We start from the raw sequence: 132,140 nt of genomic DNA on the forward strand, positions 1-132,140 counted from the left end.
GGTGTTTTAACTGGCCTGGGTCAGGTTCGAACCCACCAGCCTCAGTGTATGTGGCAGGCACCATACCTACTGAGCTATGGGCACCGCCCCCCATTTCAATTTCAATTGAGTCATGTTGGCAAGGAATAGGAAGCTGAGGGAGGTTTGGGGAAGGGACAGGGGTGGGAGGCCCATTCCCATTTCATGATCTCAGTGGAAAAGGCTGCTGTGAGTGGACTGTGCTGCCAGGAGAGCCACAGAGATGGGCTCCATGAGTCACTGCTCAGTCCTGCAAGCTCAGCCCACAGTGCCTGCTGTGGTCAGCCGCTCCAGGCTGGCTATAGGCCTAGCCCCCCAATATTCCCTGCCAGGCCTCAGTCTGTCCCCATTTTCCTCTGTACCTTTGCCATCCTGCAGCTGGGCATCCTGTTGCTCTCTACTTCTCTGTCTCCAGTTCAGGCTGAGCCTCTGAATCTGCCTCCATTTGTGACTCTGGTTTCCATCTGACTCATAGAGGGGGAGCCTCAGGAGGGCAGGCGTGGTGTGACTGGTCTCAGGTACACCTAAGCATTTATTATCATTTATTCTATGCCAAGCCCTATGCTGGGTCCTGGCAGTAAAGAAGTAGATGGCATACAGTCTCAATTTCCATGAAGTTTACAACACACGTAAACTTCTGCCTCAATGTGGGTGTACTTCCTCTGAATCTGCCTGCTGTGCCCAAAGGTGCCAGGGTCAGCTGTGGCCTGTGGCTGGAAGCTCTCATCTCTGGCATTCGTAGTGGTATATGTGCCTGATAGCAGGCTCCTCTTGGGATTCCTGGGGGCCTGATGGCTGGTGGGGGTGGGCAGCAGCAGGACAGGGAGGGAGCAGGATGCAGTGACTCAGTGGGGGTGGCCCTGGGACAGACTGGGGAAGGAGCCAAGGTTGGATGATACTCACTGAAGCTAGGAGGGTGGTTAGAGGTCCGGCTGGGATTCAGGGATGGAGCAGGACAACTCCAAGACTGCTCTCTCAGACCTGCTTGTGGAGAAGGCTCAGTAGCTGACTGGGAGTCTGGACTCTGAATGCTGGAATGGGTAGGAGATTGCTGTTGTTCCCACTGTGTCTGCTCTGATGTCCAGGTTCATGAAGGAGGCTCCTGCCTTAAAGCTGGGGAATCCATTGCCCCATTGCCCGGTGCCCCCAGAAAGCAAGGGCCGGAGCAGGCTGTGGAGCTCTGTGCCTTCTCCTGGCTACATAGCAGCTTTCCCACAATCTTCCCACAAATTTGGGGTGTCCATACAAGCCCATATGCCCCAAAGGGACCCCAAACCTCAGAGCTTACTCAAGTGGCTTTCATCAGTTCAGGACCCACCCCCATCCCACTGTAAGGGTGAAATGAGGGGCAGGTCACCAACACAGCCCAAGTGCTGGCAGTGAGCAGAGGTTTGATGTATGGCGTCTTCCCTAGTCTTCACAGCAATCCTTGGAGAAAGGAATGACTTTCCCTTTCTCAAAGGGAAGAGAGTCCTCGGAGCTCCCCCAGCAGGTAAGTGGAGGAGCCAGGCCCCGGCTAATCTCCGGCTCCAGGACGCCCCCTCCGCACCAGCCTCCTTGGCTGGAGTCTGTGGGGGTGGGAGGAACAACAGGGATGCAAGGGCTGGAGGGTCTGTGGGATTCTAGCAGGGCTGGGTCATCCCCCACCTTCCAGCCCGGAGAGCAACTCCGTCTCGTCCCGGGACCCTACCACCCAGCTTTTGGCGGCTGTGCCACGGCAGCGTCCCTCTCCGCCACACACGGTCTTCCCTTGCGCGCGCTCCGCAGCAGAAGCCCCCGCCATCCCCCGCTGGTCTCAGTCACCCTCGCGCACCCACACGGCCTGCCCCGGGGGTCGCCGCTTCCGGCGCCACTCGCCTGGCGCGGAGTGGGTTCTGCGGGACCGCCGGCCGTTGGTCGCGGCCCGGACTCGCGTGGGGAGACCCCGAGGTGAGGCGCGCAGTCAGCGGGGCCCAGCGGCGGGGGCGGGGCGAGCCGTCCGGGCCCGTGCGACAGGCGACGGGCGGCGGGCGGGGGCGCTGCGGGGATGGCGACCAGGTCTCCCCGCCTGCTCGGCCGTCTACCGTCGGGCCCTGCGGACGTGTTGTGGCTGCGTCCTCCAGCCTCCAGGGGGCAGCGTGGCGCCTCGTTCTTGGCGGCCCTGCCTTCCCTCTCCCGTGGCCAAGAGGCGGCGCAGCCTTGCCGTCGAGGCCGGGGTCCGGTCGAGGGCTCCTACTGCGAGGCCTCTGGGGCTTCCCCGTTCCCGGCAGTGCGCCCCGGGGGCGTGAGTCCAGCCAGTGGGTGAGGGAGGGCGCGCGCCACTACCCACGCCAAGGCCAGGGCTTGGCCAGGACCGCGAGCTTGAGCACGAGTCAGCGCGGGGCTTCCAGCCGCGGATCCGCACGTGAGGGCGGGCAAAAGCCCACGGGAGTGCAACGGTGTGGGGAGGGGGCCTGAGCAGGAGGGAGACTCCTGATGTTCTTCCCTCTCCAGGCCTGAACTGTGGTGGCGGCAGCACTTCCTGTGCCCTCGCACCTCCTATGCTTAGTGCCTTGTGCCTGCATTGTGCACCACACCCTATTCGACCATCTTTGACCCAGTTCTGGGATGAGCTGGAGCCCCTGTTCATACTGAGGCCCAGCCCTTCGCCTACTTGCCCTGAGCAGGCCCACCCTTAGGAGTGGGTGATGGAAGGGCCCCTGGAGGATGGAGACAAGTCCCTGGACTCCCGGGGCCATGCCACGGACTGGAGGTTCGCTGTGTGCAGTTTCAGGCATGCCTGGGAGGAGGAGGAACCTACTCCCCAGATGCAGGTCAAGGACCCCAAGCCTCTGAGACCACCAGCAGGGGCAGCCCAGGGTGATGGGATACAGAGCAGCCCCTTGTCCAGGGAGCTTCAATTACCCCCAGTACAGATGGCTTCAGATGGGTCCGGGGATGCCCAGAAGATCACATTAGAAGGCTCCTCAGTCCTGTCTGAGGAGTTGGCCCTCACTGGAGTGGAGAGCCTCCTATGTTCTATGTCCTCCCACCTCAGCCTGGCTCAGGGTGAGAATGACAACCCAGGGACAGGCTTGGTAGGGGACCCAGATCCAAACAGGGTAATTCCAGCCAGCTTGGGCCGTGGAGGGTTGGACAGTGACCCTGCTGACCTTGAAGACATTTTATCAGAAACATCATCAGCACTGCTGGAGCCAGGTAAAAGAGGCTGGGCTAGGGAAGTCTGGAAAGAGAATGGGGTGCCTGGAGATGGATGTTGAGACCTGAGGGCAGGGATTGGGGGTAGGTCTCTGACTGGATTCAGGCTGAAGCCTGGGTTCAAGGAGGGGTTTCTGGGTAGGTGGCCCAATGCAGACCCAAGCCATTTCCCTTTCCAAGACCCCAGCAGATCCAGCCTCCCTAAGCCTGCTGACTGCCTCCTGGCCCAGGACCTCACCTGGGAGCTGCTGGCCAGTGGTATGGCTGCCTTGCCAGGTAGCCAAGGAAAGCCTAGAGGTGGTAGAGGTGGGGTGGCCCAATTGCGCAGGTATTCACTGCCTCCTCTTCATAGGGACTCGGGATATAAAAGGCCGAGCAGTGCTGCTTCTATGTGTTCACAGCCCAGCCTGGCTTCACCCCAAGTGCAGCAGCCATGAACTCATCCGCCTCCTGCTTTACCTGCGAAGCATCCCCAGGTTTAGGGGAGGAGGTTGGGGGAACAGCCAGAGCCAGGAGATATTAAGTCCTAGGAATTGAATACTGAATGAAGCTCATCCCTTTAGGCCCGAAGTACAGGCCCTGGGACTGACAGTGCTAGTTGATGCCCGAATTTGTTCCCCAAGCTCATCCCTCTTCTTGGGGCTCAGCCAACTACAAGTGAGTATAGGATTGTAGCTCGCAGTTCCTTCTCATCCCTTTTGTACAGAGTTGGGGGCAGGGCTGAGCTCAGATTCTTTGCAGGAAGCAGATCCAGGGTCCGTGCACCAGGTGCTGCTAGTAGGAAAAATGCCAGAGGACATGCCTTCTGGGCTGCAGGTACTGAGCCAAGTTGGCTAGGGGTAGATGTAGGGCATTCTCCACCCAGGCCTGGGTCACAATACAGTTTTCTTCTGCAGCTGGAGCAGCTGCCCTCCTATCAGAGCCTGCTGACTCACATCCCAACTGCGGGGTTGCCCACTTCACTGGGAGGATGTCTGCCTTACTGCCACCGCACCTGGCTGGGTTTCCGGATGGTTAGTGCACCAGGTTGGGGGTGGTTAAGTAGGCAACTTGGGCCTACAGAGGAGGCTTGAGTCCTGGTCTGAGCAAGACAAAGCTGGCTGCAGTGGCCTGGAATCCATGAGCCCTGGGACCAGCACTGCACACTGCCTTGGTTATGCCCGTCTCTCTCACAGCGTCTGGAGGCTCTACTGCAGAGCTGCCAAGAGGTTTGTGCCCTGCTCCAGGGGGCCATAGAGAGTATGAAGGCTGTGCCCCAACCCACAGAGTCTGGGGTGAGTGTCCCATTGCAACCACTAGGTGCTCCCTGTTTCCCTCCTTGTCTCAGATGGCCACCTCCACTGCCTATTGCCCTCAATCACAGGAAGTTGGTCAACTGCTACAGCAGGCACGGGTCTTGATGCAGCAGGTGCTAGACTCATCACGGCTGGCATGGCTACAATGCCAGGGGGGCACGGAGCTAGAGCGGCTAAAGCAGGAGGTTCCAGAAGTGACCCTGAGTCCAGACTACAGGTAGATACAAGTCTAGCTCCCAGATCTTGCCCCAGCCCCGCCTACCAGATCTCATGCCAAGGACTCAACTGGCTGCATCAGAACCAGCCAGTCTTATGGGTCCCAGGATCCCAGGAGTGGAGAAAGGGAAATAGCAGGGGGCCCTAAGACTGATGTACCGTACACCAGGCCGTCAGTGGACAAGGCTGGTGAGCTGTATGGCCGTGTGGACAGATTGCTGCACCACCTGACCCTGCAGGGCAATCAACGAGTACAGGCCCTAGAGTTGGTCCAGACATTGGAGGCCCAGGAGGGCAGGCTGCACCAGGTGGGGACTACTGGCCCAGAGTGAGCGCTGCACGTGGTCTCAGCATGACCACCCGCAGCAGCTTTCTCACCTTTCCCTGCTTGTACCCCTCCAGATTGAAGTGTGGCTACAACAGGTAGGCTGGCCAGCACTGGAGGAGCCAGCGGAACCCTCACTGGACATGCTCCTACAGGCCCAAGGCCCTTTTCGGGAGCTGGACCAGGTTGCCCAGGTAAAGTAAATTTGGTCACATGTGCAGTTATTTTTTGTTGTTGTTGCAGCTTGGCCAGGGCTGGGTTTGAACCCACCACCCTTGGTATATGGGGCCGGCGCCCTACTCACTGAGCCATAGGCACCACCCACACATGTGCAGTTATTGGAACACTTTTCTAGGGACTGGGAATGTAGGAATGAGTGAAAGCAAATCAATTCGTTGCTCTCCTAGAACTTCTAGTTCAGCAGAGGAAATCAGTTGCAATTTATCACAGTCAGATATGTGATTGCAAACTGAGGCAGAACTCTGGTAAGAGGCAACACATGTGATTCCTCCTAAGGGCATAATGGAGACCTGACCTAGCAAAGGTGTTGGGCAAGCTTTTCTGAGGTCATGTAGAGCTAAAAGATAAATTGAGGTCAGCTAGGCAGAAGAGGGTTAGGGATGGAGGTCATTCTAGGCTGGGGGAGCAGAACATGCAAAGATCCTGTGGCAGGAGGGAACATGGTATGCCTGAGGGACCAGAAGGTCCAGTGAGGTTGAAATGCAGAGCAAAAGTGGGAGAGTAGGGTGAGATAAAGTGGCCTGATCACTCGTCCTATAGCAGTGGAAAGTTTAAGCAGGAAAGCCTCATAGTTAGAGCTATATTCTAGGAAGATTAGCTTAGCTTCTGAGTAGATAGTGACTTGGAATGTGGATGTAGAGTCCAGTGAAGAGGCAGTTGTGCTAGTCCAGGTGGGAAATAATGCCTTCTTTGGCCAAGATAGTGGCAGGGTAGACAGATTTGAGAGATTGATGGCTCTGATGGTGAATCCATGTGGGAGTGTGAAGGAGGGGGAGGTTGCCAGGATGAATGTTCCCTGAGAGAGGGAGACTAGGAGATGAGGACATTCGGGGAGGGAAGGGCATTCATGTGTCTAGTCTTGGATGTGCTTTTGAGATGGCTGTGAGGGATGAGAGGAAAGCTCTTGGATGTTGGACCTGGAGCTCAGAGGAGAGGAGAGGTCTGGCTGAGGAGGGTCACTTGGTGGGTATGGGCAGGTGGATGACATTTGAAGTTGGTCTCACAAGCTTGGCTGGGAGAGAGTAAGCTGTCTTCAGGAGGCCTTGTGTTTAATGGCCCAGGTTAGGGAAGAAGAGCAAAGAGAAACCTACCAGAGAAGGAAGGGGAGGAGTCAGAGATGCCCAGGAGAGAGCAGGCAGAGGGCAGTTGAGAGCTGTAGTCAGTGACGCCTAAGAAGTACTAGGGACGGGGCAAAGGTGGGACTGGAGAGGGCTGGTGCTGAGTAAAGACTAGGCATGGTGAGGACAGGCATTTCCTCCTGGAAGTTTGGCTGAGATGGGGAATGGATGCAGGTAGGGCCTAGAGGGCTGAGGAAGCTCTTCCACCACAAGAAGAGATCTGACTATGACCTGTCAGTGGGAAAGATCTGGGTCCGGGCTAGACCACCAGGCCTAGGCCGGCTAAGCCCAGTCTCTTTCTCTCCAGGAGCAGGTCAGACAAGGGGAGAAGTTTCTACAGCCACTGGCTGGCTGGGAGGCAGCTGACCTGGGCCCCCAAGGAGCACGCTTTCTGGACCTGCAAGCCCAGTTGACTGAATTCTCTAGGGCTTTGGCCCAGCGGCGCCAGAGGCTGGCAGATGCTGAGAGGCTGTTTCAGTTCTTCAAGCAGGTAGGTGAAGATCCTGTCCACCATGTGGCTGGTGAGACCAAAGGGGTGCTCTTCCTGCCACATGTTCTCTTTCTTTGTCTTTAGTCTGACCCCAAAATCCAGCCACTGGGGATGTGGATTGGGGCCAGGATCCTGTGGGATGGGGAGCCAGTAGAGCAGCAGAAGACTTGGTAGGCACAGTGGGGTTCCCCTTTAACGCCTTTCTGGCCCTGGTGTTGCAGGCCTCAACATGGGCTGAGGAGGGGCAGCGAGTCTTGGCAGAGCTGGAGCAGGAGCGCCCAGGGGCTGTGCTACAACGGCTGCAGCTGCACTGGACCAGGTACCCTGACTTGCCTCCTGCCCACTTCCGAAAGATGTGGGCTCTGGCCACGGGGCTGGGCTCAGAGGGCATCCGCCAGGAGTGCCGCTGGGCCTGGGCACAGTGTCAGGACACCTGGCTGGCCCTGGACCAGAAGCTGGAAGCTGCCCTGAAGCCACCACCGACGGGTAGCACAGCTAGCCTGTGTGTCAGCCGGGTCCCCAGTGTACCTGCTCCTCCTCCCCTGAGGAAGGCCTACAGCTTTGATCGGAATCTGGGAAAGAGTCTCAGCAAACCCACCCATCACTGCCACCATGCGGCCGTTGTCACTGCCTGCCACGGACCAGAGGCTACTGGAGATGCCCAGCCCCAGCCATCCCCTTCTGTGCCTCCACCAGGCAGCTCTGACCCCAAGAGTCCCAGCAGGTGCAGGCAGTGGGCAGGGCAGGGAGGGTAGTAGAGGGTGGATGTCTTGGTCCTGACTCCACCTACCTGGTAGGCTACAGCTGGTCCTGGCAGAGATGGTGACCACAGAGCGGGAGTATGTTCGGGCCCTTAACTACACCATAGACAACTATTTCCCTGAGCTGGATCGCCCTGATGTGCCCCAGGGCCTCCGTGGCCAGTGCGCCCACCTCTTTGGCAACCTGGAGAAACTGCGTGACTTCCACTGCCATTTCTTCCTCCGTGAGCTGGAGGCTTGCACCCGGCACCCACCCCGAGTGGCCTATGCCTTCCTGCGCCATGTAAGTCCCATAGGCCACATGGCCTCCTGCTGATTTTGCCACATTCCCCAAGGAGCTGTCAGCACATGCTAGGTGTGAGGCCTAGTACTGAGTACAGCTATGAGCAAGAATGACAAGGTTCTTGCATTTCATGGTGATCTGGGTTCGGGAAAGGAGACATAAAAGTGAAACAGGTACTTTTAGATATAGTTGGAACTACGAGAAAAATAGGCAGGGTAGGTGCTTGTGAGTTACTGGGAGGCAAGGGTTCCCACCTTCAAGGGAGCAGTTTAAGAAAGGCTCTGAGGAGCTGATGTTTGTGCTAAGGCCTGGGAAGGACCTGGAGGAACAGGGTTCCACTTAGAGGAAAGAGCAAGTGCAAAACCAGCAGCAGGAAAGAGGCCTGGTAGTCAAGGAAGTGAATAAATAAGTGGCTGAGTACAGTGAGCAAGAGGATGGTTGTCTGAGGAGAGGTGAGACCAGAGACGTTCTCAGAGCTCTGGGAGTAGCAGAGCTGAATGCAGAGGCTCAGGCTGAGGGTGGCAGATGTACTCCCCAGAGCGCCTATGGACGCCTCCCTCAGCACAGGGCCTGTTGTTGCCAGACCACCCCTCGTTCAATGCAGGGCAGGTTGGGTCTGTCGGGGAGGCCTCCCTGGGAGCCATCTGTTGGCTTTTTGGTCCTTTTAAGCTAAGAGTGGTCTGGCCCCCTGGCCCTTGGGCTGAGCCGTGTGTCCTTGTAGAGGGTGCAGTTTGGAATGTATGCGCTCTATAGCAAGAACAAACCTCGTTCCGATGCCCTGATGTCCAGCTATGGTCATGCTTTCTTCAAGGTAGGTGAACCTAAGACTGTAGGAGGAGTAAGAGTGTGGGGACAGGACCCTGAAACCACTCAGTGGTCTCCTATCCACCTGGCAGGACAAGCAGCAAGCACTGGGGGACCACCTGGACTTGGCCTCCTACCTGCTTAAGCCCATTCAACGCATGAGCAAGTATGCGCTGCTGCTGCAGGAGCTAGCACGGGCCTGCGGGAGTTCCGTGCAGGAGCTGAGTGCCCTACGTGCAGCTCAGAGCCTTGTGCGCTTCCAGCTGCGACATGGCAACGACCTGTTAGCCATGGATGCCATCCAGGGCTGTGACGTGAGTCATGCCAGACCGCAGTGGGTGGGGGCAGTAGATATGGAAGAAGAGGGCAGAAGAGGCTGGGCACCCACTGGGCCCCAATTTGCAGGTCAACCTCAAGGAACAGGGGCAGCTGGTACGACAGGATGAGTTCATGGTGCGCACTGGGCGTCGTAAGTCCCTACGCCGTGTTTTCCTCTTTGAGGATTTGCTGCTTTTCAGCAAGCCCCGCCGTGGGCCTACAGGAGTTGACACATTTGCCTACAAGCGCTCCTTCAAGGTAGGTCCACCTGACCCCAGCCCCTGCCCCCTCTCTCCACCCCCTACAACTCACAAAGCCCCTCTATCCTGGCAAAACAGATGGCAGACCTTGGTCTCACTGAGTGCTGTGGAGATAGCAATCTGAGCTTTGAGATCTGGTTCCGCCGTCGCAAGGCCAGGGACACCTTTGTGCTGCAGGCCTCCAGCTTGGCCACCAAGCAGGCCTGGACAGCTGACATCTCCCGCCTGCTCTGGAGGCAGGCTGTCCATAACAAGGGTGGGTCTCCGCCCCCTACTTCACCACACTTATGTTGTTGCCCTGGAGCCCAGGGAGGGCCTGGGGACCTGGAAAAGCTTTGCAAAGGGGTCGGAAGCACAACTATAGGGATAGGAACTTCAGAGTCAGGCAGTCCTGCTGTTGCCATTGCTGACTTTGGCCGCAGCATTAACCTCTTTGAGTACTGGGGGCCTCATCACCCAAAGGGGAATTATGACAACTGCCCTGCAGGATTGTTGGGAGGAGTGAGCCTAGTACCAGAAGTGCTCCGTGCACAGGGTGACTAATCTGTTGGATGTGGGTATATAGCAAAGACTTATCATTGGGGGGTTATATAGAGGCCAAGGACAAGGCTAATGTCCAGAGGGCCTCTGCTCATACCCACTCTCCAGAGGTCCGCATGGCTGAGATGGTATCCATGGGCATGGGGAACAAGGCCTTTCAGGACATTGTCCCCAGCGAGGAAGCTATCAATGACCGCACCATCAACTACATCCTAAAGTGCCGAGGTAGCAGGCCAGATACAGGGGGTGGGGATGAGGACAGTTGCGTGGGAGGCACTGAGGACCTCTGTCAGCTCTGGCCTGTGCTCCCCTCAGGGTCTCAGGCCAGGCTGGGCTCTGGCCTGCCCCAACCTGACCTCTCTTACTTAGAAGTTCGCTCTCGGGCCTCCATTGCTGTGGCTCCATTTGACTGTGACAGTCCCTACCTGGGGGCCTCAAGCAGCACCCTTCCTGGAGACCCTGCCTCTTGCTCTGTTCTGGGGTCCCTCAACTTACACCTGTACAGAGACCCAGCTCTTCTGGATCTCCGCTGGCCCTTGTATCCCCCCAACTTTCCAGAGGAAGCAGAGCTGGAGGCAGAGGTGGAACTGGGCAGCCAGCCCTCTCTGAGTATGTCTAGGCTTAGCCAGAGGCAGGAGGGCACAGCTTGGGGTCTGGGCCTCCCCTGCTGGCAGCTCACTCATTCATTCTCCCTAGCTCCTGAGGATTCAGAGGTCCTGTCCCAGTGCCCATCAGCCAGTGGCTCCAGTGGCTCTGACAGTAGCTGTGTGTCAGGGCAGGCCCTGGGCAGGGGCTTTGAGGACTTGTCCTATGTAAGTGTCATCTTGCCCTGTTCCCACTAGCCCTTCCCCAGTCCAAGCTGGGCCTGTGACTACCTTTCCTTTAGGCAGAGGTGGAGTAGATGGTCTAGAACTATTCCCTGGAGACAGAGTTCCAGAGTTCTAGACCCAGAGTTCAGGAAACAGGCAATCATGCCTAACTTGGTACCACAGGTCTGAGCCCAGGCTCGAAGACAAGCAGTGCATCCATCATCTTGTAGCTCCAAGGAATATCACCTCTCTGGATCTGCTGTGACCAGAGCATGGCTGGCACCTGGGCTATCTCTAACTTACATGTACAGCCTTGTTGACGACCCTTTCTGATATCTGTGACCATTGGACAAAATGGAATGCGGCTCACCCAGGGAACTCTAGCTGCAGAGCCCAAAGGAACATCCCGATTCCAGGCTTCTGGCCCCATGTCTGCTTCTGTTCCCTCTCCAGCTCCCACCCCAGTTGTGGGTTAAGAATAATCTAGGTAGAAGTGGGCATTTCTATGCTCTAGGCTGGTGGGGGGCCATATGGTCCTGGGAAGTGACTACACTGTCCACACCTCCATGAGGAACACAACTGGGCTCCCAGCAGCTGCTCTTCATTCCCTAGACATAAAGCTGAGATCCTTAGATACAGGAGCTGGTTTGTTCCTGTTGCGCCCTTACCTTGCCTGTCTTGGCCCAGCCTCCTTTTCCCTGGGGAAATTTGGTTATTTTGATTTGATGCCTTTTGAATAGCTTTCAATAGAGTTGTCTAAAATTATCTTACTGGTTGTAAGGCTTTTGTCATCTCAGAAAAGGAGTCTAGGCCTTTGATTCGTGATTTACTCTTTTATTTGTTTATAATAAAAATAGACTTATATGTACCCTTAGGTGGACACACACATTATGGTGATATCTCTGGTTAAAATGAGCCATGGTGGGTGGGCACATGCAGGGCAATGTCTCTGGGCACCCTATCCTTCTTGTAAGTACTTCCCCAGGATAGAGTAAGAGACAGAGTGAGAAAGGCCCCTCTGGATAAGCAGGTCCACGCAGCGGCCATATTTCCTGGCGAAAGGGAGTGTGAGCTGGAAGGAAAGGCTAGTCTTACTCCTGATTTCCTGGCCAGTTGCCCACTTCAGCTGCATTGGAGTGGGGGAGGGCTCCCATCTGGGCAAGGACAGAAATAGGGCAAGCCCCATTATTGGGGGCCTTTGATGCTCTATGTCTCAGTTTGGCCCAAAGGCATCTCACAGGGTTGTGGCTAGGAGTGATTACCCAGAGAATTGAGTAGAAAGACTAGCCTGGAGGATCAAAAACCATGTTTCTTGTTATTGGTTTTCTCCTGAGTAGCAGGGGTTATAGGATGCACCAAAATGCCCAGATACTTTTTTTTTTTTTTTCCCAGTTTTTGGCCAGGGCTGGGTTTGAACCCGCTACCTCCAGCATATGGGGCCAGCACCCTACTCTTTTGAGCCACAGGCACCACCCCCCAGCTACATTTTTTTCTTTTTCTTTTTTTGTAGAGATGGTGTCTCCCTCTTTTTTTTTTTTTTGGCTGGGGCTGGGTTTGAACCCGCCACCTCCAGCATATGGGACCGGCGCCCTACTCACTGAGCCACAAGCGCCGCCCGGTGTCTCCCTCTTGTTCAGGCTAGCCTTGAACTCCTGACCTCAAGTGATCCTCCTGCCTTAGCCTCCCAAAGTGGTAGGATTATAGGTGTGAGTCGATGTGCCTGGCTCTGGTTTTCTACTTTCTAGCCATAGATGCTGACTTCACCTTTACAAACAACAGATAAGCCAGAGGCCTAATAGCAATTGGGTACTAGTTAGCTTATGGTGAATAGTATGACAATAATGTCCTTGATTATGGAAATGCCAAATTAATGAGAAGTTAGCTAAATCTTTCCCAAAGCATGGGTTCATATGATATGCTTCTCCAAGCGTGGCCAGTTATTAATAATGAAAGCACAGTTAGTATAATTGGAATGATAAAAACCAGTGGCCCAAGTACTGCTTTTTCAGTCATCCCTTTCTCCCTCTGTGGGTCCAGGGACCAGTGGCCTAGCTGCCTGCGTAGCCTTCTGGGTGTCACTGGCCCGGCCCTTGTGCAGCAAGGGCCGCACGGGGGGTGCAGGTGGCCCTCACCTCCACCCAACTGTATAAGCGTTCCTGGGTGTGCCGGTCATCCTTGAAGCCGCTGATGGCCAGCAAATCCACCACAAACTGCTTGGGGCTGATGTGCAGGGTCTGCCAGGAGAGCCCACAGTTAGGGCTGGGCAGCACCTAGCCCCTCGGTGAAATGCAGGGCAGAGACTTCCTAGGTCTGCAGAGCCACGGAGCCAGGGGTAGGCTCTGTCACTCCAATCTGTCCCTTGGCTGAAGCTTGATCCAGATGAAACTGCCCTGCCTTCCTGTGCCTTCTTGCCACCCTTCTCCCCCTGACCTCTTCCCGGTGCTCCTCCCGCCGCCATCTTGACTTGCTTCCTCTTGTCTTGAACCACTTATTTCAGGGTCAGGGGACAGGCAGAGAAGGTACAAGGTGCCCCAGGACCTGGGGCCTGTCATACATTACCCACAGCCGGTTGGCCAGGGAGACCACCTTGGCTGTGATAGCTTTGGGGTCCTTTTGCCTGATGGAATCCAGGATGATGTCAGTCAGGAAGCGGTGGCATTTCTGTGCATAAAACATCTCTTCCCAGGACAGAGAGAAACTCAGGAAAGTTACCTCTGTAGGAGAAGGAGAGTGGATATGGCCACATCTGCCGGCAGCTAGGGCCTTAGAGACAACCTGGAGGGAGGGGAGAGGTGACCCCATCCCAAGGGATGCTTTCTGCCTGAAGTACCCTAGGTGGGGCTCAGGCATCTGTACAAGGTATACAGGACTCCAGAGACTCACCTCGGGCCTTGGGGCTGATTTTGGGTGGTGTATGCCCAAGGTTCTCCATATGTGTGGTATAGATGATGCTGTCTTCAAAGAACATGCAGGAGCCATCGCTGCCCACCACTGGGGGGTGAGTCACTTTGAGGATGACCCCCGGGCTGTCCACCTCACTGGCCTCAGACAGAAGCTGCTCAGGAGCATGGCTTTCTGTGAAAACAATATGGGGAGGGAGCTCTTCTTAAGCCACCTAAGAGCCCAAGCAGGGAGGGGATCAGGACAGTCAATCACCTCAACCTTCCAGCTGCTGCTCTCTCTAGGTTCTTAGAAGTGACACCCTGGACTGCCAGGGTCCTGTCCTTGTCTCTCTTTTCATTGCTCTGGCATCATTGCAAGCCAAATCCTGGATTTTGGAACTCCAAGGAACTCTCCAAATTCCTTTGTTGAACTAAGACTACTATCAAATAGAGCTGATAATAACCCCGTTGGGGACTGGAAAGGTTTATAAGATTTATAATGAGAGGAGCTTTGAGGGCCAGCTTTTGATGCATGCCCGTTCCAGAGGAGTAGACATTTGCTACCCCAAAGCTTGACAGATCAAAGAGTCCAAGAAGTCCTTCCAAGTAGAGCCTGAGCCACTAAAAGGGAAAGTGACAGAATACCATAGGAAGGACTCGGAGCAAAGGAAACAGCTTGGCATGGCAGCATACTACCTAGCTAACATGCATTCTCCTCAGTCCAATCTCTGTAGACCCTCCTGCCTCCTGGACTTTTCCACCTGGATGTCCCTTAGCATCTCACGTAATATGTGCCCTTCCCCAAGTTCTACTTTTGTCCACCCACCCCTGCTGCACTCTCCCAAACTGGAAACCTGGCCCCTCCTTGGCCCATCCCCGCATCCTTGTCTGGTTGTTTAGCCTGTCTCCCTACCCTTGAATGAACTCAGTGGCTCCAATACTCCCCTTCCTGCATTTCCTCTAGAGCTGACTTTCTGAAATGTTCGTGGTCAGTGCGCCTTTGTTGAAAATCCCTCAGGGGCTGCCCACTTCGGTCAGCCTTAGAACAGAGTAGCGCATCGTGAGGACTTGTCTTTGGCCTCATCTCATCACATCTGCACAGGAAGCCTGGCCTCCAGATAGACCAATCCCCTGTACTTCTGCTGACACCCTGAGCTTTTCCTTTCCTTCCGTCTGACTCTCCAGCCTCCTTTGTGCTCCTACTTCACAGCCCACCCCCACCCCCGCATCACACCACACTCATCACTTCACCTATATGATCTTTCAGTGCTCCAAGCCATGTACACCAGTGTGCCAGTCTTTCCTCAGTCTGCTACCTGGCATAGAGCTGGCATTGGTGAGTGGGAATGTCTAGTCCCCTTTGTCACAAACCTGCTCTGAGGTTTTGGCCAAAGAATTTGCCTTCTCTGTTGTGAGGTGTAGGTCAAGGATGGGACAAGACTCACCTCTGTCCTTTGGCCTCTGCTTGCCCCAGTCCTTCAGGGTGATGGTTCTTTTCATGGGGAAGTAGGGCTTAAAGTTTGGCTCTGGCCCCTTGTCTTTTGCTCCAGCCCCAGCCCCTGCCTGTGTGCCTGGATTCTTCTCTGAGGCTGTGGAATGATCTTTCCAGACAGCCGAGGTGCCTGGCTGGGAAGCAGCCTCACCTCCCAGGGGGAGCTGCAGACTGGCCTCCTCCACAGTGCTTCCCCGGGGGGCTGTTGGTGACTGGAATCCCCACTGTTTGCAGTTGGCCATGTCCCATTCCCTCACCAGGGAGATGAGTTTCTGCATGGGGGTGACAGGAGGCTCTTTAGTTTCAGATTTCTGTGTGAGGTTGATTGTGGTACACTTCTTCTTGGGTGGGCTCTCATGGTGGCCCCCCCAGTGTCTGGGGTTGGTACATAAGCCAGGGCAGTGTGAGTACGTGCTGGGGTTGCCTGCCCTCTTGGTATTTCGGCACAGGGAAACCTGGATGGATCGGGTGTACTGCTCAGCCTCCTCCATCTGGCTGGACCTTGCCAGGTGTCCCTTGGCCTTATTCCATGCAGTCCGGTCATTGCAGTCTTGGAAGTCCATAGGCATGTAGGTTGTGGTCTAGAGAGAGAGGGCATTATAGTTCTGGGCATGTTGTACATCAACATGGAAGCCTTGCCCAAGATCTAATAAGTTGGGCCTCCCAAGACTTCACTTGCTCATCCAGAACAATCCCACCTGCAACGTGGGTCACCCATTTGAACTTTGTTCAGTCTGAGTGGGAGTGGTGTCAGCCCAGGGGCCTCTCCCACTCTAATAGGAGGTATCAGCATCACAGGCCACAAATGACCAGCAAATACCTGTGCCTCTTTCAAGATTTAGAAATAAGTTCCTGTACCAGAAGCACATGTAGGACCTGCTCTTTCTTATTTCATAGCCCTCAGTAGCTGGGGCTGCCCATTGAGCCCTGTGATACTGTTCTTTAAGGCCAAGACCAATCAAAGAAATCTGGGGCTTACTTCTTTGGTGTCTCTGCTGAACTCCACCAATGACCCTCTTCCTTCTGTCATCACATGTAGCCTCCTGATGGGAAAAGGTTCTTCATTTTCAGATTCTTTCTCCTGGGTCCATGACCTACAGAAACCAAGAGGGTGAGTAGACACTTCCCTCAGCCCATCAGCCAGTTGGTCAGGTTTGCACTTTGGCAGGGAGTTAATGCTAGACAGCAGGGGAGAAGGGGTTGTTGTTTTTGTTGTTGTTTGTTCGTTTTGAGACAGAGCCTCAAGCTGTTGCCCTGGGTAGAGTGCTATGGCATTACAGCTCACAGCAACCTCCAACTCCTGGGCTCAGGCGATTCACCTGCCTCCGCCTCCCATGTAGCTGGGACTACAGGCACCTGCCACAACGCCCGCCTATGTTTTTGGTTGCAGCCATCATTGTTTGGTGGGCCCACGCTGGATTCGAACCTGCAAGCTCAGGTGTATGTGGTTGGCGCCTTAGCTGCTTGAGCCACAAGGGCCAAGCCAAGAAGGGGTTGTTAATAAAGGGTTTTACTTAGGTCACTGGCTAATCCTGGGCCTGCTTTACTCCCTCAACCCCAATCCTGAGACTTAGGACAGGATTTCCAAGGGAATTTAAAGGCCCATACTCCAAACATGGAATCCGAAGTGACGTTTCCTTACTTGTATGCCTCACATTGTGCCAGGGCTTCTGAGAGGGATGGAATGTGGTATTCTTCTACCTCCTGGCAGAAGAGCGGCCATTCCCTGCAAATGACAAGGAGACATCAGGCTGGGCAGCTAGGGGTGGAAGAAAGGGAAGGGGCGTAAGTTCCTAGAGCTGCTGCCTCAAACAACAGTTCTCATGTTGGAAATAAGATAACCTCCTCCCTGAAGGCTACAAACTCAGGTTTCCTTTGTTGCAGAGGGAGGGGTCAGCCTTGGTGATTTCATCACACCATTTCTTTGCATCACTTACTTAAATTCAGATGGTAGAAACAGTTTTCCAAGTCTCAGGAAGTTTAGAACATGTCGGAACATTTGGCCATCCCCATGGATGAGCAGAGTCTGTCCGTATGTGATCCAGTACACTCTCTGAGGGTTGGACAGGAGTTCTGGATACTGGAGGGAGTTGGACACCAGACTCAGTCAGTCCCAAAGCCTAGGTCTTTAGCAGGTCAGTCTTCTCTTGCTCCATTTTCCCAACCATGCTAGAGCAAAGGCTTTGGGATTCCATCTTGTCAGCACAGTGAACCACAGCGGGAAGCAGAGCATCAAGACAGAAATACATCTCTGTTTCAACTTCTGCAGGGCCCTAGACCACCCTGTCAAGGCATCTGGAATCCCACTCTACCTCCGTTTCAGTTCAGGCCCCTCAGACTGGCCTCCTCCCTACCCACATTCTTGAGGGCCTTCCCAGCAAGCTGCTCATTCCACTTCTCCTAAATAGAGCACTTTGGGCATTGGAGTCGGGGAGAAGGTCCTTGTTCTTAGCAGGTGCTGAAGGCTGTGTAAGGGTCAGGTGACAAGTCCCAAAGCAGCTCAGGTGGGGGAGCCAAAAGGGGAGCAGGGCAGGCAGAGCAGTCCATACCTTCAAGAGGGTCTGCAGGGTTGTTGCATACCAGTGGCTTCCAACATAAACTTTGATGATCTGCTGGGGGGAATACACAGTGATCTCTGCTGTCCACTCCTCACCTATGGAAACCAAAGAGACAGAACACATCAAATGGCCAAAAGGGAAAGCAAGCAGGACATTTTGGTTACTAGTGTATTGCGTGTGGACACTCAATATCTTCCTCAGTCACATGCTGTTGCCTGCTCTGGGAAGCAGCAGGAATCTCTTTCCCTGCTGCTCACCTGTGGTTTCCTGGTGGTAAGACAGGCAGGCTTGGAATAGCAGCTTTGAGGGTCAGAGAGTGACTTGGGTTGGAGAGAGTAAGCCCTCTGGAATTCCAACCCCAAGGGCACTGCTCCTCTTCACCTAATCCCTCTCCATCAAGAAAGCTAGGCAGATGATCTTGTCTACTTAACTCCCAGCTGCCTCTAGTTTCTGCCTAGGTGTGTCCTGGGTATGCAGCTTTCATGTGGCCACTCAGACTGGAGCTAGGAATCCCTTTGTGTGATTGTGTTTATGGTTTGGCAATTGTCGCAGACCCAGCTCTCATCAAATCCCTGTCACTTTTATAAAAACCAAATGTCTGGGCATGTCTGGAGAATAGGGTCTCTATGCTGGGAAGATGAACCCATAATGCTTTTCTAAGGGCTGATAACATTCAGGTCTTGCTCTGATGTTTGGAATTAGTTTTGAATGAGCTCTGTAATGAGGGAAGGGTATGTAACTAAATTATATAATCGAGATAAGAGGTATAGAATTAGTGAACCACAGGAAGGCAGGGACTGAGTCCGGGTTGCTCACTTCTGTACCTCCAGCGTCTCCCCTATCCTGGCGTATGGCAGGTACTCAATACATTTAAATTTTGCTGACAGTTACACAGCTTCAACTTTTACCCCAAAAGTTTTTGTTAATAAGAGGCTATAGGGAACTGGTCAAAACAACATAGGCTTTGGATTCAGCCTGAGCACTGTATAACTTGAGCAAGTTTCTTGCCCTAGCCTCTGCTTCATCTGATAAATGGTCCTAGGACGATTCCTACCTGCGTGGCTGGGAGGACCACACAAGCACAGCATGTTAGTTCCCAGGGCAAAGCAGGCCTGCCCTTGGGGATCTGTGCAGTCCCCACTGGGTAGCAGCCCTGTCTGCCCTGCCTGAGATGAATCATGAACTTGGAGGTGAGGAGGGAGTACTTAACACAAATCCCACAAATATTGGCCTGGCTTTCCCCTCTTCTTCCACGTGCAGTTCCTAGTCCCAGCCCACCTCATCTTTTCTCTCCAACCCCCAGACCCTCCCTTGATGCTAAATTTAAGCCCCAAAGCTTCCTCATTTACTGAGCACATCCATGGGTGCCAATGTCCTTGGCTCCAGATGCATCTTCAGAGCCACTTTCATCGGCTCATAGGTGATGTCCCTCTTGTCCAGGAAGGCACAGAGCTCGTACACCTCAGAAACAGTCTCAGTCAGGGGCAGTCGGCAAGTGCCGAGCCAGTTCCTGCCCAAAGGAAAGGCCTATCATGAAGAACCTCAGTGTTGCACCCTGAGAGAGTCCAGCTAGTAACCCTTTCCATACCTATGATGACTGGCCACACCACTGGCTTATCACTTCCTTGATTTAACCAGAAATCTGGTGTTACTTTGTAGGAGAGTGACCCTGGACACAAGCTTATTCTTTTGGAACTCAGTTTGACCAGTGTCAGAAAAGCCCTCTCTCTCTATATATATATATATATTTTTTTTTTTTTTTTAAATAAAATTTTTTTTTTATTGTTTAGGATGCATTGAGGGTAAAAAGAATTAGGTCACACTGATTGCATTTGTTAGATAGATAAAGTCCCTCTTAATGCCCTCTATAGTGACTAATTCCAAGTCTCCAAGCCCCATTTCCGATTCCAGAAGCCAGGCTGGAGCCTGGCCACTCTCTTTCTACCTGCCATAAGTATCTGCCCAAGACATCTCAGTCAGTCTCGGCACCTGTAGCTCAGTGGTTAGGGAGCCAGCCACATACACTGGGCAGGTTCAAACCCAGCCAGGGCCTGCTAAACAATGACAACTACAACAAAAAAATAGCCAGGCATTGTGGTAGGCTCCTGTAATCCCAGATACTTGGGAGGCCGACGTGAGAGAATCGCTTAAGCCCAAGAGTTTGAGGTTGCTATGAGCTGTGACACCATGGCACTCTACCGTGGGTGACATAATGAGACTCTGTCTCAAAAAAAAAAAGACATCTCAGTCACTGTGTGGTCTTGAGATCTAAACATCACCCCCCTCTCCATCTCTCCTCCAAAGGCTCTCATCTTTGCCTTCTGTGACATCAGGATGAAAATCTCTGGGTAGCTAAAAGGGCCCAAAACAATAGTATTGGGGTAAAATAGAGTTCAGGGTCAGCTGACCCTCTCCCTAAGGGCTCAGGAAAATCCACTTCCACCTTTAGCCTTGGTGCCAATGTATTTTGTGACCCTAAGATAGTTGCTCTACTGTTCTGCTCCTCAGTTTACCCTTCTATAAAACAGGATTGATACTCACACCCCTGCACTAGTGAGGACATTCTGAGCTCATGCCTCAAGGTGAGGGCCAGGTATCACCTCCCCTGGAAAGCCTGCCCTACTTTGGTTCTATGGGGGCTCACCTCTGGCTCTGGCCTGTGTGTCCAGTGAACCTCCCAAGGGTGGGAGAAAAACTTTTTAAAGGGGTCTGCATGGGGAAGGGTGTGACTGTGGCCTTGTCACTTTAGACCTAGCATAAGGATAGAACCAGGAAAATGGATTGCAGAGAACAGAAATATAAAACAGTCTGAAGCCCTTTAATCTTGGTGACCCTTATACCTGGTGCTAGCCTCCTCTCTCCTCTGAGGCCCTACCCTCGTGGTAGTGCTAGTGCTAGTGGTGGGTATGATGAGTTGGCCCTCATGACACTCTTCCCCTTTGGCTAGTGGAAAAGGCCCCAGGTTGTTGTCTGATGGGACTGAGCTATTCCCTAATTAGGGCCTTACTTGACATGCTGAAAGAGGACCCCATTCCCCGTGATATACAGTCTACTTCCATCCAGTGTGCTCTCAATGCGGAGCTGTCCCAGCGCGGAGTCTGGGTACTTGACCAGCAGACCCAGGGCCATCATGTAGAGCGGCTTCACAGACTCCAAGCCAGCCGCGCGGCCCCCCTTCCCGGGGCTTGGGGGAGGACAGGAAGTCCGGGAACAGCCACCTGTGTCAGGGAGAAAGGGGTGATTCCTAGGCCCCCACACAGTCATAGCTGTATCTGAGGCTTTGGGTCTCAATTACTACTACTGCCTCCATTAGTTCTTAAGAGGCTTAGGGGCAGGCTATTCTCCAATCTGGATCTTCTCAAAATCAGTATAATGTTTTGTATACCCAATGAGATTTACGGGTTAAAGCTATTTGTTAAGAGGTGAGGTGGGAGTGGGGGTAATCATTTGCTATATCACTAACATCTGAGTTTCATAAATTTCAATATATTGGAACCATCTGGCCCCAGCCTCTCTCTAACTTCCTGGGAGTAAAGATCCGCAGCCATAGCACAGAGCCCAGTGCACATTGTAGGCTTCCTGGGCTCACAGTCCCACTGCTGGCCTTCCTGGGCTCACAGTCCCACTGCTGGCCCTCCTGGGCAGTGTTGCTTTTAGGTGGGATATTTGGGTTTCTGGCTTATGAAAGGAGAACCTGTTCCCCTGCAGCAGGAAAAGGGTGCAGTCCACACAATACAGTTGTCACAGCTTACAGGACCCTGTTCCCGCAGCTGCAGTGGGCTAGCAGGCATACCACTGGGGGATTTTCCTGGATCATCTCCAGCTCTCAGAGCAACCCTACAAGGGGAGTAGCACTATCATGGTTTCATGTTGAAGAAGCTGTGCCTGAGAGGCTAATTAAGTATCTTGCCTTAAACCGCAAAACTAGACAGAGGTAGGGCTGGGAATTAAGGTCTGCTCTGGCCATCTCCAAGGCTACCGGACTGCCTCCCTTAGTTACTATGCTTTATAAAAGGCTAAATCCACACTCCGAGTTTGAGAAGTGCTGCTTGGCTTCCAGAGCCTGACTATAAACACACTTCCTCCATCTTTACATTGATCCATGTTCTCAGAAGCCCTTGGGGGGGGGGGGACAGGGCGCAGAACTCACACCCCTTCAAATGGATTGCAAGGTCCCAGGACAGGCTCCTGAGACCTGTGGCACTCCTCCCAGTTAGGAAGTGACTCCATTTGCTTGGAGGGAGTCTGGGAGAGCAAGGCCTTTGAAAACAGGGAAAAGCCTGATTCCCATGGCATAAGCATCTGGTGATGCCCAGGCCAAACTTCACTTGTGCAAGACCATTCTAGATATCTTTGGGATGCCAGCTGAAACCACTAAGGTCACTAGCTCCCTGCCACATGCACAGTAGCTTCCATGGATGTGCAGGCAGGAAATGGGATAATGAAAGGCTGTGATAAGCAGGCTGGAATGGGGTAGGGCTGGGAGCACACAGGCCTGGACTGGACAGGGGTCAGCAGTGTCAGGAAAAGGCAAACACAGGCATGGCAGCCAGGGGTTACAAGGTGGGGAGGGAGGGAATTTGGGGGTGAGTGAGCTAACTGAAGCATGGAACATTTCCCACGCCCTCCAGCTGTGCCTGGAAGAGAAAGGCTGGGAGTGGCAGGTGGGACTTGAAGCCCACAGTTGCTGCCCACTTCAGGGGCAGACCACCCCTGCCCCTGAAAGCTTGCCCTCAGGCCCAGCCTCCCTCCCCAGGACATTCCAACCTAGTTCCCCACCCCTGCTGGTCTCTTCCTTCTCCAGGCTGTGCTAGGCTTCATACAGCCCTGGCTGGCTACTGGTCACCCGTCGTCAGCAGGGAGGCTGAGCAGACAGGGCACACAGGATTTCAGGCTGAAATTCCTTTTCTCAGAGTCAAAGTCAGCCACAACAGCTGCTTCTTGCACTTCTACCCAAAGCTCACATTGGTTGAGGGAGGGAAGATGTCTGTTCTTGGCTTTTCCACATCAAGCCTGGACCTTCCAGAGGAGGCCATGTTTCCCTGGTGACATACCCATATTCATCCGGTACAGCCTTACAGCTTCCCTGAGCTCTGGGATTTCCAGAATTTCCACTTCCGCTTCTAGCACATCAATATTGGAGAAATTATCTGGTAGTAAAATCTTCTGTGAGCGGAGAAAATTCACTTGAAAAGCAAAAAGAAACGAAATGAATTAATAAGGTTATTTCTGATTTAACTGTAGGTCCAGGTTTTGGCAGGTTCTTGGCGTTACAGCTTATCCTAGGTTCTCCTTGTTCTGAAACAATTTCTAGACATACTTAATTAGATTAGCTTTGAGTCTGTGGTTTTCAAGGTGAAAGACCCCAAATTACTTTGTTTTCCTGTGTCTGGGTCCATGGGTATGGCTTCCCGTGGCCTGGCCTGGCCTGGGGCTCCCAAGCCAGGCCCTCCTGATGAGCATGTTGGCCCTGAGACTTACCCTGTGAGTCTTGACCCAAGAGCAGGTCACTCCAAGAGAGGGAGTTGTCTTGCTGCTTAGAGAGGAGGGGCCTGGCTGAGCCTAGACTAGCAGGTGGCACTTGCAGTTTATCCCTGCCTAGATTGCAGTATGGGAGGCAGAGATGGAGCCAAGCTAAGGTCCTGTGTGGATCAACTTGGAGATTCAGAAGCACATCACAGACACCTTTCGAGGTGACTATGCATATGAATGGCTGGGTTCCAGACATTTGGGCCCTTCATGCTCTTGGGTGTGCTGGGGTGTTTACTGCCCTATATATGTAGACAGGAGTAGCATCCTCGGGTCAAGGAGGTCATTCAGTTCACATCTCCAGCAGAGCTCCTTCTGGAGCACTGGGGAGGAGGCTTCCCTCTGTCCAGGGTAGAATATCTCATCTGTCCTTAGTCTACTAGCTCAAGCAGACAGTTCTACAGTGATTCTAGGGAATCTGTCACTATCCACTCTCCTTCCCTTTTACTCTGAGTTTAGTGGAAGTAACAGCAGGTAGGACCATCCTTTGAAACAACCCTATTTCCTCATTTTATGATGAGAAAAACTGAGGCCTGCAGCCCAGTTGTGTATGTAAGAGCAGAGTGAGAAGAGAAGCTGACTTTGGAGTCCAGCTGAGCAGTCTTCCCTTCACACAACTCTTGTGGCTCCTTATACCCCCACAGGTAATTTCCAGTGCCCCTTTATAGCCAGGCTATCCCACAATAAACAGGAAATAAAATAGCTCTCAGCCTAGTGGGAATCTAATGCTGGAATCTGCTTGCCTCCTAGAAGGCTCTGTCATTATTCCTCTACCTCTGCCCAGGAAAGCTCCTGAGGCCCTGAGCACCAAGCTGGGCCTCTTTGTGGGCTGTGGGGTGGATGGATCTTATCACCTCCCAGCCCCCACCTCCCAGAGCAATTACCAATGAAGCGGAACTCGCTGCACTCGCACTCGATCAGGGCCACAGTCTCTGCCAGCCACAGCAGGTTGTCCTCAGTCACTAGGCTTGGATACCTGGCCACCAGGTCTAGGGGCAGGAAACAGTAGTGTACTTCCTCTTCTGTGTCTAACAGGGGTGTGTCCATGAGCCCCAGTGGGGCCTTATCATGTAGCCCTGGAGGAGAAATGCAGAGGGTGTCACCATCTACCAGAGGCCAGGGCTCTGAGTCCAGCAGGGCTCTCACTGACCCAGGGGCCCCAGAAAAGCTGGAGAGACCATCCAGAAGACAGTCCTTGCTAGGGCTCTCCTTCCTTTCTCTCTCTTTTCAGATGTAGCCTTAATGTTTAGAAGGAGTATTGTGGGGAGTGAGGCATGGAAATCTATTGTTTTTTTACAGATAGTGAAGGGCAATGGGACATGTTGGAACCTTTTGGCATATATACCCCAATTAATTAAATGCATTTATCTCTTTGGTTCTTTCTAATTGATAAAACCAACTACTGTGACGCACAGAGGACATAGATGCTTTTGTCACTCCTGGCAGCTCAAAATCCATCAATAATCATGAATGCCTTGATTTCCAGTCTGAGATAGGCTGACTTAGGCTGCAAGGCATCCATCAGACAGTGATCATTTAGAGACATTCTTTGTGTGGTGGCTAGAGGTAACTTGAAGAGAAGGTAGAATTCCCTAGAGGAAGTAGAATGCAGCCTAGCCTTGCCCAAAGGAAACAAGTATTCAGAGGGATGAATGTGAGGGAGGATGTTAGTTCCAGTGGGTAAGCAGCTATAGACATGGCAGGCAGGCTAGATCAAAGGAGATAACAGAGAGGCTGAGAAGTCATCAGAACTCACTCAGAAATCAGGTACTCTCTGGGGAAGCCACTTGTGTTAGGGTGAAGAGAGAGGAAGCTGGTATGGGCTTCAGGGAGGGCCTACCTGTCCTGATTATACCTGTAAAGGCTGGGCTTTTTATTGGAAATTCTGAGGGTTTGCTGATACACTTCCATGTTCGCCAATAGTTCAATGAGGCTCTCTCAGCAACAGGGATGTCTGCAGGCCGCACACGTAGATGGTGTTTCCCTTCCTTCAGGTTATCTAGAGTCTGTTAGATAGATAGATTACTGCCTTGAAAATCTGAACCAAGTAACTGCCTACCAATTCAAGAGTGAATGCCACAATAAAATAGTGTGTGACTAACTTCAGTGATGTTTTTCAAAATATATCAAAGCAATCATACCAAAATGTAAAAATTTAGGGCTAAGATGACATACTAACATTCAAAATCCCAGTGGCTATTTCTCTTCTGATTTTTGTAATAATTTTCGTGTTATAATTTTATGTTGAGTATTAGTCATTTATCTTGCACCATCTAAAAAGAATAATTTATACTTAAGAATGAAAAACTTGGAGCTGAGCGCGGTGGCTCACGCCTGTAATCCTAGCACTTGGGTGGCCAAAGTGGGTGGATTGCCTGAGCTCACAGATTCGAGACCAGCCTGAGCCACAGAGAGACCTCATCTCTAAAAACAGCTGGGTATTGTGGTGGGCTCCTGCAGTCCCAGCTACAACAGGGAGGCTGAAGTAAGAGATAGTAAGTGGTTTTTTTGTTTTTTTTTTTTTGTTTTTGGCTGGGGCTAGGCTTGAACCCTCCACCTCCGGCATATGGGGCCGGTGCCCTACTCCTTTGAGCCATAGGCACCACCCAGCTGAAGCAAGACAATTGCTTGAGCCCAAAAGTTGGAGATTGCTGTGAGCTATGATGCCACGGTACTCTACCAAGGTCAACAAAGTGTGACTCTGTCTCAAAAAAAAAAAAAATTAAAAACTTAATATTTTCTGCTATTATTTTCCTGTAAGAGCTCCCAAACAGTTTTTAACCTGGTAAAATTGTTGTAGTTTGCTTATTTGTGTTCACCTTAATCCAGGAGGTGGTCTAAGTAGTGAGATCAAGGTATGATAAAAGTGTCTTATATTGTCACAGGGTTTCACAGATTTCAAAGCACTTTCACAAGTTTGCTCATTTACTCTAACACAACACAACACAACAGATGGCGTGTTTTATTGGTGAGGCAGCTGAGGTCACAGGCTTTGTGACTTGCACAGGCAGTCTTCCAAGTCCAGAGCTTCTCAGCCTGAAGGAGCTGGTGAGCAGGGTGGGCTGAGGCTGGAGTGGAGTACTGCATCTAGGCAGGGCTGAAACCCCAGGCAGGGAGTGGATTCTGGTCCTCATATTGCCCTCACCCAGGGACCTGTTCTTCCTCGGAAGTCCTTCAGGGGCAGATTATCATAACACCAACCCCATTTTTTCTATTTCTACTCCAGAAGAAAATACGTAGTATTTTTCCAATTAAAAAAAATATATATATATTTTTGAGACAGAATCTCTCAGTTGCTCTGGAGTAGAGTGATATGGCATCATAGTTCACAGCAACATCAAACTCTAGGGCTCAAGCGATCCTCTTGTCTCAGCCTCTGGTGTAGCTGAGACTACAGGTGCCCAACACAACGCCCAGCTAGTTTTTCTATTTTTAGTAGAGACGGGATCTTGCTTTGCTCAGGCTGATCTTGAACTCCTGAGCTCATGCAACCCACTCCTCTTAGAGTGCTAGGATTACAGGCATGAGCCACCGCGCCCAGCCCCAACAAATTTTTGGAGGTAGCAAGGCAAGTGATACTTTAAAGGCACCATATGACATCCTCCTAACAGGTCACCTCAGATTCAGTATAAAACTAACTGAACCTGCCTGGAATTCTTAGCCACACATGAAGCCTTTGTGAAATTGCTCTTGGGATCCTGAGCATTTAGAATAGCCCTCTGGTGGCCATAGCTATAAACTGCACCTTAAGATCCGCAAAAGGCAGCAGCCCAGAGTGTCCAGCTGGAGGGCTTGTGGGAGAACTGGGCAATGATGGGGTGGTAGGAAGTGCTTTCCTGGTAGGGAGTACTGAGCCATGGGGGAGACAGAGCTTGTGCCAGTTTGCATTGCCAGAGCCACAGTCAGACACTGTGGGTGGATCTGTCAGCTTCTTTCTGGGTAAAGAAAGACATGAAAGCCAACAGGTTACATGGACTGAGATAAGAGCCAACATTGGTTATGAAGTTTCTGGACCTCTAGGAACCCTGGGACTTCTTTCCACAGAATCCTAGTCTTCTAGTCCCTCTTTGCTTGGGACTGCACATAGCTTTAGCTTCCATGCCAACCTTTAAAGCGATCCTGGAACTGGAGAGAGAGAGGTTTCTGTATGAGGGAGTAGCTGGCCATGGGCAAAGAGGAATAAAAATGAGGTGCAAGGCCAGGTGTAGTGGCTTATGCCTGTAATTCTAGCACTCTGGGAGGCTGAGGCAGATGGATTGCTTGAGCTCAGGAGTTCAAGACCAGCCTGAGTAACAGCGAGACCTCATCTCTAAAAAAATGGCCAGGTATTGTGGCAGGTGCCTTTAGTCCCAGCTACTGGAGAGGCAAGAGAATCACTTGAGCCCAAGAATTTGAGGTTTCTGTAGGCTATGACACCACAGCACTCTACCCCAGGGTGACAAAGTGAGACTCTGTCTAAAAAGAAAAAGAAAAAAGGTTCTGGATCCATAGATGGGCAAACATACTCAGGATGAGTGACAATAACCTGGCAATATCTGTGCTAAGATGTGGGACAAAAAGAAAAATGGCGACTGTGCCTGTGAAGGACAGGCCAGGGCAGGGAGATGGTGTGTAGAGATGTATACTAAACCGCCTGCCTCTGTGCCTCAAATGTGGCCTTATTCTTTTTTAAACATTTGTTTGTTTGTTTGTTTGTTTTGAGACAGAATCTCACTCTGTTGTCCTGGGTACAGGGCCGTGGTGTCATAGCTCACAGCAACCTCAAACTCTTCTTTTCTTCTTCATGCAATCTTCTTGCCTCACCCTTCCAAGTACTGGGACTACAGGCACCTGCCACCATGCCTGGCTAGTTTTTCTAATTTTAGTAGAGACCGGGTCTTGCTCTTGCTCAGGCTGCTCTTGAACGCCTGAGCTCAGGCAATCCACCTGCCTTGGCCTCCCAGAGGGCCACGGTTACAAGCTTAAACCACCATGCCTGGCCATAAGTGTGGCCTTATTTAAGCTGCATGGAAGTTGAGAGAGTACAGGAGATGAATCTAGAGCAGTAAACAAGAGGCAGAGAACCCTGTAAGTTCGCTGAGGAGTTTTGACTCATCCCCTCGGCAAGAGAAACCATAGAAGGATTTAAGGCAGGGCCTGTTACTTGTTATTCAGACCATCTCCACCCAAGCAGTCAGTAAATCTTATGATTCCCTCTCCCAACTGTCCATTTTCTCTCCTTCCCTTTTTCCCAGTCCTGGTCAGCTGATCTCCAGGACCTCTTTACAGGGATTTTTCAAACATATGAATGAAAGCAAATCGTCCACCATCTTAAAAACTCCCTGTTGCTTAAGGGATCAAGTCCAAACAGTTGTTAGTAATGCATGTAAGGTCCTTCATAATCAGTGGAGGCAGCAGGGGACACGCCAAAATCATAGGGCCTTGAACTCAGACCTGAGTTTAAATTCTGACTTTGTCACTTAAAAGCTAACATTTATTGCCCAGGCATTTTAAAACTGAATTCTCTTAATATTCTTATACTCACAAAGTAGGCTCTGGTATTATGGGTCCCTTTTAGCATGTGGAAAACTAAATCCAGGAAGAGGTAGGGGACTCAGTGCCCTGAGTAAGTGGAGATGCTGGGAATAGGACCCAGGACTCGAGGACCTAAGATCTTTTTTTTTTTTTTTTTTTGTAGAGACAGAGTCTCACTTTATTACCCTCAGTAGAGTGCTGTGGCATCACAGCTCACAGCAACCTCCAACTCCTGGGCTTAAGCGATTCTCTTGCCTCAGCCTCCCAAGTAGCTGGGACTATAGGCGCCTGCTACAATGCTCGGCTATTTTTTTTTTTTGTTTGGTTGCAGTTTGGCCAGGGCTGGGTTTGAACCTGCCATCCTCGGTATATGGGGCCGGTGCCTTACTGACTGAGCCACAGGCGCTGCCTGGGCCTAAGATCTTAACAACTATGTTTTTCAAAAAATTGATATACATAGGCTGGGTGCAGTGGCTCATGCCTGTAATCCCAGCACTTGGGAGGCTGAGTTGGGTGGATTGCCTGAGCTCACAGGTTCGAGACCAGCCTGAGCCAGAGCAAGACCCCGTCTCTAAAAAATAGCCGGGCATTGTGGCAGGCTCCTCCCAGCAGTCCCAGCTGCTTGGGAGGCTGAGGCAAGAGGATCACTTGAACCCAAGATTTTTTTTTTTCAGATTAATGTGAGGGTACAAACCATTAGTTTGCATTTGTTAGGTTGCGCCTCTGTTGTAGTTGTGTCCCACCCCCAGTCTTGTAGAATTAAAGGAAATAATACGTTAATTTCCTTGCTTTTAGTGGTTAGATTTCAAACTACCCTTCCAGCCTCATCTCCCACCATTTTTTCTATTTTCATTCCATCATCAGTGACACTAAACCCCAAAAAACTCCAAAACCACACCATGTTCTCTTTTTTTTTTGTTTTAAGACAGAGTCTTACTCTGCTGCCCAGGCTAGAGTGCCATGGCATCAGCGTAGCTCACAGCAACCTCAAACTCCTGGGCTCTGGTGATCCTCTTGCCTCAGCCTCCCAAGTACTGGAGGCCCACCGCAATACTGGACTATGGTCTCAAACTCTTGAGCTCAAGTGATCTTCCCATCTCAGCCTCCCAGAGTGATCGGATTATAGGCATGAGCCACCATGCCCAGCCTACTGGCATCATCACAGCTCCCTGCAACTTCAAACTCCTGAGTTCAAGTGATCTTCTTGCCCCACCCTCCTGAGTAGCTGGGACTGCAGGCATGCATCACCATAGAGATGGTGTCTTGCTCTTGCTAACCCTGGTGTTGAACTCCTGGCTTCAATCCATCCTCCCAGCTTAGCCTCCCAAAGTGCTAGGATTACAGGGGTGACCCACTGTGCCTGGCCACACCATGTTCTTTCATGCCTTCTCAACTTTATCTCTGCTATTCCTGCTGCCCAGAATGTTTCTCTCCTTATCCTCTGCCTCAAGAGCCTGGAGCCTCCCCCAGCCACAGTGGGTCATCTTCCAGCTTTGTTCCCAGAGACACCTAATACTCCTCGGCAGGCCTCTTACTTGTTTTGAGGCCAGTCCTTCCACTATACTGAGGCTCCTAGAGGAGGGGCTGGGATGCCGCATCCCCACCTTGTATTCTAGAACCCAGCATGTAGCAAGTGAAAATGAAGGCCTGGAGGGCAGAGTTCTCTGAAAGGAAAAGCAAAGACAGACATGGGAGATCCCAACGGAACTAGAGGAGAAGTGAACTGCACTCATAAAACTGAGAAAGATGCTGAATATCCAAAACTATAGAAAAGCCTGTACAGGATTGCAATGGGCAGAGCCCTTAGAGTTCAGAGAGCAGTGAAGACACAATTTCAACTTAGGACCTGGAGGCCAGATAAAAGACATTAAGAGGGAGAGGAGTAGAGATGAAAGAGGAGAGGGAGAGAGGATGGAAGGAAGAAAGGGCTCAGCTTGGGTCTGACTGGTGGCAGGTTCACCAGAAAAGAGAGTAAAACTAGGGAGAGCCTGGGAAAGAGAGCATAGCATTCCAAGTCCATCCTAAGCTGATCGCATTATATGAACTTGAACCTGCCACTTACTTCACCTGCAGATTCAAACCTAGAGATTCTATCCCAGCTGAGAAAGCAGTGGTGCCCTTGAATAGCTCTAAATTGGCCACATGGGCGGAGGCCTGTGGGGCAGAGAGAACCTCCTGCCCAAGACAACACCCCTATTTGGAGGTGTGGTTTGGTACTGGGTGTGTCCTCTGGGGTAGGTCAGTAAGGACAGTCCACTTAACTTGAGAGATGTGTTAGTTGAGGGGAGAATGATCTATTTTGCAGAAGTGAAATCTCCATTTCCTGCTATTTCTACTCATGGAAAGTGTAAGCAGCACCATTTGTCCCAAGAAAGGTGTGTCTGACATGTCCATTGACAGATGAATGAATAAACAAAATGTGGTGTGTATATCTATATGAGGGAATATTATGTAGATTAAAAAAGAAAAAATCCTGTTCTATGCTACAAAATGGATGAACCTCAAAGACATTATATTAAGGAAATAAACCAGTCACTAAAGAACAAAAAAAAAAAAAGAAAGAAAGAAAGGTATGTCTGACAAAACTTTAAAAAGAGAAAATGTAAAACAAATAAATCCACAAAGATTGCCACCCCTGCCAGTTAGGTCATGCTGGGTGCCAATCCAAGGCACCAGCTTTGTGCTAGACTAAGGAGCCTCAACAAGGCTGTTTTCTGAACTCTCTCAGCCAATCTTTGCTCTGACTTCTAGAAATGCAAGTCCTCTACTCATAGGAAGCCATTTGGGTGCTAAAAGAAACCACAGAAATTGTTCCTCTGCCCCCTCACCTACTTATTTATTTTTGGTCGGCCAGCCTCCCTTAATAGATATAACCTCTGCAAGACCTCAAGAACTTTGCTTGTTTTGCCCTCTGCTGTATTTGCAGCACTCAGAGCAGTGCCTGCAGGATCTCAATACGTTTTTTGTTGAATGAATGAATAAATGAACAAAGAACACTCCAGAGAGCCTGGGCTTCCCGCCGTGCCGTGGCTTTGCTTACTGAAGTTGCCACAGAGTGCATGGCTGGTTTTCTAGGGTCTGACTTTAAGTCTGCTTTCATCTGCCTGAATATTATTTCTAGGAATTTTACTCTTCATGTGTTATGACCTAGAAAGTTATCAAAGAAAAGATTTCTTTAGGGCAATACAGAATTGAAATAAATTCAGATGGCTGATTGCTAGCATGAGGATAATTGATGTTGGCCTAGATAGTAGTAAAAAAAAAAAAATACATCAGTCAGAAGCAACATAAAACTGATGATGTGGGGGCGTGTGTATGTGTGTGTGTGTTGTGTGTATGTTTGCCAAAAGATGGCTGACAAATGCACTCTGTTGGCAGAGCTTTGGGACTTAATGGAGGTTTTCCAAAGCAGCAGCAGTTCTTGGAGATACCTTATGCTCTATTGTGTGCTGTTGGGAGGAAAGTGATGGTAAGGGAGCTTGGGGAGCTTGCAAATCCGAACTGCTTTATAAAGACAAGGAGGGCTGGCGGCGCCTGTAGCTCAGTGGGTAGGGCACCAGCCATATACACTGTGGCTGGTGGGTTCTAACCCTGCCCGGGCCAGCTAAACAATGATAACTGCAACAAAAAAATAGCCGGGTGTTGTGGCAGGTGCCTGTAGTCCCAGGTACTTGGGAGGCTGAGGCAAGAGGATCACTTGAGCCCAAGAGTTTGAGGTTCCTGTAAGCTGTGACACCACGGCACTCTATCCAGGGTGACAGCTTGAGATTGTCTCATAAAAAATAAAAAGACAAGGAGGGCCAGTACTGCTTTGAGGGTTAACAGAAGCAAGGACAATAGACTAAAAGGATACGTGAAACAGCAGCTATCAGTCAAATAAGCAAGCCACAGCTCTTGGCATCTCAAACCTGCCCCTCCACTTCTGTCTCCCATCCCCTCCCTCTGGCAGAGGTCATCTTGGACATAGCATTCAACTTTCTTTCTCCCAGCAGATATGTTGTTAAATGCCTGTAAAGCCAGGTAGTGTGAGAGGATTAGGATGTTGTTTCATGAAAGCAATGCAGTCCAGGAAGAGAGAAAGGCATATGAATATATGATCCAGAATGGCACTGATAGAATAGAGAAATTAACTCTGTTATGAGAGCAGAGAGACCAAAACTCCGTCTGGCAATGTCAGGCTAGTCTTCTAATTTCAAAAGGGGAGAAATCTCAGAAAAAGAAACAGCAAGTGAAAAGGTACAGAGAGAAATCACGTGGGGTGGTCAGGATATGACTGAACTTCAGTGGCATGTGTGCATGTATACATGGCTATGAGTGCCCAGAAGTCTATGTGTTGGGACGTGAGCTAGGACAAGCACATGGACCAGCCTGTGAGAAGCATGACGCCACTTCAAGGGCTTTGCACTTGAGTTGCCTCTTACCCGTACCACAGACAAGCTACACTGTTGGGATGAATATCTGCTGTTTATGTAAGTAATTACCTTCCCTTCCAAGATCACAGTAGTAATCCATCCTCACATCGTGAGTCATAGGAAATGTGAGATTGCCACCGGTCTGTTTTCCTAAAAGCATTACTTGTATTCTCAACATAAAAACTCCCTGGCTCCCTTCAGCACAAGGAACGAAGGCGTGTTTGGGTTGTTTGCTGGTAGCAGAATGCTCACAAGTGGGACAACTGAAAGTTCCAAACTTAGAAGTCTGCAGAAGGATTGAAAAAGGAAATACCAGTAGCATGTATTATCACCATACTATGTCCTCTGTGGACTTCAAGGGGCAGGTAAAAGGGAACCAACAATCTGCCATGAGCCTTGAACCCTTGCAAATAATCCTGAAGGGAAATTCCATACTCTGCAGTAGCAGCTGTGACTCCCACCCAGGCTGATGGCATGTGAGAGGCTCAGACCAGTTTATATTTAGGTAAAGGGGCCTTCCCAAGTGACACTAGGAAGCTTTGTGATGTTAATGTATGGACATGTAATGACTACTATGTATTTCCCCTATGAATATACAACATTCAAAAAAAATCCAGGCTCGTGGATTGACATATCAGCTTTAGTGATACCTAAATTTCTGTCTCTAGACCTGACTGCCCCCATGAATTCCATACCTATACACCCAGCAAGGCCTCGCCATTTCCATGTCGATATTTATTGCTTTTACATTGCCTCTCAAGCCTAACATGTTCAAATCCTAACTTTCCCCCCTAAACCTGTACATCTCTCCAAATCCCCATTCACTTGATTGCTCAGGCTAGAAACAAAGAACTTGTGCACTTTCTCTCACTCTGCATCCAGTTCATCAGCAAACCCCATTAGTTCTACCATCAAGACAGATTCAGAATTTGCCTACTTCTAACTTGATTGCCACCATAGACCAAACACCCTTATCTTTCACCTGAATGTTGCAGAAACTTTCTGTTTTTCCTGCTTCCTCCCTTGTCCTGCTAAAGTCTAGGTCAAGACTCAGCAATTCTTTTCTATAAAAAGCCAGATAGTAGGCTTTGCTAGCCATATGGTCTCTGTCAACTCAACTACTCACCTCTATGTTGTAATTTGAGAGCAGCCACATAAGCAAATGAGCATAGCTCATCCATCTTTGCCACCCTACATCCCAGCCCTAGGCATTCACTCACATACTTTTTGTCTCTATAAATCTGCTCTTTCTGTGCATTTTATATAATATGTGGTCCTTTGTGTCTATTTTATATAAGCAGAATTCTACAATATGTGGCTTCTTTCACTTAACAAATATTTCAAGATTCATCTGTGTAACATGTACTTGGTATTTGGAAACAGTATCAGTACTACATTTTTTTTTTTTTTTTTTGAGACAGAGCCTCCAGCTGTTGACCTGGGTAGAGCGCTGTTGCATCACAGCTCACAGCAACTTCTAACTCTTGGGCTCAAACTATTCTCTTGCCTCAGACTCCCAAGTAGCTGGGACTACAGGCACCCACCACAACACCTGGCTATTTTTTGGTCGCAGTGGTCATTTTTTTGTTGTTTGGCAGGCCCGGGCTGGATTCGAACCCGCCAGCTCTGGGAGGGTAGCTCGAATGTAGCTGGAGCCTTAGCCGCTTGAATATAGGAGCCCAATCTACTTTTTTTTTTTTTAAGAGACAGAATCTCACCCTGCCTCTCTGTTAACTTCATTTCTTTTATGGATAAGTAATGTCCATTGTATGGATATATACTTTTTTCCCTCCATTAATTAGCTGATGAACATATGGATTGTTCCTACTTTTTGGCTATTATGAATAATGTTGCTATAAACATTCATCTATAAGTTTTTGTGTAGACATAGGTTTTCATTTCTCTTTGATATATACCTAAGAGTAGAACTGGTGGGTCATATGGTAACACTGTGTTTAACCTTTTGAGAAACTACTGAGGAAACATGTTTTCTGAAGAGGCTGCTTCATAATTTTACATTCCCAACAACAGTGTATGAGGATTCCAATTTCTCCATATCCTTGAGGGCACCTGTTATTGCCTATGTTTGTTTGTTTATTTGTTTGTTTGTTTCAAGACAAAGTCTCACTCTGTCACCCTGGGTAGAGTGCCCTGGTGTCATCATAGCTCATAGCACCCTCAAACTCTTGGGCTTGAGCAATCCTCTTGCTTCAGCCTCTAGAGTAGCTGGAGACTACAGGCACCTGCCACAATGCCCAGCTAGATTTTTTTCTATTTTTAGTAGAGATAGGGTCTCACTCTTGCTCAGGGTGGTTTCAAACTCCTGAGCTCAAGCAATCCACCCGCCTCGGCCTCCCAGAGTTCTAGAATTACAGGTTTGAGCCACCCTGCCTGACTGTTCTATAATTATAGGCAACCTACCGGAACAAGTAGTAACTCATTGTGGTTTTGATTTGCATTTCCTTGATTGAGCATCTTTTTATATGCTTATTGCCCATTTATATCTATCTTTATTGGAGAAATATCTATTCAAATCATTTGTCCATATATTGGAGGCTAGTTTAGTGGTAGAGCATTTGACTGCAAATCTTTTGCCCATTTAAATTAGTTGGAGTTCTTTATGTTATTCTGGGTACAAGTTCCTTATCAGGTATAAGATTTGCAAATATTTTGTTCCATACTTTGGGTTGTCTTTTCACTTCCTTGGTGGTTCCTTTTTGTTGTTGTTGTTGAGACAGGGTCTTGCTCTGTCACCCCACACTACAGTGTTAGAGTACAGTGGAGTTATCATAGCTCATTGCAACCTTAAACTCCTGGGCTCAAGCGATCCTCTTGCCTCAGCCTCTTGAGTAGCTAGGACTGCCAGTGTGCACCATTGCATCCAGTTAACTTTTTTTCAGTTTTATTAGAGACAGGGTCTCACTTTTGTTCAGGCTGGTCTCAAATTCCTGAGCTCAAGTGATCTTTCTGTCTCAGCTTCCCAGAATGCTAGGATTACAGGCATGAGCCACCACGCCCGATCTTGGTGTCCTTTGAACCACAAAAGTTTTTAGTTCTGAAGAAGTCTACTTTATCTATATTTCCTTTGGTTCCTTTTGCTTTTGGTGTCACATCTGAGAAACCATTGCCTAACCAAGGTTCAATGATGTTTTTAAAGCTTAAATTTGACAATTTCGCTTCTATCCTTAAATACCTTCAGAAGTATCTATACCATGTACAATAATTCCTGTGTCCTCACTGTGGCCTACGAGGCTCAGCAAATTCTGGCTTCCCCTGACCTCATCTTCTACCATTGGCATCTCCCTACTTTCCATCACACTTTATAATGGCCTCTGAGTGGGCCTCCGAAGAGCCATTCATATGACATTTGCAGGGTTTTGTTTTTTTTTTTTGCCGGGGCTGGGTTTGAACCTGCCACCTCCAGCATATGGGGCCAGTGCCCTACTCCTTTGAGCCAGAGGTTCAAGGACATTTGTATTTACTATTCCTTACATTGTAGGTTCTTTCCCCAGACTCTTGTGTGACTTGCTCCTTTTTCATTCAGGTTTCAGCTCAAATGTTGTTTGTCAGTGAGGCCTGCACTGACCACTCTCTAAAGGAGTCATTTCCCTGGCCTCAGTCCCTTGTAATCCTCTTACCCTCCTTACCACATTCTACCCATCTGTACATTTAAAACAAGCAGATTAGATGTAAATGTTTTATTTTTTTCAACTGAATTCCGGCACTACAAGGAGAGTGAAATAATAATACACCAGGAAAAAAAATGTAGCAATCAACATTTGTTTAAAAAAGACTGACCGAATAAACAAAAACCACCAAAGGGAAAAAAAATTATAAACACAATTTGAAACCCCAAGAAGTCCTGGAGTACAGAAATGCCCTCCTCCTTCCTTATTATCTGGAAAGCACTGCTCCATTCTTCTTCATGGCACTTATCTTTGCCTGACACTGTACAGTCTTATTGTGATTTTGATTTGCATTTCCTTGATTAAGCATCTTTTTATATGCTTATTGTCCATTTATATCTATCTTTATTGGAGAACTATCTATTCAAATCATTTGTCCATCTATTGGGGGATAGTTTAGTGGTAGAGCATTTGAGCATATATGTTTCACTCCTGTATCTCCAGAGCTTGATTTGAGTTTGAGGCTCAATAAACATCATGATTAGAATCAAGATGCTAATAGGCATCAGTGTACTCTTTGGAGGCCAAAGACACAGGCTAGGGGTGGGGGGGGGTGGGCAAGGGGAATGAGGAGTGAGAGAGAGAAGAGGTGAGGATGTGGGGGATGGGAGAAGTAGAGAATACAGCAGCAATGTGAGTCCAGGTGCCTGTCTTCCAGTAGCTTCCCATCTCATTCTGCTTGTTGGTTCATTCTACACAGCTTTCTAACAAAGCTTACCACATCACACATAATCCTGAGTAAGATATGCCACCTGTTGAATTCATGAAAACTTCAATTAGTGGGAGGCAAAGTCCCATTGTTATTGTTAGGAACTAAATCTGAAGAACTCTACAGTAAAGAGTTTGGAACATTTTAGGTATGTGCTGTCCAATATGGTAGCCACTGGCCACATGTAGCCATTACTTGAAATGTGATAGTCTGAATTTGTAAAACATATATCAGATTTTGAAAACTTAGTAAAAAAGAAGAATGTAAAATATCTGTTTCTAAATATTGATGACATGTTGAAATGATATTGTGAATATATTGGGTTTAATAAGGTGTATTAGTACAATGAACGTTACCTGTTTGTTTCTGCTTTTTAATATCTGACCACTAGAAAAAATTTAATTTCACATGTGGCTCACGTACTCTGCTCACATTGTATTTTTACTAATACTATGTTTTCTCTAAAGCCCATAGGAATAATGCCTGGAACCTGAATGCTGTTGGGGTGCCTGACAAGGGTCTTTGGACCAAGACTTGGCAAACTCCATTTTCTCCAAGCAAAGTGTTTGTTCATTTAGTCAAAAATCCTGAATATCTGCATAGGCCCTAGCAGTAGGGAAAATGGTGGAAATGTGTGAAGCAGTTGATTTGTTTGAGGCAGCTATTGGTTCCCAGCTGTATTTACACTTTGCTTCAGTGAATAAACACCACTTCATTTGGGCCAGCCCAAGTGTTTATATCTTTGAAAACACCATTTCCAAAGCTAAGTACTAGTTTCACAGTCTGTTTTAGGGAGGCAGATCCGCATGATTCTTGGAATACTATTAATACTACTGCTCACACAACTTGGAACTTTGGAATTGGACCCATTCATTGGCTTCTGAGTTGTTGCCTCCCATTTAGAAGCTGCTTCCCAGGTATATTTTGTTTCTTTTTCTTTTTTTTTTTTTCCTGGATTAATATGGGGTTCCAAAAGATTAGGTTACAATGTTTGCATTTCTTAAAGTCCCTGTTGTAGTTGTGTCCCAACCAGGAGGTGTGCCATGTACCTTTACATTGTGCCCATTTGGTGGGAGCACACTGATTGCCCTCCTCCCAACTTGAATTGAATTTTTCTCCTGGGTGGGCGTGTCTTAGGTCATTTACTGGCTTCATGTTAGTATTGAGTACATTGGATACTTGCTTTTCCATTCTTGTGATACTTGATTAAGAAGAATGTGTTTCAACTCCACCCAGGTTAATACAAAAGATATAAACTCTCCATCTTTTTTTAAGGCTGAATAGCATTCCATAATATACATATACCACAGTTTATTAATATGTTCATGGGTTGATGGGCATTTAGATTGTTTGCACATCTTGGTGAGTGTAAATTGAGCTGTGATAAATAATCTATTGCAAATGTCCTTATGATAAAATGATTTTTTTCCTTCTGGGTTGATGCCTAGTATTTTGTTTCAATTTGGGAAGTAAGGATAGTGAAGGGGCTAAAGGACTTAATAAGTTGTTTGTAATAATAGGCTTGTGTTCTTCAAAACGGCTCTTCAAAAATTGCATTGTTCTCTGATTTTCTGCAGTGAGCAAATTACTCCCTCTCTTTCCCTCAGAATAGTACCTGGCACAGAGCCATCAGCAATCCTCATATGCCAGGCCATTTAAGTGGTTTTGAAGCCACTTATAAGCAATTCCTAGGGCAGTTGAAAAAAAGTTCAAATTCAAGTAGGTAGGTTGGAAAAAAAGGGGGGGGAAGCATAATGGAACAACTTGCACAGGGGTATGCTAAGGGTTTTTGATTTCCAGATATATGACAACTTTTAAGAGAAAACATGGAATTATTTAGTAAGAAGCATCCTTAAAAGCATGCACTAAGATATGTTCTCATTCTTCTCTGACCCAGATATGCAGGGCCTATCTCAATTTTCCTCTAAGAGGTGTTGGAGAGGCACAGTTACTGAGCTGCACTGCAACTTGTTGGGTTAGTGCTAGTGCAGACGAAATAAGCAGCATCTTGTCCAGACAGTAGGATTAATATGGAGCATGGTCAATGGCCATTCCCAGTCATAATACTTAGTTCTTGCAGGTTAATAAAAGTTGTTCCAAAACTATAGAGTAAACTACCTGACATCAGCCACAGAAATGATTTCTGTGGTTTGGAGAAAAATTAGGAAAGAAAGGTAATGATTTTTGGTGGTACTTTAATGGTTTCTAAGAAAAAGTATAATATTTAAAGTTCTTATAGCAGCTCTTCTGTTTTTTTAAACAGAAGACCCTCAGAAAATAGAGATGTGAAGGCAAAGGAAGGAGTCTACAGTTCAGAGACTTTTCGATTTGCTGCAAATCAAAAAATTTGCTTTTTTTTTTTTTTTGTAGAGACAGAGTCTCACTGTACAGCCCTCGGGTAGAGTGCCGTGGCGTCACACGGCTCACAGCAACCTCTAACTCTTGGGCTTACGCGATTCTCTTGCCTCAGCCTCCCGAGCAGCTGGGACTACAGGCGCCCACCACAACACCCGGCTATTTTTTTGTTGCCGTTTTGGCCGGGGCTGGGTTTGAACCCGCCACCCTCGGCATATGGGGCCGGCGCCCTACTCACTGAGCTACAGGCGCCACCAAAATTTGCTTTTTTATTTGTCTACTCAATGGGCATAATGAGGAATAATATATATATTTTTTCATCATCAACAATCTTTATTTTTTTTTTTTTTTTTACTTTTTTTTTATTTTATTTTTTATTTATTTATTTTTTTTTTTGGCCGGGGCTGGGTTTGAACCCGCCACCTCTGGCATATGGGACCGGCGCCCTACCCCTTGAGCCACAGGCGCTGCCCCATCAACAATCTTTATTACCAAACTCACTACAGGGTTAATTCTTTAACCCCACTAACAACATCTCTGACAAGATCAGGCATGGAGGTAACAGACCCAATAAAGCTGTCTCTTAAAATTGAGAGAATTGAAAACATATACATCTGTGTATTTTTTTTTTTTTTTTGAGACAGAGCCTCAAGCTGTCGCCCTGGGTAGAGTGCTGTAGTGTCACAGCTCACAGCAATCTCCAGCTCCTGGGCTCAAGTGATTCTCCTGCCTCCGCCACCCAAGTAGCTGGGACTACAGGCGCCCGCCACAATACCTGACCATTTTTTGGTTGCAGCCGGCATTGTTGTTTGGCGGGCCAGGCTGGACTCGAACCCGCCAGGTCAGGTGTATGTGGCTGACACCCTAGCCGTTTGAGCCACAGGCGCCAAGCCTACATCTGTGTATTTTTTAAAGTAGATTTTTTCCAGTGATATAGAAAAATCATCCCAACGTGATTTCAGACCATAAAAAATAGCATTTGGTAGTTCAGGCTACCTTAAAAACCCCAACTTAGGATAACCCTAGGAGAAACTCACCCCCTCTAATAAAAAAAAAAAAAAGACCCCTTTCTCCTCTTTATTGTTCAATTTTCATTGCTTATTCCTCGAAATGCCCAAAGAATAACAGGATAAATAACATCCAGCTCATTTCTCTTAGCCCCAATCACCAAGGATTATTCCTCCAGAATCTCCACTTCTATTGAAAGCAAGGAATTGATCTCTAATTTCTTGGCGGGATATCTGGAAACCTGCAAATCATCCTCACGCTTCCTTCAAGGAGAGCCCTCAGGACTTCTCAAGGGGGCAGTATACGTGGCTGGGCCTGGAATGCCTGCTGGGCTGGGTACCCAGGGGCTCTTGTAAGCCAAAATAAAATACCCCCAACACTTATAACTGAACGTTTAATCTACCAGGTGAAAACAAGTAGCTGTAGCCACAAAGTATTTGCTGCACCAAAAAGATGCATATCTCCCCTCGTTAGCCTAAAGGGAGGTGAGAGCCAAGTATCTAACCTCATAGTACACACACTTGAGACTGAAGCCATAGCACAGAGGAAGACATTTGGTCCAGAAGGAGTGTCTGCTGCATCTGGGTGGATGAAGCTGCCACTTCTGGGCAGCCTGGTTCATGTTTTCACCCTTATGCAGAGTTTTTAAGAAGAGGGAAATTTTCAATTTGACTACCTGACAAATTCTTCACCCGCAGCTTCTCAGAAACTGCCAACAAAGACAGACCACCCTTCATTTGAGGATCATAGCTCTCTCCACTCAGTGGGCTTCTTGCCAGACCTCTGCAGCAGCTCATTGGTCTTAGAGAAGTGTCGGCATCCAGAGAAGCCTGTGTACGCTGACAAGGGGGAGGACTGAGCACTGTGTAGTACATGGTGCCACTATCTATGGCACTGCCCTTCTAGGCGTAAGAGCCACAGAGCAGGAAAATGAGGCCATTCAAGTTCTGACTTAGCCAGGACACAACTGCATCCGTAAATTCCTCCCAGCTTCTCTCCTTATGAGAACTGGCTTGATGAAGCACACAGTGAGGACATCGTTGAGGAGGACAACACTTTGCTTGGCTCACCCAGATAAATCTCCATCGCCAGGATGAGCAAAACCACATCTGTCTGTAGACAGCTCTTTACAATTTTTTTCCAAACTGGGTGGAGGTAGAACAGGTCTTTGCACACTAAAGCAGAGTCCATGAGCTTGACTGGGCCACAATATGGATCCTGCCCCCAGTAGAACAACCTTCACGTTCTCTTATATCACACACTTGGGTTCACGCTAAAACCTTGTGTGGGAGTGGATAAACAGTGCGATGTTTTCTTTCTTTTCCAACAAAACTCACTAGCTTTGTAAGATAAGGTTTCCCCAACTCTCTGCTGAGGTTCTTCCAGCTATCACAAAGCCCACAGCCATGTTGGGGGCTATGAGTCCAAGCAGGGTCTTGTTCTGGATGCGGACCAGCTGCTCCAGCCTCAGCCCCGAGGAGGGCGGCGTGCCAGCCTCCTCCTGCCCAGCCTGGGCCTTCCAGGCAGGGCTGGCCACCGCATCTCTGCTTTCCTCGGCCAAGGCTGCCTTGCTGGTCCCCAAGCTGCCAGCTTCCAGCTGCAGGCACGTTGTTTTCTGGCAGGGCTTGGGGAGAATGAGTAGAGCATCTTCTGCTCAATCATCCCAGGGCCAAGGAGGGAGCCAGTGTGCACTGCCCCAGGACCCACCACGTTTACCAGAAGTAAGATTCTTAATGGATCTTTTATATTTTTAAATCTCAGACATGACATAGGAAATCCTAAAATTTTCAGTTTTCTCACTTTAAAATTCAACACCCAAACCAAGAAGCAGCTTAAGCAATAATTTTAAGAGACAAGGGTACCCCCTCAGTGGATAGTAAATCCCATCCTGGGTCCTAAGTGGCTGCTGGTATAGATAAGGCAGAGTTAGGATAAAATCCTTTATTAAGAACATGCAATTCCAGTGTATTGTTTATTACTTTCACTCACTCATCACAACTGCCCAGTAAGTATCAACTCAGCAGCCAATATATAAAATGACACAACACTTAGTGATTTAAAGCCTACATTATTGATCACCACCTCTCCTGGGAAAAAAAGAGCATCTTACCTGGAGCAAAGGCATCAGCTGCAAACCCAGTGCTTGCTCATAGAGCAAGTTCAGTTCCGCACAACTGGAGAAAGAGAGTTTGGAGGTGTAGAGGTAATAGTGCACGTGCCTAAATGTGGAACCATCTCTGTCAATGAATAGCCTCTGGCTTTCTGAAGAGGTTAAGGCTGAAGCCTCTTTCCACAGCAGAGAATCTGGGAACTGAGCAAGTTTGCTTCTGGGAACTGAGAAATGCCAGCCCCCAACATTGAAATGAAACAGGTCCTCTGCTGATTCATGAAGTGTGCCAGACTCCTCCTAAAGAGAGAATGAAAAGAAAGCTATGCATGAAAAAGATATAAAAAAATCCAGATTGGAAAGGAAGAAATAAAACTATTTGTCGATAATATGATCTTACATATAGAAAACCCTAAGGAATTCACTAAAACATTATTAGAAATGAATCCAACAAGGTCGAAGCATGCAGAGCAATATTTTAAAAAACAATTGATCAGCTGTATTTTTATATATTAACAATGAACAATCCGAAAATCAAATTTAGAAAACAATTCTAAGTGAACACCCCATTTCTAGAGACTACAAAAAAATTTAGCCAGGTATGGTGGCTCACACCCATATTCCCAGCTACTTGGGAGGCTGAGGTGAGAGGACTGCTTTTTGCAATGAGTTTGAGACTCGCCTGAGTGATTTTTTTTTTTTTTTTGAGACAGAGCTTCATGCTGTTGCCCTGGGTAGAGTGCGATGGCATCACAGCTCACAGTAACCTCCAATTCCTGGGCTAAGTGATTCTCCTGCCTCAGCCTCCCAAGTACCTGGGACTACAGGTGCCCACCACAACGCCCGTCTATTTTTTGGTTGCAGCCATCATTGTTGTTTGGTGGGCCCTGGCTGGATTTGAGCCATAGGCCCCGAGACGTCGCCTGAATGATTTTAATGAGATACACCCTCCTGTCTCTTACAAAAAAAAAAAAAGAAAGAAAGAAAAGAAAAAGAAATAGAAATAGAAAAAACATTACATTTACAATAGCATCAAAAAGAGAAAAAAGTAGGAATAGAAGATGTGTATTCTGAAAACATTAAGACATTGTTGAAAGAATTTTAAAAAGACCTAATTAAGTGGGAAGATATCTCATATTCATGGATCTAAAGATTTAGTATCACTAAGTGGCAGTCCTCCCCCAACTGATCTGCAGATTCAACATAACTCCTGTGAAAATCCCAAGTGACTTTTTTTAAAAATTGACCAGCCGATGCTAAAATTCATATGGAAATACAAGGGACCTAGAACAGTCAAAACAATCTTGAAGTCTGAGAACAAAGTTTGAGGATTCACACTTCCTACTTTGAAAACTTACTACAAAGCTAATGTAATCAAAACAGTGGCATAAGGATAGACATAAGGACAAGTGGAATAGAATTAAGAGTCTAGAAATAAATAGTTATATTTATATACAACTGAATTTTGACAAGGGATCCAAGACAATTCAATGGACAAAGAATAGCCTTTACAAAAATGGTGCTGGGACACTGCACATCATATACTCTATATACACTGCACATCCAATAATAATTAAATTGAACCTGTACCCCATACCATTACAGAAAAGTTAACTCCAAGTGGATCACAGACCTAAAAATAAGAACTAAAACCATAAAACCTTTAGAAGAAAAGAGAAAATCTTCATGACCTCAGTGTAGACAAAACTTTTTTTTTTTTGGTTAGGGCTAGGTTTGAACCTGCCACCTCTGGCATATGGGACCGGTGCCCTACTCCTTAAGCCACAGGCGCTGCCCAACAAAACTTTCTTAGCTATGGCACTAAAAGCATAAGTGACTAAATAAATAAATAAATAAAATTGCATCAAAATTTAAAACTTTTAGATCCAGCTCCCTGGCTGGGCTTAAGCGATTCTCTTGCCTCAGCCTCCCAAGTAGCTGGGACTACAGGCATCTGCCACAATGCCTGGCTATTTTTTTGTTGTAGTTGTCATTGTTGACCCCAAGAGTTGGAGGTTGCTGTGAGCCATGACTCTATAGCACTCTACAGGGGGTGACAAAGTGAGACTGTCTCAAAAAAAAAGACAATACATTGTTGACAAAGAAGTCAGAACCCTCATACACTGCTGGTAGAGGTGTAAAATGGTACAGCCATTTTGGAAGACAATTTGGCAGTTCCTGAAAATGTTAAATATGGAATTACTCTATGACCCAGCAATTCCACTGTGTTATGTGATTCCGTCTGCAGGCAATGTGTAGAATAGGCAAATTTATAGAGACAGAAAATTGATTAGTTGGCTCAGCACTCATAGCTCAGTGGTTAGGACGCCAGCCACAGACACTGGGGCTGGCGGGTTCAAACCTGGCCCAGGCCTGCTAAACAACAATGAAAACTACAACAAAAAAATAGCTGGGTATTGTGGTGGGAACCTGTAGTCCTAGCTACTTGGAAGACTGAGGCAAGAGAATCACTTAAGCCCAAGAGTTGGAGGTTTCTGTGAGCTGTGACACATGGCAGTCTGCCGAGGGTGACATAGTGAGACTCTGTCTCAAAAAAATAAATAAATAAAAAAGAAAAGAAAAGGGAAATAAGTGGTTGCCTAGGAATGGGGATCATCAGGAGGACATAGAGGGTGACTATTAATGGATATAGGTTTCTTTGGGGATGATAAAATGTTCTAAAATTGATTGTAGTTATAGTTATGCAACTCTGCAAACATACTAAACACTACTCTTGTAAAAAAATATTTAAAAGAATACTAAATAGTATATAAAATTTTACATAAAAAAGAATCATAAAACAATATTGAATTCTAGGATTAAAAAATTATGCATGCTAAAGTGATTGAGGTGCAATGTACTGATATCTATAACTTATTTTCAAATGAATCAAAAATTAGATGGATTTATGGATAAAGAAATGGCTAGATGGACATGTAATAAATATGGAAAAATGTTAATTACAGAATGTAGGTGGTAGGTATATGGTGCTCACTGTACAATTCTTTAAACCTTTCTGAATGTTTAAAAATTTGCAAAAAATGGTGGGGGGAAAGTGTTAAAAAGTGGTTTGCTCAAGAGAGGAAAGGCCCTCTTCTCCAACAAAAACCTGAATTTCCTATTTTGACAGCTGAGGAAGGAAAATAAATGCATCTCCTACAGCAGGCCTAGTCTAAATATTCAGATTTAAAGAAGAGCATTTACATACACCACATTTAAGACTAGAAGAATTAAAAGGAGCATGGAGAAAGATTACAAATTGTAATCTTACTGACTTACTGAAGCAGAGCTGGAAAAGCTAATCTAATGAGGTAACCTAAGATTTTGAGTCCTGGCCCTTCTTAACGTGACTAAGGGTGAACACCACAAACTGTGAGTAACCGAGGGTCCAGAAAGCATGAATACACATTTGATTTTTTTTTTTTTTTGAGACAGAGCCTCAAGCTGTTGCCCTGGGTAGAGTGCTGTGGCATCACAGCTCACAGCAACCTCCAACTCCTGGGGTCAAGCGAGTCTCCTGCCTCTGCATCCCAAGTAGCTGGGACTAGAGGCACCCGCCACAACGCCCGGCTATTTATTATTTTTTTTATTGTTTTTTTTTTTTTTTTGGTTGCAGCCGTCATTGTTTGGCGGGCTGGGGCTGGATTCGACCCCGCCAGCTCAGGTGTGGCTGGCGCCTTAGCCGCCTGAGCCACAGGCACCGAGCCTGAGTTTATTTTCTGTTCTCCTTAAAAGTGACTCCACAGTTGAGAGAGCTCAGGGGAGTTGCTCAGAGTGTGCAGATTTTGGTTGCCAAAGAACACCTGCTCCTTGAAGATGAGCCCCAGTTCTAGTCTCAGTTCCTCTTTTCTTATTAAGGGGAAGGTCTTGGCTCAAGAGTGGGCTCTCAAGACGTGTCTGGTGAGGTGAGGGCAGGGGTTAAGGATGTGGCTGTGCTTTCCCAGAGACTTTTGTCTCAAAGGCTGCTCCGGGGCTGGTTAGTGCAGAACTATCCCACCCTGGGAACAGCCCTCAGTCACAGGCAAGCTTGGGAACCTATGGTAATTGAAAGGCAAAAGGCTTCTTGCCAGACTGACGGCAGGAAATGGGGTAGCCCTAAAATAGACGTACCCACTTCATCCCAAAGAGCATTTCTCTTTTCCCCGTTGATCCCTCTCTCCCAAGGGCTCTTTCCTGATCAATTTCTAGAACTAGAACCACCTCAAACTCAAAATACAGGACCCCAACTTCTAGGGGCCAAGATTCTCAACCTTTCGGATCTGGAGCTTCACATCACGCCACAGAAATCTGCCCCTTCCCCCAATCGTTCAGATCTGGAGCTCCCCAACACAAACGCACACACACCCTGATCTTCGATTCTCGCCTTGCCCCAGAGTCAGCATCCCCCAGTGCTGTGATATGAAGACTTTCACCCCATAAAAGAGGCATATCCCCACTCTTCAGACCTCGAGTCCCCCAAATTTCTGGGCTGGAATCCTTCATCCCTTAAGGCATGGCATTCTTCCAACTCCTCGGAGCTAGCCTCGCAAATCCTTCAAAGCTGGGCTCCCTCTGTTGTCCCCAATGCTCCACAACCAGATCCCCAACACAGTAGCCCTAATCGATCACAACGCGCCCCCTTTGACTCTAGTACTCTTGGCGCCCCCACCAGGGCGGGATTCATACCATGGTGGCGGCTCGGGCGGCAGGCAGGAGGCGCGTGACCGGGCCAATAACGGCCCCCGGGGGCGCGGCGGCCGCGGGGGCCGGGGCGGGGCCGGGGGCGGGGCCTTGTGGGCGGGGCGAAGCCTGGTGGGCCGGGTGGCCGCGCGGGCGGCGGCAGGTGAGCGGCGGGCGGGGATGGCGGAGCAGTGGGATCTGGACGAGGAGGGCCTCCGCCGCCTGGGGGCGCTGAGCTTGGAGCAGCCGGGTAGGCCAGGCCGGAGGACCTGAGCGGGGAACTGAGGGTCAGAAGCTGAAGGGAGAAAACTGAGGGGAGAGGCAGGGGAACCGCGAAGGAGCGGTGCCTGACTTTGAGGAGGGGTAAATTGAGGCAGAAGGGTTACTCTGACGTGAAGGTGAAGGAACTGAAGTAACAGGGGAGTCTGGGGCAGAAGGCGAGGAATTGAGGGAGTGAAGTAGAGGAGAGAGAAAAAAGATTAACAGGAGACCCTTGAGATAGGTGACAGAACTGTACAGAGTAAAGAAAATTCTGAACTAGTGGGAGGAAACAGCCCCAAGAGGGCAATCATCTGTGGGAGAAGGAAGTGGTGGAGGGGCAGTGATGGTGGGAGGTGCTGTTAAGCAGGCACGAAAAGGTTGATTTTGGTAGTTTCTCCAACTTCCTACCCAGAAGGGCTTTTCCTAGTTGAGGCGAAATGAGGAAGGATGCTCCTTCATCAGCCCCTTCCATCCCGGTCTCCACTTCAAGAACTTGACCATTTCTTTGTTCCATCTGGTTGTGTAGTTTCCTTTTCAAAGAGCCTCAGAAAGGGGCCTGAAAGGAATAGCAGCTGATCTCTCAAGCGCTTATGGTGCCCCAGTCTTAGCAAAACTGGCCAGGTGACTGCTGACCCCTCTTGGACCTGGGGTCTAACCCGCACAGCTGGCTTGCTGAGTGCCTGGGGAGTAAAAAATTTGAAAAAATCACCAGCATTCCTAATTCACCTTTTGCCCTCCCTAAATTAACTATATGCAATATCATTATTGCCAGACTCTGTGATAAGTGCTTTATCTGCATTATTTAATCCCCATAACTTCATAGTAAAAAGTTGCTTTTTTTGAGACAGAGTCTCAAGCTGTCGCCCTGGGTAGAGTGCGGTGGCATCACAGCTCACAGCAACCTCAAACTCTTGGGCTTAATCAATTCTCTTGCCTCAGCCTCCCAAGTAGCTGGAACCACAGGCGCCCGCCACAGTGCCCGGCTGTTTTTTGGTTGCAGTTGCATTGATGTTTAGTGGGCCCAGGCTGGATTTGAATCGCCAGCTCCGGTGTCGTGGCTGGCGCCCTAGCCGCTTGAGCTACAGGCGCCCAAGTCGAAAGGTGCTTTTCTTGCTTCTGATACTTTTCATTTGTGGTCTGTGAAATGACTTGGTTTTATTAGTAATTTTATTTAAAAATTATTTATCAAAATAATTATCAAAATTAGTACATGCTAATAACAAACATTACATGAGTGAATAAAAAGGGTACTAATCTTTCCTTCTTCATGGAAATTCATTTTCTCCTCTTCCCACCTCTTGGCAACTACTGATCAGCTTTCTGTTTCTATGGATTTGCCTCTTCTGGATATTTCATATAAATGGAACCACATAACATGTGGCCTTTTCTGTCTGGCATCTTTGACTTAGCCTGATGTATTCAAGGTTCATCCATGTTTTCACATGTATCAATACTTCATTCCTTTTTCTAATAGTAGTAGACTTTTTTGGAGCACTTTTAGGTTTACAGAAAAATTGAGCATAATACAGAGATTTACCATATACCCTTCCTCCCTTTGCACCTCTCCTTCACCCCCCAGTTCCCTTTATTATGGATATTTTGCATTATTGTGGTACATGCTTACAATTTATGAACCATTATTGACATATTATTATTAACTAAGGTCTGTAATTTACACCAGGGATCATTCTTTTTTTTTTAATCTAAAAATTTCTAATTTTAAAAAATTTTTGTGGGCGGCGCCGGTCCCATATGCCGTAGGTGGCAGGTTCAAACCCAGCCCTGGCAAAAAAAAAAAAAAAAACCCACAAAAAAAAATTTTTTTTCTATGGACAGAGTCTCACTGTTGCCCAGGCTGGTCTCAAATTCCTGGTCTCAAATCCCTGGCCTCAAGCCATCATCCCACCTTGGCCTCTCAAAGTGCTGGCATTACAATTGTGAGCCACCACATTGGGCTGGGCCTCACTCTGTGTTGTACAGTTTTATGGGTTTTGACAAATACATATGTCATATGACCACCATTATAATATTGAACAGAATAGTTTCAAAAATTATTGAAACCAGTCCCCTAAAAATTCCCTGTGTCTCATCTATTTAGCCCTTCCTTACCCCCAAACCAGATATCAATTTGTTGGTATCTGATGACCACTGATGTTTTCACTGTTGCCTTTTTCATGATGTCATATAGTTGGAATCATATAGTATGTAATTTTTCAGACTGACTTCCTTCACTCAGCAATATGTATTTAAGGCTCCTCAACATCTTTCCATGGCTTGATAGCTTATTTCTTTCCTTTTCTTCTCCTCCTTCTCCTTCTTTCTTCCCCTTCTCCGCCGCTTCCTCTTTCCTCTCCTCCTCCTCCTTTTCTTTCTTTTTTTTTTTTTGGTTCTTGGCCAAGGCTAGGTTTGAACCCGCCACCTGTTTGAACCTGCCACCTCCGGCATATGGGACCCGCGCCCTACTCCTTGAGCCACAGGCACCACCCTTCTTTTTTTCTTTTTTTTTAAGTTTTTGGCCGGGCTGGGTTTGAACCCACCACCTCTGGCATATGGGGCCAGCGCCCTACTCCTTTGAGCCACAGGCACCTCCTGTCCTCCTCCTTTTTTTGTGACAGAGTCTTGCTCCGTCACCTGGGCCAGAGTGCAGTGGTGTCATCACAGCCAGCTCAATGCAACCTCAAACTCCTAGGCTCAAGTGATTCTCCTGCCTCAGCCTCCCAAGTAGCTGAGACTACAGGTGCACACCACTATGCATGGCTAATTTTTCTTTTTTCTTTCTTTCTTTTTTTTTTGGAGACAAGGTCTTACTCTTGCTCAGAATGGTCTCAAATTCCTATTCCCAAGCGATACTCCCTCTGTTGCCTCCCAGAGTGCTAGGATTATAGGAGTGAGCGCCCATGCCCTACCTACCTCATTCTTTATTGCCGAATAATATTCCCCTCTGTGGATGTGCCATAGTTTGTTTATCCATTTACCTATTGAAAAACGACTTGGTTGCTTCCAGGTTTTGACTGTAATGAATAAAGCCACAGTAAACATCCACGTGCAGGTTTTTGTGTGGACATAAAGTTTCAACTCACCTGATTTACTAGATCATCTGGTAAAGCTGTGTTTTAAATTGTGGTGTAAGAAATTGTCATGTCTTGTAGGACAGATGCACCATTTTGCATTCCATCAGCAATGAATGAGAGTTCCTGTTGTCCCACATCCTCACCAACATTTGGCATAGTCAAAATTTTGAATTTGGCTGTTCTAATAAATGTGTAGTTTTGATTCCTTGAATTTGTAGTTTCCTAATGATTGATGGTGTTGAGCATTTTTTTCATGTTTGTTTGCTATCTTATCTTCTTTGGTGAAGTTAGGTCCTTGCCCATTTTTTAATTGGGTTGTTTCTTTATTATTGTTTAGGTTTAAGAATTCTTTGTATTTGTACCCTCAATGAATCCCCAACAATCAAAAAAAATAATTATTTGTTTGTCTTAGATACCAGTCCTTCGCCAGATAATGTGTTCTGTAATATTTTCTCCTACTCTGTAGTTTGTTTCTTGATTTTCCTTACAGTGTCTTTTGTAGAGCAGAACCTGTAAGCTTTAATGAAGTCCTACTTGTCAAGTTTTTCATTCATGGGTGATGATTTTGGTGTTGTATTAAAAATTCATCGTTAAGGGGCAGCACCTATGTCTCAACGGAGTGGGGCATTGGCCCCATATGCCAGAGATGGCGGGTTCAAACCCAGCCCCAGCCAAAAAACTGCAAAAATAAAATAAAATGAGAGCTATATGTATCGCTTCCACTTAAAAAAAAAATTCATCGTTAATCCAAAGTCACCTAGACTTTCTCTTGTATTATCTTCCAGAAGTTTTATAATTATAATTTGGGAGGACTGCAGGTGCATACCACCACGCCTAGCTAATGTTTCTATTTTTTTTTTTTTTGAGACAGAGTCTCACTATGTCACCCTCGGTAGAGTGCTGTGACATCATAGCTCACAGCAACCTCAAACTCTTAGGCTTAAGCAATTCTGTTGCCTCAGCCTCCCAAGTAGCTGGGACAACAGGCACCTGCCACAACACTCGACTATTTTGTTGTTGTTGTTGTTGTTGTTGCAATTGTCACTGTTGTTTAGCTGCGCCCGGCCGGGTTCAAACCTGCCAGCCTTGGTGTATGTGGCTGGCATTGTAACAGCTGCGCTATGGGCGCTGAGCCTAATGTTTCTATTTTTTTTAGTAGGAAGTCTCACTTTGGTCAGGCTGGTCTTCAACTACTGACCTCAAGCGATCCTCCCACCACAGCATCCCAGAGTGCTAGGATTATAGATGTGAACCACTGCACAGAGCTAGAAGCTTTATAATTTTATGTTTTACATTTAGGTTGATGATCTATTTTGAGTTTTTTTTTGTGTGTGTGAAAGCTTTAAGGTTTGTCTAAGTCTGTGGTTTGGTTTGGTTTTGGCATATGGCTGTCCAGTTTTTCTTGCAAAATTTGTTTAAAGATTTTTCTTCTCCTTTTAATTACTTTTGTTGCTTTGACTATGTTTGTATGGATCTATTCCTGGGCTCTCTATTCTGTTCCATTCAGCTTTTTGTCTTTTTTACCCTCAACACACTATCTTGATTAATACAGTTTTGTAGTATAATTTGAAGTCAAGTAGTATCAGTTCTCTGACTTCACTTTTTTCCAATGTTGTGTTGGCTGCTATGGGTCTTTTGCCTTTCTGTATACTATACACTTTAGAATCAGTTTGTTGATATCTATGAGATAACTTATGGGGACATTATTTCTTTTTATGCTAAGTAATATTCTATTTTGTGGATATACCACATTTTCAAAATATATTCATCTGTTAATGGACATTTGGGTTGTTTCAATCTATTGGATATTGTCATATAAGTACCATGCGCTAACCGATTGCACAACTGGAGCTCCCATCTATCGGATATTGTGACTAATGCTGCTATGAACCATTGTGTATGAATTTTTGTTTAAACACTGTTTTTAGTTTCTTTTGGCTACATACCTAGGAACAGATTACTGAGTCACAGGGTAATTCTATATTTTATCGAGGAACTGACAAACTCTTTTCCATAGTGGATACGCCAATTTACATTCCCTACAGTGACATATGAGGATTCTGATTTCTTTACATCCTCACCAATGCTAACAATTTTCCATTGTTTTAAAATTATTATTATTATTCTTTCTTTCTGTTTTTTTTAATTGCAGTTTGGCCGGGGCTGGGTTTGAACCCGCCACCCTTGGCACATGGGGCCGGCGCCCTACTCACTGAGCCACAGGCGCCGCCCATTATTATTTTTCTTTTTTGAGACAGAGTCTCAAGCTGTCACCCTGGATAGAGTGCTGTGGCATCATAGCTCACAGCAACCTCCAACTCAGGCTCAAGCAATCCTCTTGCCTCAGTTTTTCTATTTTTAGTAGAGATGGAGTCTCACTTTTTTGCTCAGGCTGGTCTTGAACTCCGTAGCTCAAGCAATCCACGGCCTAAATTATTATTATTATAAGTATCCTAGTGAGTGTGAAGTGGTTTGCCATTTGCATATCTCTAACAACTAATAATGTTAAACATCTTTTCCTAAGTTGTTTTGTCATTTGTATAACTTCTTTGGGGAAATATCTATTCAAATCCTTTGTGTATTTTTTTTTTTTAGTTAGGGTTCTTTTGTTATTTTTGGATTATAGAAGTTCTTTATATATTTTGGATATTAGTTCCTTACCCGATATATGATTTTCATTTTGACAAAAATACATTTACCCATGTAACCAGCCCTCTTGTAAGGTATAAAATATTTTTATCATCCTGGGATATTCTCTCGTATTTTTTCTAATCAATTCCCCACCTCTAGATTCAACTATTGTTCCAATTTCTACTTCTATAGATTTGTTTTGCCTGTTCTTGAATTTTACATAACTAGAATCATACAATATACACTATTCTCTGTCTGGCTTCTTTTTCTCAATATAACGCCTGTGTATCAGTTCTTTATTCTTTCATATTACTAAGGAATATTCCATTGTATGACTTTATTCCATTTAATTTCCTTTTATTCTAGAAAAGTTTTCCCTTTTTAGACAGTCAATTTAGCAGTAGGGGGTTGAACATCAACTTTAGTGACACTAATCTTAATAAGCTTTGATAACCCACTACCACCAGACCAGCCAAAAGTATTCCTTTTTTAAAAAAAGGCATTCTCCATGATTTAAAAAAATTATGGGCCAGGCACAGTGGCTCACACCTGTAATCCCAACACTGTGGGAGGCCGAGGTGGGTGGATCACCTGAGCTCACAGGTTGGAGACCAGCCTGAGCCAGAGTGAGACCCTGTGGGCATGGTGGCGGGTGCCTGTAGTCCCAGCTACTTGGGAGGCTAAGGCAAGAGAATCGCTTGAGCCCAAGAGTTTAAGGTTGCTGTGAGCTATGACACCATGGCACTCTACCAAGGGTGACAAATTGAAACTCTGTCTCAAAACATATATATATATATATATGGTAAGATATATATAACATAAAATTTACCATTTTAACTTTTTTTTTTTTTTTTTGAGAAAGGGTCTTGCTCTGTCAGCTGGGCTAGAGTATAGTGGTGTCATCATAGATCATTACACAACCTCAAACTCCTGAGGTCAAGGGATCGTCCTGCCTCAGCCTCTGGAGTAGCTGGGACAATAGGCACCCACCACAATGCCCAGATAATTTTTCTATTTTTAGTAGAGACAGGGTCTTGCTCTTGCTCAGGCTGGTCTGAAACTCCTGAGCTAGTAGAGACAGCTCTTGCCCTTGCTCAGGCTGGTCTCAAACCCCTCCCACCTGGGCTCCCAGAGTGCTAGGATTACAGGCATGAGTTATCATCCCTGGCCTGTCTCTTCTGTTTTCAAAGCCTTTTTTTTTTTTTTTTCCTTTCCAATAATTTTTTTTCTGATTTTTTCTAATTCAAATTTATATTTTTTAGCAATTCTCAAATTTCTTACAAAATCTCTTTACACTTTTAAAGACTGTTGAGGGCCTCAAAGAGCTTTTGTTAATGTGGACAATAATACTAATATTTACCATACAGAAATTAAAACTAAGAAAAATTTTAAATATTTATTAATATATTTACAGATTACTATAATTATATGTTAACATAAAAAGTATTTTATGAAAAATCAGCATATTTCCAAAAAAATAAACATCATTGATTTATATTCTTGCCAGTCTCTTTAATGTCTGGTTTGAAAGAAGACATCTGAATTTTCATATCTGCTTCTATATTAAATCTGTTAAGTTGTTTTACTTATGGGCGGCGCCTGTGGCTCAAGGAGTAGGGCACAGTCCCACATGCCGGAGGTGACGGGTTCAAAACCAGCCCTGGCCAAAAATCACAAAAATAAATAAATAAATAAAATAAAAAAATAAGTTGTTTTACTTGAAATATATAAAAATCATCTGGTCTCATGCAGCTATGTAGCTCAAAAAGGGAGGAATATTTCAATAGCCTTTCAGAGAATCATGGATACTCTTCTTTGATAAGACATGAAAACTGGGCAAGTAGTAGTTTCTTAAAATTCAGTTGTATGTGGAATCTGAAATCACATCAATGAACTTTTTGTACTCTGTTACAATGAAATTCATTGATATATCTTGCATTTGACTGGACCTTTTGCCAATGCACGATTTTGTAACATCATGCATCAGTCATTTGAAAAATATCGACTCATTAAGTTATGTATATCTTCCAAATATTGACAAAACTCTTTATATAAATCATGTTTTTTAATATCACTACCAATGTCCTTTGAAAAATGTATAAATGTTAGGAACTTGTCAACTTTTTGTAGGCAAATAGAAGTTTTTCAAAATTCTAATTTCTGTTTGGAAGCCAAAATGTTGTAATTGATAACATTTCAGTTTATGAGTTGTGTTTCTGCAGTAACAGGCGCACTTATTTTCAAGAAAATGTCTGTCAAATATTTGAGTCTAAATAACCATGATTGGTCAGGCTTTTGTACCCCTCCACATAAAAATGGTATTCCATGAAAAAGTGGCAAGTACAGGGTGGCACCTGTGGCTCAAAGGAGTAAGGCTCCAGCCCTATATATCGGAAGTGGTGGATTCAAACCCAGCCCCAGCCAAAAAAAATAAATAAATAAAAGTGGCTAGTACAGCTGGAAACTCAATCACACGTTTTCCCTCAAGGCATCCACTATACCTTACTATGTAGCAGAAGTACTTTTTGCATATTTTCCATTAAGTCACACACTATTAAAAAGACATGTTCAAGGGTGAAAATTTAATAAAAATGAATCATTGTTACTGCTTTATCAAGGGCACTTTTAAGTAAAACTGGCTTAAAAAAAAATCTGCAAATGTACAGTGGTGAAGAATGCAATGATTACTAGTGAAATTTGATGCCGCTGCTAGAGTTATCCTTGAGACACCAGTAGTTTTTGCTTTTGTACCATAAGAGTAAATGTCAACACAATAAAAAAGGCCATTACTGTCTCTACCAAGGATGACAAAGTGACTCTGCCTCTAAAAACAACAACAACAACAACAACAACAAAAAAAAAACAGTTTTAACTTTGTGGACCTGGTATATGTCTTGGGGACGTCCAAGGGTCTAGGGATCACTCTTTGAGAACTGCTACATTGCTATATCTTTTAGCTTGTTTTGAGATACAGTTTTCATTTGTTTTGTGAAAGTATATTTCTGGAGTGCTTTCGCTTTTAGGAGTATTATTCTCCTTTTTCTTTTTTTCTTATAATAACCTCAGTGTAAGTTTTGTCTGTAATTTTTTTGTGGCTTTTAAAGTGCAGTGAGTTTTCCTATACTCTTAGGTAGAAAGGTGGGCCAGAATAGCTTTTCTAGTCTCAAGATTTTGGAGCTCTTTCTTCTGTTGTGTTCACAAAACACTGTAAAGTATGACATGCTTCCTGAGATCTGCCATCTGTTTCCCTCCCCAACCTGCATCTGGACCTTCTTTTTCCTTTGGAGCTATTGTCCCTGCTCCGTTCACTGTAGATTCTATTCCCACTAGTTTATCCTGGTGTGGGTCTTGTCTTGAAATGGATCTTTGGTTTATGACTTTTTAGCATTGATGAGACCCAGAATGTCATAATACTTTAAGACTTTATTTCATTGCAGTCCTCTGGTGCTCATTTGCAAGTTGGATCCTTAAGATCCTCCAGTGGGTTCCTCTGGCAATTTTGAGATCCTCCTCTTTTTAGTGCTATTAGAAGTTTAGATGACTTTCCTCTCTTTCTCCCCTTATATGCACAGAAACACAGCATTCTTCAAAATGTAGTTACACATACCAAAAAATCATATTTTTCCCTCATTGTCTCACACTTGAGTCATAGGTGACTCTACAAGTCTACTTTATTTTATTTTTTCTTTCTTTTTGTTACTTTTTTTTTATTAAGTCATTTGTACATAGATCATAAATACATTTATGCCATTATGGGATTCGATGCGTTGATTATTTGTACAAATTGGAGTGCTTACATCCTACTAATCAACATAGCCTTCACCTCATTTACCCAATTACAGCAATAAGATTTTTGTGTTCTACACCTGATAGATCCAATTTGTACTTGCAATGTGCTCCATAGGTGTGGTCCCCCTACTAACCCTCCCTCTATCAACCCACCCGCTCCCCTCTCCCTCCCCTTCCCTCATTCATCCTAGGCTAAAGTTGTGTTTCATTTTTCTTTTTTTTTTTTTTGTAGAGACAGAGTCTCACTTTCTGGCCCTCGGTAGAGTGCCGTGGCCTCACACAGCTCACAGCAACCTCCAACTCCTGGGCTTAAGCGATTCTCTTGCCTCAGCCTCCCGAGCAGTGTTTCATTTTTCATATGCAAGTGTGAGTGATTATAAATTGGTTTCACAGTAGTACTGAGTACATTGGATATTTTTTTTCCTACTTTATTTTTTTAATGACTCCATAACAGCAAATAACACTTACATGGCATTCACCTTGTGCCAGGCACTGTTCTCAGTTTTTTATATATGTTAATTCCTTCCTTATATCGCCTTATGAGTTAAGTACTGTTTTTATCCCTATTATACAGATGAGGAATCTAATGTACAGAGAGTTTAAGTGACTTGTACAAGGTCACAGACCTAGTAATTGTTCTTTGTCTCAATGTACTATTATTTGGGCTGTCTAGTTCTAACTTTCTTCTGATGAACCTTTAATAGTTTTATTTTTCTTTATTTATTTAAAAAATTATTTTGTATTTTTACCTTGCAGCTTCAGTTCAAAAGGTAATTTTTAAAGAATATCTTAAATCCTTTTTGAAACTGACATCCTTGTGCTATACATTATATATCCTGGAAAATTTTGGTTAATATTATCTATAGGGCTAAATCCCAGCATCAGTGTTGCTGAATTTCTTTTACTTTTCTTTTTTGCTTAAGATGGGGTCTTGCTCTGCTACCCAGGCTGGCGTGTAGTGGTGTGATCATAGCTCACAGCAACCTCGAATTTCTGCCTTAGCCTCCTAAGTATCTAGGACTACAGGCATATACACCATGCCTGACTAACTTAAATTTTTTGTAGTGTTGGCCAGGTGTGGTGGTTCATGACTGTAATCCTAGCACTCTGGGAGGTGTGCTAGGTTGATAGAGTGAGACTGTCTCAAAAAAAAAAAAAAAAGAAAGAAAGAAAGAGAAGGAAGGGAGGGAGAGAGGGAGGGAGGGAAGGAAGGAAGAGAAAGAAAAAAATAATTTTTTTTTGTAGAGACAAGGTTTTGCTATGTTGTCCAGGTTGATCTTGAACTCTTGACTTCAGTGATCCTTCTTTTTTTTGAGACAGAGTCTCACTTTGTCACCCACAGTAGAGTGCTATGGCGTCATAGCTCACAGCAACCTTAAACTCTTAGGTTCAAGTGATTCTCTTGCTTCAGCCTCCCCAGTAGCTTACACAATGCCCAACTATTTTTAGAGATGAAGTCTCGCTCTGGCTCAGGCTGGTCTCAAACTTGTGAGCTCAGGCAATCTATTTTCCTTGGCCTCCCAAGGGCTAGGATTACAGGTGTGAGTCACTGCACCCGGCTCTTATCCTCCCTTCCCTTCTTAGCCTCCCAAAGTTCTGGGAATACAGGTCAAAACCCCCACACCAAGCCTAAATTCCTTTTTAAATTTTGTTTTGAGACCTTTTGGAGACTTTTACTACATTCTTCAGGGTAATTAGAAAAACCCAAGAGCTCTGTAACCGTAAGGTTTGGTGTCACTGTCTTAGAACATGATGATGCTTTTAAAAAGAGAATCTCATGAGTCTTGGATGTAGACCTTTCCCAGTTGGGATATGGGAGGAAGGAAGGCCTACTTTCACTCACTATGCTGTTTTTCCAAGCAGAGATCATAATATAACTATTGATGATCTCTTTACAGAACTGGTGGAGTCTCTTTCATTACAGGGATCTTATGCTGGAAAAATCCATTCCATTGGTGATGCCTTCAAAAACTTTAAAAATCTCCGATCCTTAGATCTATCAAGGAATTTGATCACTAGCCTGAAGGTAAGTTCTATATTCTGTGACCAGCCAGGTCCACTGAATTTATTTTGGGGGGAAGAGATAAGAGTTAAATAATGTTAGCCCAGGGCAGTGGTTCTCAATCTGTTCTCAACCTCTTTGTAACAATGAAAATACATCACAGCATTAGGAAGGTTGAGAACCACTGGCCTAGAGAATATAGGGTTTTCCTTTAAAATGCTTCCCAACTAAATTGCATTATTCACTATAAAATTCTTTCACTTCTGCTCTATGTTTAAAATTATTTATTACAAAATATGAAGGAAAATTCCTTTTATAATCAGGGAAAACCATATTAAGTTATCACTGTATACAACAATAGCATACATTTAATATGTATAAAAAATGAGGAACACTTGTAAAAGTACAGATTCTTAGTCCCTATTCTCAGAATAGATCCAGTTGAGTAGGTTCAAGGTGAGTTCATGATATACTCAGGGAATTGTGATGATGGTGGTACTTGGAGCACACATGGAGAAACACTAGCTTGTGTTGTTATGATGAATTTACTCCTAGAAGGAGGAGGAAAGGGTGGTGTTGATAAACAAGAACAATTTTCAGGTCAGGGGATGGTAAAGCGGAGGGCAGAACAGGAAAGCAGGAGGGAGCAGGCGTGAGCTGATTGCATGTGACTTAGCAAACACATACAAAGAGCTCTGCAAGCATAAATGGGCACAACCAAAGGAAGTTCTGTTTTCTTTGTGGTAGACCCCCAAATGGTGCTTCTTCCACATGTTCCCATTTTCCCTTCCTATATACCTATCTAGGCAAGACTAAAAGTACCAAAGACTTAACAGGTGGTATCTAGGATTAGTTGACAATCTCCCAGATTATTCTGCCAGTTTTGCACTTCTTTTTTTTTTTTTCTGATCAAGCTCGGAAGAGTTTATTTTTTTGGTTGCTGATTTTTTTTTTGTAGAGACAGAGTCTCACTTTATGGCCCTCAGTAGAGTGCCGTGGCCTCACACAGCTCACAGCAACCTCCAACTCCAGGGCTTAAGCGGTTCTCTTGCCTCAGCCTCCCGAGTAGCTGGGACTACAGGCGCCCGCTGCAACGCCTGGCTATTTTTTGGTTGCAGTTTGGCCGGGGCCGGGTTTGAACCCGCCACCCTCAGGTATATGGGGCCGGCGCCTCAGTTTTGCACTTCTTAAGAGATCCTTGTCCAACAACACCGTCCAGACCCAATTTTGAGGTTTAGCTAAGGGTCCTAAAAGAAGAAGCCTAAGCAAGATCAAATTTCCAAACTAGGATTCTAAAACCAGCAACTCCAGGCCAGCATGGTGGCTCATGCCTGTAATTCCAGCACTCTGGGAGGTCTACTGGGCAGATTGCTTGAGTTTAGGAGTTTAAAAACAGCCTGACCAAGAGTGAGACCCTGTCTCTACTAAAAATAGAAAAACTACTCGGTGGCTCACACCTGTAATCCTAGCACTCTGGGAGGCCAGGGCAGGTTGATTGCTTAAGCTCAGGAGTTCAAGACCAGCTTGAGCAAGAGCAAGACCCCATCTCTAAAAATAGCTGGGAGTTGTGATGGGTGCCTGTAATCCCAGCTACTTGGGAGGCTGAGGCAAAAGAATCACTTGAGCCCAAGAGGTGGAGGTTGCTATGAGCTATGATGCCACAGCACTCTACCAAGGGTGGCAAAGTGAGACTCTGTCTGAAAATAAATAAATAAATAAATAAATAAATAAAAATAAGAAAACTAGCGGGGCGTAGTGGTGCACACCTGTAGTCCCAGGACGGTGACTCATGTGGCTCCTCCCAGGTACTCAGTAGGCTGAGGCAAGACGATTGTGAACTGTGATGCCATGGCACTCTACCCAGGGCAACAACTTGAGACCCTGTCTCAAAAAGAAAAAGAAAAAGAAATAAAATAAATAAAACCAGCAACTCCAGGTTGAACTAGGTCTTTAGACTATTTTGTAGCAGCCATTTATATTTGACCAATCAGTTTCAGAAAGTACTAGTTCATAGTTACTTAGGCCTCCTCTTTTCATTTGCATATTTATTCCTTTTCAGGCTAAAAAATTAAATGAATATTGTTGTAATTTGTTTTTGTATTTACTTTCTTTCTAGTTCTGTAAATTGGGCAAAAAAACTACTGTGCAGATAAATCAAATTAACGTATGTAGGCCGGGTGCAGGGGCTTAAGCCTGTAATCCCAGCCTTTGGGAGGTCAAGGTGGGTGGGATTGCCTGAGCTCACAGGTTCAAGACCAGCCTGAGCCAGAGTGAGACCCCTGTCTCTAAAAAAATAGCTGGGTGCTGTGGCAGGAGCCTGTAGTCCCAGCTACTTGGGAGGCTGAGGCAAGAGAATCGCTTAAGAGCAAGAGTTTGAAATTGCTGTGAGCTATGACGACACAGCACTCTACTGAGGGCAACAAAGTGAGACTCTGTCTCAAAACAAAAAAAATTAAGATGTAATCAAAATAACATAGGAGTATGTACGTATAGGAATCACTCTGTAAATGTTAGCGTTCTATATATATTTTTTGCATGTATGATTTATATCTGCATATATTTATCTCTATCAGCTCTGAATCACTTTGCTTAATTTTTCCTTGGAGAAAATGTTTTGTGATTGTTTTTAGTGTAAATTCGGGAAATACATGAATTCATGACAGCTGGGAAAAATGAGAGGCTAGAACCCGTTTGCTTGATCTTTACAATGAAAGACACCAAAAGATTACTTGAGCTGGCCATTAGATAAATTAAAGACTGTCCTAATGGTGTACAGCCCTGAGAGTGGGGCCACAGGCACTGATAACTATTCCTGAGTCATTAACAATGTAGAGGTTGACCAGGAGCAGCAGTTTACACCTGTAATCCCAGTGCTTTGGGAATCCAGGAGGGTGGCTTGAGGCCAGGAGTTTGAGACCAGCCTAGGCAACACAGTCTCTGCAAAACATAAAAAAAAAATATATATATATATATATATACACAGAGAGAGAGAGAGAGAGATGAGCATGGTGATGAGCTGTTGTCCCAGTTGCTTGGGAGGCTGAGACAGGAGGACCACTGAGCCCAGGAATTGGAGGTTGCATCAGTGATGCTACTGCTCTCTAACCTGGGCAACAAAGCGAGACCCTGTGGTTAAAAAAAAAATGTGTGGTTATACATAAGCATATATGTTTTTAAATTGTCCTAAAAGTTAGTGTTGAGCCAAAGCAAACTAGCTAAATATATGAGAGGTAACTAAATTTTTTCTTTTTTCTTACTAAATTTTTTCAATAGCAGGTTTCATCAGGGGAGGAAAATTGAGGCTTTTCCTCTCAAGTTTCCTAGTCCTGATTGTACTGTTGCCAGTTAAGTACAGGGGTGGAGTTGCTAAGTCCGCAGAAAGAGAACTGAACAAAGAGGAACATTTCAACCAAGGAAAATTGACTGATTGCATGGGGAGTTTGCATGGTGGTAGTAACTCTGAAGAGGGAAACAAAGACAGGTGAGGTTCTAGTCTGGTCCAAGAGAGAGGTCTTGAGATAGCATGGTTTTTTTTTCCCACGTAGTCCTTTGACACTGTAAGTGAAGCATTGAGATATAGAGACACACTATCACACACACAAAAACCCACTTTTGTTCTTTTTTTTTTTTAATCATGCCCTCCACCCCCAAACCAGCTCTTCTGCCTTCCTCCCTTCCTTTTGTAAATTGAGATCAGAAGAGTGGTTGTGGGATGGTGCCTTGGCTCAACGGAGTAGGGCGCTGGCCCCATCTGCTGGAGGTGGTAGGTTCAAACCCAGCCCCGGCCAAAAAAAAAAAGAAGAGTGGTTGTAACCAGGGTGAGAGATACTAAAGTGCCTTGGTCTGGCTACCACTGGAAAAGATTGGATTAGATCAGGAGAATGATTAGGGAGCTAAGAGATGCTGAGAACTGACTGATATTTAGATGTCATATTTTGTAAAGCAGGAAATGTGTTATATATTTTATATATATTTAATCTATCTATTTAATACATAGAACACCCAGTGCCTATGGTTTTGTTCTCAAGCAACTAAATGTCAGTTCCAACCCTACCTTTCTCATGGGTACCTTGGGTAACATGTTTAAGGATGAAAAGTAAAAAGTATATTTCCATCTTTATCTGTGAGGTTCCTACTCCTTACCGACATACAGTTTCATAATGTGTTTTTTTTTTCCTTGCAGGGCATCCAGTATTTATGCTCCCTCCAAGACCTGAATTTATATTATAACAACATTCCTTCATTAGTGGAAGTGTCCCGTCTACAGCCTTTACCCTTCCTCAAAGAACTAGATTTGAGACTTAATCCTGTTGTAAGGAAAGATACAGATTATAGACTCTTTGCTGTATACACGCTACAAACTCTGGAGAAACTGGGTGAGACCCTCCTCCTCTGTTCCTTTCCCCAGAATCTTACTTTACATCAGCTGCCTCTTAACCTTTTGGATGTTGGCCCAGAGTATGCACTGGCAGGATGTATTTGTTTATTAGTCAATATTTATGTAGCTCTTTTGGTTGGCAGGATGTATGACGAGTCCTTTGATTGTTCATTGAATGACAATCTATGATTTTATCAGTTACTTCCAGCTTTAGTTTTTCTTCAGTTGATGGTTTCGCCACGACTTCCTCCTCAACACAAAATTTCCAGATTGAGAATTATTTTTCCAGGTGCCCCAACTTTGCAACTTTATTAGCACTAGAAAACTAACACAACAATTCTTTGGGGGTTTGTTGGCAGGGAACAAGAAACATTCCTTTAAATGAGCTGATCTGTATTTCCTTGTAATCGTATTGTCGAAATATACATTTCTTACTGATAACAAAAGTAGATTTCACGTGGCCCCCAGAAAGTCATTATAGGGGAACTAAGTAAACGCTTTCAGAAAATGGTGTGACTGTCAGCCCTGGAGTTAGGCCATTGGGTGGTGTGGTTTCTAAGCTCTGCTCTTCCTGAAGAGGTAATTACACCTGTGTGGCAGTTGTTGCTATGGTCCCTGGTAGTCTCCCCGAGTTACTGCTTGCTCCAGTGACAACATAATAGCATTATTTTGTGAGCTGTCTCTAACACACAAAGATGAGACCGGTCTTTGGTTTTTCCTCTGTGAATATGATTTTCTGACCCACTACCAGTTACTCCAAAAAAGAAACATGCTCAGACCACGGTTTTTGCCTCCAGATGACCGAACCGTACGCGAAAGTGAGAGAAAAGCTGCCAAGCTGCATTTTAGTCAGTTGGGCAACAGTGAAAATTTTCTTTTAGAGGTGGATAAAAGGTAAGAAGATTCCTTACAAAAAATTTTTTAGTTTAGTTCTGGACATAGATCATAGTGAATTCCTGCTTAACTTCATTTTTCAGCAGAAATCTTCTATAAGTTATAAAAATCCTCAGATCAGGGAGAAAAGTATTCCACACATAGATTTATCTGGGACAAGAAACTGGCCCTCAGTGGGTAGTTTCCTGATTTCTTGGACTATTGGGTCTGGATATAATTGTTGTCAATTCTCTAAAGCTGATTTTTACAGTTTATAAATAAGGATAGTATGAGATAACTTAGCCCTCTCCATGCTTACCAATACTTTCTTGGCCATCAATCAGCTCATGGTCTTTTTCTCTTGAATTAGGAGGGTTATATTACCATGGGCAAGATTGTCAGAGACAAATTTGTTAAAGGACGAGAAAGGAAGCATTTCTCTACAAGACAAAAAGTAAAAATCTTATTAAAAGAACGTACCATTTTATTCTACCCTCAAATTCATGCTTTAAAAAATAGCTTTATTATTTTTGAAAAATAGACAGGAGTCATTACAATTTAAATATTACATAAAAGCACACGGAAAGAAGTCATAAATTCACTCTATCTCCTGCTCCTAAGAGTTAACTGCTAGTAATGTTTGGTTACCCTTCTAATCATTTGTGTTACAGACATATACAGATGTATCTATGAGTTCTTTTTTCTTATGACAAAAGTATGACATACCTAACTGTTGAGAATTTGGAAAGTTCAGAAAAAACACAAGGAATAAAATAACTCACACCACCCAGAAAGAAACACTAATTATGTTATGATAAGTATCCTTTTAGTTTTTGGTGTATGTGTGTGTGTGTGTTGTATCTATAATAATATGTGTGTATATATGCTAACATAGACAATATTTTTATAGTAATTTTCTTTCTATACATACCATTTTAAATTTAACAAGATATCACAAACGTATCCCCACAACACTTTTATGATCTTCTCCAGAATAAGTCTTTTGTTTGTTTGCTTGCTTTTTTATTGCCTTTCTCCCCACCACTAGAACATAAGCTCCCTGAAAACAAGAATATTGTTGGTCTTATTTATTTCAGTATCCCTAGTGCCTAGAATAGCATTTGGAACACAGGTGCTGAGAAGTAATTTTTGAGTAATGAATGAATGAAATTAATACCTGTTGGCCTAAGATCCTTCTCTTTTCCAGTAATTGACTCTCTCTGCTCTAATCTGTTCTATAATTTATAGTGTAGCCTCCCAGAGACCATCCTTAGCTTCCTGTTTTTTCTTAGTTCCCTATTTTTAAAAATCAGGTTTATTGAAGTTAATGTACATAGAATAAAATTATGATACAGACAGAAATGAAATGTTAGAAAATTATTTGTGCAAATATTTTGTAGATTACTACCTATTTTTAAATACATTGGGGTATCCTGTTTACTATAGAAATGCAGAGATTGAATGAATTCAGTGTATAACTGGATGAATAAACTTTCCAGTAAGGCAAATTAATTCCATTTCATTTATCTGTTTGATTTCCATATATTGGTTGGAAAACCAGAGGGAAAATGTTACTCAGGTACCCAATGTTAACATTAATGTCTTACAAACTCTTTAACCTTGGGTGAGTTGTTTTTTTTTTCCTGAGTCTCATTTCGCCCACCTATACTATGAATATAATAAATAAATAAAGGGGGCAGCGCCTGTGGCTCAGTCGGTAAGGCGCCAGCCCCATATACCGAGGGTGGCGGGTTCAAACCCGGCCCCGGCTGAACTGCAACCAAAAAATAGCCGGGCGTTGTGGCGGGCGCCTGTAGTCCCAGCTGCTCGGGAGGCTGAGGCAAGAGAATCACTTAATCCCAGGAGTTGGAGGTTGCTGTGAGCTGTGTGATGCCATGGCACTCTACCGAGGGCCATAAAGTGAGACTCTGTCTCTACAAAAAATAAATAAATAAATAAATAAAGGGGGTGGCTTATGATTAAATCAGTGATTGTAAAGGACCTTCCACATAGTCTATACTTCTGTATCTATGGTACTTCCCAAGGTACCTACCTCCAGCAAATATAGATACTTGCCTTTCTTGTCTAATTTTTTTAAATTTAATTTAACTTTTTGAAACAGAGTTTTGCTCTGTCACCCTGCTTAGAATGCAGTGGCGTGATAATAGCTTACAGCAACCTCCAACTCCTAGGCTCAAGTGATCTTCCTGCCTCAGCCTCCTAAGTAGCTGGGACTGCAGGTGTGTGCCACCACACTTGGTTAATTTTTGTTTATTTTTGTTTCAAACTCCTGACCTCATGCAGTCTTCCGGAGTTGGCCTCCCAGAGTGCTAGGATTACAGGCATGAGCCACCAGGCCCAGCCTCTTGTCTGTTTTTATAACTAATGGCTACCGTTTGTGCTGTAATTCTTGGCAGCAGAACCTTTCCTTCTGTGTGCTAACTGTGAATGTTCTCACAAAAGAAAATATCTTACTACCTCAGACTTAAGTTTGTCAGAAACAGAATAGGTTCTGAATTTTGTAGTTTTTACACTTTAAAGGCTGAACTATAGTGTCCTTCTCGTGCATTTCCTGGTATAAATATTGACTTTTTAAAAAGTATGGCTTTCACTGAAATATTTGTGAAATGTACTTAAATTAGTATATTTTAGAGCATTTGAAGAAGAAATGTGATCACTATGAACTGTTTTCTAAACAGCATTTACTGGCGATCTCAGAAGCCTTCTTTGGAGTTTTAAATGAATTATTCTATGTGGCAGCTCTAGGGAGAAGGCGATGAAAAACTGTGTGACAGATGAAAGTTCTGCATCGAAAGTCAATGCTGATGTTGACACCAGGATGGAAGCGGGTAAGTTTCGCTCTGTGATCATAAAATGATTAAAGTATCAGTTGTCTCAGCTGTCACAGCCAATCTTGGGTAGGATGAAGACAAAATAGCTTAGAAAGAACAAATTTGAAGCACGCATAAGATTTACTGGCTGTATTTTTTCTTCTTCCTCTCACTGCCAGAAGGACCTTACCAAGCAAACCTAACCCATATCCCATCAAAGGACAAGCTGTACTCAGAGAGTTAATTCCATTTTCATCACTTTACATCAGAAAATGTACCCATAAAATTATATTGCCCACCCCAGCAAGACGCTGAGCATTCCTTTGGTGGTTGATTTCATTAGTTAGAGACTCATGACTCATCTGCATCCATGCACCTCACAACCTGGGTCACCTGGGCCACCTGGGCTCCCCCATCAAGAACCTTTATGCTGCCGCTCTCTTGTGTTTGGGCTATTTGTACTCCTGGGGAATGTTTGTGCTATATTCCTATAAGCACTATTGGTAAGCTGATATGAATAAAGTGTTGATGCCACATTAATAGTCATGCCATAAGCTAAGAGAAAGTTTCTACCAGAGAAATTGCATCCATTCTGTCTTTGTGGGTTAGCCTTGCACTATAAGATAAATCAGATAACCTTTTGCTTGAAAAAACTTTCTTCTGTCTCTAGGCAGAAGAATTATACACAAACTCTAAAAATCAATTTCTAAAATGCCAGCAATCACTTTAATAGATTGACTTTGTAGTTTAGACGTTAAGAGTTTTCAGTTTATAATGCAATTTTTTTTCTTGACTTCTTATCTGTGCATGTGAACATTTTTTGATAAGTCATTTTGACAGTATTTTGTGGTAAAATTAGCCATGGTGAGGTATGATTTCCTTTTCTTTTCTTGGTGTTACAGTGCACATAAGTAATGAGAATGTAAGTTGCTTTATTTCTATTTATTTACTAATTTGTTTAGAGACGGGATCTTGCTCTGTGGCCCAGACTGGAGTACAGTGGTGCAGTCATACCTCTCTGCAGCCTGAGACACTGGGTTCAGGTGATCTTCCCTCCTCAGTCTCCAGAGAAGCTGGGATTACAGACATGAGCCACCATGTCCAGTGCTTTGTTTCATTTAAATAGCATTTTTAGGCTCAGCACCCATAGCACAGTGATTATGGTGCCAGCCACATACATCGAAGCTGGTGGGTTCAAACCAAGCCCAGGGCAGCTAAATTGACAGTAAAGTTGCTGTGAGCTGTGACGCCACAGCACTCCACTGAGGATGACATAGTGAGATTCTGTCTCAAATAAATAAATAGCATTTTTAATATTTTTAAATTGATGCAATTTTATTGTAATCATTTTGGAAAATGCTGAAAAGCATGAAGAACATTTTTATTACTTATAAGCCCATCCCTAAAGAGAGTTAATACTTTGATACACGGTGTTTCTTGATATACAACCTACTGTATTTTTTTCTAGTTACATTTATAGACTCATTTTGTTGAAGCATAGTTAGGCTTCATTTATGCCATATCACATCAACACACACATACACAAGATTCACTCCACAAGTCAAAATGTCTGAAAGCACACACCGTCTTCTGAGAATAAACTGCTTTACTAGACAAAGGGCCCATGTCTGAAGGTTCTTAGAAGCTCCAGCTGTTGCTTGGATTTTTTTAAAATATAAAATCTATTTTGCTACTTGAAATGTTAAGGAGCTTTGCTTTCTACTGAAAATTGTGTTTGTGCTAGATCTCTGGGGAGTGTAAGTGCTGTTGGTAATCTAATACGATCAAAGCAGTTATGCCACATTAGTGGCCTTGACATAGGCTAAGAGAAAATTTTCCGGAGAAAAGCTGCCACTAGCTCAGTTGTTCAAAACAATGTTTTCTCACCAGTCATTTCCAATGGTCAGGGAACCTCCACTATCTTGGATCCTCCTCCTGTTTTCCTAACATATAATCTTTGATTCTTTAAAGGTTCCTCTCTCCCTTCCCAAATCCCAAAACCTAGGCTCTGTCTTCAGACCTTCCTGAATGATATAAAGTCTTTCTCTACTCTTGCCCTTACTGATCTCATCTACTTTACAGCTTTATTTGCAAATAAATAAATTTATTATTGATTTATATTTATTTCATATTACTTCCTCACATCTTAAATATGTTGGTCTAGCTTTGACAGCCTGTATTGGTCTCTCTCCCTTCCTTCCTTCCTTCCTTCCTTCCTTCCTCTCTCTCCCTTCCTTCCTTTCTTTCTTTCCAGAATCTCACTTTGCCACCTTGGTAGAGTGCTGCTGTGTCATAGCTCACAGCAACTTCAAACTCTTGGGCTCAAGTGATTCTCTTGCCTCAGTCTCCCAACTAGCTGGGACTACAGGCACCCACCACAACGCTGTGGCTATTTTTAGAGATGAGGTCTCGCTCTTGCTCAGGCTGGTCTCGAACTCTTGAGCTCAAGCAATCTACCAGCCTCTGCCTCCCAGAGTGCTAGGATTACAGGCAGTCCTCTATTTCTGTTGAGCAACCAGTAAGATATGCTTAGAATCACCATTGTTTAACTTTCCAGCCCCTCAAGCTAAACATGTCCAAAATGATCCCCAAAAGAAAACAAACAAATGGACCCTTTCCCCCAGCTCTCAACAGCCCTGAACAGGTTTCACTGGTGCTGCCACAACTTTTGCATTACCCTAGCCCGGATCCTGTTGGGGTTTGCTACTGCTGCTCCTCTAAAGCCCAGCTGAACGTTCACACTCTCCTCAGTTGATGCGCCTCCCTTTCCATTTCATAATAGAGTCTTAACAAGCACAACTCAATAGCTATCAGCTCTGGGCCGTTAACTCAGTTAATCCTCACAACAAGGTGGTTTTGCAAATGAGGAAACTGAGACCCAAACAGGTAAAATAACTTGCGCTAGGAATAAAGTAGCGGATCTGGGATGCAAAGTCTGGTCCATCCTCATCAAAGTCCTCTCACCCAGTCTCTACTTCCTTCAATTCATTTTGTACTTAACTGCCAGATTAATGCTCTTAAAACACAGCTGTAGTAATTAATTACACTTGCCCGCTCAAAAAATTCCACAGCCCCAGTCGCCTATTAAGTCTCAACTCCTTCACCTGCCATACACAAAAAAGGCTGCCCTGTGCTCTGTCCACAATTTATCTCTTCAGCCTGACCTGAAACCTTATCTCGTATTTCTCAGCTATCATGTCCAGTCAAACCAGACTTCTCTCCTCCCAAATAGTCCTTCTTTGTGCCTTCTTTCCAGCAACACATAGCAGTGTTATAATGAGGAGGTAAAATACACAAGCTCAAAGACAGCTGTGCATGGGGTGTTCCTGGTACCCTGGACCTTTGCTTAAAATACTTTAATCAAATCCTACCCTTTCTTTTTTTTTTTTTTAAACATTTTTATTTTTTTGTTATATTTTGGCCCAGGTCAGGTTTGAACACACCACCCTCAGTATATGGGACTGGCACCCTACTCACTGAGCCATAGGCACCGCCCAAATCCTACGCTTTCTTTATGACCCATTCAAAGTCCATCTATTTTAGCAAAACTTCTGTTTCCTCAACCAAAAGGGTTTTTCCTTTCTTTGTAAACTCATATAATTTGTCTTCTGGAACATATACTCTGGAAATAGAAAAAGCAAACATTCCCTGAAGCACTTGCTCTGCATCATTAGAAAAACTGAGATAGGCGTGGTGGGTCTCGCCTATAATCCTAGTACTCTAGAAGGCCGAGGTGGGTGGATAGCTTGAGCTCACAAGTTCAAGACCAGCCTGAGCAAAAATGAGACCCGGTCTTTACTAAAAATAGAAAAACTGAGGCAAGAGGATTGCTTGCGCCTGTGTTGGAGATTGCTGTGAGCTATGATGCCACAGCACTCTACCCAGGGCAACAGCTTGAGACTCCGTCTCAAAAAAAAAAAAAAGAAAGAAAGAAAAAAAGTTGAGACAAACACATGAAAGAACTAAGTAACTTTTCCAATGGTGTATATGAAAACGTCCAAGGAATGATACAGATAAATATTCTTCAAACCCAGGGCTAATCCCAGATACCTCCTAGAGGTCCCCAGGAAGTTTAAGACACTTTAATTTTGTGTTTTTGTTTGATAGCAGTTAAGAAAACTATTGAAAAGATATAAAGGCAAAATAGCTCTTTTGCAGTGACAATCTGGGTTTTTTTTAGAAAATCGACTTTATTTTTTAGAACAGTTTTAGATTCACAGCGAAACTGAGCAGAAAGTACAGAGTTCCTGTAGACCCCATGCCTATATACACACAACCACCACTATCATCATCTTCCACCAGAGTGGTGCATTTGTTACAAAATGATGAAACTATATTGACATATCATTATCACCCAAAGTCCACCATTTACATTGAGGTTCACTCTTGGTGTTGTACATTCTATGGGTTTGGTCAGGTATAATGACATATGCCCACCATTTTAGCGTCACACAGAATACTTTCACTGCCCTAAGAATTCCTTGTGTTCACCTGTTCATTCTTTCATCCTTCCTAACACCTGACAACCAGTTACCTTTTTACTGTCTCTACAGTTTTGCCTTTTCCAGGATGTCAGAGAGTTGGAATCCTATAGTATGTTGCCTTTTCAGATCAGCTTCTTTCACTTAGTAATGCAAACTCATGGTTCCTCCGCATCATTTCATGGCTTACTTAATAGCTCTTTTCTTCATAGTACTGAATAATATTCCATAGTCTGGATGTATCACGGTTTACTCATCCACACACCCACTGCAGGACATCTTGGTTGCTTCCAAGTTTTGGCAATGATGACTAGAGCTGTTATAAACATCCATGTACAGGTTTTTGTGGGGGTGTAAGTTTTCAGCTCATGTGGGTGATTACCGAAGAACATGATTGCTGGATCGTATGGTTAGAGTATGTTAAGTTTTGTAAGAAACTGCCAAATTGTCTTCCAGTATAACCGTTTTAAGATGTCCTTTTTTATGTATATACGAAGTTTAGTTTCTTAAATTGCAGTTTCTTGCACTGGATTCCTATCCTCAGTGTTCAACATCCTCAATGTTTAATGTTCTAATAACATTGAGCTTGAGAAACACAGATGTGGCTGGTGACATGCTCATCAGCTCAGAGTGTGCTATGCAAAGTGGCTTAGACTTTGTGGCACAGGAACTAAAACCACCAGACCTTACAGGAGTCTCAGGATAGCCTGAAAGGAGAGGTAGCACATTTTGGTCAGTTGGGGGTGTTGTGAACAGCTGTAGAGAAGTGGTAATGAGCATGGCAGGTCATAAAGAAAGCTGAATGATGGTGTGGTTTGGGAGGAGCGTTTGTGTTGGGTAAAAGGTCAGATTCTGGAGTGCAATAAAAGCCCTGCTAAAGATAATTTACAGTTATCCTGTAGGTATACGTGTATGTTTAGCACACTGAGATTCTGTAAGTTGAAAGGGACCCTGCCCACTCTTTCAGCCACTTCTTTTTTTGCCTTTAAATAGAATCATACCTAAAATGTACTGATTTAATGAGTATCTTTTTTTTAAGCAACAGGGTAGAGTTTGTTGACGGGGAGAACAGAACCTCTGGCAATGGGGGGAGTCCAAATGGGAATCCCCCAATTTAATGAATATCTTAATTATAAAATAACAAAGAAAAACTCACCATAATCACCCTTGGCTTGTTCCTCTCTAGCAGATGTGCCAAGGTCATCTTCATAACTCATTGAAATTTATCCTATTTCAACTTGTTGATCCTTCTTGTCTCTTGGTTTTCCATGATGGAGTTTTGATTGGATACAGGTCAGCTTAGCAGAGACACCCTGCCCCCAATACTCAATCAAGATAGAAGTTAATTTCTCTCTCACATAGAAATCCAGATGTTGGCAGTCTAGGGCTGTTATGGGGGAAACTTCTTTTTTTTTTTATTGTTGGGGATTCATTGAGGGTACAATAAGCCAGGTTACACTGGTTGCATTTGTTAACTAAAGTCCCTCTTGCAATCATGTCTTTATGGGGGAAACTTCTAAGTGGAATAATGACTATGAGGGAGAGGCACCTAGCAATCTCTGCCACAGTGGTGGTGAGAGCAACTCAGCAAAGTGCATATCTATTGGGCAAGACCAATTATATCCATATTTTAGCCATAAAAAGAAATGAAGTACTGATACATGCTACAATGTGTGTCTTAAGGACATCATGCTACGTGAAAGAAATCAGACAAAAAGACTATATATTGTATGATTCCATTTATATGAAATATCTAGAAGAGGCAATTCCATAGAGATATAAAGTATATTCTGGTTGCCAGGGGATGGCAGAAAGGGGAGAATTGGGAGTGACAGCCATGGGGTTTCTTTCTGGAATAGATACTGGTGGTGGTTTCTACAAAGACTTAGGTCACAACCAGCAATTTCTGCTGTATCTTGTTTCTTCTGTAATACTACCGCAACAGGAACCATAAAATTTAATAGGTCACGTCACTTTGAGAAAACTAGTTCTGTCAAGTCCAGTGATTGGAAGAGCATCTCATGTTTAAGTAGGACATTTAGTCCCAGAAGGCAATTCAGAAATAGGAAACATCTTAGAGCCCTAAACAGGCTGAGGGGCAGATTCTCAAGAGACTGGTTCATTCATGCTGTATTCTCAGTTGCCCTGGCTTCAGTAGCTTTCTGTTGCCAGGCAAGTAGAAGAAAATGAGCAGAACGGTACGTTGTTTAACAAAGCCCCAAGCTTTTGACAGTATCTTAATTCTTATACAATCCTCCTAGGGGAAAAAGACTCCCTACACAAAGCAAAACTCTTCTTTTCATCCAAGTTGCCCCCAGAAGATATCAAATCCCAGAATTCTATAACTAATAAGTATATTGATCAAAAATGTGGGAAATTTTTGTACAAGTGTGGACGATCCAATAGAATTTCAACTATCTCTTCTTGGTAACAGTTTCCAGGGTGGCCAAGTAGGATATAGTTTTTGTTTTTCCTTTTTATTTTTAAAATTGGCAAAAATCATAGGTAAATCATATGCCTAATCAAAGGCAAAAAAGTACTGTAAGACCTAAGGATTTATTATTCTTCTCTGTGAAATAGGTTCTGATTCATTTTTCTTTTTCCAAGTGAGGAAATCAAGGCAGAAATAAGCTGGTTTGATATGGTGAATCACTGCCGATTGCTGATTAGTGTATTCCTAGCTTATCCTTTGGTAGCTGGAGATTGTTGAATTGGTATCAACATTTATTGTTTATTCACTTAGGAAATGTGCAAAATGTTTGCCTTCCTCTCATTCTATTGGGCATTTCATAATTTATGAAGCCATTTCATATTCATTTTCTTGTTTTCACCTGGCTTCCACCCTTAGAGAAAGACATATTAGGTTTTATCATCACCGTTTTACAAATGAAGTGAGGGATTTAGAGCAGTTAGGAGTTTTGTCCAAGTTCACAGGGTTTCCAAGTGGTGGCACTAGAACTAGCACTCAAGCTTGTGACTTCCCTTACAGTATCTTTCCATTAGACTCGCTGCCTTTGAAATCTGGTCAGTGCTTCATTGTATGCCTTTTCTTTTAACACAGACTCAAACAAAGGCCTTTTTATTTCTTTCCCCAACCGGGAAATAAAGGATTCCCTAACATGTAGTTCTGCAACCCAGGGCAATGACACACCAGATCAGAAATTGGACACTTTCCCACCAGGTACACAGGTAAGGTATTTACTCTCTTGCTGATCTGTTGAGTAGTCGATGATTTATACTAATAATTCAGTAGACTCTCAATTATTTATGAAGTTCTAAGAGGACATGTTTGATGAAGGCATTTTAGACCCTTTAAAAAAGGAAAGGACCAGGGTGGTGCCCATTGCTCAGAGGAGTAGGCGCCAGTCCCATATGCTGGAGGTGGAGGGTTCAAACCCAGCCCCGGCCAAAAATAAACAAAAACAAAAAAAAGGAAAGGACCAGACAGGATGAAAAGTACCATCTCCATTTGTTTCAATCTCCCCCTTTTGCTCTCCCCTACTAACCTATTATCAAATGTCATATAACTTTAGTACATATTGTGTACTGGTATTTTGTTCCTCAAATAGGAATGCAACTATTATAATTGGGTATTTTTATTTCTTTTTTTATTTTTTGAGACAGAGTCTCACTTTGTCACCCCTTGGTTGAGTGCTGTGACATCATAGCTCACAGCAACCTCAAACTCCTGGGCTCAAGTGATTCTCTTGCGTCAGCCTCCCAAGTGGCTGGGACTACAGGCGCCCACCACAACACCTGGCTATTTTTAGAGACAAGCTCTTGCTCTGGCTCAGGCTGGTCTTGAACCTGTGAGCTCAGGCAATCTACCCGCCTCGGCCTCCCAAGTGCTGGGATTACAGGTGTGAGCCACTGCACCCAGCCTTGTTATAACATTTTAAGATTCTGGCTTGGCACCCATAGCTCAGTGAGTAGGGTGCCGGCCACATACACCAAGGCGGATGGGTTCAAGTTAGGCCCGGACCTGCTAAACAATGACAACTGCAACCAAAAATAGCCGGGCACTGTGGCAGCGCCTGTAGTCCCAGCTACTTGGGAGGCTGAGGCAAGAGAATTGCTTGAGCCCAAGAGTTTGAAGTTGCTGTAAGCTGTGACGCAATGGCACTCTATCAAGGGCGACTCTGTCTCAAAAAAAAAAAAAAAAAAACAGATTAGCATTTAGTTTTGGAGATTCTACTTGGGTGACTTTACCTACCATTTTTTTTAAATCCTAGTTTTGATTTGAAGAAATGGAGATGAAGGAGATTCTAATCTACAGCTAAATGTACTTTTTAGATAGAAACAAACAAAAACTTATGTGAAATTATTTCTTGAAGTTAGAGAAAGAAGGAAATTGAATAGCTTGCTATATATCCTTTTATATATTTATTTATTATTTTATTATTATTATTATTTTGAGACAGAGTCTCAAGCTACTCAGACTTGAGTAGCTTGGACTCTGTAACTTGGAGGTTACAGCAACCTCCAAGTCTTGGGCTCAAACGATCCTCTTGCCTCAATTTTTCTAGTTTTAGTAGAGACAGAGGTCTCACTCTTGCTCAGGCTGGTCTCAAACTCGTGAGCTCAAGCTGTCCACCCAACTCGGCCTCCCAGAGTGCTAGGAATATAGGCATGAACCACTGCACCCAGACTATATATCCTTTTAGTTTAGGAAATGAGGAAGTGGGATTTCTTTCCATGACTACCAAAAAGATACTGAATACGTAAGATAATTTTTTAAAAAGCAATGCTAGATGGTTTTTCATTTTGCTTCAGTCCTTACCTAGTTAAATTGCAGATTAATTTTAAGCCTATTACAACTGCCGTTAGTGTGCTTGCTTTGGCAGCATGTATACAAAACTTGGAATGATACAGAGAACATTAGCATGGCCCCTGCACAAGGATGGCGAGCAAATTCATCAAGTGTTCAGTATTTTTAAAAAAAACAAAACTTCGCATTAGCTACTGTGGTCCATAGATTTTCCAGAAGATAAAATAAGTACAAATCCTTTAAACAGAAAAAACAAAGTTGGAAAGTGTAACCTCGTCTAACTTTATAATAAACTATCCAAAGTACAGAAAATACAGTATTCCACAGTTTGGTATGTCCTTTACCTTCTAAGGATATTAAGGCAATTCTGGAATCTTCTTTTATTGGAACTGTTTTTTAATAGGCTTCAATCTGGATGTTTACTTAAAGGTCTGTCTTCCTTGCTAGCAAGGATGGTTTTCCTCATTAATAGGAAAGTATTCCAAGCTGATAAGCTGACATCTGAATGCCCATGGACTTCTTTCTATGTAGTACCTAAATTGTCAAACTTTTTACAGATGCAGGAAGTGGCAAAAAGGGAGATGCCAAGTGACAATCACCAGGAAGATGGTAAGTATTTTGCTCATTGAGTATTTTTCCCCACACTAATCAGGGAAATCTGGATGTGATGGGATTTGGGAGATGAAGGTGTCTCAATCCAAAGCCCTATTTGGTGAACTAACTCTTTTCTGCTTTCAGGAGGAACTGGATGCTTAGTGACCTGTGAGGTTTTTCTGCTTGAATAGTGATATTTTGACTTCCTTTGTTCTTGATTTTCTATATTGGCTGAATATTCTGCTTTTTTTTCTTATTTTTCTTTCCTTCTTTTGGATTTATTATTGTTTATTCATGTATTTTTTCCTCTCTATTAGTTTACAAGGTATACAATGTCTCTTTACTTTTACTCCCAAAATAACAATATGTGTCCTTAACTTTACAATTTTTAAATTAATTAACACCTTAACTATTCTCTTGAGGAGATAAAAGAATTTAGAATTCCTTATTTCCTTTAATCCCTCCTGACTTATATATAATTATTATTGTTATGGATTTTATTTATTTATTTATTTATCCATTTTTTGAGACAGAGCCTCAAGCTGTCACCCTGGGTAGAGTGCCATGGCATTACAGCTCATAGCAACCTCCAACTCCTGGGCTCAAGTGATTCTCTTGCCTCAGCCTGCCAAGTAGCTGGGACTACAGGCACCTGCCACAATGCCCGGTTATTTTTGGTTGCAGCCATCATTGTTGTTTGGCGGCCTGGGCTGGATTCGAACCCACCAGCTCAGGTGTATGTGGCTGGTGCCTTAGCCGCTTGAGCCACAGGCGCTGAGACATTATTATGGATTTTAATTCTCTCTCTCTCTCTTTTTTTTTTTTTTTTTTTGTTGTTTTTGGGGGACAGAGTCTCACTGTATCACCCTTGGTAGAGTGCTGTGGTGTCACAGCTCACAGCAACCTCCAACTCTTGGGCTTAGACGATTCTCTTGCCTCAGCCTCCTGGGTAGCTGGGACTACAGGCACCCACCACAATGCCCAGCTATTTTTTGTTGCAGTTTGGCCTAGGCCAGGTTCAAACCCACCACCCTCAGTATATGGGCCTGGTGCCCTACCCATTGAGACATAGGTGCCACCCGATTCTCTATATTTTTAAAAACCTCACAAGATATTTTTATACAGTTGATGTTCATTTAAATTTATCCATTTATTTACCACTGTTCACTCATTTCTTTTTTCCTTCCCAGACTTCCCTTCTGAGATCATGTTCCTTTACTTTACATACGAATGGTGATGATCTCAAAATACCTCCATTTCACTATCATTCTTGAAGAATAATTTTGCTGGGAAGAGATTTCTAGGTTGGCAGTTAGATCTTTCAGAATGTTGATAGTCCTCACTATATTCTGTATCTTATGGTAGATTTTGATAAGTCAGTTGGAAGTCTATCACTCCTGCAAGGATATGTTCCTTTTTTCTCTGGCAACTTTTGAGATTTTCCATTGTCTTTGGTTTTCTGCACTCATTTTTCTCTCTTATTCTTCTGGTACTGTTGATTAAATAAATACATGTCAAAAATTTTTACCTTGTCCTCTTTGTCTCTTATTCTTTTATATTTGTCATCTTTCTTGTCAGGTCTTTATTCTTTTTTTTTTTTTTTGTGGGTTTTTTGGCAGGGGGTGGGTTTGAACCCGCCACCTCCAGCATATGGGACTGGCGCCCTACTCCTTGAGCCACAGGTGCCGCCCAGGTCTTTATTCTTAATAATTTCTTCTGATATATCTTTCAGTCTACTAATAACATTTTCTTTAGCCGTGTCTAATTTGCTTTTAGACTTGTCTGCTGATAGTTTTTTGTTTTTTTTTTTTAAGACAGTCCTGCTTTTTTGCCCATACTAAAGTACAGTGGTATGAGCAGAATTAACTGCAAATTTGAACTCCTGGTGATACATCTGCCTCTGCCTCCTGAGTAGCTAGAACTACAGGCATGCACCACCATGTCTGGCTAATTTTTTTTTTTTTTTTTTTTTTGTAGAGCCAGGGCCTCTTAACGTTGCCCAGGCTGCTCTTGAACTCTAGGCTCAAGTGTAAATTCTTAATTTCAGTTGTTTTCCTTCTCAGTTCTGTACATTTAATTTGGTTCTTCTTCCAATCCACTTGGTCACTTTTTATTAGAAGAAAATTTTTAACTGGTTTTGTATTTCTTTAGCTATAGTAAACATTATTGTTTTATAGGCTATATAATTAATTCCAATATCTTATCATTTGTGAATCTGTGTTTGTTTTTTCTGTTGGTTATAACTTGCATTGTCTTGTTTCCTTTTTATTTGGTTGATTGGTTTTAGCTGTTCACTGGCTATTATATTTGAAAAATTATTTGTAGGGATGATTGAAAGTCTTGAATGAATGTATCTTTTCTAGAACAGATTTTCATTCGCTTCTACCAGCTACATGGGACACCCTAGCATTCTAGGATCATCTTAGTCCCAGCTCAAGTTTTGAGGTTCCCTGGACCAACCAGATGATGCAAATCTGGATTACCAGTCAGTACAAAGGCTGGTTTATTTCTAGTTTACCTTTACTCTGAAGGTTGTATCCTGCTCAGGTTCCATCCTAATGGGTGTATGTACGTGGGGAGGGAGAGATTTGTCATGCTCCTCACTTTGGGTGGACCCTGGAGTTGGAAATCTTGCTCTAAAGGGCCTAAAATAAATGTAGCTTCAAGTGCTGGACTTATTTAAATGGGTTCCTGCTTTTTTCTAGATTTTGGCCTAGAAATTCCTCACTATCATGTTAGCTCTTTGATGGTTTTAAGAATATACAATATATCATCCCACTTTTTAAATGTCATCACCAGGTGGTTAGCGTGAATTATCTAATTTGCCATTACTTGAAACTGAACTTCCTTTCTTAGATTCTTTTCATTACCTAAAGATATTTTTCTATAGCATTTCCCCACTGTATATGTTGATAATAGGTAAGAAATTAATATTCTTGTAAGTCCTATAAAATTAGAAGGTAGTTGGTTGCCTTTTTTTTTCATAGAGACAATTGTGGTCTACACTGTATTGCCTAGGCTGGTCTCCAACTCCTGGGCTTAAGTAACCCTTCCACCTCAACATCCCAAAAGACTACGATTATAGGCACAAGCCACTAAACATGACCTATTTTGAAGTTAGTGTGATTAACTCAAATGTATATTTGTTTCCAAAGTAAGCCCTTCAAGCATATGAAGCCACAAAAGCACCAAAGAGCTCAAAGCCTTCTCTTTTTGTCCACTCTTCTTGCCCTGTTATGAGGCTTTTTTGGAGATGATAGAGATGAAAGAAAGGCTTTACAGCTAGGTTAGTACTTGGGCTAGGGATTTTCATAGGTTTTGCATTTCCTACCATTTAATTGGCTTAGGATAGTGGTTCCCAATTAGTGAACCTAAAGCCTCTAGGTGGAGTTTGAGGGGTAGGAGTAGGCTTAGCTTTATTACAAGGAGTCTATGTAATCAAAGACCAATTACTGTCAAATTCAATCATAAAATCACAACTACTGTCATGGGGGGTACACCAATTTTTTTTATGAATTCAGTGTCTAGAACACTCTGATACTTCAGTTCCTAGGGGATTCAGTAACCAATTTGTCTTCAGAATGTTACAGATTCTTTACTCTTTACACAAATGCCCCACATGTTTTATTAGTTGTGTTGATGGTATTCCCTGTGGCAGTATTTTCATCACTTTATTCTACCGTCTATCAAAATTATAAAGCAGCTGAGCATGGTGGCTAACACCTATAATCCTAGCACTTTGGGAAGCTGAGACAGTAGGATTGCTGGAGGCCAGGAGTTCAAGACCAGCCTAAGCAAGAGCAAGACCTGATCTCTACAAAAAATAGAAAAATTACCCAGGCATTGTGGTGGTATACACCTATAGTCTTAGCTACCTGGGAGGCTGAGGCAGGGGGATTGCTTGAGCCTGGGAGTTTGAGGCTGCAGTCAGCTATGACGAAGCCACTGCACTCTAGCCCAAGAGTGCAGACACTGTCTCAAAACAAACAAAAAGTTATAAACCACTTCTTCCTGAGAACCTTTTCTTGTAGACAGTATGTTCAGTAAACAGAGGTACTCCCAACCAGGCCAAAAGAATTCTCATGATGTTTTGATTTTTTTCTCTTGGTGCTGATTAGAATTCAGACACTACTCGCCTCGTCAGTCCACAGTTCGATCCCCAGAGAAGATGACTAGAGAAGGGTACCGAATATGTTTTTTTGACAATAAATCTTCAGGTTCTTCTCCAGAAAAGGACTTGATACCAAAACCTGATGTGTACCAGCTTACCCATGATGCCTCCTTGAGTAAACGTCTGGACGTGGGTGATTCTAGCCAGATCCATCCTTATCCATTACCTTCAGATGTTGGTCTGGAAAATTATGATAGTCATTATTCTCAAATTTTATCCATGCACGGAAATCTTGGTAAAAGACCTCAGAGAAGCAAGAACTATCGAGAATATCGCATAAAGCCTTCAAATGATATAAGGGCCACTGCATCCCATTCCTGTGGAGACTTACAGACTTCTCTGTCAAACCCTGACTCCAGCACCGGAAGGCTTTTGAAACTTAGTTCAGGTAACAACTTCCTGTCAGTTTACAGGTTTGTTTCATAGGTATGAAAATGGAAGGTATAATTGGAAATTTTGGATTAATATTTCTTAAATTGCATTAGCATTTCTTAAATTGTATTTCAAGGTTACTGGTGATTCTTGGAACCCCCAGAAATCTGCAGGGCATAAGTTTCATATGATAGATACATTAGAGAACATTTATAGAATGTGAACTTCACAATTATATGCTGATTTAGTTAAGTAGCATCCTAGGACATGTTTCTAGCACCATCGAGTCTTGTTTGGCCATGGTCATTTCTATTCTGAGTCACTTTAATAAGTTAGTTTTATATGAGTGATAGAGACCATTCAGTTGTTTATTTATTCAACAAAACTCACCTATAATGTTCCATACACTGTCCTAGCTCTGTAAACAAAGTAACAAACAAAATTCTGCATATACATGACCATAATTTTACAAGTCCCTAATTTTATGGAGTTTACATTATAATGGGAGTAAAATAGATGATAAACATCTTAACATAGAAACATATGCCAGGTTATGATAAGCACTGTGAAGAAAAAATAAGGGTACAGAAAGTAAGAAGGAGATGATATTGTAGATAGAATAGTCAGGGAAAGCGTCCCTGGTGAGGTGTCATAAAGGTAGAGACTTGAATGAAGTGAGAATGTAAGCCGTGTGGATTTTTCTAGACAGTGGGAACGATAAGTGCCAAGTTCCTGAGGCTGAGACACGCATGCCAAGTTCAAGGAACAATGAAGAGGCCCGTGTAGCTACAGCATAGAGAGGGAAGTGTATAGATGAAGTCAGAGAGTAGCCAGGCTTTTATTCTGAGTGAGATCAGAAGTAGTTGGAGGATATATAGCAGGGGAGTGGTGTGGTCTCACTTAAGAATTACTCTGGATGCTGGGTTGAGAATAGACTGTGGGAACCAAAGGTAGTAAAAAATTGTTAAACCCTTAAAGGTTAGAATCCAGATAAGAGATGTTGATGGCTTAGGCTAGATAGATGGCAAGGGTGGTGGTGAAATTCTGACTACATTTTGAAGATGACACCCCGTGATTTGCTGATATAGCCAGATACACTGCTATCCATTACCTTCAGATGTTTGGGAGTGTAGGAGCAAGAGAGTCAATGATGACTCCCTGGTTTTCACTCTGAATAACTAGAAGAATGGAGCTTTCATTTACCAAGACGGAAAAAAAGTGGGAAGAACAGGTTTTAAGATACAACATCAAGAGGTTGGGTTTTAGACATATCAAGTTTGAGGTGCCTATTAAAACTTCCCAGAGATGCCAATTTGATATTGGTCACACTTGTCTGGATTTCAAGGAAAAGGCGTGGCTGGAAATAGAAATTTGTGGATGATAAGTGTATGGATGGCATTAAGGCTAAAATCTCCCTTAGGGAGTGAATATAGATAGAAAAGAAATCTGAGGGCTGATCCTGAGCCCTCTAAGCATTAGAAGTCTAGTGGATAAAAAGAGACCATCATGGAGAGTGAGAAAAAGGCAGCCGGCAATGTAAGAGGGAAAAAAGCCAAGAGGAAGTGGTGTCCTGGAAGCCCAGTAAAGTACGTGTTTCGGGAAAGAGGGACTGATCAATGCTGCATTAAATGCTCCTTATTGAGAAGGAATGAGCCAGGACTGAGGCATTTGGCAAAGCAGAAGGCATTAGTGAAAAGCTTTAGGGGATGCATGACAATATAAGCCTCATTGAGGTGAGTTCAAGGAAAAATTGGAAGTGAGGCATTAGAGTTGCTGAATATATTCAACCCCCTTCAAGGAGTTTTGCGGTAAAGGGGAGCAGAGAAATAGAACTATAACTGGTGGGAGTGGAGGGGAGGTGTCAAGGTGATCCTGATGAAGATGATCCAGTAGAGGGAAAATTGATGACGCCTGAGAGAAAGAACACAAAATCACAAGAAATGGAGTCCAGCCCTCTAATGGAGAGGTTGGCCTTTGAGAGAAGCACAGAGTTTATCTATTTTATCTGGAAAGAAGGCAGAGAATTTATACAAATACAGATGAGTTGGTAGGTTTAGTGGTGGGATCACATAGATGTCTTCTTTGATAGCCAGTTTGCTCAGAAAAATAAGGAGGTTGGCACCTGACGGTAAGGAAGGAGGAAAAAATGTTGGAAGTCTGAAGGGAAAAGAGATGTGAAATAATCATCTCAGATGACAGATGCGTAAATTGACTAGAGTAATATATTAAGAGAGCTGGGCAGTACTCAGGGCCTGGTTAAGATAGTGGTCATGAGTTTAAAGTGAGGAGGGTCAGAAGAGATGCATGCTGTCCTTCAGCCACGTTCCACTGCTCTGGTGTAGGCTTGGCACACGTGGACAGTTAGATTTAACCAGAGTTGGGGTTTTGTCAAAAAGAAGGGGGCCAGAGAGTTGAGGTTGTATATGGTTACATATGGGAGTAGTTGTTATGACCGTTGGACTCCAGGCTAGGTGTGGATAGCAGTGAGACACGGGGGGGTTGAAGGGCAGGTTCATCTCCCAGCCTGTTTCCTCCACAGATCTGTATGCCGCAACCCATTTCAACAATGACCCTGCTCTGCTGGTCAATGTAGAGCAACAATTATCCACCAGCCTTGGGGATTTAATACCAGCACACTGTTCTTTCCCAAACAACTCTGTCCTGGGAAACAGGACAGCTCCTCTGCGGACACTGCTGTTGCCTCCTGGGACTTCAGAAGACAGAGAGATTTTGACCAAAAGGTCATTAAGCCCATCAAGGAGAGGATTCAAACGGAAGGACAATATCTTTACCAGCCTGAATCCAAAGCATGGTTCCAGAGATGCTGCAGGCAGTGAGGCAAGTGTTAGCTCGTTTGTGCAAGAAACATATCAGGTTTAAGATCAGTTCTGGTGAGGGTGGGGGCTGGGGGTGGTTCTGATCAACAGTGCTAGAAATTCAAAGGGATTTTCAGAGGACAGTGGCTAATACTGCCAGGCTAACACCTGTGATTCTTCTCCCTTTGGGAAAGTCCTTCCCCACTGCCACCATTTTCTCATTTCTGTTGCAGAAGAGAACTGTCCCTGATCTACTTCCAGAGCATAAACATAGTGGGGAAGTATTTTGATAAGAAGTGGCAGACAAGAGTTTGCCAACAGGAAGGAATACAAGAGGTCTAGGGGCCTCAGGATTTGCTGAAGACTCGTCTCTGTAGCATAAATGTTTATAGTCTCATCATGTTTACCTATTTGCTTCAGCCACAAACGTATGGCTAACTTGAAATAGTTCTTATAAAAGCATTGTTTTCCTTTTCTGTCTAGAAATTTAGATGATTCTGAATTTTTTTCCAAAGTAGCAGCAAGCAGAAGATGAATTGGGTTATCCAGGAGATATTTGGCTGAAAGTAGTTCATTGGATGAACAAAAACTCGAGAACCATTCCTAAACCTACCCATAATTCGCTTTATGAAATCACAGTATGATAGTGTTATATAATAAAACTTTATTATTATCAGTTCTTAGTAATAAGTTTCAACCCTGCCCTTCCGTACAGTCCTCATGGATAATGCCTTCCACGCTTATTTCTTGTTTTCTTTTGTTTTTTAAAGATGAGTCTCACTTTGTTGTTGCCCAGGTGGGAGTGGAGTGGCACAATCATAGCTCACTACCGCCTCAATTCCTGGGTTCTAGTGATCCTCCAGCCTCAGTCCCCCCTGTAACTGAGACTACAGCCAGGCACACCCACTGTGCTGGCTATCCACTCTCCTCTTTTGTTTGTTTGAATGTTAATTTTTTTTCCAGGTCCTACTTAGGTCATAAAGCATTGTTCCCTTCAGTGAGAGGAACCACAGCTATGAGGGCCTTCTCTTCCATTAGACCCAAGATCCTTTGTCCTATGAACCATTTGTCAGTTACTCATTTACTGCTATGTAAGGAAGCAGGGAATTTGGTCAAAACCACTATTTCTAGTCACTTTTCTGTTGTTGGAAATATATTTACATGTCGGGATGGACTAACACGAGTTGTTTGTGTGGGTTTATCATTATTATTATTATTATTCTTTAGATACTTTCTATTCAATTTTCAGAACTTTGGAGTGGTTATAATTTTTGTGCACCAAAGGGGGCAGTCTTGTAATATTACTTTGTTTAGCTTTTTGGTTTCTTTTTTCATTCTCAGCCCCTGTACCTAATTTTTTGTTTGCTTGTTTTTTGGTTTTGAGCTAGAAAGCAGTTTTTTGTTTTGAGCTACAGTCTTGCTCTGTTGCCTGGACTGGAGTGCAGTTGAGTCATCATAGCTCTCAGGAACCTCAAACTCCTGTGCTCAAGCAATCCTCCTGCCTCAGCCTCCCAAATAGCTGGGACTACAGGCTCACATCAACTACAGGCTCCACTATACCTGGCTTATTTTTCTTTCTTTTTTCTCTCTCTCTTTCTCTCCTCTCTTCTCTCTGTCTTTCTTCCTCCCTCCCTTTCTTTTTTTTTTTTTTTTTTTTGTAGAGACAGGTCTTGCTCTCACCCAGGCTGGTCTGGAATTCTTGAGCTCAAACAATCTTCCCGCCTTAGCCTCCCAAAGTGCTAAGATTACAGGCATGCCCCACCATGCCTGGACTTCTATACCTATGAGAACTATGTGTTAATGTATTTGGGGTGAAGGTCTAGCAAGACTTAGGATTTTTGGAATATTATATTAATAAGGTATTTTAGGAAATTTGTTTTACCTCTATTTCATGACAGATTGTTAAAATCTCAATGTGTTTTTCTAGACTATTTTTTTTCCTGCTAGACATTGTCTTTCTTTATATGGAAACTTTAAAATAGCCTGTTTCTCCAAAAATAAGACAGTGTCTTATTTTAAGGTGTGCTCCCAAAGATGCGCTAGGTCTTATTTTCAGGGGACGTCTTATCTTTCCTGTAAGTAGGTCTTATTTTCGGAGGATGTCTTATTTTCGGGGAAACAGGGTAGCTGCTTGAATATAAACATATGAGAAATATACGGTTAGTTTCTGAAAGGTGTTAAGTCATAAAATTGCTAAAAAGAAAAGAGTATTTTAAAAGTTATAAAGCATCCCTCAATGAATCCCCAACAATAAAAATAATAATAATAATTTTTAAAAAGTTGTAAAGCGTAATCCCATGATGCACAAAGTTAAACTACATATGACTTTGTGATTGTAAAGTTTATTTTGACCAACAGACTTCAGAGACATAAAGTATACAAATTAATGAGGCTGGGTGTAAAGGCTCATGCATGTAATCCCAGCACCTTGGGAGACCTAGCTAGGAGGATCATTTGAGCCCAGGAATTCAAGGTTACAGTGAGCTATGATTACACCACCGCATGACAGAGTGGGACCCCATCTCTAAATAAATACATACATATATGCATACATACATACATACATAAATACAAAAAATAGGCAGGCATGGTGGCTCATGCTTGTAATCCTAGCACTCTGGAAGGTTGATGCAGGTGGATCGGTTGAGCTCACGAGTTTGAGACCAGCCTGAGCAAAAGTGAGACCCTCGTCTCTACTAAAAATGAAAACTGAAGCAAGAGGATTGTTTGAGCCCAAGAGTTTGAGGTTGCTATGAGCTATGAGGCCATGGCACTCTACCAAGAGTGACAAAGGGGGACTCTGTCTAGAAAAAATATATTGTAGAAAAGCCGTAAGGCATAATTTACTGATAAAAGTCCATGAAAAGTAACAAAATTATTAAAACATTCATTAGAATTATCCCAACCATAACTAGACTGTGATAAATGAAAGTTCTGAAAGGCATATGTAAGTCTGCAAGTTGCTCCGTGATATTATATATAGACACAGTTATAATACAGTTGAATACAATGACTGAATCTTCATGTTTGATTAGTTCCTCTAAGGTGGCTGCGTAACTGGACTTTCTGTGACTTTTCTTCTCAGTCGGGTTGTGAACTTCTTAAAAGACCTCATCTTTACCTTTTCAAATGTCCACATCCCTTATACAGTACTCTAAAGACACACAATCAGTGCCCAATACAGATCTGTTGAATAAATGTTTATCCCATTTGTAATGCCTTTCCCTATTAATTCAAGTAACTCAAGTCTTTGGTGTTCTGCTTCACAGTTGTCAGATGTGATGACATTAGCTAATTAATTATCTATAGTTTTTTTACATCAAAAGAACCAAATATTGAAAAATAATTTGGCTATTTTGAATGTATATCAGCTTTATTAAAGTCCGTGAGACCCTGCAGACAAGATCAGTAGATAGATTTATACATAAAGTTTACAATTATATAAATTATATATGATATAATAGGTCTGAATAAAAACAATTGTGAATTTTATCCTACAGATGTATCTATATGTGATTGTTACTGAATAAAAAGTATCTTAGTATGAGGTCCAACAATAACACTTAATATGTAACATTTAAAATGTTATAGCAGGGCACAGTGGCATGCACCTGTAGTCCCAGCTAGTCAGGAGGGTGAGCCAGGAGGATTGCTTGAGCCCAGGACTTTGAGGCCAGCCTAGTCAACATAGCAAGAGCTTGTCTCCAAAAAAATTAATAAAAAAGTTATATTGGCTATTTGTGTCTATTATATATTAATGCATTAAAGATAAGCTTACTGTGGTTATATTTTTTATTAAATAACTCCCCCATTTTACTTTATGATATATTCTTAATGTTCTACAATTCAATTTTTCCATATTGTATAACATAATATATTGAACAGAACATATTATATAACACAGTTCAATATATTGAACGTAGTTATCAAACAACATATTTTTTATCTACTTTTGAAAATTCCTTCCAGCCTGAGCAAGAGCAAGACCCCCGTCTCTAAAAATAGCCAGATGTTATGGCAAGTGCCTGCCTGTACTCCCAGCCTCTTGGAAGGCTGAGGCAAGAAAATCACTTGCGCCCAAGAGTTTGAGGTGGCTGTGAGCTGTGATGCCATAGCACTTTACTGAGGGTGACAAAGTGAGACTCTGTCTTAAAAAAAATAAAAAAGAAAAGAAAATTCCTACAAAAAATTATGGTGGAAGTTACTGTTACCTTTGCAATTATTCTCGAATATCTTATTGCATATGCCTTGGACATAATATGCTATTCAAATCCAAAATGCAAGATGAAGTCATTCCTTTTTACTTTTTTTAAACGTTAATACTTTAAATGTCTGGATTCTTACTTCCCATATTGCGTAAGAATGACAAATGGTTGGTTCTTTTTTTTTTTTTTTCTTGAGCCTCTCTCTAGTGATCTGGGCAGTTTGCATGGTTTGCCTGGAAACCACAGTCCCCCAATCTCGGCCAGAACCCCCCATGTGGCCACTGTCCTCAGACAGCTCCTGGAGCTTGTGGATAAGCACTGGAGCGGCTCTGGGTCCCTCCTCCTGAACAAGAAGTTCCTTGGTGAGTGAATGCACTCTCAGTTCCTGAAGAGGGCTGAGCCTTGCTTCTGCTCTGTGCTCTGTGTTCTGCTTAATAAAAGCCACTTGGTCCCCTTAACCTTCAGGGAAAACTTTCTCATGATCACTTACCACAACATCTTAGAAACACCATAATTAACAAATCTGCGTTTTTTCCATATCCTTTATTTTTTAAAAAAATCACCACTCTTGGCCAGATGCGGTGGCTCACGCCTATAATCCCAGCACTCTGGGAGGCCAAGGCGGGTGGATTGCCTGAGCTCACAGCTTTGAGACCAGCCTGAGCCAGAGTGCGACCCCATCTCTAAAAATAGCCAGGCATTGTGGCAGACGCCTGTAGTCCCAGCTACTTGGGAGGCTCAGGCATGAGAATCACTTGAGCCCAATAGTTTGAGATTGCTGTGAGCTATGATGCCACAGCACCCTTACCAAAGGTGACAAAGTGAGACTCTGTCTCCAAAAAAAAAAAAAAAAAAAAATCAGCACTCTTTTCAACTGTGTAGTACCAATTGTTTTGCTCCTCATTTGAATTTTTTTGTTTGTTTTTGGTAATATCAAAAACAGTCAGGTTAACAATTATAAAAAAATTTTAAAAGATTAATTGTATTTGTAATGTATGTCATTCAGATTAAATAAAAACTACAGAGGATGTTAAAAAAAAAGATTTTATGATCTTTGGGAAAGTTCCAATAATGAATACAACAGAAATTGGGTTTGATCATCAGAGTTTTGAGATGACTGTTGAAATGCTATGATTTGAATACTCAAACGCAGAAATGACCTGGGCTCTTTAGGGATTCTTTTTTAGAAGCATGATGACAAGCAGTTTTGCTTATTCATTTTTGGTTTTTGAGACAGAGTCTCAGCTGATCACAGCAACTTCAGACTCTTGGGCTTGAGTGATCCTCTCGCCTCAGCCTCCTGAGTAGCTGGCACTACAGAAGTGTTCCACCACGCCCGGCTAGTTTTTCTATTTTTAGTAGAGATGGGGTCTCATTCTTGTTCAGGCTGGTCTTGAACTGTTGAGGTCAAGCAATCCACCTGCCTCGGCACATACAGAAGAAGTCCTAGCCCTGTTATTTTCCTTCCCATGAGAAAGTATTGCTCCCATTTTGTAGGAAATCATCCCCTGGGGCCACTAATGACTAGGGCAGCGGTTCTCAACCTGTGGATCGAGACCCCTTTTGACTGTATTAACAGTTCGCGGCATTAGGAAGGTTGAGAACCACTAGGGAATAGCATACTTATGGGGGGCTGCTACTGTTTCTCCACAGAGGATGTGGGATATAACTTTTTGTCCTTCATAAAACATCTCTTAAAGCCACATACTAAAATCTTACAAAAGGGAGATTTGCTCTACAGGGCTGGTAATTATTGACTAGGAATTCTGTGCTTTAGCTTTTAAGATTGGTGGGCGTCCCCAACCTGAATTTTTGGCAGGTCCTGCTCGAGATTTGCTTCTGTCATTGGTAGTCCCAGCTCCTTCACAGCAGTGGAGTCACTCATATCCTGAAGATATGGCCAAAGCCTTGCGCAGGAGGGAGCTTGAACTGAAGGAGACTGGGCAGTTGGTCCCTAATGACATGGTATGCCTCTCTCATCTGTCCTCCTTTTCTACAAAATGACAGAGCAGCAGCACTAGAGCATCGCCAGCTGACCAAAATATGAAAAAGTCAGGGCAAAGTAGGAACACAAAACTTGCCAGGACAGGGACAACTTGGAGGTTCCTCAACCCATGTCCAAAAATTCTAAAGAAAGATTTGAAATGGGAAGAAAGAAACAAATTTTAAAAATCTAAAAAGCCTTGTACTGAAAATATTTAAGATCCTGTTCTTGAAGGCTATGATCTGGTCCCGTGAGGAAGGCGAATATGTCTGGGATTGTCTTTCCTGCCTTCTGATGGAGTTGAGAGCCCTGAATAAGGGGTCAGGGCCATTCTGGAGCATCTGGGAGAGGACCAAGCTTTTTTTCCCTTTTCTTTTCTTTCTTTTTTTGAGACAGTCTCATTCTATTGCCCAGGCTAGAGTGTCATGGCATCAGCCTAGCTCACGATAACCTTAAACTCCTGCCTCAGCCTCAGCCTCTGTAGCTAAGACTAACCCAGCTAATTTTTCTATTTTTGGTAGAGTTGGGATCTCACTCTTGCTCAGGCTGGTCTCAGATTCTTGAGCTCAAGCAATCCTCCTGCCTCAACTCCCCAGAGTGCTAGGATTACAGGTGTGAACTACCATACCCAGCCCTTTTTCCATTTTTTTTTTTTAAGTCACAAACATTTTCTTTCTTTCTTTTCTTTTTTGTTTTTTGTTTTATTGTTTGGGATTCATTGAGGGTACAAAGAATTAGGTTACACTGATTGTGGTTGTTAGGTAAAATCCCTCTTGTAATTGTGTCCCACCCCCAAAAGGTGTGCCATACACCATAACCCTCCATCCCCCTCCCTCCTCCCTCTCCCCATCCCTCATTTCCCTATCCCCCACTTGTATTGTATTAGGTCATCTTCATATTAGGTTGCCTTCATATTAGAATTGAGTACATTGGATTCTTGCTTCTCCATTCTTGTTTTTTTTTTTTTTTTTGAGATACAGTCTTTCTCTGTCCCCCCCTGGGTAGAGTGCCATGGCATTATCATAGCTCACAGTAACCTCAAACTCTTGGGCTCATGAAATCCTCTTGCCTCAGCCTCCTGAGTAGCTGGGACTACAGGCATGTACCACTATGCCCAGCAGCTAGTTTTTCTATTTTCAGTAGAGATGGGGTCTCACTCTTGCTCAGGCTGGTCTTGAACTTCAGAGCTCAAGCAATCCATCCACCTTGGCCTCCCAGAGTGCTAAGATTACAGGCGTGAGCCACTGCGCCCAGCCCTTTCCCCCCTTTCTTAACATTAGAGAATTTTCAGACACAAAGTGCAGTTCTAGAAACTTTAGGTAGATGACTCAGAAAGCTGGCCTTTTGTCAAAATGACCAGTTCTGCAAGAGTAGTGGTTAACTCATAGGAAAGGTTGTGACTCCATGTGATCAATTTGATTGCTGCTCTTCAGTTGTGTTTACTAACAAACTAATAATAAAATTCTAGTAAGACAGAGAGTTGATTTCCGTTCAGTTTAAAACTAAATAGAGAAAAGATTATTTCAGTCCTCTAAAAGCATTCCTCAGGATATCAGTTTCTTAATGTGTTTGTGTTTTGTTTTCTGATCTAAAGGACACTTTGAAGCAAAAACTGGTCAGAGTGTTAGAGGAAAACCTTCTTTTGTCAGAAAAAATCCAGCATTTGGAGGAAGGTGCTACCACCTCCGCTGTGAGTGGGCACCAGTCCCCTGCTTATGGTAAGTTTGGGAAAGCCATGTGTGGGGGTCCTATGGCTGCCTTTGATCTATTGGTCATGACTTTTCTTGGCAGTTAATGAAACAATCATCTTGCCTTTTAGACTGTAATGCAGGTGGCTTGAGTTACTAGATGAAGCTCTTTGTCAGCATCAAATATGTATAAATATTATTGCTTTTGAGAATGACGCTTGCTTTTGTGATTATAGCAATAGAAAATGTTCTTTAAAATAAGTATGAAAAATGTAAGGAAAATATAACTCCATGACCTAGCAATAACTTCTGTTAGTGTTTTTGGTGTGTTTTCTCACACCTTACCTTTATAGGTACCTTTTTGAGATCGAAATTTAAGTGTCCTGATTTAAAAAAAAATACTTTATTTTTTGAGAGGGAGTCTTGCTGTGTTGCCCATGCTGGTCTCTAGCTCCTAGGCTCATGTGACCCTCCCATGTCAGCCTCCCAAGTAGCTAGGATTACAGGTGCATACCATTGCACCCTTGCAAATTAATTTACATACAACAAGATAGATTTTAAGTTTGATCTAAATCAAAATTCAGAGTAACTGAGTAACATTTCTGTTACTCCAGAAAGTTCCCTTACACTCATGTGCAGTTTTCCTCACTGTCCACCTGGGGCAATCACACACCTGATTTCTATGTCCTAATATCATTAGCTTAACAGTACAATGCAGTGGTTCTCAACCAGTGGGTCGTGACCCCTTTGTAACAATGAAAATACATCGCGGCATTAGGAAGGTTGAGAACCACTGGTATAACAATTTCCTATCATATCACATGAATACAACATATTTATCTGTTTAGTCCTCTATATAGTGGTTTCTAATGTTTGCTATTACAAATAGAGCTGCTATTATTGGTTATATTTATATAATGGTTATATAAATATAATAAAACACATAGAATATAAATTATTTTAGACAATTTCCAAACACTCAAAAGAAAGACTTGAAGTGGAAGAAAAGGCCTTTGAATGAAAATGCTTCTCTGAGATTATCTTTCTTCCCATCTTTTGGAACTGAGAGTCCTAATATTGATTCTATCATAAATAATGCTGCTATAAATCTTTGTATACATTTCAGACTGTTTTCCTAAGATAAATTCGTAGAAGTAGAATTAATGAATCAAAGTATGTGGACATTTTTGAGGGTTTTGTTACATAATGGCTCCCAAGAGAGTTGTTTCAATTTACACTCATATTACCAGTGCACTTGAATGCTCTTTTCACTCCACCCTTGTCAACCCTGGATATCTTTTTCTTTTGCCATTGTGATAAGTGAAAAGTAATATCCCATTTAAGTCTCGACTTATTCTATTTTATTATCTGCATAGTTTAGGCCAGTATTTTAATTAAAGTTTGTCCTCAACAAACTAGTTCAGCTCCCCTAAGCAAATTACAGGAGTATAAATTTATACAAGGAACTCAATCTGGAATTTTCTGATTTGAAAGCACTGATACCCACTGTTAAATCTCAGGACTATCTGATACACGTCTGAATAATCAAGATATCAGTCTCCACTTACTTACTCTGAAAATAAAAGTAGGTGTTTTTCCACTAGATGAAGACAGTCCTTACGTTATAAACAAGATAGATTCTGTAGGGATTTTTTTTGTTGTTGCTTTTGTGGATTTTTTTGAGACAAAGTCTCATTCTGTTGCTCAGGCTGGCGTGCCATGGTGCCACCCTAGCTCACAGAAGCCTCAAACTCCCGGGTTCATACAATGCCTCTGCCTCAGCCTCCTGCGTTGGGACTATAGGCATCCACCACAAGGCCTGGCTAATTTTTCCTATTTTTAGCAGAGACAAGTTCTTGCTCTTGCTCAGGGTGGTCTTGAACTCCTGAGCTCAAGGAATACTCCTGCCTCAGCCTCCCAGGCTGCTAGAATTATAGGCATGAGCCACTGTGCCTGGCCTGTAGGTTTATTCTTAAGTTGAATTTGTATGAAAGTTAGAACAAGTACAGTACCTATTACTGTAATAGCCTCCATTCATAAGTGTGAGACATGTCAGTTGGGTGTTTGTAACTTGGGGACTCCCTGTATTTACTTTCTTTTTTTTTTTTTTTTTTGCAGTTTTTGGCCTGGGCTGGGCTTGAACCCACCACCTCCAGCAAAGGAATAGGGGCCGGCGCCCTACTCCTTTGGGTCACAGGTGCCGCCCTTGTACTTACTTTCAATCAGCCGTGTGGCCCAATACAGTATTTTGACTTACTAATGAAAAATACAGCTGTTGCAGCCCAGTCTTCCACCGTCGAGAACCCTATTGCTCAAAATATGATCCATATTAGCATCACCTGAAAGCTTGTTAAATAAGTAGGTTTTTGGGCCTCACCTCAAACCTGCTGAATCAGAATCTATTTTTAGCAAGATGCTCAGGTGATATTGAAATTTAAGAAGCATTATTCTGGAAGACTGACGCCCTTAGGACCAGAGTTCCTGTGCTTTTTTTTTCCTTTTGCAGTTTTTGGCAGGGCTGGGTTTGAACCCGCCACCTCTGGTATATGGGGCCAGCGCCCTACTCCTTTGAGCCACAGGCACTGCCTCCCCCCTTTTTTTTGAGACAGAGTCTCCCTTTTGTTGCCCTTGGTATAGTGCCGTGGTGTCATCGCTCACAGCAATCTCAAACTCTTGGGCTGAAGCAATGCCTGGGTAGCTGGGACTACAGGCGCCTGCCACAACTGCTGGCTATTTTTAGAGACGGGGGTCTTGCACTGGTTCAGGCTGGTCTTGAACCTGTGAGCTCAGGCAATCTACCTGCCTCCGCCTCCCAGAGTGCTAGGATTACAGGAATGAATCACTGCGCCCGGTCTCCTGTGCTTTTACTTACATTATTATTGCAGGCAATGGTAGCACGTTTGGGGATCTGGGTATGAGTGTTTGGCCGCAAATTCAGTTTTTGCAAGTACTCATCGAATGATTACTATGTGCCTGACACAGTTCTAGACATTTTTACATATTACATAGGAAGTGAAGGACATACATTCACAAACTAAACCGGAGAATACAGAGAGAGACCTAATGTTTGCTGCCTGCCTATTTAAATGAGGACAGGTGTCTAACTGAATCCTTGTAACAGTGCTATGGGGCAGAGTTATTAGCTTGAGTCAAAATCAGAAGAATGAACTAACGTGCGATATTAAGTGGTTGAATTTCAACTCTGATCTATTGTGGAGATCGTGTGTAATATGGGGTGTGATAATATAGAGTGTGATCTATTGATATTCTTGCTAATATATCTTCTGTCTCTGAGAGACGGAACGGCAAATGGAGTGTGGAGTTGGTGGGGCCCCAATTCTCAAGATGTAATAAGATCTAAATATTTATGCTCTACTCAAAGACTAGCAGCTTGGAATCTTGTTCACCCTGGCTACTGTATTCTTTGTAGACGATCTTCTACGAAAAAACCAACAGCTGACCATGCAAGTAGCTTGTCTAAACCAGGAGCTTACCCAGCTGAAAAAGCTAGAGGAGACAGTTGCCCTTCTCCATGAAAGTCAGAGGTAGGAGAGGGTCTATCTAGCTGTCTTCTGGAAGCAGATGTTTACTTCTCTTTCTTTTGTTTAGCTTGGAAAGTTAATATCTATACATTCCTTTCTGTGTGTAAACCTCCTGTATCTGGCCATTTAGGTCGGGGATCAAAGTACTGCTTTCCATGACACACCAGGGACTAAATGTCTTGTTGACATTGGTGGATTATAACACTGAGGTAGTTTCTCACTGGATTTAATAGGACCTTTGTCAGCTAACTTTTTTTTTAAGACAGAGTCTCAAGCTATTTCCCTGGGTAGTGTGCTGTGGCATCATAGCTCACAGCAACCTCCAACTCTTGGGCTCAAGCAATCCACTTGCCTGAGTTTTTTTCTATTTTAGTAGAGAATGGGATCTCACTTTTGCTCAGACTAGTTTTGAACTCATGAACTCAAGCTATCCACCTGCCTTGGCCTCCCAGAGTGCTAGGATTACAGGTGTGAGCCACCACATCCAGCTTCAGCTAACATTTTTTGGTCACTATATACCCCCAAATCAACCATCTGAATCCTCTGGAAAATGCTGCCTTTGGGTCACAGAAGACACTTCAAGAGCAATCAACAGAGAGTGACAGGGAAAGAATTCAAAGTATGTTTTCTCTTCAGAGGTTAAGAGCTCTCAACACCAGTACCACCCACCACTGTGGTGGTATTTACCCACCGTGCCCAGTAGCATTAGCCTCTCCAAAGAAGAGTCCTCTCAGGATACAGGCTAGGAAAATATCAGGATATCTCAACACTATTGGTATGTTTAGAGAAGCCCTTACTGATTTGCTAGCCCACCTTTACTAGGACTTTCGATGAAGTTTTGTCTTTTTAATAGACGAGGTCTCGCTATGTTGCCCAGGTTGGCCTCAAACTCCTGACCTTAAGCAATCCTCCTACCTCAGGCTCCCAAGTAGTTGGAATTACAGGCATAAACCACTATGCCCAGCCCAATGAATTTTAAATATAAGCACCCCAACCCCAAATCTTCAACTTCAAACTTCACTTCCTGATATTCATTTTGTCAGCTTCATAATCAGAGGATTAGACCCAGATAATGTTACAAAAGTAAAGAAATAGCATAACATGGTCCTCAAACTTGGGTATGAATCAGAATTACCTGAATGACTACTGGGCCCTACCCAAGAATTTCTAATTCAGCAGGTCTATGTTGGAAACTGTGAATTTGCATTTCTTATTATTTTTTGGAGACAATCTTGCTCTGTCACCCCAAGTAGAGTGCAGTGATGTCATCTTAGCTCACTGCAACCTCAGACTCCTGGGCTCAAGGAATCCTTCTGCCTCAGCCTCCTGAGCAGCCGGGATTACAGGTGTGCACCACCTCACCCAGCTAATTTTTCTATGTTTAGTAGAGAAAGGGTCTGGATCATGCTCAGGCTGGTCTTAAACTCCTTCACTCAAGCATTCCTCTGTCTTATCTTCCCAGAGTGCTAGGATTACAGGCATGAGCCACCACACTGGCCTGAGAATTTGCATTTCGAATAAGTTTTCAACAGCTGTTCCTACTGGTCTGGAGATCACACTTTCAGAACAAAGGGTATATTACTTTAATAATATACAATCAAAATACTATATTTTAAATTAACCTGAAATAATCTATGTGTTGTTAAACCATCATTTCAATATACAGGCTCATTTGCTTCATTTTGCTTTTGATTCTTAGGAAATTTTTTATTATTTCAATTTAATCTTGTTTTTATAATTGTAAAACATTTACATAGTCCAAAGTCAAATCTATAAAACAATATACATTCAGAAAAATGTATCATCATTTTTCCATCATCTTTTCCTGTCTCCTCTATCTTTTCCTTCCCCTCTCACTAACCTTCTATTGTGGATGTGAGTGTATATTTGTATTCTCTTTTATTACATAAAAAGAAGCAGAGTGTTTCTTTGACATTTTGTCTTGAAAATCAGTTCATGATATAAAGTTTTAGTTCTCATTTCTTTTTATAGCAGCCATTATATGGCTGTACAGTTTATTAATCCTCTATTGATGGACATTTCGGTTAACAGTATTTTGCTGTTAAATATAGTACTATAATGAATAACATTGTGTATACATATTTTTTTTTTTTTGCAGTTTTTGGCTGGGGCTGTGCTTGAACCCGCCACCTCCAGCATATGGCGCCAGCACCCTACTCCTTTGAGCCATAGGCGCCACCCTATACATCATTTTTTAAAACCTTATATATCGATGGCTTTTAACATAAGATGATAATCCAGAGTCCAAGGATATAGTCATGACCAGTACTATTAGTCCATTGCAGAGGTAGGATAGAGGAGACAAAATAGAAGTTACAATTTGGGGGTAGAAATTGAAGGCCCAGTGAGGTGCCAGTGACCCAGGGCTGCCACTTACCTCATCATGAAAGTGCTTTGGAAAAAAACAGAACAACCGCTATATAAAATGTGAAATATATTATTGCTTCAGTCAGCCTGGAACACAATCAAACAGAATTGTAATGAAGAAAATGTAGGTCTGCTTTAAAATAACCTGCTCATAAATTGGACAATTCTTTCTATTTAAAGAGGTTATTTTGTTGTACTTTTGCCTTTAGCAAACACTTCAGATCTGAATGGTATCTCCTTTGCTTTTGTGATTTCATGATTGCTTTTTCCCTCTGGGCCTCAGATCCCTGGTGGTAACAAATGAGTATCTGCTGCAGCAGCTGAACAAAGAGCAAAAAGGTTATTCTGGGAAAGCACTCCTGCCTCCTGAGAAGAGTCATCATTTGGGGAGATCTTCGCCCTTTGGGAAAAGCACACTGTCTTCCTCCTCACCAGTGGTGCATGACACCGGTCAGTATCTAATACAGAGTATTTCAGATGCTGTCCCAGAGCCTGGCTTATGGAGCTAGCATGGCATACCTCTCTGCAGCCTCCTTCTCATCCACAGAGCTCTCAACATCAGTATCACCACTGTGGTGGTATTTACCCACAAAGATTAAGAAAAATACATATTCTGATTACATTGTATTGGTCCTTCTTTTTATTTCTGTATTTATCTCTTCCTAGGGAGTCATTCTTTCCATCTACCTACAGAAATAGCTGGCACTTAGTCCCAGGCATTGTATTATTGTATCATATTGTGTCGAAAAGGAAAAAAGCACTAGAGATTTTTTCCCAATGTCATTTGAAATTGCGTGGTAGAAAGTTAAAAAAAGAACATCCATTAGATGTCTTTTTTTTTTTTTTTTTTGTAGAGACAGAGTCTTACTTTATGGCCCTCATAGAGTGCCGTGGCCTCACACAGCTCACAGCAACCTCCAACTCCTGGGCTTAAGCGATTCTCTTGCCTCAGCCTCCGGAGTAGCTGGGACTACAGGCGCCCGCCACAACGCCCGGCTATTTTTTGGTTGCAGTTTGGCCGGGGCCGGGTTTGAACCCGTCACCCTCGGTATATGGGGCCGGCGCCCTACCGACTGAGCCACAGGCACCGCCCAGATGTCTTTTTTTGTTAGAAGAAATTTGTAGAGAATTTTTATATTTATTGATTCATCAAACATGTTTTGAGTTTCCTCCCAGTTTAGTGAAAGGGTGATAAAATCTGGATCTACCCCAGAGTGGCCAATAATTTAGTCAAAAAAATGCATATGATGGAACTTTGTCAAAGCTTGGAATTGGTCCCAAATAGGTCTAAACAAAAGCCTAAAGATGCCCTGAAGAGAGAGGGAGTAATGCCCACCATGGGAAACTGGAGAAGGCTTCAGTGAGGACTTGACAGGCCAAGATGGAAGATCTGGAGCCCCCAAGAAAAATGTCCCCAAAGCAAGTGAGCTGAGACCTGAGAATGAGCAGGAGGTTACCAGGCAAAGCATATGGCCAAGGGCAAGACCAATGGAGAGATGCTGCAAAGAGAAGGGGCATATGCAAAGGCCTTGACCTGGGAAGGGATGTCCCTTCAGAGAACCAAAGGGCTGAAAGAAGGGAAGCAGGAGCCAAGTTGCCTGGCTTCTTGAAGATTTCACACTGGGAGGGCAGAGGAGTGACAGATTCATGAGAGAAGCTTTCTCTGTAAGAGGGGATTGACAGCAGTGCGAAGTAGGGGAAGACAAAAGGGGCATGGACCAGCTTGGAGAAGAAGCAAGGCAGGCCAGATTAGGTGCAGCTTTTGAGTATGTTAGCTCTGGGCTCAGCATCCAAATTGCATGTGAGTACCCCATACGTCTTTTAATCCTGGTTGACTGGCATTTAAAACATTAATGGGGAAAGACAATGCAAGTGCTTCTAGATATGTTTCTGCTTCGGTGGTCTCCCAGGGAGCTAATGCTGCTAGATAGTGTGGAGGGGGTGGAAGGACTGTCAACCTAATGTCACAGCATACTTCTCTTCACCTTCAGGGTCCCAGCAGAAAGAGAGGCAGGTGGAAAGATTAGATGCTTATTTGTGCCCCTGAATCAGATGCTGTGCAGGGAAGGAGTGTTATGGCCGTACTAACAGGACATGATGATCCTACATTTCTGTTATAAAGAAAATCCACAGACTTCTGAATTTTATGTGGCTTCCCAAAAAAAGCCTATACCAGGAGCCATAAGTTTCTTTTTTTTATATACTGAACACTTTTTTTTTAATTTCAGAGTAATATGAGGGTACAACTGATTAGGTTACAATGTTTGCATTTGTTAGGTAAAGTCCCTGTGGTAGTCCTGTACACCCTTATATTGTATATATAATATAGTTATATAATTATATATATGGCACACCTCCTGGGTGTGGGACACACTGCCAATCAGGTGGAGCACACCAATCCCCCTCCCTCTTCCCTCCGACTTGAATTGAATTGAGTTTTTCTCATGTGGGCATGTATTAATTTCTCTATTGGCTTCATATTAGTATTGAGTACATTGGATACTTGCTTTTCCATTCTTGTGATACTTTTCTAAGAAGAATGTGTTTCAACTCCATCCAGGTAAATACTAAAAACGTAAAGTCTTCATCTTTTTTTATAGGAGCTATAAGTGTCTTTGAGCTGTGTGGCTCTGAGGAAGCTAGAGTGCGTGCGTGCTGTATGGGAGTGTCATTAAGAACAGCCTCCATGTCACCCCCTGCTGCTACTTTCCTGGGCTCTCTTCATCTTCATCACTGAGAGACCTCCAAAGATCTTATGCTTTTGCCAGGTAGAGGAGCCTTGGCCAAAGGCCTTGCAGCCCTGAGTCGTCACATCTTAGGGTCCCAGCCCCCCCCACAGGCCAACCCACTGGACAGATCATGAAGTGGCAGGGGAATAATGCACTTTTTCCTTCAACTCCAGCCCTTCCTGCCTCCCCTATGAACACCTGATATCCCAGCCCCAGAATCTGCTCAGGGCGCTGCCGAGGGCGCCTCTAAGGAGGAACAAAGAGTCTGACCCAGACCGAGCCGACCTTCCACCTCATTTTCTATTGTCACTGAAAGTGGCTGGGCCCTGCCCCAGGCCAGGCACCTTTCTATGGTTGCTGGCCACTCTTCAGGAAGTTGTTTGTGTTTCAGATTTTCCTTGTGTGGCAGTTGGTCCAGAGGGCAAGGGTAGGGACTGTGGTGTCAAGGAAAGGGCCAGAATTGTCACCTCACAGGGTTAACTGGATTCACCATGGACAGTGGAAGACCCCTGAAGTAAGTAGAAAACAAGCGAAGAGGAGGAATTGCTCCAGCTGTTCAATAGAGATGGTCTCAGGCTGGGCACGGTGTCTCACATCCACCTGGGAAGATGAGGTGGGCGGATCACCTGAGCTCATGAGTTGGAGACCAGCCAGAGCAAGAGTGAGACCCCCATCTCTAAAAATAGCCAGGCATGTGACGGCACACAGAAGCTGAAGCAAGAGGATCCTTGAGCCCAAGAGTTAGAGGTTTCTGTGAGCCATAATGCCACAGCACTCAATCCCAGGCAACTGAGTGAAACTGTCTCAAAAAAAAAAAAAAATAGTCTCTGCGCCTGTAGCTCAAGCGGCTAAGGCAACAGCCACATACACCAGAGCTGGCAGGTTTGAATCCAGCCTGGGCCTGCCAAACAACAATGACAACTACAACCAAAAAGAAAAAAAGAAAAAAAAAAATAGCTGGGCGTTGGGGCAGGAGCTTGTAGTCCCAGGTACTTGGGAGACTGAGGGCAAGAGAATCGCTTAAACCCAGGAGTTGGAGGTTGCTGTGAGCTGTGATGCCCCAGCCCTCTACCCAGGGTGACAGCTTGAGGCTCTCTCAAAAAAACATAAAAATAAAAAAAAAAAGACATGGTATCTCTCTGTTGCCCAGGCTGGATTCAAACTCTTGGGCTCAAGGCATCCTCTCACCTCGACCTCCTGATAGCTGGGGCTACAGGGGTGCACCACTGCACCCTGTCCAGAGAGGGTTTTTAATGGCTGCACAGATCCTAACCTCTCTTCCTTGCCCAGCCTGCTTTGCTAGCAATTACATCAAAAGCTTTTGACCATGAGGAGGCTGTTAGGGGAGGAGCAGTGATAACCAGCAGCTGTGCTGTTGCTGCACAGTGGCTGCTGTGTATCAGACTCTACTAGACCCATTTGGTTGTTAAGAGTCTTCCTGGCCCTGGGGGATTATCCACAGGCTCCATAACAGCATTTCAGGAAGAAGAGGGGCCTTTCCTCCCAATCAGTTCTCTCTGTGGGTCCCTCCAAGCCACACTGCCAGTCACGGGAATGGACAGGCCACCACTACTTTCTCCACATTGGATTTTATTGCCACCTGTAGTTTAATAGCTGGGAGCCTGATGCTATTTGGAATACAGTTAAATTCATCTCACTATGAGGTTATTGTAGTAACTGAAAGGCTTTGGTTTTCATCTCTATTAAGCCCATTAGAGCTTAGAATTGTGGAGCTTGCAATTGATACAAATTCCTCAAGGCTACAGGCAATGTTCCCCTTAATATTTAATGGAAGAGAAGTACAGCTCTCTCACACTCTTCCCTGGGCAATGGAAGGAGATGTGGCTAGCCGAGTTAGGAGGAACGCACGGCTGTCAGCTGTTAGGCTGGGCTCTGCGGTGGCTGGGTGCTGGTCTGCTGCCTGTTATTTCCCGCCTGACCTCCCTGGTATCCCTAGACCAAGCCACACTATTCCTCTATATCCCTATCCCTAAGTGGCTGGGCTCAAGGGATTTGGGACCATCTGGGGCAGGAACATCCCTGAACTGCCTGTGGAATGAGGGAACAAACAGTTGTGTTACTGTCTGGGTCAGGAAAGGTATTTGTGAGTGTGTGCTTTTTAAACGTTTTCTAGCACCCTAGGGAGTCACCCTCTCCTGGGTAGGCCCCAGGTCCCATCTAGCCCCCTTGTCACAGGAGAAAGGAAGGAGAGATGGCCTCAAAGCCTAGGGTTTAGGAATAGCTCTGGCCTAACACCCAGAGCCTCAGTGAAATGTTCTGGAAATGCCTCACCCCCAGAGGGGCCCTTCATCCCCCCACCCAGGCTGTTGAACAGATGGGGGGAAATCAGCAAGGGGAGGCCCCTTCTCTATGGGATGCCCTGCTGGTATTGTGTGTCAGACCCTATCACTAGCCATCCAACCCCAATTTTGGAAATCAGCATTGGGGCTTGCTATACTAGAAAGAGCCTGGACTGGGAGGCAAGAGGAATGGTTTGGCCTCTAGTCTGCAGAAGCTCTTCCACTCTCTGGGCCTCATTTCTTTGGCTATAAAATTGGGGAGCTAGACTGTCTCTAAGGTTCTTCCTGGCCCTGCATTTTCTGATGTTCTGAGCTAGAGCCCAAAATGACTGGGTAGCCCCCTGACAGCAAGCTTAGAACTAAGGTCTAGCCCAGGCCAAGTCTGCTGTCTCATCCCTCTTTCCACTATGAAAGTGGAGAGGGGCCAAATCTCCAGAGGGAGGCACTAATTGCAGGAAAGCAAGCTGTGACGTTTGCACCCTGGATCAGGGCTACAATGAAAAGTTTGGAAGTCAGTGAGGCACATCCTTGGAAAGAATGGCTGTGCTAATAAAGGGCTCATGTGTCCATTTTTCTGGGCAGGGCTGCCAGTAGAAGGGGGAGAGATCAGCAGGGTGAGGCACAGAGTGGGGTGTGACCCTGAGGGGGCTCCTGGGATGTGACTGTCATTACCACCCCCATCCTCATATATCAGGCCATATTGGTACAAAAGTTGTCTTTATTGAGGTCTAGGTAAGAGTTAGGCACTTGGCCAGGACAGCAGCTTAAATATGAGGCAAGCAGGCACAAGTTAGCCATGCCCAGGGCCAGGTTGGGGCAGTGAGGCTATAGGTACAGACTGTCCCCAGATGGACAGAAGTCAGGCTAGGAAGAAGAGGAGGAAGAGAACACAGAGCAATCTGGGTCAGAGGCCTGGTGGGCTGGCCCCAAGGGTCTGGGCAGGAAGCTCTGGGTGGCAGGTCCAGCAGGGAGGGGACTGGGCTCTCGCTTCACATGCCCCTCAGGCCTAAGCCTCAGCCTCTGGCAGGGGCAGCCTAGCTGGAGGGGACCTTCCCTGGCTCACTTCTTCACCTTGGCATCATAGGTGCCTGCGTTCTTATAGGCACTCACATAACCGCTGTCATCCAGGATGTCCTGCCGTCCAGCAATGCCCTTGCCCTTGCCACTCTCATCGAAGCGTTCCTTGTGAGAACCGGTATACTTGCTGGTGTCAGTCAGTCGCTCCACAGCACCTCCTGTTTTTGCTTTCTGTTTGGACAGAGTTCCCCTGGGGCACCTGGTGAGTGAACCCAGCCCTTCCCATCCACAGCCAACATTTCCCACCTGCCCCTCAGGGGCCACCCGGACCATTAGGGCACTTACAGTGACGCCCACATTGGCTGGTTCTTTGCCTGCCACCAGCTGACAGATGGCATCGAAGGCCTCTTCCTTGCTCTTCCCCTTGAATCGCTTGGTTGCCAGCTCTTCCAGGGCCTTTTTGAACTCCTCATAGTTGATGACCCGAGCAGACTTCCCCCTGACAGACATGTGGGCACCATGAGTGTTCCCCATTCATCCCCCCTACAGGGGAAAGTGAAACTGGAGTCTCCAACCACCATAAATTATATAATCAAGTTTCTTCCCCCACATTTGGAGAAATCAAAGGGGTCAGCACATCTGGAATGCAATAGACGATTCTTGCACTGGAAGAATCACCTTTGGGATCATGGCATTTCCCTGCCCCCTTCTTGAGATCCTCCCTGGGTACCCCCCATGCCCCACCTTCTTGGAACATGAGCAGCAGGGGCTGCTTGAGGCTCACTTGACTTTGGAGAAGACGATGTCGACATCAGTCCCTGTCACGGTCTTTCCATCAGCCACCTTGCAGTCCTTGCACAGCTTGGCCCAGTTCTTGCCATTCATCTCCTGCCCACTGGCCTTGGGGTCACCATGGATGGCAAACTTGCGAAAGCTCTCCTCCAGGCCAGCTATGTCCGTGCTCGCTGCCATGCCACCCTGTAGGGACCCACCTTGGTCACCTCCAGCCCAGCTATGTCCATGCTCATTGCCATGACACCCTATAGGGACCCACCTCAGTCATCTCCCAGCCCAGCTCCCCTCCCTCCCCCCAGGCATAGGACATCACTACCTCTCCCTCAAAACCTGCAAGATCTGAGCTGGCAGCACTTCTACAGACTCAGAGTTGGAGCTGGAGCCCCTGGGCAGAAGGACCTATACTCCTAGGTCCCAAACCCCCGAGGAAGAGCCCAGAGAGGAAAGGTCCTGTTGCTGATGCCAAGCCCTGGCTCTGTGTAGGGTTCAGCAGATGAAATCATGATGCCCACACTGGGATGGGAACAGAGTGGCACTGTCCAGGAAGATTGTGAGGGCAGCAGCTGGGGCCATGGCTTTGTCTGGTCCTGGCACAAGGCCTGCTTGGGTGGAAGCGAGGGTGGCAGAAGGCCCCCTCCCTGGAAACCCCACGCCAAGCTGGGTCAGGGCCAGGCCAGGCTGCTGGATGGGCAGGTATTTAGTTAGGACAGTGTCTCTGTAGCAAGAGCCAGCCCAGGTCTGAGAAGGGAGCCAGAGCATGGGCAGAGGTGCATGCCCTAGGCAGGGGTGCAGCTGGTCCAGACTGGCCTTGTTACTATTTGCTGTTAAACAAAAACATGAGGAGAGCAGAAGCTTGGGGCTGGCCTGGCCACAGTTTGTGAAGCCTGGAGACAGTTGCTAAGGGAGGGTGGTGCTGCTTAGAGAATGTTGCTAAGGGCAGAATGGTGTCAGGACAGCTCAGGGAGAAGCTCCCAGTGCTGTTGGGCTGGGCTAGGGAACAGGGAGCCCACGGGTGGGGCAGGCCAGCACTCCCCATGCCTGGGGCATAACCGTGGCTTCCTGGCCCCTCGCCACCCATTGGGGCCATAACCTCCCACTGTGGGGTGTAGGAAGAGCAGGAGATTGGAAGCCATCCTGGGTGGGGGCTGTAGAGTCATCAGTCTCAAGATGCATGCTGGCAAGTGGGGCTGTGGCCTTGATGCTAGGATCCTACACTGGAGCACACTTCCCCATGTCTACAACTCAGCCCTCCACTGAGGTCCTGAGCCACGCCCTGAGTACACCAGTTCACATTCCCAGGGCCCACATGCGTTCAGCCCTGGCCCTCTACACCCTAGGCCTTGTACCCCAGCCACACCCTCAGCCCTGCCACAGCTCTGGGACTAAGCCCTGATTGCTCCTTTGATGTCCACCCCCTACATATGCACTTAGAGGCCTGGACTAAGACACTCGACAATACCCTCAGCCCTGCACTACCTCCCCCGACATCCCTCCACCTCGGTCCACTGTCCACACCCTCAGCCCTACTCTAAAACTCCTTCCACATAACACAGGCCTGTATGCGGCCTCCCCAACCACACCCTCAGCCCTGCACTGCAGCCCCCTCTGTCCCCACACCCACAGCCCTTACCAAGACCCCAGCCACAGCCTCAGCAATTGGCTACCCCCACATACCCACAGACCTTTATGAAGGACCCCCGACCACACCCTCAGCACCCCTGCATCCACACACCCACAACCTCTGACCATTCAGCCCTGCACTGCAGCCCTGGTCAGTGTCAACACTCACACATTGCCATTGCCAGGCTTGCAGGTACAGTGCTGAGATTCCACCCACCCACACCCGCTCCTCTGCTGCAGCCTCTTGCCCACACCCTGAGTTCCAGCAACCAACTTCTAGCTCCGCTGGTTATACTAGGGCCTCCACTGACCACAGCCTTGGCCTGCCTGGCTTTTCCCTCTCCCACTACCACTGGCCTTGACACTGAATTCCTCCCCAGTAACACACTCACCTGTCCCTAAATTGCAATTTCTGGGATTGTGGCTCCTATGTTACAGGGACTTCTGTGGGATCCTAGTCCACACTGCACTCCCCTAGGTGCAACCTCCCGCCAGGAACCCCGAGACCACACTTAGTTCATCAAGGATAATGTCCAGGGGAGCCTGAGTGCCACAGGATGCTTGTCGCAAGCAACTGGAAAGATCCCGCATCCAGTGCTCACTTTGTCTGTAGGAAGATGGATTGCTGGTAATTCCAGAGCTGGTCAGGTGGAGCCAGGCTCCTCAGGCCGCAGGGGTCTGCAGGCCATGGATGGAGTGGCCACGCCCTTGAACTGGGGCCACCCGCCCCGCGTTCCCGCTGGGACAGCTGGAGTCATCAATCAGCCGACAAGGAGGTGGGGGCTGGAGGGTGGAATGCTTGGGGCCAGGGCAGGGCCGCTAAGCTGGTACCATTGGGGTTGGAACCCCTTTCAGGCCGCTCCTCCCACCCCCTTATCGTGCAGGATATTCATTACGGTCCGCGTGCCGGTCTCCTACAGACTTCTACCTCGTGTCTGCTCCTGCAGTGCGCGTTCGGATGGACAGAAGGACACAGGAATGGACCGACGGACGCGGGAGGCCAGGCGGCTCCGCAGCTCCGCTCCCTGCCGGCTCCCGGGCGGGACTGCAGCCCGGGCGGCTCCTCTGTATTATCCCCTGTTTCTCGGTCTCCATAGAGACGGCGAGTCCCACCCCCGGGGCTGTCTCGACGGGAGAGTGACCAAGGTCACGCTGGCCCCGCCCACCAGACCCCGCCCTCTCCGCGCTCCGGGCTCCGCGGGGGCGGAGCTGCTGCTGCAGCCTTATCCCGCCCCTCCCCTGCAGCTCTGCGGTCTTCCCGGGTGGGAGACCTCTGCGGTTCTGGCCGTCCTAGGATGATACATGACGGGAAAACAGCTCCCCATCCTGGGCTCTGCCCAAAGTTCAAAGCTGTATCCTCACCTCCAGGGGAGACTCAGTTTCCCTGAGCGCAAATAAGAGGCCGTTTAGGAGCTGAAAGGAGGTCGGGGAGATGAAGAGGGACAAGAAAATCCTCTCCTTGACAGGGGTCTACAATTGACTGAAAACGATAGCTACCCATTGAATGAGTGTCATCTGCAGGCCACAACTTCTGAGTTCTCCCGACTGAGGCCAGAGCTCTAAGGAGAGGGGACAATGAATCATGCATTGCCCAGCCCTAGAATGCTAGTTCCCCCGAAGGCGATCCCGCCACCGGGAAAAAGCTCCTGGACCTCCCGGGTCGCCCCCTCCTTTCATTCCCACCACTCCTCGGCCTTGGCCTCACAGCATCTGCTACCGCGGCTATCTCCGGAGCCCAGAGCCTGCTTTCCCTCAGTCGCTTTGATTTCGCTTATCTTTAAGAAAAATGACCTCCTTCAGGAAGCCTTCCAAGGCCTTGTCTAACCTCGAGCCTAGTACCTGAGCGCCTAGGAACCCCCCCACCTCCGCCCCACCAAGCCGATACCTCCATATGACAATCTGGGAGGCCAAACTACTGTACAAGTTTCCATCCACCCTCGCCCCCAGGCTGACGGGCAGTGGTCCGGCTGCTCCAGGGCCATGGACCTTGTCACTGGGAAAGTAAGCACTAAATCCGCAAAAGCATAAAAAAGTTTATTGGAGCATCATGGCCAGGTGGGCGGGTATTGCTTAGTCGTGGGGGAAGGAGGCCGATCCCGCCGGCCGTAGGGGCCCCTAAAGTGCACTCGGTGCGGCAAGGGTGGGATGTTGCATAGAGAGTCGGGCCGGCCGCTCCTCCTCGGCCCTTCTGTTCCTTGGCCCAGCTAAGCCAGGCGGGCCTCCCGGCCGCCCCGCGCTCCGGGCTCGCCGCTGCTCCGGCTCACGAAAACGGCGGGCGCACGCGACTGCAGCGCCAGCCCGGCCTCCCGGCCCCTGCCCCCTGGGGCAGCCAGAGCCGCGCTGCCCAGGCGCGTCTGCGCCACAGGAATCACGTCCATGGACTCGGCTGACGCCGAATGGTAAGCGCCTGCGGGGCCAGCGGCGTGCACTGGGCTGGCACCCTCGGAATCAGTAGACGACGAGCTGGAGCTGCAGACTGGGGTCCCGAGCTCTGCGCACAGGAGGGCAACGTGAGACCAAGGGCTGCGACTCCGGGATCTGCTCTTCCCTCCCTCGGAGTTCCCTGAGCAAGACCCGGATAGGAAGGGGTGCTCACCCCGCAGAATCTCAGCCTTCGGAATCTTATACACGCGACACGTACTCTTTTTCTGCAGAGGCACATGAGAAACTGAAGGCCCCGTGTCGCCAAAGCAGCAGGGGCATATGGCAGAGAGGGAGGCTTCTTTTGCACCTCCCTCCAACTAGACAGGGAACCTGGCATCGGTCCCTTCTACCTGGGGTCGTATCGCGGGAGGCAGAGCGACGGTGTCTGGGGAGGAGGACGGTGGACGCTCCACTTGGCCGCTGGTAGCAAGAAGCCTGGAGGGACTGAGGGGAAAGCAGGAGGGTCAGCCTGGGTGCTGCTCCCCAAACCCGCCCACTGGAGGTTTCCATTCCCAACAGAGGATAAGCGGCCTTCATCTATCCAAGGCCAGGCTGGGCTGTACCCACACCCATGCCTTGGTTTTGACCTATGCCTTTTCTCCCACCTGGGATGGCCCTGCCATGCTAATGGGAGATGCCCAGGTGGCTCAGGTCCAACTCACTTGGCATTCACTGATGCTGGCCTGGCCCAGCCTGGGGGTGGTGCATGCACGTGGCTGAAGGTCCGCATGTAGAACTCTGTCTCCTGAGAAGGTGGGAGTCAGGGAGGCTGGGTGACCAGATGCAAGGATCTCGTGAGTCCTGAACCCACACAGTCCCAAACACAGGCCACCTCCCTGGCCTCTGTGGGATGGCCCAGGCCTTGCCCAAGGGCCTAGGGCTGTCCTCCTAGTCCCCAGCTGTGCTGAGAAAACCCTCTGCAGAGTGAGGCTTTAAACACCCTTTACTGGACCTCACCCCAGGCCCAGGTCCTCACTTCATTTAGTCAAAACTCCACCTCCTCCAGGAAGGCTCCAGCCCCATGGGTCTACACACCCCCTCTAGAGGTGCTCAGCCACGCAGCGCAGGGTGGTGTGGAAGCTCAGGGATGCCCTCTCCTGTTCCTGGCCCTTCTCAGAGCTCCAGCCTCTAAATGGATTTTTTCCCCAGCTGAGAGCTGGAGCAGCAGTTCACAGGCCAGAGTGTGCATCTGAGATTGTGTGCACAGTTCCCTGCTCCCTAGGAGCTGAATCCTGGGCATCCCCTCACCTTCACAATGCCTGCCACAGTTCCAGCTGCTGGGGGTGGGGTGGGGTGGAGGCACGGTTCCCCTGCCCTCACCCTGAAAGGGAAGGTGGTGAGTGGTGGAATGAACTACAGTCTGGGACCAGACTTATTGGTGAATTGTGACTTCCTTAATTGCTGATCTTCACAGCAACCTGCGGTTGGCAGATGTGCCTCCCTACCCTGGAAAGCGACAGCGAAGGGCCTTGAGCCTGGGAGGTCGCAGGAGCAGCTTAGGACTACATCCCGACCTGAAGGACGAGCCCCTACCCGCCCCTAAGGCTGCAGGTGAGGAAACAAAAGCCAGCCTGGGAAGGGCGTGGTGCAGAGTGAGAGCGGGGCGGGGGCGGAGTCTGGGATCGAGGCGCACCCAGACAGCTGTCACCCTCTCAGCAGCCATTTCCATGGAGACGGAGGCGTCCTGACTAACTCGGAGACGACACTGTAACAAGCAACGCTGTCTCTAAAACAAGCCTATGTTTGGGGGGCAACGGCTCTAAAGAGAGGCCCCTCCCGCATTCTTGCTCGTGTTGGGGGTGGGGAGCCTGCCTACAGGGGCCCTGAAAGATCTAGGGAACAAAGCTCAGCCAGCCATCCCTGCCCAAACTCTGCCCAGGCTGATCCTTTGGAAAGAGGTCTGGGGGTGCTGGTCTGGGCAGGAGAGCCCATGGTCAGGGATCAGAGGCGAATTACAGGGATTGGGACCTCAAGGTGCCCTCCCCACATCTTTTCCCTTCCCTGGTGTGGACCCAGCACTCCTCCAGGGGCCAGCAGAGAGGGGCAAAGCTCACCTTGGGGGCCCTAGGTTCTGGAGGGTGGGGCAGAGAAGGGGCCAGCAGTAGAGGATTGTCCCAGAAGCCTGAGGGGCCATGATGGGACTGGGGCCAGGCCCTAACCAGCTGGGGGAAGTCTGAGTTTCACCAGCGGGTCCTCACTCAGATCCCCCTCCTTTCATCACAGCTGACCCTAGGACCCATCCTCAGAGACCTTCAAAAAATTGCACATTCCAGAATAGTACTCAGCCTCGCCTCTCTCCCCTCTAAAGGAGGATAAGCATATCACATCTACCCTCTGAGTATGCCTCCTTTGCATCATTTTTAGATGGACAGAACTGCTGCCACACTGGGCCCCAAAGACCAGGCAGAGCAGAGGCAGAGCCCTGGAGTCTGGGCATCCCAGAACCAGCCCTGCCTCAGTGGATGCCAGCTGTGAATCTCCTGTCTGCTTTGCCTGCCTCAGTCCTCTCTGTGATGATGTCCATACAGGCCAGTGCCCAGCACCAGGGCAGGTACACAGTGGTATGGCAGAGAGGATTCCACCACAGCCAGCATGCTCCAGGCCCAGGCCTGCACAGTCCTGGCAGCCTGACCCACATGCAAGGTCCAGCCCTGGGGATGAAAACAGAAGAGGCGGGGTCCCAAGCCCTACCCCAACCCGCCCACCAGCCTATGTTTGTGTCCAGTTGCCATGAGGACTCAGGATCCAGCACTCGGCCTTCCCAGAGATTCATGCCTGGGCCCCCTGCCTTCCCAGTCCCTAGGGGCTCTGAGGACTGGACCACCCAACCCCCAGCTGCTGACCTCAGGAAGCCACGGGGCATGGGAATAGGGATAGGCTTGTCAGCAACTGGGCTGGCCAGGCTGCAGAGCCTCTGCTTCTGAGTGGGGAGACCTTAACTCTCCTAGACCCAGCTTCTATTTAACCTTTCTCAGCCTCAGTATGCTCATCTGCAACATGGGTGTGGCAACAGTACCTGTTTTATGGGTTATTCTAAGGATAAAGCAGGATAATGGGCATAAGGGCTCAAGGTCACAGATGGAAAGAACTGATGGCTCCATCCTGGCCACTGTCCCAATCTTGGCTGTAGTCCTGGTCACTGGTCCATCCCCTCTCTTCTGCAGCCCCAACTGTCTGCTTCAGGGCTCCTAACTTTCAAGCCCTCCAGCGCATGCTTGGAGCCTGGACAGGTGTGCACATGAGGCCAGGGTCGGGGAAACACAGAGCTCCCTCTGGCTGTGTCCACACTCGAGCAAGTGGGCAGGTGCTCAGTACAGACTTGGCCCCAGCTGCCCCCAAGATCCCTTCTCCAGAGGCAATTCCAGGCTGGTTTTCCATGCTCTGCATCCTCACTGCTCCTCTCTGCACAGCCCCCCCACACACCAAAACAACAGCCCCATTTCCCACCCCTCAGCCCTCTGGGCCACCTCTATACCTGAATGGGCCGCATCTTGGGGGGACATGACTCGAGCTCTCTGTGGGCCCCCTTTGCCTCCTGTGGTGGGCGGTGCCGCACGATGTACTCATAGGTGGTGAGCTTGTGCCAAACTGGGAGGGGGGGAGAGGGCTCAGTGCAGTGGAGAGGGGACCCTGGAACTCATAAGGGTAAAGAGGGCACCCAGCTCCAGGCTGAAACCAGTGTCCCCAAATACACTAAGTCCTAGGGTGAAACCAGGCCATCATAAAGAACCAGCAGTGGGAAGGGGCATAGTTTCAGGGGTCTACAGCCCAATTAGGGACCTCCCAGCAGCCTAGGGACCTATATACCTGGCAGGGCAGGTGGGGAGGGGCACTTACTGAGATAAATGTGGAAGCAGAGCAGGTGGCCAAGCAGGGCTGTGGACAGCAGGCCCAGAAGGATGAGAAGAGCAGCCAGGGCCAAGATGGCAGGAGCCTGGGTCTCCACAGGGGCAGCAGGCAGGAACACGAACCACACATCTGTGTGATTCTTCAGGACTGCAAAGCACAGGCCAAGTGCAACCAGCCAGAGCTGTGACCAGTGACTAGAACAGACCCAGGGTCGGGGGTAGGAATGGGCCTGGGGCCTAAACTGACCTTCAAAGTGTCGGTTGGTGCGCAGCCGCATAGGGTTGACAAAGAACTCCACAAAGACATAAGTGGCCACCAGCACCAGGAGCAGGACACCCAGTAAAGCAGATGCTACACTCTGTAGAAAAAGCCTGGACCCAGCCACCAGCCGCTGTCAGCATCTGTGTGCTCCAACTTAGTAAAGGCCATGAGCTCAGAAAGGCTCACAGCTGGGGGTGGGGGCCTGCACCTCTAGCCCACAGCCCCAACTTTTCAGAAGCCAAAGGTACAAAGCAAAGTAAAGCTGGGGGGCCACCTCATCTGGTGCCACCTTTCTCTGGGTCAGGAAGGCAGAAAACCCCAAAATCCACCCTCAGTCGTCCCCAATGGCACCGCAGAAGCATCACTGTCACAGACAAGCTCCCTGGATGCACACCAGCCCCGCGCCGCGTTCCACGCGGGAGCCCAGGCCCCGCCCTCAAGCACACGACCCAGGCCCCCTGCAGCCAGGCCCCACTCTCACCGGTAGTTCCTCTCGCCCACACAGTTGTTGAGCCACTTGCAGTGGTGATCGAAGCCGCACACGCACTTGTTGCAGGCGCTGCAGTGCTTGGAGCGGGCACTCCTGCAGGCGAGGGGCACCGCGCGGTCAGCAGGCGCATTCCACCAGCCCTGCGGCTCCGGGGAGGACTCCAGCCGGCTCCCTCGCCACACCGAGGAACGCGCGCCCCCTGCAGGCACCGCGAGGAGGGGCCCCAGAGGACAAGGAGGGGTTGGGAACGCGTTGTGCTATCCTGCGGAAGGACTGCACACCTAGGTGAGGATGATATGAAACGGAAAAGGGGATTCCTTCCCAAGGAAGAACCCCGGCGACAAGCCAGAAGATGTAGGTGTAGGGGGTAGGGAGCAGGTTAGCAAGGCTACCGGGACCAGGGCCTGCATTGCCCTTCCTGACATTTCCATTCCTGGGTCCCCTTTTCCCTGCCATTCTATGGGCATTGTACTGGCTTTCTTCCAAAAAACAGTCTGTGTGCACTAATCAAAACGGAGTCACAGGCCAGGCGCCTGTAATCCTAACACTCTGGGAGGCTGAGGCGGGTGGTTTACTTGAGCTCAGGAGTTTGAGATCAGTGTTAGCAAGAGCAAGACCCCTTCTCTACTTAAAAAAAAAAAAAAATAGAAAAAGTAGCCAAGCATACTGGTGGCCACCTGTAGTCCCAGTTTGAGGTTACTGTGAGCTATGATGACATCACAGCACTCTCTATCCAGGGAACAGAGTGTGACTCTGTCTCAAAAAAAAAAAAAAAAAGGCTCAGCGCCTCTGGCTCAAGCTGCTAAGGCACCAGCCACATACACCTGAGCTGGCAGGTTCTAATCCAGCCCGGCCCGCCAAAACAACAATGACAGCTGCAATCAAAAAATAGCCGGGCGTTTTGGCGGGCGCCTGTAGTCCCAGCTACTTGGGAAGCAGAGGCAGGAGACTCGCTTGAGCCCGGGAGTTGGAGGTTGCTGTGAGCTGTGATGTCACGGCAGTCTACCCAGGGTGACGGCTTGAGGCTCTGTCTCAAAAAAAAAATAAAAATTCAAGAATAAACAAAAAAGAAAGGGAGTCACAAGAAGAGGAGCAAGCAGCCATCTGGGTGGGTATTAAGGCAGCTCATTGCAGGGGGTCAGCTGAGGGGTAGCCACACTTAACATGCAGGTGAGAATCTCCCAACCTCCCAAGGCCCAAAGGAGTGTGTGAGAATGGGGCATCACCCCTCCCCAGGAAAGGACAGAGCCCTGCAATGGGCACCAACTGCCAGCGCAGCCACCAGAGGCACCATGCTGACTGGTACCCAGTGTATGGCAGGGTGGCCTCATGACCAGGTTCTTAGCACCTTACCACTGTGGGCTTCTAATTTCAGTGGACAGACTTCTGACCTGCTGCCTGGGTCTTCAGATTAGATGTGTGGCTCTGGCCTTGGACCACATCCTCATCCCTTTTCTCCCACCTGAGGGGGGAGACTGGGAAGCTCCAGAAGGGAGGGGAAGGCCTCTACAGAGGAAGTGGGGACCAGCCAGAAGATATGGGTGCTCTACGTTCTGACTCCTCTCCTCAACAGAAGTGTAACCTGGGGCAAGTTGCTTGGCCTCTCTTGGCCTCAGACTGCTCATGTGGAAATGCGGGTCTGCTTAGGGCCAGGCAGGCCCGGTTGTGGTTCTGGCTTTGATGTAAGTAGCTGTGTAGGACTTCAGCAGGCCTGTCAGCCTTTCTGGGCTCTTCCTCCTCTGTGAGGTGAGAAGATGCTGCCAACCGTGCAGGATGCCTGTGCACTGTGCTTAGCACATAGTGAGTCCTCAAGCATTAACTCTCCTCCCCAACCCAAGTGGGAATGCTTATAAGAAATGGGGAGATGGCATTGGCAGTCAGTCACTAGAAATGTTTGTAGCAGTGCCAAATGTTTCCTACTTTAACTGTTGGAATGCTATTTCACATCTTCTATTTCCAGCCACCCAATCACCTTCTCAGGGTCTTCTCTGTCACTCCAAGATTCTTTTTTTAAGACAGGGTCTTGTTCTATTGCCCAGGCTAGAGTGTAGTGATGCCATCATACCTCACTGCAGCCTTGAACTCATGAGCTCAAGTTATTCTCTGCTTCAGCCTCTGGAATGGTAGGTAGAATATGGGTGCATGCCACCATGCCAGGCTAATTTCTCTCTCTCTTTCTTTTTTAAGAGACAAAGAAGTCTTCACTTTTTCGCCCTCAGTAGATACTGTGGTGCCACAGCTCACAGCAACCTCCAGCTCGGGCTTAGGAGATTCTCTTGCCTCAGCCTACTGAGTAGCTGGGACTACAGGTGCCTGCCACAATGCCCGACTATCTTTTTTTTTTTGAGACAAAGTCTCACTCTGTCACCTTGGGTAGAGTGCGGTGGCATCATAGCTCACAGCAACCTCAAACTCTTTGGCTCAAATAATCCACTTGCCTCAGCCTCCCAACTAGCTGGGACTATAGGTGCCCACTACAATGCCCAGCTATTTTTAGAGACTGAGTCTCACTCTTGCTCACTCTTGAACTCCTGAGTTAAGGCTATCTACCCACCTCAGACTCCCAGAGTGATAGGATTACAGTAGGCTTGAGCCACCATGCCTGGCCCTTTTTTTTTTTAATAGAGACAAGGTTTTGCTATGTTTCTCAGACTGGTCTTGAACTCCTGGCCTCAAGTAATCCTCCTGCCTTACCCTTACAAAGGGCTAGGATTCCAGGCTTAAGCCACTATGTCTGGTCAAGACTCTTGATGAGGGTTCTGAAGTACCGGGATAACTGTGAAGCCCTAGCCGCTCCTTTCTGCCATGCACCCCCTGCCGGTTCCCAGGCATACTCTGCACCCACATGTACCCACATCCATACATTCACATGCACTCACACATCCACGTCGCACAAGTTGCAGTGCAAGTCCTCAATGACGTGTGCATGTTGGCTGCGGTTAAAGATGGGCAGGGGGCCCACATAGCTCTTGTCCCGGACGTTAGCATCTGCTGGATCGATGGAGACGGCAGTCAGGTGCACCACGAGGTGGCCGGCAAAGATAGCGCCCATGCACTAGCCCAGCAGGTTAAAGACTCACTCTACACTCTGCTGGCTGGGAGCCCACCCTACTCCCTGTGGCCAGGGAACTTCTTCACCCCAAAGGCCAACTCCCCTAGAGCAGAGATCATCTGCCTGTGCCACGTCCCACCTCCAGCTGCCCTGAGCCTTCTCATCAGAACTCTTCAGTGGGACCCTGTCCCCTTAAATGGAAGAGGAGAGGGGCTATCTGGTAATGGAGCCCACAGCCAATACTGCCCACTGCTGCCACCTAGGGGCTCAAAAACAGGGCCCTGGCCTCACTGCTCCAGGTCCAGCACAAGTCCTGGCTGGTCTGAACTTAGGCCAAACCATCCATCCCCTAAGGTCAAGGGACCTAAAGTTTAAGTTGTGAACCTGCTTATCTTGCTTTCAAAAGAAGTCAGCTCTTGAGAGGGCTTCAGCCATCCCCTTCGAGTAACTGGGCCAGATAGAGAATCCCTTGCAGACAGGGACCTTTACACTCACTGCCTACCCCACTGGGAGTCCAGGCACCTGGAGCGCTAGGCTGAATGTCTGGGAGGGTGCTCAAAGCCTGATGGGTGCAGCATGGTTAATTCCTGAAGCTGAAATGCAGCTCTTCCAGGACCTATCTGCTCAGTGCTTGGGCCAAATACCGACAACTTGCTGCTAAGTCTCCATGTGAAAATCACCCATATATTCTTCCTAGGTGGCTGTCCACCTTCTTCCTTCCCTCCCCCAACCTGCCTACCCCATTCTTCATCCATGCCCTTGACAGTCAGGCAGACGTCATCCCTCCATCCTCCATCCATCCTCTGTCCAACCCCCTTTCTTCTCTTCCTCCTCTTCCTAGCTGCCAAATTTCTCCATGAGCCCTGATGTGTCTCACCACACCTGAGAGATAATCCCCTGGTTGGCACTGACCTCTCTGTCCCTATGGCCACTGCTGCGGTCAGGTCTTCACTTCTTGGCTGGGTCACTCCATAGTCTCCTAACCCTGCCCCTTCAGCCTGTGTTCCTTGGAGTCTACTCTTCACAAAGTGAGCTTTTTAAAAGCTTAAACCCAAATCACTCCCTGTTCAAACCCTGCAAAGGCCCTCAGTGGCTCTCCAGCTAAAGTTCACTCCTCAGGGCTGGGTGGAGACCCCTTTTGTTCTGGCTCCTCCTAAACCTCTGTTATTGCCAGTTCCTGCACCTCCCCACTCCAGCCTTCTTCAGACCAGAGTGAGGGCAAACAGTTAGCTTCTGCTTGCTCTAGCACTTCTTTGGCTCCACCCCCTGGTTCATTCAATCAGCTGCTTACTGAGATGTTCTTTGGGCCAGGCACTGAGGGATAAGACAGGGACAAGACAGACTTGTCCCTAGCCCTGAGGAAACAACAGTCTGCTGGAAAACCACAGACATTAAAAAAATGGGTTAATTACAATGAAGAAAGTTCACAGGACTATGCCAATTTGTAACCAGGTGACCTTGTCTAGTCTGAAGGGGTCTCCCCAAGGCCTCAAGGAGAAAGAACTGACTCAGCTGAGACTTGGGGAAGAAGGGATTATGGGGACCTGGCAAGTAAAGAGAAGAAGAAAGGGGGCCTGGCTGGAGACCGTCACTGCTGGGAACATGCAGAGTGCCAGCCGGAGGTATGGCTGGAGTGTGGTTCCAGCTCATGGCTGCCTTGCAAGAATGAGAGTCCGTGTTGCCAAATGCTAGCTTCTCAAAGGAACCAGAAATCTGGGGTTTTATGTGAGATTTCTCAATGTTTAAATGTTAAAGAAATAAATAATTTTTAAAACAGACCTACAGAAGGAATACTTAAGATCTGTACATTTTGTGTGTTAATTATATCTCAATTTTTGAAAAATCTGCAGGCCAGCTTAGCTCATGGCTGCCAATTAACCTCTGACTTAGCTGGGTGTTGGGGCTAGGGAAAGAGGCAAGGGGCCTCCAGACAGACACTAGTGTTGCAGAAACAGAGAAGAATAGGGAACATGGTACCAGAGGAGACTGGGAAGGCAGACAAGGTCCACAACATAGAGAGCCATGAAGGCCATGGAAAGATCTTGAACCTCATTCCTTCAGGCAGGAAGAAGCCGTTAGAGCATTCTAAGCCAGGGAGCGCCAGGGTTCTTCAGTTTCTAAGCCAGCACACTCACATTCACATTTTATGTGTTCTGGTGCTCACACATACCCTAACATGCTCCTCGCCCTCTCATCCCGGGAGGCAGGACCCTTCCTGTCAGACAGAGGAGGAAGCTGAGACCCAGAGAGCTGACAGAGGAGGAGGCTGAGATCCAGAGAGCTGACAGAAGCCATTTAATCCGCACAGCCCTGAAGGCCTAGATCAGACACCAAGCTCAGCTGCTGACTCTATCTCCCAGGCTTTAAAGCCCATTCCGGCTAATCGCCCTTAGGTGACTCTTGCTCCCTTCCCCTGGGGATCACCTTCTTGAAGGACACACATGCTAGGACACTCTTGTACAAGTTCTCTGGACAAGGGCACTTCAACCCCCTGACCTTAAAACCATGTCCTCTTCTCCTGGGGGGCTGGGGCAAAGACACCACTGGGTTCAGGCAAGTCTATGTTTGTCACTGTCCCCAGGAGCCTTCAGGGCATCTCTGTCTTGCCTCTTGTCACATTCAATCTCATCCTGAAATGGTCTGAGTTACAAAATCAATAAGATCATAAACAGTCCTAGGCATACATAGCCTGATAATCTGTCCGTAAATAAAAACCACAACTTAAATGTACCAGAAAACTTACTACCTAAAATAATTCTGTGACCAGAAAAGTGACTTTTTTGAAAAGTGAAAGCTTCGGCCAGGCGTGGTGGCTCACTCCTGTAGTCCCAGTGCTGTGGGAGACCGAGGCGGGTGGATTGCCTGAGCTCAGAGGTTCAAAACCCATATGAGCAGCAGTTAGCCAGAGTAAGACCCCGTCTCTACTAACAACATCAAAAACAGCCAGCATCGCAGGAGAAAGAAAATCAACAACAACAACAAAAAAGGAGTACTTCAAATAAAGAAGAATGAACAAGCACACTGAAATTAAAAATTAAAAAAAAAGAAAAGTGAAAGCTTCTTTCATAAACAGAATAACCATACCCTAATTTGTCCTTTGATTAGCTCTGAACACAATGAGCTTAAAGATGGTTCTAACTAAGGCTGTCTTCTGTGGTCACGCCTGTGGTACTGTGGTTGGTAAGATTCATATCCATGTGGGGCTTTAAATGCTCCAAAGTACTTTAGATTTGTCCACTCACCCTGTCACATGGAGGCCAGGCAGGTAAGCAGCTGGTTCCTGGAAATGGGCCCACCCTGCTCTGCCCCACCTGTGCTCCCTGAGGCTCTGAGCCCAGTTTCAGGCCTCTGCCATGTCTGTCTATCCATGGCTCCCCTCTTCCCGCCACTAGCCCCACACTTTCCCAAGGATACAGCGTAGCCAGCAGGCACCCAGTGGTGAGGCAGTAGGGGAACAAGGATCCCAAAGCCGATCACAGCAAAGAAGAGGTACAGCAGCCAGGCCACGATCTGGAGGGGGTGAGGAGGCCAGCTCCACCCGTTGCGGCGGGATCGCTGGCCTTGCAGTTCCGGGGAGGGTCTGCCGGCCTGCTCAGCCGCTGTCCACACACTCTTCTCAGGGGCCGTCTTATTAGAGGGCTTGTTGCAGATGGTCATCTTCCAGAGGGAGAAAGAACAGTGAGAGTATTGGCGAGAAGAGGTTGGGCTGGAGCCCAGGGCCCCACTGTAACTGGCTGGGTTTTAGTACCACGGCGAGCAGGCTGGGACCTGAAGCCACCACCCAGCTACTTCTGTGGGGCAACTTGGGGTCTTAGCATGATAGAGACGGGCAGTGGGGGAGGGTGGTTGTGGGGTGCTAGCTCAAAACCCTAGTGCAGACTCTGGTTCCAGCCTAGCCAGGACAAGGTAGGAGTAACCAGGGTGTATTCAGGACACAGTGTGGCTGCCTCAAAGTGCTCTGTTTCTACAGCCATCAGAGTTAAACCCAATAAGACATGTTCTCATCTGGTAACAATATCTGGCTGCGTCCAGAACGATGAGAACACATGCTGATTCTGTCAGGATTAGTCACCTCTGTCCTGAGGTCCAAATGCAAGTGTCAGAGACAGCCCCTGTATCCTATGGGGCAGGGAGTGGGGGTGCTCAGAAGAGGGTATGCCTTTGTTCCTCAGCAGACCTGGAACCTTTGGACTGGGAGACCCTGAACCTCTGCCCCATGCCTCAGAAGGGCTTCTGGGCTGGGGAGAAGCCAGCACACATGAGAGAGAGAAGGATTCCTCTCACTTCTCTCCAGCAGCAGGAAGGACCACATCTCTCTAAGTAAACTTGGGCCTAGTGCACAGATTTACCCCAAAAGGTGGGCTAATGCCCTCTAACCCACTTGACAGCTCAGGGAAAGGCCAGGCCTCAGTCAAAGCCATATCACTAAATAGCAGAAGCCCCCATCACCCCCTCTTTAGCTCAACAGCTCGCCTGACAGCTAAAAATAAATGCAGGATAGGATGGGGTGGGTATCATTTGGACCCAAGAGGGGACTGCAGCTGAGGCAAGCAGCGCCACACCTGGGGAGTTAGGCTAGCTCTGCGCTCTTGATGAAAGGGCCGGGAGCAAAGACAAAACCCTAGTAGCTGGACTTTCCTTTCAGGAGCCCCTGCCCGTGAGCCAGGGAATCTGACTAAGCAAAAATGTTATGGCAGACTCCCCCCTGCACATCTGCTGGTAATGCCTTTCTTACCTCTCAGCTCCACAAAATAAGACCTGATCATTGGAACCAACCAATCCCTTCACCCAGGAAACTTTCCCTGATGTACCAAGTGGAGTCAGGGGGCCCTTGTGCTCAGTCCTTATTGGGCAAGTCACTTTGCCATTTGGAACACTTGGCCATCCCCATGTCTGCTTCCCCTGTTACAATAGCTTCCCCTAAAGGCAGAAATGTGCTGTGATTCATTCTCCTATGACCCCCACAAACCCTCCCCCACGCACCCAGAACTATACCTTGTACATAGTAGATGCTCAGTAAACATTTGCTGACTTGAAAACATCTGAAATAAAAGGAGTGGGCACAGTAATGGAGTAGAATCCTGGTTCGCCGGAAGCTATCTAGGCCCTACTCTGCCCTGTTATCAATCCCCTTAGCCCACCCCTAACCCTACACAGCCATTATATACCCGTCCCTCCCTGCAACCCAGTTCCCACTGCTGACTGATTATTATCACCATGACTGCTGGACAGTCACTTTTTATTTTTTGTAGTTTTTGGCCGGGGCCGGGTTTAAACCCACCACCTCCGAGATATGGGACAGGCGCCCTACTCCTTGAGCTACAGGTGCCACCCTGGACAGTCACTCTTAGCTACTCTGTCCTTCAGTCCATCCAAGGCTCACAGCCTCCTGAAAGCCAAGCTTGGCATTATTTCAAGTCACTTCTGAGTTGTCTCATCTCAAAGCTAAATGGAGCAAACAAACTTAGTTTTCTCCCAGGCATTCAACTGGAATTCTTTGGTCACTTGTCTTCTATAAGATGACACAAAAGGGAAAAAAAAGAAAAGCTCCAGCTTCGGAGGAAACAGATATAGGTTCAGTTCCTAGTTCTGTACTTATTAGCTGAGTGGCCTGAGTTTCCTCATCTGAAACACAGGGGTGGGGGTGAGGCACGGTGGCTCTCACCTGTAATCTTAGCACTCTGGGATATGGAGGCGGGCAGATTGCTTGAATTCAAGACCAGCCTGAGCAAGAGACCCCCATCTCTAAAAATAGCCAGGCACTGTGGCAGGTGCTTGAGGCCAGGAGTTCAAGACCAAGCTGAACAAGAGCAAGACCCCATCTATGATAAAAATAGAAAAACTAGCTGGGCATGGTGGTGGGTACCTGTAGTCCCAGCTACTTGGGAGGCTGAGACAAGAGGATTGCTTGAGCCTAAGACTTCAAGGTTGCTGTGAGCTATGATGCCACAGCACTTTACCCAGGGCGACAAAGTGAGACTCTATCTCAAAAAAAAAAAAATCAGTGGTGGGATGCCTCTCAAGGGAAGTATATAGATCAGCAACACTGTAAATAAATAAATCTTTGACACAGAAATGCTCACCATATGCTAGATGTTATCATTACTCTTAACTAGCTCTCTGGCTTGTCTTCAGATGGCTAAGCTAAAGCTAGTTCATCTGATAGTTTATAAGGGTTATGTTCAAAGGGACAGAGTTGATTGAAGTTGCTTTCTTAAGTCAGTGGCCCAAGGAACACACTATTATAAAAGCTAAGTCATTGGATGCCATTCTAATCTTGTCACCACTGATCAAAGGTGTCAAAAGTGGTCCATAAGCTGGCATTATTTCTTTTCAATGTCCCCAATGGTAGCAAATCTTTGTCCTTGAGTTTTGGATACAATAAAAGGTCATTAGGTCAAGCCCTGGGTGGTTTAGCTGGGTGATTCTGCTCTGGGGCAAATCCCTGGGGCTTGTATATCAGATCTCCTGTGACACCATCACCCACCAAGGCAAGTGCTTTGAACAAAATCCATTAATTTGGATCCCTAAATTCTGGCTTTCTCTTTGCCATCTCAAACCTAAACAACCCTACAGCTTGAGGGAGTTTCCAAAGACAGAAACAGAGGCATGTGACTGATGCCTCCTGACTGCCTGGCAGGGCCACAGGCAACCCCAGTGGCTGCTGCACCCAGACTCCTGAGGTAACTCCAGAGTTACCATCTGAAGCTGGGGCCTGCCACCAATAGCCTTGGGAATGATTCTGACCCCAAATCAGGTTACCCTTGGCCCAAAGAGGTACCACTTGCCTTAGACAGTGATGTGGGGATAGTGCTGTGAGACAGAACTCTCTTATAGCAGCAGCAGCAGCAACATTCTGGAATAGACACCCAAACTGGCCAAGAAGCATGCCACCTGTCCTGAAAGCCTGGCCAGCCAACTCATAACTGATAACATTTTCCTTTGCAGAGTTGGTGGCCACAAATTCCTTCGACCCAAAAGGTTTTGATTAAAAGGGCTGGGAGGTCAGAGAGAATCCAAGATGGGGCCCCAAGATGGAAGATGGACAGGACCACACACTGTCACCAGACCCAGGGACTTCTCTGGCTGTCTCTCCCCTCTCAGCACTTTCTCTAGGAGTCCATATTGAAAGGTGTGTGGCTCTACTCCCCGATATCACGGCCAGCTGGCACACACAGATGTTGGCCAGTCAGAACTTACTTTGGCACAGCCCCTACACTGAGGACATAAACACAGTTGACATCCAGTACCTACCCTCAAATTAAGCAAATTAAAGTAGCCTAAGGGGCTTCCTTTCTGGGGGCCCAGAGAGGCACAATCAGACATCAGTGGGCAAGTGGGCATTCTAGAAGCCCATGCCAGGGTCAGCCATTCAGTGTGATGGAACACAGAGTGGACAGGTTGGGGGGTAGAGGAAAGAGTGGGGGAGGGCCCAGTGAGAGATGAGCTCTGACCTGCTGTGGGACTCGGATTACCTAGTGGGACCTAGAAGGCCAGGCAGGGAAGTTTGGGCCCTGCTGAAAAAGTCACAGGGAATCAAAGGGAGTTTAAAACAGGAGAGTGACATATGGTGAGTGGTGTTTTGGAAAGCTTTGTAACCATAAGGGGGAGGAAGGCACCCCAGGACGTGACACCACAGCAAGAAGGCCTAGTGAGGCCAGCAGCCCACAAGCCCTGTCTTGAGGAGGAGGTGGTCAGCAGGTGGAGGTAAGGCCTGCAAACTCCCCTTGCCCACCCAGTACCCCCAGCTCCATCTATGGTGGCTGAGAGGTTGGAGGACCTTGGTAAAACATTCTCCATGTACTCTATGGTGTCTACTCCACAGAACAAACCATAGAGAGTCAGGCAGACAGGGATAAAAGGAAGTATTATGGCCACAGGAACTACTGTCTGGGTCTGAGGCAGATTGGAGGGGCAGTACAAGCCCATTTGTCTCTACAAAGTGAAGATCATTACTAGGAGGTCAATAATCTATTCTCCTTAACATTCATTTGCTAATAGCATTTTCAAAACAAGGTTAGGCTACCTTAATTTGCCTACTTAGTCAAATGAAAGAAATCTGAAGGCTGTAAAACAGAGATTTTCATTTTTTTAAAATCATGAGTATATGCTGTTTTCATTTTGGGGGGGTTGTTTGTGTGTTTTTGGGACAGAGTCTCGCTCTGTTGCTCTTAGTAGAGTACAGTGGCATCATCATAGTTCACTACAACCTGCAACTCCTAGACTTAAGTGATCCTCCTGCCTCAGCCTCCCCAGTAGCTAGGACTACAGGCATGAACCACTGAGGCTAGCTGATATTTTTTTCTATTTTTAATATAGCTGGGGTTTCACTCCTGACCTTAAGCAATTCTCCTGCCTTAGTCTCCCATAGTGCTAGGATTACAGGTGTGAGCCACCCTACCCAGCCCATGTACTGCTTTTGAAAAAAATATGTATGTCAAATAATAAGGGATATTACCTCCTGCCTCCTGGCCCCACTAGGCTGCCATGTAGACCAAAGGCACTTATGTGATCCAGAGCTCTCTCTGTACCAGGCCAGACAAGGAATTCCTGCCCAACAACTGTGTAATAAGAGCGCTTGGTTTTACTGAAATGCTTTCTCACTCTTGAAAGCAATTCTGGGTTGTGCAGCTGCACAGCCGTGAGGAAGAGCTGCTAGGGATATTGTCAAAGCTGGAATCAGACAACCAATAGCACAACAGAGGGGTTGCTGGGCAGGGCCTTGTTTGTCCTCAGTCCATACCAGCTCAGCTCTCTGTGACCCCCAGAACCCAAAGGGAAGGTGCACTGTACAAGGAAGTTTTGCTCCCAAGTTTCTTTTCTTTCTGCTAGCAGATTTATGGTTTCCATGTGAGAGATTTTCTATCTATGGATATTTCTAAATGTTTTCCACTTTTTCCCAGAATCTGCTTTTGAAATAATTTTCACTGAGATTTAACAGATGTCCAATTTAACAACCTAAAGGAGTGCTGGAAAGAAAACACTTCACCGTGCACATTGTTTTATACTGCAAAAAGTCACTTACAAAAGATTATTAGGGATGTTTATTATAATTCTGCACAGGTGCCAAAGAAGTCTCTGGCCTTAAAATTCTGAGAAGTGGCTACAGTTCAACCAAGGGATACATATCACACAACTCCTAGAAATAAAACTGGAACTTCAAGTTGTTCTCAAAGACCTCTCCAGTCATTGCTCTGGCTGAGCCTTCACTTTCTCATAAACAATATGCAGAAGTCCGATGCTATGGCAAGAAAAGCTTGAAACCTCAAACTCATTCCTGAGTTCATGTGGTCTGCAAATATTTTCTGTGCCATTCTCCTCCTGAGGCAACCACTGCAGACTGTTTGTGATCCAAGTTAAGCCGAGGAAAGGGGACAAGAAGGAGGTAGTGACATGGAGCAGAAAGAAAACTAATGAAGGGAGGCAAGAGTTGTTGATTTTAACCAGGAAATCAACTCATAAGACTGTAGGAGTCAGCCTTGGGGAACACCCACCAAGAAACAGTCATTAAGGAGAAAACTATGGCAGAACAAAGTAAGAAAAACAAAAGCAAAGCAAAACAAAACAAAACCTGGTTAATTGAGGGCCATTATTGCATCCCCCGTGGTGATTATCTGTTTACAAACCCATCTCCCACAGTGAACCACACTTCACCCATGTCTAAATCCTGCTCTGCTTTGGTAAAGGAAGTTAAGCCATTTCTTACCATTTCTTTTTTTTTTTTTTTTGGCCGGGGCTGGGTTTGAACCCGCCACCTCCAGCATATGGGACCGGCGCCCTACTCCTTGAGCCACAGGCGCCACCCCATTTCTTACCATTTCTATTGCCATCATCCTGACCCAAGCCTCCATCATTGCTCATCTACACTGTTTTCAAGGACAATAAGCAAACCTAGTATTTAGAGGGCACTTAATTCTGTGCCAGACACGGCTTTGAGGGCTTTAATGGAATTTACTTATCCAACCCACACAAGTCTCTAAGGCAGGTCCTGTCATTTCAAGCTGTCCTCATAGATCTCTCGAGTCACACTGGTCTCAGATCCAGCTGGCCCCTCACTTTCTCACTCATAAACAACATACTGAACAACATCCTCTTTCCACAGATGAGAACGCTGGACTCCGAGAGGCTAAGTTCTTCCAGGAGGAACATCTAGATTGGCAGAACTAGGATGGCCCTTAGCTCACTTCCCAGTGTGCCCTGTCACAACCATGCTGCCTACAGCAGCCAGAAGGAAGATGTGCTTTTCCAAAACTTGAAACTCATCAAAGTACAGTAGTTTCCCTGACCTGCTGAGATAAAGTTAAAACCTCCACCAGGGCATGCAGAGCTCCCCTCACCCTTTCTGTGCCATCGTGTACTCTGCTGCCTCCAGATCTTTGCATTTGCTTTTCCCTACTTCAGAAACACTCCTCCTCTGCTCACATTGCTGGCTCCTTTCCAATCTTAAGGTCTTAGCTCAAAACTGGCCTTTTAAGACAGACTAACGTCTCCACTTCATCACCAGAGAACTTAACCCGACCTGAAAATCACTGTAGTCATGTATATGGCGCCTGCTCTCCACCGGCCTCCTTCACACTCGGCGGGTTCTGAAGACCTGCCGCGCCTGTTCAGAGGCCTCTGGGCCGACCGTGGCCCTGGGCCTGGCACACAGTAGGCGCTCAATGTTAATCTGTGAACCTGATGAATCCTGGAAGGAAGCCCTGCACTCTGCCGTGTTCCTGGCGCTCAGGCCACGGGCTCCGAGCAGAGGCAAGCCCAGAGCCCGGCCAGGCAGCGGCAGCCGCGACCCGACAGCTCGCGCCAGGCTCTGAGGGGAGAAACGGGGCGAGGGCTCCTCACCTGCGCGTCGCGGCGGCCGTGTCAGATCAGCCCTGCCAAGGTCAGCCAGCCTGGCCGCCCACCCTCCCCCGAACAACTGGGTTTCAGCCCCTCGCGACAGAGACGGTCCCCGGGTCCAGGCGGCAACGCGCCCCGGAACGGGGCCCCATCCCGGACGGAGGTTGGGCCGGCTTGTCCTCCGCCTCCGTCTCTGGCGGGCTCGCGGTACTGCCAGGCCAGGCCAAGACGGGCTGGGCCTCGTCCGGCGCTGGGCCCGTTCCCTCGGCAACGGCGCGGGCTACGGCGCCCCACAGCGGCCAAACCGCGCTGCGTCACTTCGCGCGGGTACCCTGGCTTGGGGCGGGGTTTGCCAGGGACCCCCTGGAGCCCCGGCCGGCCCTTTCCTGATTTTTTTCTAACCTCTCTCCTAGAAACCCACTTTCCCTATCCTCGATCCCCAATTTGCCTTCCCAAAATCCTAATTTGACCTAAAGGCGCCCCCATCCTGTTCCTCCCCTGAGACCACCACTCTGAGGAAGACCCTTAGTCAACTTGCACACTTTAATGAGATTATGTGCTGGGTACGGGACATATCCTGGGGAACATCCATGAGATCCCGGTGCTTCAGGGAGCTTACACTTTAAAGGGGAAACTGAGCTGGACAAATAAATGATATAACTAAAAATACAAGTGTCCCAGAATATAAAATAAAATAATTCATTTCCTTATTGCCTTTAAATCAAGCATAAATCTACTGAAAGCCCACTCCTCTGATGGGAAATTTGGGCTGATGGGAAATTTACTCTTGGTCTCCACTGGGCTCTTCTTAGCCTATTTCTGGGCCATCCTCTTCCCTGTTACCTGACTTATCTTTCTTCCTCTTATTTTGTTAAAGTGGGTGGTAGTCTGAATAAGAGGCTCCCAAAGGTTTCTTCACCCTAATTTCTGGAACCTGTGAGTATGTTACCGGACATGTCCAAAAGGATTTTGCAGAGGAGATTAAGTTAAGAGTCTGGAGATGGGGGAAGAGTCTCTTGGGTCATCTGGGTGGGCTCAGTGTGGTCACAAGGACTCATGTAAGAGGGAGGCAGGAGGTTCAGAGTGGGAGAAAGACATATAAAGGTGGGACAGAGGGCAGAGAAATATGAAGACACTGAACCAGAGGTTTTGAAGATACAGGAAGGGACTGTGAGCCAAGGAAGGCAGTGGCCTCTACACCCTGGAAAAGGTAGGGAAACAGGCTCTCCCCTTGTTCTTCTTTCCCTAAGTGACCAACCTGCTAGGAATTTTTTGTTTGTTCGGGGTTTGGGGGGCTTTTCTGAAACAGTCTTGCTCTGTCACCCCAGGTAGAGTACAATGTGCTGGGCACGGGACATATCCTGGGGAATATCCTATGACATCATCATAGCTCACTGCAACCTCAAACTCCTAGGCTCAAACTATCCTCCTGCCTCAACCTTCCCAGTACATACCTGGCTAATTTTTCTATTTCTAGTAGAGATGGGGGGTCTCACTTTTGCTCAAGCTGGTTTTGAACTCCTGAGCTCGAGAAATCCTCCCACCTCAGCCTCCCAGAGTGCTAGGATTACAGGTATCAGCTACCATACCCAGCCCTGTCACCTTGACTTTGGCTCAGTGAGACCATTTCCAACTTTTGACCTCCAGAACTATAAACATGATAAATTAGTGGTAATTCGTTACAGCAACAACAGGATTTCAAATAGGGTTAAGTGCAAAAACATAATAATAGTAAATTAAAGCTGTTTTCAATTGAACAAAAATCCAAATGACAGCTCATATTCCCGTGACAGCTTTGTGAGTGACTCCAGGCCAGGCTTTCTGAGAAAGGAATTCTCTCATCCCAAATCTGTTTTTTAAAGGCACAGGCAGTTCAAACACATGTTCTTTCTGAGTTTGTCATCATGGTGTGGTCCCAATCCAGAAGCTGACACTGACCAGGATATCACCAATTGAAGAAGGCCACACACTGCTCTCATATCTAGGCAGGCAGATGGCACAGAAATCTTTCTAATGTGAAACACCACCTCATCAGTCCTGTTTAAGATACTTCCAGGGCTCCCTTTTGCCTTTAGGATCAAAATGCCAAAACATGGCTTCCAAGGCCCTGCTGGGAAGGCTTCTGCTCACACCTGTCCTCTGTGACTCTTCCACGGCTCTTGGAACCAGCAGCACTTGCTTCCACCCTCAGGCCTTTTCCCACAGGGTTCCCTCTACCTTCTTAGAGTGTTGTTCTAGCTCCTCTCAGCCTCACTCCCTCTGCCTATTTCTATGAAAACGTGAGACACGTTTTTCTGGAACAGAAGTCAGCCCCTCAGGGAGGATTTGTTCCTGCCTAGAGCTGTGGCCCCTTGCTATGCAATGCAAGTTTGCCCAAGGATAAAAAGCCTGGGCCACCAGGATAAAAAGGCCAACTGTGTTGTTATGGTCTTGCACATGCGTGTGAGCTGACTTATATTACTCTTTGAAACTGCCAGAGAAGATTCCAGGACAGGCAAAGCTAGCTGATTCTGCCTCGCTGTAGGTCCTTAATTAGAGCCAGTGTGCTCCCAGGCTTTCCTGGCACTTCCTGACCCAGGGCAGATCCCTGCTTACTTAGTTCATCCCACTGCCACCAGTCACCAGCTGGTGACCTGGGCAATTTTTTAACTCTCCAAATCTCAATTTGCTTTTACGTGAACTTGCGACTCCACAGGGCTGTCTTGAGGCCTGAGACTATAATCATGCACTCAGAGTGTTCAATGATCCTAATCATTGGTACATATAATCTAGACCATCCTTGTCTTTCTATCAGGAAATAATGCTATTACATCAACTAATGAAATTAAATTTAAATGTCAAAATAGCCTGGGTAGGAGATGGTTGGCCATAGCTCTCACTCACCAGGTCCACTTCATCTGGGTCACAGTACCCTCTCCACTGGGCCTGCATGAGTCAGTCCATTCACTTGGCTTGTCCTCATGGCCACCAGCATCATCTTGCCTTGGCCAGCATAGCAGCCTCCTGATTGGACTCTCAGCCTCCACTGGGGGGTCCTTGTCTCCCACCCCTTCTTCCCCATCAGACCATCTCCTCACTGCCTCTGGCTGTCTTTGATAAAAACAAAAACACACCAAGCTGATTATTTTGCTTTCTGCTTACAACCCTCAACAACTCTCCCTGCTCCTCAGGGAGAGGTATTCCCATATGCCATGAAATTGGAATCAAAACCTCCTTCTCCCTCAGCTACCACAGTCTCCAAGACTGGTTCCTGCTGACCTCTGCAGCCTCTCTAGGTAGGAAGACGCCGCCCTCTCTATCCAAGGGCCTTTGTGCTTGAAGCTCACTCTACCTGGAACATCACTTCCTCTGGGAAAACTTCTTCTGTCCCCAGAATACAAGAGGCCATCACTCCCACAGCACCACGGGACTCTACTTTCTAGTTCCTTCTTTCCAGGGTGCCTGGATTTTGTAATGATCTGATAAGGGCCTGTCCCTCCAGCCAAACAGAGAGCCCACAAGGGAAGGAATGAAGTTTTTCTTGCTCACCATTGCTTCCCTAGCACAGAGCCTGGAACACAGTAAACACTCAAGAAATGTGTGTTGAATGAAAGAAGGAACAAATGAAAGGCTATGCTCATGGTTATAAATAATCACTCCTTGAATTATTTTTGTGTAAAAATTGACTTATATTATCATCCCTTCAACATAGTAAATCTATTTTTTCCATGCCCGTTATAAAGCGGGAGGGGGGGTTATTTGCTACATTCAAGACATTTTCCTCCCATTAATTTTTCCTTGTTAAGTGGTTTTTAAGACTGTTTTGGGCTTTAAGAAAGAAGTGCCATTTGGTATTTAAAATATTCCCTCAGTGAGGCGGCTCTGGCAGATTTCCTACTGTTGACTATAACCGGTATGTCTTGGAACACGATGTCACCCTTCCAGAACTCTTCTTAGACCTAGATAAAACTTACTCTGTGTCTCCAGTTGGGGACAAGGTGTTTGGAAACAGCACCTTATGCAACAGAGCTGCTGGAGGGCCGCCCCTCGGAGGCAAATGAAATAAAAATCATGGTGTGTGGAAAATATGCCCACAGAGTCCTAGGACGCAAAGATTTTAAAGCTTCTTTGCGAGTAATTCAGTATTTATTTTTTGTTTCTTGGAAAACTGAAGGCTTATATTTACCACATGTGTTACCTAAGATGCAGAAAGTGGGGAGAAAAAAAGTGATCCTGGACTGGTAAGGATTTCAATTTCAGCCTGGTCCCAGCTGCCCTCTTTGCTACTGACCCCCCAAGCCCACCCCTGCACAGGCTTCCTAGGGAGGAATATTTTCTGTCAGTGTGAAATCTTTTTGCTTGCTCATTTCTATGGGGA

General features: G+C 46.1%; 5 protein-coding genes, 1 non-coding gene and 1 pseudogene across 12 annotated transcripts; 3 read left to right on the plus strand and 4 right to left on the minus strand.

The window, feature by feature from the left end:
* The first annotated feature begins 2,467 nt into the window (after positions 1-2,467).
* Positions 2,468-11,538, plus strand: PLEKHG4 (pleckstrin homology and RhoGEF domain containing G4). Its single transcript, XM_053603907.1, has 21 exons — positions 2,468-3,195; positions 3,376-3,471; positions 3,548-3,671; positions 3,759-3,852; positions 3,937-4,011; positions 4,092-4,208; positions 4,371-4,469; positions 4,559-4,707; positions 4,876-5,014; positions 5,109-5,225; positions 6,697-6,879; positions 7,101-7,603; positions 7,677-7,923; positions 8,645-8,734; positions 8,820-9,041; positions 9,133-9,303; positions 9,384-9,561; positions 9,954-10,070; positions 10,215-10,454; positions 10,542-10,657; positions 10,838-11,538. Exons 1-21 carry the CDS (start codon positions 2,685-2,687, stop codon positions 10,841-10,843), a joined length of 3,594 nt encoding a protein of 1,197 aa, XP_053459882.1. The 5' UTR covers positions 2,468-2,684; the 3' UTR covers positions 10,844-11,538.
* Positions 11,539-11,612: 74 nt separating this feature from the next.
* On the minus strand, positions 11,613-47,037 carry KCTD19 (potassium channel tetramerization domain containing 19). Its single transcript, XM_053554125.1, has 16 exons — positions 47,017-47,037; positions 42,910-43,206; positions 24,971-25,121; positions 24,000-24,191; positions 22,641-22,772; positions 20,594-20,804; positions 18,936-19,096; positions 17,578-17,681; positions 16,966-17,108; positions 16,671-16,754; positions 16,008-16,122; positions 14,982-15,609; positions 13,538-13,729; positions 13,214-13,368; positions 12,787-12,888; positions 11,613-11,726 (listed from the first exon to the last, which is right to left on the minus strand). The coding sequence occupies exons 1-16, from the start codon at positions 47,035-47,037 to the stop codon at positions 11,613-11,615; spliced, it is 2,802 nt and encodes a 933-aa protein (XP_053410100.1).
* LOC128595264 (uracil-DNA glycosylase-like) lies at positions 41,544-42,461 on the minus strand (annotated as a pseudogene).
* A 690-nt stretch (positions 47,038-47,727) lies between the features above and the next one.
* Positions 47,728-99,030, plus strand: LRRC36 (leucine rich repeat containing 36). Its single transcript, XM_053603924.1, has 14 exons — positions 47,728-47,815; positions 59,216-59,343; positions 63,503-63,695; positions 64,495-64,591; positions 67,331-67,419; positions 74,944-75,071; positions 77,208-77,259; positions 81,363-81,803; positions 84,327-84,625; positions 89,005-89,170; positions 90,628-90,773; positions 92,387-92,510; positions 95,911-96,025; positions 98,694-99,030. Exons 1-14 carry the CDS (start codon positions 47,746-47,748, stop codon positions 98,917-98,919), a joined length of 2,274 nt encoding a protein of 757 aa, XP_053459899.1. The 5' UTR covers positions 47,728-47,745; the 3' UTR covers positions 98,920-99,030.
* Positions 76,711-76,817, plus strand: LOC128580053 (U6 spliceosomal RNA). Its single transcript, XR_008378413.1, has one exon. It is a non-coding gene; the product is annotated as a U6 spliceosomal RNA (small nuclear RNA).
* Positions 99,031-104,139: 5,109 nt separating the features above from the next.
* On the minus strand, positions 104,140-107,975 carry TPPP3 (tubulin polymerization promoting protein family member 3). Of its 2 annotated transcripts, none has more exons than XM_053603944.1 (4): positions 107,800-107,975; positions 105,241-105,434; positions 104,802-104,955; positions 104,140-104,687 (listed from the first exon to the last, which is right to left on the minus strand). In XM_053603944.1, exons 2-4 carry the CDS (start codon positions 105,426-105,428, stop codon positions 104,499-104,501), a joined length of 531 nt encoding a protein of 176 aa, XP_053459919.1. In that variant the 5' UTR covers positions 105,429-105,434; positions 107,800-107,975; the 3' UTR covers positions 104,140-104,498. The 2 variants fall into 2 exon arrangements, with proteins under 2 accessions (XP_053459919.1, XP_053459930.1); XM_053603955.1 differs by lacking the exon at positions 107,800-107,975 and adding an exon at positions 107,474-107,758.
* Positions 107,976-108,884: 909 nt separating this feature from the next.
* Positions 108,885-128,048, minus strand: ZDHHC1 (zinc finger DHHC-type containing 1). 6 transcript variants are annotated; one of them, XM_053603927.1, is made up of 12 exons: positions 127,787-128,046; positions 121,943-121,989; positions 120,362-120,604; positions 116,775-116,950; positions 113,887-113,988; positions 113,391-113,515; positions 113,133-113,291; positions 112,771-112,883; positions 109,958-110,040; positions 109,646-109,739; positions 109,468-109,519; positions 108,885-109,362 (listed from the first exon to the last, which is right to left on the minus strand). In XM_053603927.1, exons 2-12 carry the CDS (start codon positions 121,949-121,951, stop codon positions 109,076-109,078), a joined length of 1,443 nt encoding a protein of 480 aa, XP_053459902.1. In that variant the 5' UTR covers positions 121,952-121,989; positions 127,787-128,046; the 3' UTR covers positions 108,885-109,075. The 6 variants fall into 6 exon arrangements, with proteins under 6 accessions (XP_053459902.1, XP_053459900.1, XP_053459901.1 ...); XM_053603925.1 differs by having other exon boundaries at positions 108,885-109,519; positions 127,787-128,047; XM_053603926.1 differs by lacking the exon at positions 113,391-113,515 and having other exon boundaries at positions 108,885-109,519; positions 113,133-113,338; positions 127,787-128,048.
* Between the last annotated feature and the right edge of the window lie 4,092 nt (positions 128,049-132,140).

This window comes from Nycticebus coucang, chromosome 2 (genome assembly GCF_027406575.1).
Source record: "Nycticebus coucang isolate mNycCou1 chromosome 2, mNycCou1.pri, whole genome shotgun sequence".
Lineage (NCBI taxonomy): Eukaryota > Metazoa > Chordata > Mammalia > Primates > Lorisidae > Nycticebus > Nycticebus coucang.

What these genes read in the sequence shown, in the direction of transcription:
- PLEKHG4 (XM_053603907.1), top strand. Translation starts at nt 2,685, where the DNA reads ATGGAAGGGCCCCTGGAGGATGGAGACAAGTCCCTGGACTCCCGGGGC. An exon ending in TGGTATGGCTGCCTTGCCAG is followed by an intron (nt 3,472 to 3,547) that starts GTAGCCAAGGAA and finishes TCCTCTTCATAG; the next exon opens with GGACTCGGGATATAAAAGGC. An exon ending in AGCTGGACCAGGTTGCCCAG is followed by an intron (nt 5,226 to 6,696) that starts GTAAAGTAAATT and finishes CTTTCTCTCCAG; the next exon opens with GAGCAGGTCAGACAAGGGGA.
- KCTD19 (XM_053554125.1), bottom strand. Translation starts at nt 47,037, where the DNA reads ATGCTCTTTGGGATGAAGTGG. An exon ending in TGCTCTTTGGGATGAAGTGG is followed by an intron (nt 43,207 to 47,016) that starts GTACGTCTATTT and finishes TTCTCTCTTTAG; the next exon opens with GAGGAGTCTGGCACACTTCA. An exon ending in GCAGAGGCCAAAGGACAGAG is followed by an intron (nt 13,730 to 14,981) that starts GTGAGTCTTGTC and finishes TTGTTTTCACAG; the next exon opens with AAAGCCATGCTCCTGAGCAG.
- LRRC36 (XM_053603924.1), top strand. Translation starts at nt 47,746, where the DNA reads ATGGCGGAGCAGTGGGATCTGGACGAGGAGGGCCTCCGCCGCCTGGGG. An exon ending in TGACAATCACCAGGAAGATG is followed by an intron (nt 77,260 to 81,362) that starts GTAAGTATTTTG and finishes GGTGCTGATTAG; the next exon opens with AATTCAGACACTACTCGCCT. An exon ending in CTTCTCCATGAAAGTCAGAG is followed by an intron (nt 96,026 to 98,693) that starts GTAGGAGAGGGT and finishes TCTGGGCCTCAG; the next exon opens with ATCCCTGGTGGTAACAAATG.
- TPPP3 (XM_053603944.1), bottom strand. Translation starts at nt 105,428, where the DNA reads ATGGCAGCGAGCACGGACATAGCTGGCCTGGAGGAGAGCTTTCGCAAG. An exon ending in ATCGTCTTCTCCAAAGTCAA is followed by an intron (nt 104,956 to 105,240) that starts GTGAGCCTCAAG and finishes CATGTCTGTCAG; the next exon opens with GGGGAAGTCTGCTCGGGTCA. An exon ending in CAGCCAATGTGGGCGTCACT is followed by an intron (nt 104,688 to 104,801) that starts GTAAGTGCCCTA and finishes CTGTCCAAACAG; the next exon opens with AAAGCAAAAACAGGAGGTGC.
- ZDHHC1 (XM_053603925.1), bottom strand. An exon ending in GGGTGCCTGCTGGCTACGCT is followed by an intron (nt 116,951 to 120,361) that starts GTATCCTTGGGA and finishes CTGCTGGGCTAG; the next exon opens with TGCATGGGCGCTATCTTTGC. An exon ending in CCAAGATGCGGCCCATTCAG is followed by an intron (nt 110,041 to 112,770) that starts GTATAGAGGTGG and finishes CCACCTTCTCAG; the next exon opens with GAGACAGAGTTCTACATGCG.